Source organism: Dermacentor silvarum, chromosome 9 (genome assembly GCF_013339745.2).
Source record: "Dermacentor silvarum isolate Dsil-2018 chromosome 9, BIME_Dsil_1.4, whole genome shotgun sequence".
Classification (NCBI taxonomy): Eukaryota; Metazoa; Arthropoda; class Arachnida; order Ixodida; family Ixodidae; genus Dermacentor; species Dermacentor silvarum.
In genome coordinates, this window is record NC_051162.1 from 27,592,677 (window position 1) to 27,736,855 (window position 144,179).

At 48.9% G+C, this 144,179-nt stretch overlaps 2 protein-coding genes across 2 annotated transcripts; both read left to right on the forward strand.

Moving 5' to 3' along the window:
- Window positions 1-11,822: 11,822 nt before the first annotated feature.
- Window positions 11,823-48,368, forward strand: LOC119463504 (lipase member M-like). Its single transcript, XM_037724346.2, has 9 exons — window positions 11,823-11,918; window positions 14,886-15,087; window positions 18,427-18,541; window positions 26,989-27,139; window positions 30,625-30,717; window positions 33,816-33,968; window positions 38,495-38,566; window positions 40,509-40,577; window positions 48,063-48,368. The coding sequence occupies exons 1-9, from the start codon at window positions 11,823-11,825 to the stop codon at window positions 48,315-48,317; spliced, it is 1,206 nt and encodes a 401-aa protein (XP_037580274.1). The 3' UTR covers window positions 48,318-48,368.
- Window positions 48,369-62,819: 14,451 nt separating this feature from the next.
- On the forward strand, window positions 62,820-113,531 carry LOC119465179 (acetylcholinesterase). The gene is made up of 4 exons (XM_037725977.2): window positions 62,820-62,967; window positions 88,065-88,343; window positions 94,891-96,113; window positions 113,308-113,531. The coding sequence occupies exons 2-4, from the start codon at window positions 88,065-88,067 to the stop codon at window positions 113,447-113,449; spliced, it is 1,644 nt and encodes a 547-aa protein (XP_037581905.1). The 5' UTR covers window positions 62,820-62,967; the 3' UTR covers window positions 113,450-113,531.
- Window positions 113,532-144,179: the final 30,648 nt, after the last annotated feature.

Consider the following 144,179-nt stretch of genomic DNA (forward strand, 5'->3'; position numbering starts at 1 on the left):
TCTGATTTCCGCCGCGGCGTCGTCGTCGCCGTGAGGCTCTGTATAAGTCCAAGGACGATGAATCGTCGCGCGCGCGCCGTATGGCTGCATGTGCGTTGAAAGCGTGCGCGACGCGGCTTTCACGGAGAGCGACGCACGACGGAGCAAACGCGACGTCTTCGGTTGTGCGAAGGGCCGCGGGGGATGGAAGGGAGGGGAGGCAACGTTTAGCTGCGCACCAAATGCGCATCTAGCGACGGTCGCAAGGGGAACTGGCGACTCAACCTCCCACCGAAAGGAGGAAAACGGGAAGGCAGAGCGCGGGAGGGAGGAGGTCTGCTTCTACTCTGCCCAGCAACTGCGTACTTGTACTTTGCGCAGCTGCGGGTTGTCGCGTGGACCGCGTCTTGAAAGCGATCTCCACACACTCTTACGTTTATGCGCTGTGCTTTCGCCGCTCAGTTCCCGTTGAAGCGATAGACCGCGCGAACCTTCGCTTGCTGCTGCCGCCGCTCTTGCTCACGACAGCGTTTTGACAGTGGTTGTCTGCGGTCATCGAGTGTGATCTATTCATGTTTACGGTTGCTTGTGCGCACTGACTCTACGCTTGTTAATTCAGTTAGTAAGCGAATGTCCAATTTTACGCAGCCGATAAATACTAACCCTACTCGGTATAGCTCTCCGCTTTTTTATCGCAATTGATGCTTCGCCTTTCGGGCGAAACTGCGACTTTTCTTATTATGTCTGCATATTGTAAGGTGCATAAACTAAGGTCCGGTGTAATTGGTCTGGAGGGGTCTCTCAATATTCCGTAACGCCAAGTAGTATCATACGCATTTTCCATATCGAGGAATACGACAGAAATAATAAAGCAGCCATCGCGAATGTTTCCCTTAATGCGTGCGAGAAGGTCTGTGGTCGACCGGCCTTCTCTAAGACCCCACTCGCACGGGTTCAAGCAGTTTGTTAGATTCCAGAAAATGTAGAAGACAAGATCAACCACTTGTTAAGTGCAGACGACGATCAGCCACTTTTACAGCGAAGCTGTTAAGAGCTCACACTTCCATGGTCGCGTCCGGATGTAGAAAAACTCTAATTGGCCGTATGCTGTATGTGCGGGTGAAAGCGCTTTCAGGGGGAGCGAACGCACGGCGGAGAGCAAACGCCGCTTCTTCCTTCGCGCGAAATGCCGTGGGGGGGGGGGGGGAGGCGGGAAGGAGCGAGGGTAGGCGACGTTTAGCTGCGGAACCAAATGCGTATCTTGCGACCGGGCTCAATGGGAACTGGCGACTCAATCTCCCACGCGAAAGGAGGACAGCGGGAAGGCTGCGCTGGGAGGGTGGGATTGCGGCTGCTGCTCTGCGAGCGACTTGTATTTTGCGCGGCGCCGGTCGGTCGCGCGCACCGTATATTGAAAGCAATCTGCAACATGGCTTCTACTTTTGTATGCGCTGTGCTTTCGCCGCTCAGTTTCCGTTGAAGCGATAGACCACATGAACCTTCGCTCGCTGCTGCTGGTGCGCTTGCTCACATCAGCGTTTTGACAGCGGATGTGTGCGGTCACACAAACAATGCGCAGAACTGTTGTCGACGGCGGCGGCGTTTTGCCCGCATTCGCACCGAACGAGCGCGGCGTTGGTGACGTGTTTATGAAGAACGTACCAACCGTTGCCGTGAACCCTATGGCGGTGTATCGTAGCGACCATAAGGCCATGGTCCCTGTGGTCACTAAATAAATGAAAACCACCGGATCATATATATTTCTCATTCTTTGATAGGTTATTTCACCATCACATCTTAATAGTCATAGTTGGAAATACATAATTTCCACCACAGTACAGCTTCGCTGGTCTTCCATCTCCACCCCAGTGGAAGGGCTGACAGTTTATTAAGTGCGGAGCACTTTAGCGATCCTGGATGTCGTCCCTCGTCGGTGGGTTTCAAGCACAACACAAACTGTGACCGCAAAAAACTGTCACTCTTAAGCCGCGCGAAAATAAAAATTGCTCGTCGGGCTGCGGATTTGAACTACTCACTTCCGGCTTGCGAGACCACCACGCTAACCAATTCAGCCACTGCCAGTTTTTTTCTATGTTTCATCACCATCATCATCATCATAAGCCTATATTTTATGTCCACTGCAGGACGAAGGCCTCTCCCTGCGACCTCCAATTACCACTGTCTTGCGCTAGCGTATTTCAACTTGCGCCTGCGAATTTCCTAACTACATCATCCCATCTGGTTTTCTGCCGACCTCGGCTGCGCTTTCCTTCTCTTGGTATCCATTCTCTAACCCTAATTGTGAACCGGTTATCCATCCTACGCATTACATGGCCTGCCCAGTTCCATTTCTTCCGCTTAATGCCAACTAGAATATCGGCTATCCCAGTTTGTTCTCTGATCCACACCGCTCTCTTCCTGTCTCTAAACGTGAGTCCTAAGAGTTTTCGTTCCATCACTCTTTGTGCGGTCCTTAACTTGTTCTCGAGCTTCTTTGTTAAACTCCAAGTTTCTGCCCCATATGTTTTATCATACGCGGCCCTAAAAGCAGGATTTTATTTGCACAGGTAGTCGGTACGCGCTCGCGCTCGGCACGCGCTCGTGCCATTGCTCCCGCTTCCACAGCTGGCTGCGTTGCCGCTAATCATGCCAGCGTAGAATTTCACTTCCCTTCTGTCATCGTAATAGAGAGGGCGCGTTTACGGGGGTACGAGCCATTGCTAAAGGGGGTATGAGCCATTGAATGTCTTATGTAACGGACAGATTTAATTTTCCAGAAATTTCATGGAGATCCGTCCAGAATGAACGAGCTCGGGAAAGGCGTCGTAGTCGACGTGCTGATTGTAGCCCAAATTAATTCAACCAAAATAATCAAAACTCGATCGAAAACGCCAAGATGATACCGAATCCAGTCAAGAGAGCCTCACAAGTGGAAAGATTCCGCTAGGGCGAGCTGAAAGAGAGCCGCTCCCGCGCTCGGCCGAGATGTTCTTTCCCGCCATGGACGCCGGGCAGCAAGCACGCTTCGAGCGACAGCGGGCGCTCGCTCGTGAACGACAGCGCCGACGCAGGGCTGATCAAGCGGTGCGCGCCCGAGAAACTGAAGTTGCTCGCCAGCGCATGCAAGCTAATCCCAACATCGTGAAAAGAATAGCTCAAGACAAGATAAACACAGTATAAGCACAGGATAAAACAAGATAAACACAAGGAAAACACAAGGAAAACCCAAGGGAAACACCGGTGAATCACTACTCCGCATTGCCTCAGCTTTCACGTTGAGTGGAACTGCATTACCGCCGAGTTTTTTGACGAGCTTGCACATACAACTTGTGAGGGTTATTGGGCGGTAACATGTGTCTATAGACGTGTCTCTAACGCTGTTTGAAAATCAGAATGACATGGTTTCTTTCCATGCAGATGTAAAGTATCCGGCAGCCCATATGGCATTGGAAAGTGCGAGTAGCGTCATTTGAGTGTCAGTGTTGAGGTGTTTAATCATGTCCTACATGATTCTGTCAGGGCCCGTGGCAGAGCTCTCGTATACGTTCAAGGAAGCTCTTCGCTCGGCGATATTAAAGGTAGGGCTCCGTGATTTCGGTTTTATCCGAAAAAATCTGAAAACATTCGCCGGTAAAATTTTTGACAATTCGGATTTATCCGATAAACTCCGATTTGCTTGGCCATGGGTATGACCATCAAGTCGTTGAAACCCGTCTGTCCGTTGAGGTGGTGCTCTTTACATGAAGCTGTAGAGATATTTTGGACTCTCCATGGCACGCCATTTTGTCTTTCTTGAGAAGCGACGAAGCCAAGGGGACGAAGTGTGAGAAGCTCAGGACTCTTGTTTCATCGCCTGAAGCTGTGCACGATTTGCTCGTTAAGATGAGGTTTCTGAAGACCAATGCCTGTGCCGTGATCTCAATAATTAAGGAACTTGAGGCAGAGAGTACCCTGATACACCAAATTAAACCGTACTGGGCGTTCGTTTGCACGCACTCATCAGTCAATGGCGGGATCCAACCGAGGTCTTCGCATCAGATGTCACAAGTATGTTGGACCTCCTTGACGAGAATCAACGCTTAACGACTGTCGCAGACTTTAACGGATACTACGCTGCTGTCGCCGAAAAGTGGAGACAGACATCTGAGAGAAACCTGTGCGATCAACTCCAGTACACCAAACAATCGTTTTGGCACTGTGTTCAAATTGTGAACCCAAATGTGAAGCATGAGCTTCCCTGCGCATTCGAAACCTATGCGCCTATTTTTCAATTAGTGCTTCTTGGAACTGACGACTTGAGCCAGCTCCTGAGTGATTTTGCGAACTATCAGTGTTATAAAATAGGTAACATTGGTAAATCCCTGTCGTTTTGGAGACTTCCCAATATCGAGTGGCCAGTTCTTTCTCGCTGCACGCTGCGTCTTCTGGCGCTTCCTGTTTCTAGCGCTAACGTTGAAAGGGCGTTTTCAAAGCTTACAGTCGTCAATAGAAAGGAGCATGCTTCGATCACTGACAGCAATCTCGCAAAGTACGCTTGCGTGTTTTACAATAAGCTTTAAGCTAAGGTTGTTATGCGCAAAATTGAAGTTGTTCTGTGTTCAAGTATTTCGCTTGTGCGTATACCTTTTTGTCCATTAAAACGTTCTAGGAAAAATAAAATGTGCTTTCTGTGTTTTGATATTTTAGTATTCAGATATGAATTGATGTAAGACTTTCGGGTTTTGAGAATAATGCAAAAACTCCGAATTTCGGAGAATTGGGGATTTACGGGAAATAAACTCCGAAAAACGCCAAACTTCCGCCAGAAATATAAACTCCGATAAACAACCGCCGATTTTCAGGAAATATAAACACCGAAGACACGGAGCCCTAATTAAAGGGAATGTTATAAGGGTGATTCTGTATGCATTTAGGGTCGAGTGCCTTGCGTCTGGCTATTTATTTGTGTTTAAGGAATGACTCAGAAAACTGGATCGAGATGGACACATTCTCGAAGTGTTCACCAAGTGCGTGGGCCTGGTCTTCTAAGCTGTTTTATTGTTCATTGACCAGGGGTATAGATGGGTTTCCTTCTTGAGAAACCCATGACTGCATACATATATATACCGACAGTTCGATCTCACCTACCAGCACATCTGCCATGATTGTCGTTCCAGCAGATTGGAGTTCAATTCAAAGCGTCACACATGACTACATCTACGGCGGCAGAACTTGTAGCACTCTGTGCCGCTATGAACTACATCACCGATGAGCCGGCGCAATAATGGGTTATAATTTGTGACTCTCAGGCAGCTCTTCACAGTATCAAGTCTGCCTTACATCACAGAACATACGAGCAGATGATAACCCACATTATGAAAATACATCACCGTGCTCTGGAAATAAAGCTTTTAGTGAATTCCTGTTCACTGTGGCATCGCTGGCAATGACTGCTGACAGGGCTGCCCGTACGGCCCACGAAGACCACCAGACGCCTCCAATACATTTGGCGAGGGCGGACACTGCCAGGGAATTTCGTCTGCTTGCATGCAAAAATACACAATTTTTCAGAAGTTCAAATGCCTTCCTTTGCCAATGGCATAAGCTAGACCCCTTTCGCTACGGCTACAACTACCGTCTTGCCTTTCCCGCGGAGACGCAACCTTGCTGTGCCCGTTGTGGCTGGGAGTGGCGCTCACGAACGCTTACTCCTATAGTATGGGAGTGGCCAGTAGCCTGACGTGTAACTCCTGTAGGTGCGAGAAAACCATCGAGTACCTATTCAGTATCTCTCTTCGCTACGACGTCCAACGCCTCTCTCTCCGGACAACTTTAAATCGAGTGGACTCGAGACCGTTCTCTGAGTCAGACACGCGGACTATGGCCACGTCCGTCACTGGCACAAAAAGCGATTTGTGCACTATTACAGTGCTTGAAGTACACCGGTTTGAGACACCGCTTGTTATGCTCCTGTGTATCACCCCACGTGCACTCAATGCTCACGCTCTTCCTCTTTTGCTCGTTCAATACTCCCTTTCCCTTACGCCCTGTGTAGGGCAGCAAATGGACGCTCGTCTGGTTGACCTTCCTGCATTTCCTCTTGCTTTCTTTATCTATGCAGATAATGGAACCGCATTTCAGGGCTTGTAGACAGCCGAAAATAACTATCTGATAAAACGGAACGATGTGAGGCTGGCGTGTGCGGACGTTGTCCGGGAGAACGAAAAAACAACAAATGAAGCATACCAATAAATTCAGAACATGCACGACAAGGTCCGTCAAATCTTCAAATAAACTCAATGCCGCTTATTTTGGACGTATGTCGCTGTACGAAAGAGCAAGTTGAATTCGGAATTTGGTAATTCGTACAATTACAAAACTGCTTTAAAATTCGCCGCCAAATTTAGCAACCGGTGGGATTCGAGAAGCTACCATGCTTTCTATTTCTGCTGTTGTACGTTAAGCAAAATCTGACCCAAACTGGCCTGGTGAAACAACTGATATTCTCACACGGTGCATAAGACCTTAAAATCAAAACCAAGAACAAGCTCTGCCTGGTGCGTTAAACTAATACCGCCAGCCACAATTCCGCGGCAGTTCGACAAAAACTGGAGCACGCGGTGGTGCTTAAGGACGCCCCAGCTCGTGATCCAACTTTACACCTCACTCAGGCGCTTGCGGCAGGCCGCGCCACCGCAGGCGGTACCCAACTTAAGTCACGCTCCATAGCCTGCACCGGGACGGATCTACCCCCGCCGGGTATGTGGTGTTGCGGAGAAAAGAACGAAGGATATGACTCGAGCTAACGACGAAGACTGTTACCACTGCTTGGGCGGCCCGTGTATATCGTATGTACACACACGCAGCTTCTTACCCGTACGCCTGCGCCTTTCTTGCAACAATCTTTTGCAAATCTAACTTTTTGTTCAAGTCCACTCGGTGCATTATTATAAATTCGGTTGTCATTGAAAATTAGTGTAATGAAAACTGAAGATTCACTAAGCAGTCTACATGAGAGCTGACATTTGGGCGAGTTAGAGGGAGAAAGAAAACAGCGCTACTTTTTACACGGACGGAGACAGAGTATACACACACCTGCGCTGAACTCAACTAAACTATTATTGAACATGTTGCAAATTATACGTCTCCCAATTAGGACACTTAACAGATAATTAGGAAACATCACGTGAACAGTAACATCACCGTCTACCTTTGTAACGCAAATTCCACGGGCACATACAATCAACGTGTTCACAACTTCTCGAGAAGCCGTATTTCTTTTTCCGTTAGCCTAAATTGATAGCCGATCCTAGCGTACGAGTACTGCAGGATGTAGAAGTGTTAGGTAGGGTAAAGTGCTGTGACCATAGATTAGTGAGGTCTGCGATTTCTCTCAATTGGGAGAGAGAAAGAATAAAATTAGTCAAGAAGAAACACGTCAACCTAGACGCAGTAAGGGTAAAAGCAGACACATACAGGCTCGCAAACAAATATGCAGCCTTAGAACAGGAAGACGAAGACAACATACAGGTAATGAATGAAACCGTAATGACGCTGATCTCAGAAGCAGCAATTGAAGTGGGAGGTAAGACACCAAGGCAACCAGTAAGTAAGCTCTCCCAAGTAACTAAGGACCTAATAAAGAAATGAAAAAATGTTACTGTCAAACTCAAGAGATCAGATATAATTCGCTGAACTGTGAAAACTGATCATCAAGAAGACTGTAAGGAATATTAGAAATTATAACGTGGAAAAGATTGAGGAAGCAGTAAAATATGGATGCAGCATGCAATCGGTTAGAAGCAAACTTGGCGTAGGACAAGGCAAGATGTATGCACTGAAAAATAAGCAGGGTATTATCATCAGTAATTTCGATGACAGTAAAATCAGCGGAATAATTGTATACTGACATGTACAGTACCCAGAGCAGCCAAGATACTTTCATTCGAAGTATGATAAAGAGGATACAGAGGGTCCTTCTATAACTAGCGATGGAGTTAGAAGGGCCTTGCAAGACATGACTAGAGAAAAGCTGCTGGAGAAGATGGAATAACTGTTGATCTAATCAAAGATGGAGGAGATATCATGTTTGAAAAGCCTGCGGGCTCTTTATACGCAATTCCTCACAACTGCAATTGTACCAGAGAGCTGGAAGAACACCAGCATTATACTAATTCATAAGAAAGGAGACGTTAAAGAAGATAATTTCCAATAGCAACACGACTTCAGCCAACGAAGAGAATTGGCTGGCTTCAGGAAGGGATATTCTGTGGTGGTTGATATCCATGTCATCAATCATGTAATCGAGAAATCTGCGGAGTACGATCAACCTCTCTATAAGGTTTTCATAGATTATGAAAAGGCAATTGATTCAGTAGAGATACGAGCAGTCATAGAGGCATTGCGTAAGTAAAGACTACAGGAGGCATACATAAATATCTTTGCGAATACATACAGGGATTCTACAACTACCTTGGTTCTCCAGAAGAAAAATAGAAAGTTACCTATCAAGAAAGGGGTCAGCAAGGAGACACAATCTCTCCAATGCTATTCATTGCATGTTTAGAAGTATTCAAGCTCTTAGACTGGGGAGGCTTAGGAGTGAGGATCAACGGCGAATATCTCAGCAACCTTCGGTTTGCAGACGACATTGTCCTATTCAGCAACAATGGGGACGAATTACAAAAATGACTGAGCACGTTAACCGAGAAAGTGTAAGAGTGGGTTTGAAGATTTATATGCAGAAGACAAAGATAATGTTCAATAGCCTGGCAAGGAAACAAGAATTCAGGATCTCCAGTCAGCCTCTAGAGTCTGTGAAGGAGTACTGTTTATCTTGGTGAATTGCTCACAGGCGACCGTGATCATGAGAAAGAGATTTACATAAGAATAAGATAAAGTGCATACGGCAGGCATTGCCAAAGCCTGACTTGGAGTCTACCACTGTCGTTGAAAATAAAAGTGTACAATCATTGCATTCTACCGGTGCTAATGCATGAGGCAGAAACTTGGAGGTTACCAAAGAAGCTCGAGAACAAGTTAAGGACCGCACAAAGAGCCATGGAATGAAAAATGTTAGGCCTAGCCTTAGAATACGGGAAGAGAGCGGTGTGGATCAGAGAGCAAACGGGGATAGCTGATAATGGAGCAAACGAGGATAATGGAGCTGGGCAGGCCATTTAATGCGTAGGATGTGTAACCGGTGGACCATTAGACTTAGAGAATAGATACCAAGAGAAGGGAAGCGCAGTCGAGGACGCCAGGAAACTAGGTGGGGTGATGAAGTTAGAAAATTTGCAGGCGCAAGTTGGAATCAGCGCAAAACAGGGGTAACTGGAGATCGCAAGGAGAGGCTTTCGACCTGGAGTGGACATAAATATAGGCTGATGATGATGAATGATGGATGCCTGAAGCATGAATATTTTGTCGTCTGGATGGGGTATGCTTCAATGATCAAGCTAGTTACATTATGTTTTTGTCGCGCAATGATGTTACTGCTACCAAAGTTCAGCATACACCTGCACATACCAGTTATTGCAGGTAGAGGTGTGCCTGTTCGTTATCTTTTCTTCTGCTTTCGTGTTCATACAATGTAATATTGGTACACCTTTCCGACTGTCCTATGTAGCAACGTCCGCACAATAACGCCCGCTTATACACTATGCCAGTGTTACATTCCACGGACTACGACCTGTGCTTGAGAGTTGAGACTTTCTTGGCCGGTGAACCCTCAACCATGCTGCGGCCGGATAACTTACGCGAAGCAGAAAAAAAAAGCTACAACGTCCATGTCATAACGAGCGCCAACCTTCTTCAGATTGTGTAGTCTAGCAAGTTTAGCAGCATATACATTGGACATCCATAACAATGGTACCTAAACGAATAACGTACAACCGGCAGACGGCAGTGGTTGCATTATGCAAGAGATTCTCAGACTAAATATCCTTCCCTTCGTATGATCAGCTGCTCACGGGTGGCCGATCCCGGCACTCACATAGGCGAGGGCCAATCGCGCCACTTACGAAACGCAGAGAAAATAGCATTGAAATATAATTGCTGCATTGATCGTAAAACAGTTTCCTTGATAGGGCAACAAATATACAGGGTGTTCAGGAAAAGCCATCTTGAGTTCCTTTAACACAGCAAAGATGCAATAATGAAACAATTTCGGTGTGTTTCCTTTTCATGAGCGTCCTTATGCAGCTGGAATCTTGTAAGAATTCATTACCCTCAACGACCAAACCCTGGCCGTCCAGAGTGCCCACGATCGGGCCGTCAAGCTCGGCTTGGCGGTCCCTACGTGGGACTAGCCTCGTGCCGCGGGGTCTCCCCTGCGTCTTCTCTGGACCTCAATAAAGTTATTTCACTCACTCACTCACCCTCTAAAAATTTGCATCGCCAGCATTTCGCCACATCTGAAAATGGTGAGGAACTACTCGGACGGCGGGCTTGAAGTCCAACACTTCGGTTATCTGGCTCTTTCGGTTAAAAAAGTATAAGTGCTTGTCTAATACTGCTAATGCTATATACCTACTTGTCTAAAAACACACATCAGGCATGTCCTTGTGCGAAAAACGATCTAGAAGAAATCGCTTATATCATATTGTTTATGTTAAAGATATTTCGAACACATTTTCAGGAACACCCTGTATTTGTTTTGAAAATACTAAATAATTCCATTTTGTGAATACTAACACTGAGCCTCAGGCTGCTATTGCATATGCACAACTATCGTTTATAAGTATGTCTTATGTATAGGGACATGTTATCGGTATTTATATATGTGTGCCCGTTATTCACGGCCTCTGCTGTTGCTCCCTCGGATATGGGAGGAGGCCACGGCCTACCATTGTGCGAACAGATATTAACGCGACAGCGTTAAGGGCCCCTTTGCCGCAGAAATTCCGGTGTTGGCGTCACCGGTGGCGTTTCCGGCCAAGAAGATAATCTCGAACCACACATCCCGATTCAACCAGGCCCACCGCGTGGCGCACAGGCGTTACTGAACGAATTGAATTTCTCAATGTAAAATCCGTCAGAAAATTCGTAAAGTACCACTTACACACAACCTACACATATGATAGCATTGGGCTGTAATTCGAATATACGAGAAAACATAATTCTGTTACGCGGAAACTCAAACACAAACCCCTTTTAACGTGATAAAGTTTTCCAGCTGCCGTGAAGGTCTTAGTAGGAGCGGCACGGCCCGCTCGGTTCCTTGCAGCACGATCAAAAAAAAAAAAAATCAGGAAGCTCGCTTTCGTGCACAGTATTCGCCACCAGCGTTTTCATGAAAAATAATTACGGTTACATAAGCTGTAGTTTCCGGGAAGCGTGAGAAGCAGTCAACAATCTTTGAATGCTAACGTGTTCCAGTCTTCCTCCAAATGTGTTTTTGCGCGGCTCTAGTCACCGAATTTATGTATTGGATAAATAAAATTGATTGCTTAACACGTTGCCATAAATATTCTGGATTGTTTAACCTTGTAAAGATAAGGGGTTGATCGGTGGTTTATTTTCTCTGCATACGTTGCGTAAGTAAGCCGACGTCGATGCGGTCTGATTGAAGGCTCAATCTTATCGGCTGTCAAAGTTTACCCATGCACTTAGGTTCAAAAGTCACTCGTTTCTTCCCCCAGCGTTAGTATTCCGCAGAGCAGCGCCTCCTGGACACGTGCGACCGAAAGAAACCCAGTGACCTAGAAAATCGAGCCCGCCCGGCTCACGAAACGCCGATCGCACGGCTTCGCTCTTTCCTGGACCACACCGACCGAAAACGGTGCCTCCAAGGTCAAAACAAGCCGTGTGTCTTTCTCGAAGGGCCAAGGAGTGCCTGCCACTTGGCGGTCGTGCCGGCGTCCATGCTATGGCTTCTCTGCTGCACACTGTGGTTTGCCTGCCGTGTCCAGCGATCGTGCAGCTTGAGCCCGTGGCAACCCGACGCGTTTCTGAGCCCGGTGAGTGGAGAAAACTTTAGTCGCGCATTCCTACTAACCGTGGAATGCCTAACACCAGATGTATCCTGGATGTGATGCCTCAAAGGTGGTTGAAGTGCGAGAAACTTTACGGAAAGCCCATAGTTGCAATTTTGATATGTTGAAATGAAGTGTCTCCGGAGGGCGGTGTATAGTTAACAAACCAATTTTTAAATAATCATTTGCTATAGTAATTAAATTTTAACTGAAGCTGCAATTCATTTTTTGACAGAATCCATGGCAGCAGAATTTGTTTAACATTTCCACAACGCGGGCAACTGTTTGGGAATGACAGAGCTAGTTTCGTCCACTGGATGCTCCATTAAGAATGTAGAGAGTGGACGGCCACAAGCGCAAGCAATGGAGTTGCCTTCAATAACCACTAGAAGGAACTGTGGTGCTAGTGTCTGCTAGTGCTGGTGGATTTAAAATGGACGGAAGCATCAACCGGTCAGCAGTTGAGATAAGCAAGAGGCGTTTAGATCAGTTACCGGATCCGCTACACGACCGGAACCGTTACAGTGATAGGTAGCGGTACAAAGTAGATTTTGAAGAAAAAGAAAACATTGCGGAGATGGATAGAAAGATGCAAGATAAATGCTATATATATATATAAATTACTCAGCTACGTATATGAAATTACTATATTTATAAATTTACAAGACGAGTAATTTCGTAGTTCTCTGTGAAATCGAAGGTCATCAATATTGAGCTAAATTATATTTACACGCTTTGACATGTGCCATCACATGTCCTAATTAATGCTCATTATTTATCATTTAGAATTTTTCATAACATTGATTATTGTTGACGACGTGTGTGCCACGTTTACCTAAATGCGAATGTAGTCCAACGCCTTTAAAAAAAAGTGCCTGGAACCTCCAAAATTCTTTGTAACGCAGGTCAGGTCAATTCCTTGTAGTAATCGAACATTTGTACCGCTTGCAATAGAGCAGCCTAAGGATGTTCAGCAAAAGAAAACGTTCATTTACCGCTAATTCAAGAGATACGTATTGAAAAAAGTCGCTTATTTTCTTGTGCATACTTTGGCGCGACGGAATGTGCTACTGCAGCCGACCTTGCGGAATTGACGCGGACGCCATGTCCCGCGGTGAAACACAGAAGTGGTGCTAGGCACGGCTGCAGAACATCGAATGTCACTATTGCCTCATTTGTCAAAACTGGTTCATCGGCAGGCTTCTTTATTTCCGCTACAATCGCTTCCTCCTGTACGGATTACGTTTGACGACGTCATCAGTGATCAATTTCGAGCCTCTCATCGTGTGTGTATGTATAGGAATAATACCCGGTCTGGACACTCCCGCGTGATCGTTGTCGAGCTCGATAGCGATCACCCTACGCGTACCGCAACTGTGGATGGCGATGTTGGGGAGCTGCGGTGGCACCGCTACGCACGTTCGTTGTAAAGTAACAATTCAGCCGTCAGGTACGCCTAAATTCCTTCGTTGTACATGTAGTTCAGTTTTAGTAGTCTTCGATACATAGGTGGTCGCATTACATATGAAAGATACTAGTAGAAGTTCGGTAGGTACATAAGGCGTCTTCGTTATACAGGTGATTTTGTTTTAGAGCAATTCTTTACAGAGAAGTTTCACTGCATCTGTGCTCAACCTCACATAAGATGTACTGGTGGAAGCATTCTGTACTAATTTCGTGAATAGAATATAGAATCTTTATGTATCGCTTTTTTCAATAATTGCGATTATAGGAGCGAAACATATAGAATCATATGTTTTGATATATATAGAACTATATGTATAAAACATATAAAACTGTTTTGTACAAAGCCGGGGAGGGTTCAGAAAAAGCGACGCTTAAAAAAATGTTTCCGCTCTCGTTATACAATATGTCGTTGAAACTGTTCTCAATATTGTGATTATGAGTGGCTACGGACAGATCTGTCACGAAGCAATGAGGACAATTTACCGACCTTATCCTAATCTCACCGGCCATATTGTTGTCATCATTTAATTAGTGGGTATTGTTCCTTAACACGATGTATTGTTCCACTCGTAGAAGGGCCCTGATTCCATTGTATATACACTGATCCTAGAGTTTCCTTTGATACGATTTTCATGTGATCCACAGATTCACTCCGCAAGTGTATTGTTATAAAATAGCTATGTCAGTGTTTTGCAATTCGGCGTCTTTTACTTTTCTTTCATTGAATGATATATTGGACTCTCCGGCCCTTTCTGTGGCCAACCTTTCCACATTTCGCAGCGTCAAGCAGAAGACAGAGAGTTTAGTACAGCATATAACATTTTTTCCCCTTTTTGTCACAATAATTTCAGACATGTGCTTAGGCTCCCATTTCAGCCACTTGTCTTGTGATTGCTGCTTATCTATCCATGGATTTTTACATGTTTACCTGTAATACTGAAGATAAAGGTTTATTTGGAAATAGGCATTCGTGTATTTCCATTGCGTTTTGCTTCATCTATTTCTGCGCTGTAGGTGCGTGAATATTAATTACCAATGGCCCTTACTTTATTTGTGCATAGTTGTGTATTTAGGTAAATTGCTGGAGCCCCTCGTCATGCAGGAATTGAAGTGGTGTCATAGCAAACTTATCATTCAGGAGGCAACCTCTACAACGTTATGTCTGATCCGTTCGTTGCCTTGGTAGCACTTAAAATCGTTTAGCGAGTACAGCATAAACACAAATATAGGTCGATCCCTTATCTCGAGGTGAAAAAAAATGAACAAAAAACAGACATTTTGAAAATTTGAAAAACAGACATTTTGAATCTGGTTCATCCGAACTTGGACAAGTGTCGCCAGAAGACGACTGTCTGTCGCTGGCCGCCTCCCACAGTGTGTCGTCTTAAGTTCTATCAAAGGACCGCTGTCTAAGACCACTAATTACGTTCCACGCGAGTTGCACGCCCACAGTTCTGTACGTCAGCCAATAACTTTGTCGTGCAGGCCGAACTCGTGCGCAGCAAGGGTTACCCGGCCGAGGAACACGTGACTGTCACCGAGGATGGCTACGTGCTCAGCTTGCAGCGCGTGCCCAGAGGTGGAAGACAGCTGCCCGGCACGCTCTCGGGGCCACCGGTCCTGCTCGTCCACGGGTTGCTGTCTTCGGCTGCCGAGTGGGTCATCAACTACCCGCACCAGAGCCTCGGTCAGAGAACGTCTCCTTCACTTGTGGCCGTGGGCTGGGCCGCTAGCAGGATAGAACGAGAGCAAATTAAAATAGTTGGGAAGGATTCACGTTAGAAAGAAATTTAGGTCAACAGACACCGCCACAAGAAAAGGGAAACGGACGTTTGTGTTGTACGTATCCCTCTTCTTATGCCTGTGTCTGCACGCCTAACGTTTTTTCTATCATGAAACGTGAGTAGCAAACTGAATGAGTGACCGAGCAGGGGATGTTGCAGTTGCAATCCCAATGTAAACAAAAATTTCTGGGCGAGAGGAAGAGAAAGCCCCTGGAGTGACAATTTAAGTGGTTTGCTCTGCGGCACACCTATTCTACTCTAACTATATTCGCAGGAGATGTCACGGACGCAGAACACATATAAAACACGCAACATACACTACCAAAATATCTAGATGAGACCAGACCAGTGTATCACAGAAGAGGTAAAAAGTACCTGTGCGGACCTGTGTTAAAAAGAAAAGTGCGGAACGCATATGGCCTACTAACTAGCCCATCGCACAAGTGCGTGTTGCAGCAGTAGCTGCGACCTCTGAGGCACATTAAATTCCCTGTTTAGGATAGTCCTTTTAAGTGTAAATCGGCTGCAGATTATATGGACTTTTCTGTCTATCAGAACACTCAAAGCATATTATCGACCCTATTCTCTATTTTCTGCAGGAGTTACTTTGTGTTGGCCACGTTTAGACGAATATGGTGCAGAAATACAAGGGCATGCCTGTCAAGGCCATAAGCGTGCACAAAATTAAACATTGTGTCGCAAGTGCGAGTAGGTGCGCACAGTTGCTCGGGGTCCGGATAACACGCTGTGAGAGCCACGCTTGAAACACTAACTGAAAGGTGACTTCCTGAAAAAGGCACCGGAATTTTCTCTGAGGACTTGCTCGGCGAGCTGGCACATGTTCATGGAGAGGAATAAAACGAGCATCACAAAGTCACACGACGATTGGTCCCTTACAAGTTCTTCCCTCTGGAAAGCATACAAAATATGTACTTCGATATTCACATATGCTAGAGCACAACGGTGAATTGTAAGCTTGCTTGGAACTTGAAACTGTCCGCTTATGAAATCATATTCAATATTTTTTGCATTAACGCAATTGCCACAAATGCATTGTGGATCACTTTGTCAAATGCAAGTTCACGAATGGCCTCTGAGGTTTGCGCACGCTGGCAGGCGAAATGTTTTCCTCCGGCCTTCCCATTCGCAGGGGGGAGTGCGTAATTTCAGTGATGGACGTGGCCGGCGCCTTCTCCGCACCGCGGCGCTCACACCCGAGGACTTTTCGTGCGTCGAGGAAGCGTTCGCGCGCTCAGGTACTGTAGCTCAGGTTTCTAATTCGGCGAGGAAAAACTCGGGAGAACCTATTTCACGATGACCGGCGACGGCAAGACGTTAGTATTGAATCAATATTACTGCACAGCATATAGCCACTATTGAACCGTATAATGTATGAGGCGTGTACTACCGCGAGAGTTTTCTTTCGCGGTTCCTTAAGAACACTCGGTGCCCTCTAGAGCCACCACCGTGAACCCTGAGGTGGCATCCGAAATGTATGGCGCACAGGCGCGTGCGAACGCTGTGAAACCCGTCATGCGGCAACTGGGCTCCTCTCTCGCGCTTCTTTCCGAACACGGTACGCCATCTAGTGGCACTGCAGAAAAGTCCGCGCGGTCTCCGAGACAACAATCGTGGCTCGCCAGTGCCTGCGAACGTTGAGAATTATGCGCTCGCTTGCCGCAAACTCAGTGACACAGTCTCGGTGACCAAAGTTGGCGAGACATTCATCGAAGAGCGGCACATCACCTGTGCATTCGTGGCGCAGATCGCTAAAGCTCTGGCGTCAATGGCTTCCTTTGAAAAGCGGCTGTGACCAGTGAATTTGTGGCGCAGCCTGCTGGTGCATCGGACTGTTGTCCTTTGTTAGGTGGTGTCAATTCCGGTCAGCATCGGATAAACTTAAGGGATGCTTTTCGTCATTGTCTAGCGACACATTCCCAATGGCGCATACGCGGTCACTCAAGTTGGTGTCAAAGAGGTTCATTGAAGACTGGCACATACCCAATGACCCAAGCTGGCATCAAAGAGGTTTATTGAAGACCAGCAGAGACTGAGTGGCACATACCCAGTCCTACAAGTCGGCGTCAAACAGTTTCTTCGAAAAGTGGCGCCTACCCAGTCCCGCATCTAGAGTGACCCTTGTCGGAGTGAAAGAACTTCGTTCAACAGAAGCGCTATGCACACATTTCTAAATACTGAGTGACCCAAGTTGGTCCGGTGGTTGGTTTCTAACCCAGTTACTTCCACACAGCAGCCCGTTGTACTAACCATCCAATCACGTACTCATGACCCAGGTAGGCGGGGAAACGGTCGGTCGGTTGGTCGGACGGACGGACGGACGGACGGACGGCAGATTGGACTTGATTCGATCCTTGTCAACACTTATCGGTTGTTATCAACCTTAACAGAAGTGCTCCGACCATTATATGCCCTTGTCGCTCTTTTTAACCGCGGTCACACCCATATAACTCATCATCACTACTTATCATCCTTATCACCTCATTGAGTGCTTATCTGTCTGTGTTGCGCGACAACCCCTACAACGCAGTACAACATATATTTATGTTTCAGATGTATTCGCATTCCGCAAGCATGCGTGTTTAGCCCAGTACTGGCTGTTTCAGACATTGTGGGCAAGACACTCGGATACTGAGCGTGGGATCCTATGTTCGCAAGTCACCACCGTCAATTAATTTTTATTATTACAATTTCTTTATGCAGTGGAAGCATCACTCCTTAGCGATGATTTTCCTCAGTCAGTCGACATAGAAATGCTTAGGCATTTAAAATTGCCTGGGATATATCCCGTGAAAGTCTTCCTCATCACGTGAATACATAGACAATGCGCAGGTTGAGATCTCGCGTAGTCTTGACTTCTACGGCCACCTCCGCGTGCACCGTACCTGTCGGCTAACAGCGCCATCCAGGGGCGGCGGGGTGATCGCGCTGCATTACATTTGTTTCCTGGGGAGCGCGCCAAATGGGACAGCCGGAGAAACACCTGCGGGTGAGTGCGATCTCGAAGGCCATGCTTCCCTTTTCGCGAAAGTATCCAGGTATTCGTGTGTGCGTGTAGCGAGTTGCCTGCCACTAACGTGACTGGCAACTGTACACCTCCATAGCAGCTAACATTCACCACTGTCCTCTGGAATAAGGCTTTAGAAATTAACCACTCCAGGACGTACTGCGGCAGCACTCCGGGTAATGGTTACGCGGAATGTGCACGATATTGCTTTGTGCAGGATTCCTGCTTGCCGACGCCGGCTACGATGTGTGGCTGGGAAACTGCCGCGGCACACCTTATTCGAGGGGCCACCGGGAGTACAGTGATAGTGACGGCCGATACTGGGACTTTCGGTAAGTGTAGCGGGACTCGCTCTACGCTCAAGATATAGATGCCCCAGGCAGTGTGGGCACTCAGCAGCTCCCGGTGCGGTGGGCCGCCGCGACCCCCGCCCTGTCGTTTCGAACAAAGAAGCACAATTTTATCATTATGACTTGCCTCGTAGTGGAGTTTGTTCTGTTGCTAACGACTAACTAATTTTATTCATATCTGAAATGTCCGAATTAACAGGTGCACCACGCTACTGCCAGTTCAGCGCGACAACACATCGAAAGCGCACATTTACGCGTTTATTTTTTATTAAACGGCAGAAAAATAGGAGTCTGCAATATTGCTTTGCTTCAAAGAAGAACACTTCTCAAATAATAAACAGATCAAATATTTTCATAAGATGAATGTTCAATTATTGTTATAAAATCAAACGCGCACACAAGCACAAGGAATGCAACATTTGAGCGAGAGACAGAAATAGAGGGAAAGAAGCTCTTTATTAGAAAAAAACAACAACAGATTTTGCCCGCGTGTATACAATCACTGACATACTACGTATAAGGAGTGGGAAGGGGATTAAAAGATTCCAGAGCGAGAGTCGAAAGAAAAAAGAAAGAGAATAAAAATAATACGAAATGCGCGAGTGGACTTGAAAATGATATATACAGGAGAAATGGTGGGTGAGTTTAGGTATTTCTATATAATATACTGAATCCTTAAAGCTTTCCGGAGAAGGCGAATTTCTGGTAGGCATCGGAACAACACATTCAAGCCCCACCACTGCTTTGAGGGACCAGGCATTGGACCAGAGATGCTCGGAAACTTTAGCGGATCGTAACAAATCATGTCCATTTGTCAATCAAAAGAATGGCTCTCTTCACGGTACAAGGGGCATTCAAGTAATATGTGCATCACTTTCTCTAAGCTGCCACAGTTATGATAGGGATCCGTAGTACGCCCTATGCGATACACATGATTGTCTGTGAATGCTATGCTCAGTCGCAGCCAATGGTACGATGTCTAAGCAGTGAGGAAGTGGTCGTGTAATTCTTGATCTTACTCCTGGGACAATTGATCGCAGAAAGTTATCTTGGTGCAATGACAGTTTACAGAGGCGATATTTTTATTCAGAAGTGGGCGATGCGTCGAACATTTGCATGTTCGACGCATCGGTTTCCGTTAAAAATATTCTGAAATTTCGGTATTCGAGTCCAATTCTGGCAGCTTCAGCCACTTTCTCGTTTTCTGAAATACCGTGCAGGTATGGGCAGGTATTCACTGGAAGGTGGTGCAAGGCTCAGCAATGATGGCTTTGTGGGGAATATGGGCAATGCCACGGTCTGCCGGTTGGTTGTTACTTCGCTATGCACCTGGTTCCACATACTTTGTAGGGCTGCTTTCGAGTTCAAGAATATCCCCCAGCTGCTTGGCAGCTGCTGCCGAAATACATGCATAAGGGCCTCTTTTCTTCTTCTGACGGAGATTATGTCGCTCGCTCAAGACGAAACGAGACGCGATGTCCTGTAGAGGGCACAAAACGTCCGCCCTATGAGAGACGTTAAATTGTAGAGTCATCCTTGACAGTATGTGTTACCTGTTGCGCATTTGGGTATATATTCTAGAGTAGTTTTGGTGGGTCACTATTTGAGGCATTCTCTTTTTTTGCGCTGATTCCACGGATATATGGCAGGATTTACCGTAGTGACATTGTTAAGACTGGTATGTTTCTTGGCATAATCGGGGACACCTTAGCAGTAATCGAGATATATATGCTTGCGACCACTTGCCAAAAGCTAGACATGACACTGGTTCTAGAAATATTGTCGCATAAATTGTCTCCAGCAAGCAATAGAAAACTCGAGGCAGCGCAAAATAGCTGTCTTCTGGTATGTCTTGGCATACCGAAAGGGTCGTACCATTTACGAACCGTAGCCAAAGCAAGATACCGGCCCCTAAACACTCTGTATTTGCAGGGAACACATCGGATTCATCTGACACACAGAAACATTTAGCATGTACAACTTCTTCTTTCTGGGGTTTTACGTGCGAAAACCAGTTCTGATTACGAGGCACGCCGTAGTGGAGGGCTCCGGAATAATTTGGCCACCGGGGGTTCTTTAACGTGCACTACAACGCGAGCACACGGGCATTTCTGCATTTCGCCTCCAGCATGTTCAAAGACTTGTAGCGACATGTGTATGCATGTGTATGCGTGTGTATGCACAATGTATTCACAGTGCATGCAGAGCCAAGTGAGCACACTGCATACGAAGCCTCGTATAAGTGATAACTCGTGGGCTTGTGATGAAGGTGAAAAGCGATGGTCATATGCGCTATATGTTATCGCTTCCTTTTGAAGAGATTTTAATTTGTTAGCGTCACAAGAGTACGGAGACCATACAACGAGCGCATACTCCGTAATTGGCCTGATTAGTGTTTTGTACGCAGTTAGTTTACAACACGAATTCCTTTAACGCTCGTTTTAAATATGCTAGTTTGTCGACTCCCTTCTGTAGATGCGGTCTATGTGTTTCTGCCATTTCATGTTAATCTCAAGGGTTATGCTTGAAACAGACACGAATGGCGGTGGAGGGCTTCCATTGCCGACTTCCGTACTGTAAATGGCAGGACTAATTAATCTACACTTATGCTAGACTGGAACGCGTAAGTGGGATCTTAACACGTGCGTCGATCATGACTTTCAACGAACGCTGAAACTAACGCGTTGCTGTGAGCCATCGTTTAGCACGTTCGTGCATCTTGGAGAAGGTGCTGATGCCGCATTGCTCAATCCACCTTTTTCACGGTGCGACGGCGCATACGCCGTGCCCTAGCGGATTAGTCGCAAAACGTTTTGGAAGGGACGCGCGCGCGGCCGCGCGGCCTCGACCTCGACGTCGGTGTGCTGCCGAAAACGTGCGCAGTGTAAGTGCAACTCCAATGTAAAACAGAAAGCGGTCAGTGAGTGGTTTGGACTGCACCCTGAGCCACGTAGTTGCCGCCTTTCATTGATAGCTAGTAAATTTAACGAAAAACCCCTGCGCTACACTTGGGCGACTCTTAAAAACATCCCGTTGCTGGTGAAGTCTTCTTGCAGCGTGGGCCCGCAATTGCTGACGGCGGCAGCACGCGCCTGAGTTCACGTACTCGTTTAAGGCGCGGTAACAGAGGGTTGATACGAGACCGACAAGGCGCTCACGCCAACGATTGGCCTGGGTCGCTGAAACCATCTTATATCAGGCCGACAACGACGCAGCCGACGAGCGCGAGTTGTACTGTGATGGGCTTTCTTGTCGACGGCACCGACAAAATCAGCGAGCCGACCATCGTTCGACCGAACCCCGCGCGACCGGCCGTCGAACCGACAACGCGATATATCCGCAGCGCCTTCGCTTTCAGATATGACCGTGTAATATATACATATGGATATATCTTTGTATTAATCGTGCTCAAAATTAGTCAAAGATGCCTACGGAGTTGAAATGCATACGCTTCAACGCTCTCATGCCGAGAACATGAAGTGTGAGCTAATGTTGATCATGTTCAGCGCAGGCCAGGCCTCGCGCCATCGAGTTTTTGCACCTGCTACCGGCGCACCTGAACTGAAATGTAAGCAGCTAGGGCGAAGGAAACTGCTTTTATTGTTCGTTTCTGGCCTTAATGATGTGAAATCAACGACTCTTCATTTCACACGGCGCGTACAAAGTAAGCGGCAAGCGGCGACACAGCGCTAGCTGTGCCAACACCTGTACGTCACCGTACCCCTAGGCTGTCGGTCGCATTCGCTACGTAGATGAGACAATAATTAGTAAACAGCACATTACAATTCCAGTAATGTGCTGTTTACCTCTGTGTCAAACGGGTGACAAGAGACGGTGCATTCCGTAAAGCAGCATCAACAACCGTCTCGCTCAGTTATACCAACGGTCTCAGCGATTGCATCCGCGTTTTCGTGAGAGAACAATACACGACCTATAAATGAGCGCTTGTGCGAGCACAGATTTCTCTAATAATGTTTTATAGCACGCACCAACTGTAAGTATGATGAAGGTAAAGAAAAGCGAGAATCAATAGTAAATCAAGAGCCCGTAACATATGTATGATCACAATTGCCGTTGTTTAAGTAGTTCGGCCGCTCATATCGTTTCGTCTCAGGGTGGAAAACGACTCACATGCGCAGAAATGTATGTATCGCTACGTTTTAACATTATTTCATATCAGCGATATAACTTAATTCGCTCCAATATTTGACGCTAACAACGACGATCTGTGGTTGTAGATGTCGATGTATACTAGTGCATCGCTTTGATAAATCCGGCGTGGAAGGCTGCGCTCAAGACTTCTTGAATGTCTAGGAATGTGTAAAAACAATACAAAAAGCGAGCTCAAAGTGCAGAAATCAGCGACAATAAATTCCAAGGCAACCGCGTCGGCCGACGGAACTCGGTGTGCCTCTATCGGTCGCACTGTTAGCACAGCAGCGCACTCGGACCTGCTCACCCAGTAGTCTGTGAGTGCTACATTGCATCCAGGAACGACATGCTGCCCCGGAGAAGTCATTAACAATTATTCGCTATCCACGAAACGGACAACAAACGTGGACTCAACATGGGCGCAGAGGCACAAATCAACCGGCGAAATCCCCGGCGCCCTACCAAAACGTTTCCAGCGGCGTGCGGCAGAGGGCAGCACAGGAAAATGAAAAAGGCGGATTGGCCTAATATGGGGGGGTGCTGAGTGAGATGCCTTTCAGTTCCCAGAAATTCCGGGCCTGTCTCCTTGACATTTACCGCTTTCTGTCAAATGTTATTTTGTATTCGATGATGCCATCGTCGCATCGTCCTTGTACGGTTCTTAGAAAGGGGAGGTGCGTTAACACTAGCCTTATCGATAACAAAAGGACTGTATAGGATAATATTCACTTGCATAGCAAACAGCACTGCGCTGAGTGAGAATAAGGGAGGACCAAGGGGCTCGGTTTTTTGTTATGACAGACATAGCGCTATGTGGGATTGTATGTCTTAGGGGTTTCCTGAATTTTCGGAGCGCCTTCCCAGTGACGGTAAACGCGAGTGACGATTAGACGGGATAACAATTCAGTAGTTGGTCGCATATGATGAGACACGGTTAGCATCACGTCAATGCTCGGCGCATGTCATGCGGAATCGGCAGAATCGTAGAAGGTGCGGCGGGTGCTCAGCGAAAGTTGTCCTTAATCTGGCAACAGGAGGGATCAAACATGTGTGAACGTGGCGCGTCCGGAATGCACTGGTGCCCGTGCACTCTGGAGCGACTGGTCAGGCATCGTAAAAATAAAGAAGGCTACTTTTCAATGAAACCACTCCTGTACGGCGGAGCTTAGAACAAAACAGTAAAAAAAAAAACAAAAAAAAAAGAAAATGTACATGACGCGTAATATTTCGCGCCGCATAACAGAAAGACACGTGCATCAGGGAATCATCAATCACGTCAAGTGAGTGCGAACTGAAGATTTCCGAGAAGCTGTGGCCAATGAATGGTGTTTTGTTAAGCTAAGATTCCTATTTCATGCTGTATTTCTTATAGAGTGCAAATATTTGACTGGGAAATATGGCATATTCGTGGTATTGAGTAGTTTTTTTTTGTTGGCTTTGTTTTGTTCAAGTGTGTCAGCGCGCCCATTTGTTAAAGTATTATGCATCTCGCCTGTGCATACCTTTAGAACCCTTTGGAGCTTATCTTGCAATCGTCATCCCTCTTGCGTGCATTTCTTTTTTTTAACGATGTGCTCCCACTATACTTTCAGATCACGATTGGCTTGCACGTGTGAGCACAACAAGGCGTCCCTGTCAGTAAATTAGCGAGTGCCGACTAGTAAAAAAAAACGGAATACACGAACGACAGATGACGATTATGGGGCTCATGCTTTGCCCAGGGGGCGCTGCAAAAATTATACGAAGTGATGATGATGATAATGATGATGATGATGATGATGATGATGATTTATTGGCATCCCCTTTGAAACGGGGTGGCGACAAATAGTCACCTAGTCTGCTTGATTTAATCAGGTATACTACACGTGTTCTTTATCTAGCATTTTGTATACCTCTCATTATCTTTCTTTTTCAAAACTTTAGCTTGTACCGCTGCCTATGATTTTAAGAGATCAGGTCGTATCCATCTTTTCCCTGCTTTTTTTTCCACCAGTACTCTAATCGTCTCTTGCTGATCTCTACGGCTGATCTGTTTATGTGTCCTTCCACTTTAAACCCAAGCGCTTCTGCGAGTTGCACGTTACCTACGGTTCTCGCTGGGTGGATCCCGTCGCATTCCATCAGGATGCGCTGAGTCGTTTCTGGATCTTTACTGCAGCATGCACATGTCTCATCTAGTTCCGAATATTTGTTCCGATATGTTTTCGTCCTTAGGCAACCGGCTCGAGCCTCAAACAGCAAGGCACTGCCCTTTGTGTTATCGTACAGATTTTCCCTTCTAATTTATTTCTTCTCATTCTTGTAAATCTCCATTGTCCTTTTCGTTTCCATTCTTTGCATCCAATTCACGGTCTCTATTTCTCTCACTTTCTTTCTGATGACTCCTGGTTGTCTATTTACAGTTTCGATTATCCTGTACTTGGTTGCCAACTTCCTTGACCTCTTTCTCCATTCTGTGTCCACGCATTTCATGTAGAGATACTTGTGCACTTTAGCCGCCCATTTATTTTCATCCATGTTCCTGAGCCTTTCTTCAAAACTAATTTTGCTTTGTGCTTCTCTGACTTCAAAAGAGGCCCAACCCATGTATCCATGCACTGCCTCATTTGTCGTATTACCGTGTGCTCCCAAAGCCAACCGGCCTACTGATCTTTGGTTAACTTCCAAACCCGCCAATATATCCGATTTTAAGCATATAATGACATTTGCGAATGTTAGCGCTGGCACCATTACTCCTTTCCAGATTCCACGCACCACCTCATACTTATTGTGGCCCCACAGTGCTCTGTGTTTTATTAATGCTGCATTCCGCTTCCCCTTTATTTTCAGATTATCTTGGTGGTTGCTTGAGTAATTCTTTCCTTCGTTTATGTGTACGCCGAGGTACTTATATTGCTTCACTATGGGTATTACTTGCTGTTGAATTGACACCACAAAGTTACTCGTGTTTTTATTAAAGATCATAATCCCTGATTTCTCTGTGCTAAACTTAAGGCCTAGATTTGTCGCTGCGTTCTCACAGATATTCGCAAGTATCTGTAAATCTTTTTTATTGTCCGCTAGTAGCACAATGTCGTCTGCGTACATCAATCCAGGGACCTTCTGTTGCACCATTTGTCCATTACGCATGTAGGATAAATCAAAGCCTAATTCGCTGTTTTCCAGTCGTCTCTCTATGCCCTTGACGTAAAGCGTGAACAACAATGGTGACAGAGGGCATCCTTGCTTCAATCCTTGGTGAATTTCCACCATTTCATTTCCTTTTCGGCCTTCCCATGCCTACGAAAATGGTGCTAAAGAGCGCCCTCTGTCCTAAACTGGGTAGTACCAGTCTCGGTCGTCTGCTTCTGAAATCACGTTTACATTACGGACCCGCCACTTTCGGTTGTGTTGTACCGCGGCCTGCAGCGAATATCGGGCGCCGAAGATTTTTTTCAGGGGTAGCACGCTGCGCAAAGGCAAGAAATTATGCAACGCCGAATACGTGTATGCGGTTCAAGAAATGAGCGGCGAAGTTTTAGCGCGGTGTCAATCGCAAGTGAAGCGAGTCGCGTACGAAGTTAAACTTTAGGTAAGGTTTGCACTCTGCTAGACTCAGGCGCACAAACGCGAGGAAATGCTTGCTGTAAATGAATTCACAGCAGCGATAAGCAGACATCATGTGTACGGAACTATTCGGTCGCACGAAGGTACGTGCCACGACGGCAGCAGTCTTTCAGTATGCCGCGAAACGGCGGGCCTCCTGCAATCTTTGTTGACTGCATGCCGCTGGACAAGTAGTTATTCCTGCACTGTAGTAGCGGCCATCTGTCCCTTTAGCAACTGATAAATAACTGATACAATGCATATGAACTCGCAGTAACGTACTACGTGCGAATCGTGCTGCAGCGCGAGCTCGTGCGCTGCTCGCTTGATGTAGCTCCCCAGATAACTTGAGTATTACCGCTTGAGTGCTGCCCGGATAACTTTCCTCGCTACCACCAGGCGCCACTAGTATACCTCAAACTCCGGCGCAAGACACCCATAGCTTGCGGACAAGTTCGAAAGCGTTAAAACTTTCTTCTTTGCAGTGCATACATAAATTACCAAAAACGACTTGGGTTCCCCATATCGCACAATATTTAAATGTCTCGACTTTATGCAGGGCAGAGCAAGAAGTCTCTGCAGTGAGTGTCTCATTCGCTATGACGACTTTCGGATGCTCGTTATTTTGAACTTTTCACGCCTCTAACTTATTCCGTGGAACCTTTCTTTCTTTTTTCACTATGCGACTTTAGTCTGGATGAAGTGGGGCTGCTGGACCTACCCGCCCTGGTGGACTACGTGCTGGCAAGCACGGGATGGCCGCAGCTCTTCTTGGTGGGATTCTCCCAGGGGAACACGGCCGCATGGGCGATGCTGGCTGACAAGCCGCAGTATAACGACAAAGTAAGCAAGTGAAAGCAGGGGAGTCGTTGACAGGTCAGCACAACGGCATAGCCTAAAACCCTCGGCCTTAAAGCGTGCACTGACATATCATTATGGATGTATCTCCGTATCGAGTTGTTAGAACAAGGACACCCTTGTCGGAACTGGAACGCAAGACCCCATGACCGCTATAGCATGTGAACCCTCTCACCACTTTGCTCGGGCCTACATCATACTGCGCCACTGGGTGCGATGGGATCTTATACCACTTTGTACTTTATAGGGAACATCACGGCGACGGCGGAAATTCGGCTGAGTGTCCCTATAATTGCTATAGTAATATAGCACGGGTTCTGAACGGGGTCTTGCATGGACGCTGAAATACAGTGGCTGGTTTATTAAAGCCTTCGACACTGCGCGAAAATGTTGGAAAAGAATATGATGGTGATCAAATTTAAACGCCGAGGATTCCTCTGTGAATAGGTAACTCAGCAACGGCGCCAAAGTACACATGTTTATATTTTGGTATTGCTATATGTATTGTATTGAATGGAGTCGTGAATTCATTTTCAGCCGTCGCATCGGCTGTTGAGGTCGGACGTAGCATTCAGCATTCAATTTTCGTTCTCTTCAGCCCTCGTTACTGACTCACCTGCTATACCTTGCCGCAGTTATTACCGGAAGCAGGTATGCTGCATGTACGGGGCGAAAAACAACAATCGAACCAACGCAACCGTTAATTTATTAAGTCCCTGACTACGCTTTTTCTGTCATCGAGGATTTACGTCTCATTCAGCTTCAGCATGTAGTCTTTTCTAGGCCCGAGCAAAGGGGTGAAAAGGTGACTCGAGTATATAGAATTGGCGCCGTCTTCCCGCTCGCCCAGTGTTGTGCGCGAAACGGGGGGAGGGAGGGTTGAGCGCGCGGTAAGGGGTACAAAGGAAGGCAGGTGCGTCAACGCCTCCTAGATAGCACTAGGGCGGTGCATATAAATCCGTGACGCTTTTCTACCTTGCCCAACTGTCATAGAACCTAATGGGGACATTACCTAGTACGCTGAGGTGATTCTGACGTCACCGCTTCGGTTACGCCAGGCTTGGCAATGGAAATTTCTGTCCAAGTAGCATGACATCATCAAGCAGAGTGCACGGTGGAGGGGGAGTTAGTCCACCTAGTGGACTGTTCATTTCGGCTGTCACCGATTGGCTCCAGCTGCATGAGCTAGAAGGAGCCAGCCAGTCTGCTTCGCGCTTATGCAGCTGCAGCGACAGCCGAAATGGACAGTCCACTAGGTGGATTCTTACAGAATACAGAAGACATAGTATGTTTCTCTTTGTCTTTTTCCTTAAAGTGACTATCTGTAAATTGTACGTGAAGTATCTGCGAACACTTGGCGAGTTTTCTACAGTCCATACGTAGATTTTGAGGAATAGGGTACTTATTCATTTAGCTATTTACATATTATTGCATTATATATTAGGAGTGAGGATCAACGGCGAATATCTCAGCAACCTTCGGTTTGCACATGACATTGTCCTATTCAGCAACGACGGGGACGAATTACAGTAAATGATTGAGGACCTTGACCTAGAAAGTGTGAGAGTGGGGTTGAACATTAATATGCAGAAGACAAGCATAATGTACAAAAGCCTGGCAAGGGAACAAGAATTCAAGATCGCCAGTCAGCCCGTACGGTCTGTAAAAGAATTTGCTTATCTATAGGGTCAGTTACGCACAGGGGACCCTGTTCACGAGAAAGAAATTTACAGAAGAATAAAATTGGGTTGGAGTGCATACGTCAGGCATTGCCAAATCCTGACTGGGAGCTTATCACTGTCGTTGGAAAGAAAAGTGTGCAATCATTGCATTCTACCGGTGCTAACATATGGGGCAGAAACTTGGAGGTTAACAAAGAAGCTCGAGAACAAGTTAAGGACCACACAACGAGCGATGGAACGACAAATGTTAGGCCTAACGTGAAGAGAGAGGAAGAGAGCGGTGCGGATGAGAGAACAAACAGGGATAGCCGATAGTTGACATTAAGCGGAAAAATGGAGCTGGGCAGGCCATGTAATGTGTAGGATGGATAACCGGTGGACCATTAGAGTTAAAGAATGGATACCAAGAAAAGGGCAGCGCAGTCGAGGACGAAAGAAAACTAGGTGGGGTGCGAAATTAGGAAATTTGCAGGCGCAAGTTGGGGAATCAGCTAGCGCAAGACAAGGGTAACTGGGGATCACAGAGAGAGACCTTCGTCCTGCAGTGGACATAAATATAGGCTGATGATGATGATGATATTGTTTCTGATATTCCAAATGACTTCCCCGCGTTTGTCTGCGAACTGCTGCATAGCTGTAATGTTTCACTTTACCAATCATTACCCTTTATTCAATTAACAATTTATAGTAGTGGAAAACCCAGGGATATATTCTGATTGTGAATATTTATTGATTGAAAATTCCGAATATTCTGGTTGTGGCCAACATTCGCAATCCAAAATGAATTAACATATCTAGGAAAATGACATCGTTTATTATAGCTAAAAATTCTTTTCCGGATCGGGCCAATTCAATGAAACAGTTAGACACTTTACGATTTCTATTCCATGAACTCATAGTCTCAGCGCCGCGGCTTCAGCTCGAGCCAAGGGACCACCTGACGCCCTCATAGACTGAAACGCAGAATGTATGAATGATGAATAAAAACTTAGAGGACGCGTCAGCTTCACCTTTAAGAGTGGAACGCCATAGCGTTATCGGGCGCCGTTTACAGCGACACCGGATTTTCGGTGACACGAGGCCCGATGGAAAACAATGGTGGGCCGATCCCGGCGGCCGTGCAGGGCAGAACAATGGCTCGTACCCCGTGAGGCAGAGGCACCAAGCAGTGATTCATCAATGGTTCATAGCCCTGTAAGCAAGAAAAAAATTGATTTCTGTTTGAGTTTCCATGTGACAGAATTATGTTTTTTGGTATATTCAAATTATTTTCTCGTATATGTAAATTACAATCCTACGTGACCGGTCGGTAGGCTATGTGTAAATCGTACTTTACGAATTTTGTTACGCGTTTTACTTTGAGAATCTCCATTAATTCATTAACGCCTATGCGCCACGCCGAGGGCCTGCGTGGTTGTGGTCCAGGATGATTTTCCCTGACGGACAACGCTGCCGGCTGCGGACGCCGACACCAGATTTTCTGCGAGACGGGCCCTTAACGCTACCGCGTTAAAATTTCTTTTGAATGGCTCTTCATGTGGTCAAACCCCATGGTTGCTTAATGACTATGGGGCTGCTAAGCACGAGGTCGTGGGATCAAATCCCGGCCACGGCGGCCGCATTTCGATAGGGGCGAAATGCGAAAACACCCGTGTACTTAGATTTAGGTGCACGTTAAAGAACACCAAGTGGTTAAAATTTCCGGAGTCCCCTACTACGGTGTGCCTGATAATCAGATCGTGGTTTTGGCACGTAGAACCACATAATTTTTTTTCTCTCTTGTTTCAGATACTGTTGCTCGTCGCCCTTGCACCCGTTGCAAACATGACTTTCATCCGAAGCCCCGTGCGCTTTCTAGTCCCTATCTCCCCCATTCTCACGGTAAGAATGCTGCATCGATGAGCTTCTTTTTTTTCCTAGTTGGTTTCGATGTAGAGGAATGGTGTTTAGCGCCACAAATGCAATAAAATTAGAGACGTGAGCACTTGATCTTCCGTCTCTTCTGTTCTTTTTCTTTCATTTGGGGGGGGGGGTTAAAAATCAAGAAAGCTGCGTTTTACAGAATTATATAATCTTATCTGGCCAGCTTTGGTTTACGCAGTTCTGTTGAAAAATAACGGCGCCGTATTACCATGGATACTTCTTTTCTTTCTTTTATGTTGCCGATTGCTGTCCATTGCAAGCGGTGTTTAACTCTGAGACGTAATGAGGCAAACGTCCTACGAGTGAGTGTATTCTATACATACAGTCCCCAGCCATTCGAACGCGATACTCGGAGTGCGTGGCTACCGGCGCTTTTCGCACCAACGGTGGGCGCTGGGGACACCGAGCTGGTGCATTCTGGTATAGAACGAAAGCGACAGTCTTTGTGACGCATTCTGTCGCCGTTTGATTCCTGAAGCCATCACCCAATGCACCCCGGTGGCGGAAAAAGTGCCGGTCGCCATGCGGTACCGATTATCGCGTTTCAATTGCTGACCAATGTACATGATTTTATCAGTCCAATTAGTCTTCAGGTAAAACTTGTCTATACCTGTGCGCAGTGACAGTATAACACCCGTAAGGTTCAGCTTTGGGCGGGTTGGTTCGGCATTATTACGACCAGCGCAAGACGGAATACTGAGAACACGCAAGGAGACAGCGCCCCTCCTCGTCTCCTTAGATGTTTTCGGGTGGCGTCGCACGCTGGTCGTAATAAGTAAATCCCACTTGTCAATTACTGCTTCAGATGTGCTCTGACCACTCTAGTTTAGCTTTACGCTACCGTAGGATTACACCAAAAGAGAATGATGACCCTCATCTTCTCTCGTATTTACTGTTGTTTAAGTAGCTTTAAACGAGCCTACCGTAACTGGCAATTCAGTTTTCTTTAGCGACAACTGCATTTGCCATTATGTAAAACATAGACATTGGTGTCGATTGGTTTGAAAGAAAAACACCGAGCTATTTGCCAGCTGAACAGGCAGCTGCAGAAAATTTAGGTAGCTTTTAGACTCACCAAATGCAGGTTTTTCACACTAAGCTACGAACATTGCATCTTACTACTTGGAAACATTCCCTATTTCCCGTTGATTATTTCTTGCATGAAGCGAGACTCTAGTGACTTGCTGTTTTTCTTCCCGTGTAAGTGTGCTGCATTCTGATTTTGATGATTTCATGTTATGTGTACTGGTGTTATTCCTATGCTTCTACTACAGCCCTAACTCGAGCTCAGAATAGCGCGCAAACAAACTAATATTTATACGGGTTGCTTTCATCAGGATGTGCGCACCGAGATTGCCTGTGCGTTGCTGAATTTTGTTGTCAGGTCATGCGGAACAATATTAGCCTTTTCAGCGGGCGGTAGCCCTTAAGTACACGGGAGTTCACTATCCAGCGTCTACGCTCCATGAATTCTTACTTGAAATTTAATTTAATTTCATTTATTTATTTCCCATAACGCGGAGCAGGCGCCAGATGCTTTTTTACCATATAATGGAGGACGAAATTCCAATTTTAGCCCAGTTTGAAACGATGTCAAGAAGCATTAGTGTGTCATCTCTCAGTAGGCGCTTAATTGTTTAATTGTCTAATTGGTAATTGGTAATTGGTCTAATTGTCTAATTGGTATGACCGTCAGTGCCAATTGTAATACATCGGGCATAAAAGAAATATGCAGGCTTAACTCCAGCTGACATCTACCTAATGCGACACATTCACGGTTTGATGGAGAATGGTTCTAATGAATCTTATGAATCACGTGACTGTTCTACAGCGAACGGTCACGTATTGTGGCTTGACGTGGAGTGCAGTGCCTGGTATTGTGTGTTGTTGTAAAGTTGGCGTCCAAGTAGTTCATTGAATTGCGGCACATGCCCAATGGAACAGACTTAAGTTTGCATAAAAAAGGTACATTGGAGAGCACCACATACGCAGTGGAACATAACCAACGTGAGCGGCCCACATTTTTAGAGTGCACAATCTTTGGGATCGGCACACGAGAACGGCCTGATGCCGGCCAGATACCCGTTACACAAAACCGCGTTGAAGTCGTCAAGAATACTGCGCATTAAATACCTATGTATGGCTGCCCAATTCCCTGCCTTTCTCTAGGCCAGAGAGCCGTCCTGTGTAATAAAGCTTTACTGACTCTCATAGGATCACCAGCTTCTCCTTCGGACAGTCTTGGGGAAATTCTATGGCAGGCTTTTGCAGAAGAGAACGTCCTGATACCGTGGCTTCGTGTATCTGCAATGTGCAAATCCACAACAGTGCTGGTCCGCCAAGAAATACTGTACCAGCTTGTATGATAGCGAGAATCAACGCTGTGTTCCGTGTGTCCGCTTGTATAGTGTGAACTTCTTGCCTCATCTTTCAATTACCTTTCATATTTTCCCAGAGCAGGGTAACCAACCGAGATCGTCTTACTTAACATCCCTGCTTCTAAGGCAGTAATTCTGGATAATTGCTCTGTCATAACAGGATTATGTGTAGCGCTAAAGATATAAGGACAGACGTAAGAACGTGAACACACGGCGCTATTTTCCAACGTTATAATCCGAGAGACAAAACATTTTTATACACGCAATGAAGTCATTCCCTATGCCACTCCTCATACGGGGAATGACAGTAAAATGACCATTGCAGTTCAGTGCATGCGTTTAATGGCGTTAGCACGCGGGACCTGTAGTTTTTACGTGCACAAAAAATTAACAAGGTGCAAATTTAGTTAGCGTTACCGTAATGGCAGCCTGGCCAACACATATGGTATACGTTACAATCTTAGCTATAACGAACAAAAGGCTGGTGCATAGTAATTTGTTCATTCATGTTCATATTAGCGAATGTTGTCACCGAAGCAGGACAAGGGTCGCTATAGTAGACTACGCTTCCTGTATTATAACAAATTGACTGTGCTGAATACTATAATTTATCGCATGGAGCTGCTGACTTGGAGTGGTAGACCTGTCAGTCGAAGTTGATGGCTTGTCTTCCCGCAGGCATCGGCCATCGTTGCCAACCAGGGTCGGCTGCTCGTGAGACCAGAGTGGCTCCGCCGTGCTGCTTACGCCCTGTGCGAGTCACCACTGCGCTACGCTTGTGCGCTGCCCATTTTCTTCCTCTTTGGCGTGAACCCCAACCAGCTAAACCAGGTACGCACAGCAAGTGACACGAAAGAAGCTGTCTGCTGCTGCCCAGTAGTAACAAGCTTTGTGAAAGTGAAAACGGCCGGGGATGTCGCGTGCAGTCTCACGGAACACGCATAATACTCTGGTGCGCGGCTAACCGACTGTGCTAAATTGTAAGGCAAGTTGAAAATTTAGCGGGTGCACCCCCTGATCACGTTTGCACGTCGCCTGCGAAAGTGTATGCGGTCAGACCGTAATCGATGCGCAAGCGCATGACATAGCACGCTCCGTCATTTCCGAATTCCATGCGGTGGTGGCAGTAGCACACGACGCGTGAGCACTATATTAGCGTGTCCGCTAAACTTAACGGCTACGAGGGCGCATTTGATGATCTGCATGTACTGTGCGGCACGCGCTCCCGCGTTTACTGTGAAAAAGCTTGCGACTGTGCACTTTACATTTTGCTGAGTACAAACAGACACTTTGGCTGTTTACGCAAAGTTTATTACTTCATAAGACGATGAAAATCCGTAAAAGAGATCAATGCTTCCTATACTATGTACGCCGGTCGGAAGACGTCTGTCCAGTACAAAGTACTGCCACAAAAATCACGTCAACACCATCCACAGGCTTCATAGGTACAGAATCACAAAGTCATTATTAGGGAGAAACGAAGTGTCCCTGATATGTGCAGACTTGTATAATGAATGTTAGACTTTGCGTTTTCTCTGCACGAATAGAGCGGGCAAGGAAGGCAATGCCAGGTCGCAGTAGTGCTGCAAAACAAAAGCCCACAGATCTTCAACACGTTCTATGTACAGATAATCATCATCATCACCATCAGCCTATATTTTTTTGTCCACTGCAGGACGAAGGCCTCTCCCTGCGATCACCAATTACCCCTCTCGTGCGATAGCTGATTCCAACTTGCGCCGGCAATTTTCCTAACTTCATCACCCCACCTAGTTTTCTGTCGTCCTCGACTACACTTCCCTTCTCTTGGTAACACATGTTTACAAATCAGTTTCGCCTATATTAGAGAAAAAATAGAGTTACGTACGTATGTATGCTTGAGGCATGACAATTTGTTTATTTCTGGAGTTTTATTCTTCCACATACACGATATGATTGCGAGACACCGTATTGCAGTTCTCCCTCTTAATTTTGGCCACCTTCTTTACCGTGCGGCTAAATCCAAGTACAGGAGCGTGTTCGCATTTCGGCCACATCGGTGTGCGGTTGCCACGATCGGAAGTCAAAGCCGTGTCCTTATGCTTAGAAGCGCCACTTCATAGCCACTAATTCACAGCTGCGTGTTACACACATTCGTTTTATTTGAAGACGTATTAAGGCGCCTCGCATGTGGAACCAACACGCTCTATTTCAGGCAACAACAGTACTACCTTACAGACAACCGGAAGTTCCCTGGGGCCGAGGCTCACTGCTCCCATGACGTTCTCAAAAGCATATATGCACCGCAGTGACGGTCGCGTTTGTGCAATGCCAATGACGGCGGCATTGTTTTCAAAATTGTAGAAAAAGAAGTTGTAAGTTTTGTCGTTTTGGCCAAAAGTGCAAACAGTTGCAACGGTATCAAGTGCTGTAGTACAGCTGGCACGAATTTGCGCACGAGAGAGCAACTCTGGAAAAAAGAACAAGGAAAGCTAAGAAATTATTTATTTGAATGAGGGGTTTAATGTCCCGAAACTAGAGGGCTAAGAGGGAGGCCCGCTCCACCGGGACAAGGTAACGCAATGACAAAAAAAAAAGGAACACAAAAAGCTGAACGCCAATGAGCGGGCTTGGGCAGAAATGTGGACAGGCAAATAATCACAGTAACAACAGTTTTAAAATATTTTGCTGGGCAGAATTTATTTACATACCGGTATTGTTCAGCGCTGGAGCTCTGACAACACAGAAACCCAGTGGCGGGTCTGATATCAACACGAAGCGAAGCTTCAACTTTTCTCTGGGAACTACATTTTCTTGTACCAATACCTTGAAAACTTGGACTGGTCGACCGTAGGTGGGACAGCTGATGTTACAACTAATGTAATGAACAGGTTATTAAATTACGAAAATCATTGAAGACGGCATGCGCATATTCCTACCTACAAAAACGCTCAAAAAGTCAAAAGTCCCTTGTTGGTTTTTCAAAGAAGTAAAAACAGCAATAACACTAAAAATTCGTGCTCACAGAAAGGCGGGGAAACAGGCGTAAATAAGCGGGAACTTGAATTTTGGCGTTGTAATTGCGTCTCCAAATTTTATTATAGCAATGATCACTAGAACCACATCGAATGTGTTGAAGGCAGCGTGGGAAGCAATTCTATATATTTCTGGAGCTACGTGGGCGCTCTTTTCTAAAAATAGTGGTGAAGTATTATGTCTTGTTGATGAAAATGGCAATGTTGCAGCAAACACTGCTGATGCGTTTGCAGAACATTTCTGTTCTGTATTTGGGGTGAAAGATGTTACTACGTCAACTGAGCATCCTTTTCAGTAAAACACGTTGTGGGGCTCGTTCGAGCATAGCTTTCAAAAGATTAAGCGCCAACAGTGACGGCACACTAAGAAGGAACAAAGACAGGACAAGGCGCTTCCTGTCTTTGTTCCTTCTTAGTGTGCCGTCACTGTTGGCACTTCATCTTTTGTGAGCTTCCTTCTCAGTATGGTATGGTGTGTATGCTATCAGTCAATGAAGACTTTGTTTTGAAGTGCTTAGAGCGCCTCAAACATTGCCTCTCTTGTGGCACTGATGGTATTCCTCCCGCACTGCTTAAGATGTACAGAAAAATACGTTTCCCCGTTTTCACAAGCATATTCAACAGTTTCCTGAAGTCTTGTACCTTTCTTAGCGCTTGGACGGTAGCACGTGTTGCGCCCGTACACAAATCGGGTGCTAGAAGTGCAGTGACTAACCACCGGCCTGTATGTTTTCTCCTCTCTGCGTCAAAAGTGTCTGATTCTGTATTGCATTCCCTACGTTCTCTTCGTGCTAAGAACATTTTATTAGGTGAACAGCATGACTTTGTATCAGCACGGTTAACAACAACGAACTTGGTCACATTTATGACCCATCAATCCAAGGTGATACATTGTAGGAGCCGATTAGGCGCTTTTTATTTTGTCTTAAGTAAGGCATTTGATGTAGTTTGCCATAAGCCCCTTATTACAAAGCTCACGCAAATAGACATGCGTTCTTCCATTACTGCCGTCCTATCTAATTACATAAGAAATACATCGTGCTTAATTGGTATTAACTGACAGGGCTCTGTTAGCTATGAGGCCACTACCGGAGCTCATCAAGGATGCTTTCTTGGCCCTCTTGTCTTCCTACTATGTAAGACTGTTAACAGTGTTAGCGGCAGCATTGAGCTCCAAAAAGACACTCTATTCACTGTCACACTGGTGCAAGGACAGTAAGCTACACCTAAGTGCTTCCACAACACCGGTATGTGCACACCATGTATGTCGTGGTGTGTGCACACCATCAAAACCCACCATTTGATATATTTATACCCTTCAGGATGCTCCATTGCCCAGGGTCGATGAAAGACAAAATCTTAGCGTGTACTTCGACAAAACACTAATCTTGTCTTCACACGCTAAATAAGCACAACCACGTTCCCTTCGTGCTCTGGGTATTGTTTGTCGTATATCGCATGACTTCCACTCCCCGGTAGCCTTTCTGAAATTGCATTGTACTGTGTGCCTTCCACTACCAGAGTACGCCTCTGTAGTTTGGGACGGTAAGTGCAAATCTAATGCGGACCTCGCTGAACGCCTCCACAATAAATTGACACCTATGTTCAAGCACTGGTTTTGCCCCTGTAGCGACCGTAGTCTAACCCTCTCAAACATACCTCAACTCGCACCTCTAAGATAAAGACGTATAAAGCAGACCTTTTGTTCCTCTATAAGGTGGTCCATAGCATTACACGTTGTGCAAGGAATTTTGATCATGTGCAAATTTCCGTGCCACAAAAGCACTTCAGGCAGCATTCGGTGTTTTCATCACGGCCATGTTCCATTAGAGACTGTCCTATGGCTCGACACCAAAAAAACATGTAATAAGCATTCTGCATTTATTAACATATTTTAGAGTTCATTCTTGTGTTTTGTATATATGTAGATTGTGATATTGTCTGCCTTTTAGATCCGCTTCCTCATTTTCTGTTTACCTATGTCACAGTCTTTGTTCTACCCCATTTCTCTCCTGCGTACATTTTGTCTTGCGCATACTTCGTTAAGCGCACCAGTACGAAGGCTCCATAGCTTTTCCTGGGCAATCATAAACATCGCATTGACTGATAGATGGATTAGTTGATTATTTGATTATTATTCGCGAAAGCTGTACTCCTAAGTAGCGGTGTGCCTCAGCCACAATTGTTGCCTTTGCAAGGTGAGGCTTTATAGGTCGCTGATGCACTTTTGTTTCGCACTGCATACATAGTTAAAGAGCCTACGTCGACGACATTTTTGACAGTTATCTAACGAATGACGTGGGTGGATATAATTATGTGTACTCTTGCTCTCTTTGTGTCCAGTCACGGTTGGCCGTCTACACTAGTCATCTGCCCTCGGGTGCTTCCAAGAGGAACGTCGAACAGTACGCTCAGGTTGGTGCAAAGACTGATAAGGTACTCATATATTAGGGTCACTTGTAGGCCTATCGGTGACTTCGTGTGATTGTGACTAAGAAAATCAAATCCCTTGGTTCCCCCTATTTTCTATCTCATAAGTGAAAATGAAAAAAAAAATGTGTGACGAACTAAGCATGCTCATATCCACATTGAATCTCCTTGGGAGAACTAAAATAAACCGTGATTTTCTTTTCAGCAATGACAGCCATACTGGCATATTACTTTGAACTCTGGGGTTCTATAAGCTGTACAGATTCAGCGCTATGTAAAAATGTGACAGAGACAAAAACAAAAAAAGAAAAGAAAACGGAATCACTTGCATTAGATAAAAAAATGCCAGGCCTGAACGGCACGCGCAGCACAGTCACAGCTAAGCTAGACGAGCGTTTCGGCAGTACTACCTAGTAACTTCGCACTGTGGTGATTAAAAATGTCAAGCAGGCCCAACTCGAGTTGAGATCTACCTATCTCGAAGCATTAGGTGGATGTCACTACGTAGGTGTTTGTTGTTGTGATACCCAGTAACCCATAATCATCATCATGAGCCTGTATTTGTGTACACTGCAGGAAGAAAGCCTCTCCCTGCGATCTCGAGTTACCCGTCTTGCGCCAGCTGATTCCAACTTGCGCCTGCAAAGTTTCTAACTTTGCAGGCGCTCTAATGGTCTGTAACTCTAATGGTCCACCGGTTATCCATCCTACGCATTACATGGCCTGCCCAGCTCCATTTTTTCCTCTTAATGTCAACTAGAATATCGGCTATCCCCGTTTGTTCTCTGATCCACACCGCTCTCTTCCTCTCTCGGAGCGGCATATACCAACTGGCAAATATCCTTTGTCATGCATCCTGTGCCACATGCCCGTGTCCCCAGGGGCACATAATTTTAGGCTGCACTACTTTCCGGATTGTCCCCCCCCCAAAAAAAAAACATCGAGATACGTGATGAAAACTGCGTTAACTCTACGTACAACGGTTAAAAATTGGCAGTCAGTTTACCATACGCCAAAGATGGTGAATGCCGAAAGCCTGCGCGCTCAAGTGCTATTCATTAAATTACTTGAAATTCTCATTCGAATGCGTTGTTACTCATTACGTCTTCTCGTGGGTTCCAGTGCCTTAATCGACGTTACATTAATTAACCGTACCTTAATTAACCTCGCCCTGATTCACATCAAAAGTCGTGGGTTCGACTCCGACCAAAGATCGAGGGTGAGACTCCCACCGCAGGTCGTGGGTTAAAGTGATTTAATTAACTCTATAATTATTACCTGTGCCTTAAATAACTTCGCCTTAACGCGAAAGGTGTCGGGTTCGACTCCCACATAAGCTCGAGAGTTCGACTCCCACCGAAGGTCGTGGGTTCAAGGGCCTGAATTAACCCCATCTTAATTAACACGATGACGACGATGACCCGCGCACCATCAAGATTGTTGCGTGAGCGTTTGCATATCGGTAAGACACGATGCCGTGTCGTTGAAGTAAGTGAATTACTACAGCGAGTCATCATCGTGCACGATTTCGCTTCGCCGACCCGGTTTCAGCTCAAGGACGTTGAAAGTCGACTGAACGATGAGACGATGAGGCTTTCGCCTTAAAAAATGGAGCAGCTTGGATCTCCTTATTCTTCTAGCTCATTGCAATGAAGTTCCACATCCGCGACGAAAAGAAGCTTCGAATCTAACGGCGTTAGAGGCTATACGGCCGCGAGTCACGGATACAGCGAGAAGTCATCTGAAAAGTAACTCCACCGTTCGTACACAAGGATGGCGCAATGTTCTTTTTAGCGCCGGAATGGTGCGACACGTTACCTTCTAGTGCACTTTGAGAATATCCAATGTTCTTGCTGCTTACCAACTCCGTAATTTCGAAAGGAATCTTCCCAATAATGAAATCACCGTTTCTCTTCCCTTGGTTTAGATCATCCGAGCCAGGAACTTTGTCAAGTACAATTACGGACCCCAGAGGAACTTGTACCTGTATGGCACGGTAAGACTCGTATTCACATTTTCTGCGCTATGCTTTGCAAGAGTAAATGCAGTGTTATTTATCTAAAAGTTTGAGACACGCAATTCTCCGGAGCGGTAAATAAATTATCATACAACTGCAAGACGACATAGGCAGAAGGTGAACATTACCGAGTATTAACGCGCTCACTGCATTCATGTCTGCGCTAGCCCTTGGCTTACCATCACTGCTGCACCCGAGGTCGCGATTGCGGTCGACGGTCAAGAGGGAATTTTGTTATATTCCACAGTGGAAGGCGATGCGGTGTAAATGTTATACACATGTGTTAGATCTACAAAGCTGATATATCAACAGCGAAGCTGTTTAAGCCAGCCGTAATTTGTGGTGCGTAGCCGTGGTTGCCATGGCAGCCCAGACGAGGAGGAGGAGGAGACACGCGCCAGCTCCCTGCCTTCCCGACCCCTGCCTCTCTTCTCTCCGCGGCGCGCTGAGCCAGGAGAAAAAAAAATCACAGCATATCCACGAAGTGAATGATGAAGAGTGGGCGAAGCACCGGGGGATCATTCGGGTAAACCACAGCTACGGACGCGAGATAAAGAGAGCGCGCGTCGGGAACGAACGCCCTTGTGCAATGCAGCGCCCCTAGCTAAGGACGAGAAAGAGAGCGCGCGTCGGGAACGAACGCCCTTGTGCACCGCAGCGCCCCTAGCTAAGGACGAGAAAGAGAGAGCGCGCGTCGGGAACGAACGCCCTTGTGCACCGCAGCGCCCCTAGCTAAGGACGAGAAAGAGAGCGCGCGTCGGGAACGAACGCCCTTGTGCACCGCAGCGCCCCTAGCTACGGACGAGAAAGAAAGAGAGCGCGCGTCGGTAACGAGAGAAAGAGAACGCGCGTCGGGAACGAACGCCCTTGTGCACCGCAGCGCCCCTAGCTACGGACGAGAAAGAAAGAGAGCGCGCGTCGGTAACGAGAGAAAGAGAACGCGCGTCGGGAACGAACGCCCTTGTGCACCGCAGCGCCCCTAGCTACGGACGAGAAAGAAAGAGAGCGCGCGTCGGTAACGAGAGAAAGAGAACGCGCGTCGGGAACGAACGCCCTTGTGCACCGCAGCGCCCCTAGCTACGGACGAGAAAGAAAGAGAGCGCGCGTCGGTAACGAGAGAAAGAGAACGCGCGTCGGGAACGAACGCCCTTGTGCACCGCAGCGCCCCTAGCTACGGACGAGAAAGAAAGAGAGCGCGCGTCGGTAACGAGAGAAAGAGAACGCGCGTCGGGAACGAACGCCCTTGTGCACCGCAGCGCCCCTAGCTACGGACGAGAAAGAAAGAGAGCGCGCGTCGGTAACGAGAGAATGAGAACGCGCGTCGGGAACGAACGCCCTTGTGCACCGCAGCGCCCCTAGCTACGGACGAGAAAGAAAGAGAGCGCGCGTCGGTAACGAGAGAAAGAGAACGCGCGTCGGGAACGAACGCCCTTGTGCACCGCAGCGCCCCTAGCTACGGACGAGAAAGAAAGAGAGCGCGCGTCGGTAACGAGAGAAAGAGAACGCGCGTCGGGAACGAACGCCCTTGTGCACCGCAGCGCCCCTAGCTACGGACGAGAAAGAAAGAGAGAGCGCGTCGGTAACGAGAGAAAGAGAACGCGCGTCGGGAACGAACGCCCTTGTGCACCGCAGCGCCCCTAGCTACGGACGAGAAAGAAAGAGAGCGCGCGTCGGTAACGAGAGAAAGAGAACGCGCGTCGGGAACGAACGCCCTTGTGCACCGCAGCGCCCCTAGCTACGGACGAGAAAGAAAGAGAGCGCGCGTCGGTAACGAGAGAAAGAGAACGCGCGTCGGGAACGAACGCCCTTGTGCACCGCAGCGCCCCTAGCTACGGACGAGAAAGAAAGAGAGCGCGCGTCGGTAACGAGAGAAAGATAACGCGCGTCGGGAACGAACGCCCTTGTGCACCGCAGCGCCCCTAGCTACGGACGAGAAAGAAAGAGAGCGCGCGTCGGTAACGAGAGAAAGAGAACGCGCGTCGGGAACGAACGCCCTTGTGCACCGCAGCGCCCCTAGCTACGGACGAGAAAGAAAGAGAGCGCGCGTCGGTAACGAGAGAAAGAGAACGCGCGTCGGGAACGAACGCCCTTGTGCACCGCAGCGCCCCTAGCTGCGGACGAGAGAGAAAGAGAGCGCGCGTCGGTAACGAGAGAAAGAGAACGCGCGTCGGGAACGAACGCCCTTGTGCACCGCAGCGCACCTAGCTGCGGACGAGAGAGAAAGAGAGCGCGCGTCGGTAACGAGAGAAAGAGAACGCGCGTCGGGAACGAACGCCCTTGTGCACCGCAGCGCCCCTAGCTACGGACGAGAAAGAAAGAGAGCGCGCGTCGGTAACGAGAGAAAGAGAACGCGCGTCGGGAACGAACGCCCTTGTGCACCGCAGCGCCCCTAGCTACGGACGAGAAAGAAAGAGAGCGCGCGTCGGTAACGAGAGAAAGAGAACGCGCGTCGGGAACGAACGCCCTTGTGCACCGCAGCGCCCCTAGCTACGGACGAGAAAGAAAGAGAGCGCGCGTCGGTAACGAGAGAAAGAGAACGCGCGTCGGGAACGAACGCCCTTGTGCACCGCAGCGCCCCTAGCTACGGACGAGAAAGAAAGAGAGCGCGCGTCGGTAACGAGAGAAAGAGAACGCGCGTCGGGAACGAACGCCCTTGTGCACCGCAGCGCCCCTAGCTACGGACGAGAAAGAAAGAGAGCGCGCGTCGGTAACGAGAGAAAGAGAACGCGCGTCGGGAACGAACGCCCTTGTGCACCGCAGCGCCCCTAGCTACGGACGAGAAAGAAAGAGAGCGCGCGTCGGTAACGAGAGAAAGAGAACGCGCGTCGGGAACGAACGCCCTTGTGCACCGCAGCGCCCCTAGCTACGGACGAGAAAGAAAGAGAGCGCGCGTCGGTAACGAGAGAAGGAGAACGCGCGTCGGGAACGAACGCCCTTGTGCACCGCAGCGCCCCTAGCTACGGACGAGAAAGAAAGAGAGCGCGCGTCGGTAACGAGAGAAAGAGAACGCGCGTCGGGAACGAACGCCCTTGTGCACCGCAGCGCCCCTAGCTACGGACGAGAAAGAAAGAGAGCGCGCGTCGGTAACGAGAGAAAGAGAACGCGCGTCGGGAACGAACGCCCTTGTGCACCGCAGCGCCCCTAGCTACGGACGAGAAAGAAAGAGAGCGCGCGTCGGTAACGAGAGAAAGAGAACGCGCGTCGGGAACGAACGCCCTTGTGCACCGCAGCGCCCCTAGCTACGGACGAGAAAGAAAGAGAGCGCGCGTCGGTAACGAGAGAAAGAGAACGCGCGTCGGGAACGAACGCCCTTGTGCACCGCAGCGCCCCTAGCTACGGACGAGAAAGAAAGAGAGCGCGCGTCGGTAACGAGAGAAAGAGAACGCGCGTCGGGAACGAACGCCCTTGTGCACCGCAGCGCCCCTAGCTACGGACGAGAAAGAAAGAGAGCGCGCGTCGGTAACGAGAGAAAGAGAACGCGCGTCGGGAACGAACGCCCTTGTGCACCGCAGCGCCCCTAGCTACGGACGAGAAAGAAAGAGAGCGCGCGTCGGTAACGAGAGAAAGAGAACGCGCGTCGGGAACGAACGCCCTTGTGCACCGCAGCGCCCCTAGCTACGGACGAGAAAGAAAGAGAGCGCGCGTCGGTAACGAGAGAAAGAGAACGCGCGTCGGGAACGAACGCCCTTGTGCACCGCAGCGCCCCTAGCTACGGACGAGAAAGAAAGAGAGCGCGCGTCGGTAACGAGAGAAAGAGAACGCGCGTCGGGAACGAACGCCCTTGTGCACCGCAGCGCCCCTAGCTACGGACGAGAAAGAAAGAGAGCGCGCGTCGGTAACGAGAGAAAGAGAACGCGCGTCGGGAACGAACGCCCTTGTGCACCGCAGCGCCCCTAGCTACGGACGAGAAAGAAAGAGAGCGCGCGTCGGTAACGAGAGAAAGAGAACGCGCGTCGGGAACGAACGCCCTTGTGCACCGCAGCGCCCCTAGCTACGGACGAGAAAGAAAGAGAGCGCGCGTCGGTAACGAGAGAAAGAGAACGCGCGTCGGGAACGAACGCCCTTGTGCACCGCAGCGCCCCTAGCTACGGACGAGAAAGAAAGAGAGCGCGCGTCGGTAACGAGAGAAAGAGAACGCGCGTCGGGAACTGAACGCCCTTGTGCACCGCAGCGCCCCTAGCTACGGACGAGAAAGAAAGAGAGCGCGCGTCGGTAACGAGAGAAAGAGAACGCGCGTCGGGAACGAACGCCCTTGTGCACCGCAGCGCACCTAGCTACGGACGAGAGAGAAAGAGAGCGCGCGTCGGTAACGAGAGAAAGAGAACGCGCGTCGGGAACGAACGCCCTTGTGCACCGCAGCGCCCCTAGCTACGGACGAGAAAGAAAGAGAGCGCGCGTCGGTAACGAGAGAAAGAGAACGCGCGTCGGGAACGAACGCCCTTGTGCACCGCAGCGCCCCTAGCTACGGACGAGAAAGAAAGAGAGCGCGCGTCGGTAACGAGAGAAAGAGAACGCGCGTCGGGAACGAACGCCCTTGTGCACCGCAGCGCCCCTAGCTACGGACGAGAAAGAAAGAGAGCGCGCGTCGGTAACGAGAGAAAGAGAACGCGCGTCGGGAACGAACGCCCTTGTGCACCGCAGCGCCCCTAGCTACGGACGAGAAAGAAAGAGAGCGCGCGTCGGTAACGAGAGAAAGAGAACGCGCGTCGGGAACGAACGCCCTTGTGCACCGCAGCGCCCCTAGCTACGGACGAGAAAGAAAGAGAGCGCGCGTCGGTAACGAGAGAAAGAGAACGCGCGTCGGGAACGAACGCCCTTGTGCACCGCAGCGCCCCTAGCTACGGACGAGAAAGAAAGAGAGCGCGCGTCGGTAACGAGAGAAAGAGAACGCGCGTCGGGAACGAACGCCCTTGTGCACCGCAGCGCCCCTAGCTACGGACGAGAAAGAAAGAGAGCGCGCGTCGGTAACGAGAGAAGAGAACGCGCGTCGGGAACGAACGCCCTTGTGCACCGCAGCGCCCCTAGCTACGGACGAGAAAGAAAGAGAGCGCGCGTCGGTAACGAGAGAAAGAGAACGCGCGTCGGGAACGAACGCCCTTGTGCACCGCAGCGCCCCTAGCTACGGACGAGAAAGAAAGAGAGCGCGCGTCGGTAACGAGAGAAAGAGAACGCGCGTCGGGAACGAACGCCCTTGTGCACCGCAGCGCCCCTAGCTACGGACGAGAAAGAAAGAGAGCGCGCGTCGGTAACGAGAGAAAGAGAACGCGCGTCGGGAACGAACGCCCTTGTGCACCGCAGCGCCCCTAGCTACGGACGAGAAAGAAAGAGAGCGCGCGTCGGTAACGAGAGAAAGAGAACGCGCGTCGGGAACGAACGCCCTTGTGCACCGCAGCGCCCCTAGCTACGGACGAGAAAGAAAGAGAGCGCGCGTCGGTAACGAGAGAAAGAGAACGCGCGTCGGGAACGAACGCCCTTGTGCACCGCAGCGCCCCTAGCTACGGACGAGAAAGAAAGAGAGCGCGCGTCGGTAACGAGAGAAAGAGAACGCGCGTCGGGAACGAACGCCCTTGTGCACCGCAGCGCCCCTAGCTACGGACGAGAAAGAAAGAGAGCGCGCGTCGGTAACGAGAGAAAGAGAACGCGCGTCGGGAACGAACGCCCTTGTGCACCGCAGCGCACCTAGCTGCGGACGAGAGAGAAAAACGCCGGAAGCGTTCTCCGGAAGCCGGAAGCTGGCTTCCGGAACCGGAACCGGAAGCGGAACCGGAAGTGGACACGGAAGCGGAAGTCGGCTTCCGGTTATACTATACATATACATATATATGTATATATGCGTATACATACATACATAGCGGTCTCCATGCCAACCAGAGCTACGGACTTACGCCATCTAGTGAACACTTCATAAAACTACAGGTGGCTACATACGGAGGAAGGACAGACCAACGCCCTAAGGAGCTTTGCCCCTAAAAAAAGGCGAAAGCTTGCCCTAGGCCGCGCAAAGCCCAAGACACAGCGAAGCTGGCCGATTGATATCGAGCGGCTAGCCTCCAACGCGTTCGGCGTCTGCTTGCATTCTTGGCGCTGTGCCAACCTCGGTTAGCCTGCCTGCGTTTGTGGCATGCCAGGAGCGCAGTCGCTCGTAGGCACCTACGCGTCCAGCGCTAGTCACGCGAAAGGGAACGTACCTCTGAAAATGAATGCTCGAGAATACCTTCCTACAAGCGTAGTTAAGTTAAACCAAGTTAAGACCTAGCAGCAGCCAAGTTCCTACCTAGCAGTAACTGCCAGTAAGCTTCGCTGTGCCTATGCTTTGCGCGACCGAGTGCAAGCTTGCCTTATTTTTACCATACCTATTATTTTAGCTAATAGCTATCAAAAAGATTTACTCATCATGCTCAGCACTATCACGATGGTCTTGTACACGTGCGCAAGAACGAAATTGCTAGTGTGTGTCGTCCTTCCGTATATTGTCTTATAATACTTTTTTCATGAAGTTTTCTAAATATGCCACTCAGCAACTCAACCCCCTCGCTTGCTTAAATGTGTTGTTATCAGCATCGTCATAGGACTAATTACTTGTATTACCTTTTTATTGAGGTGATATTCTTGGGCATCGAAGCAGGAGACAAGCAACCTAATTTGGTAATTATTCGCGTAATATTGGGACCTGACACTGGTGAACAAGACATATTACTTTTGGAGGAAAAGTTTTTACTTAGCGTTTGGTACAAAATAAGGCACAGGAAGTGATACGTCACCTTCTACGGGCTTCAAATGTTTCTCTAATTAGGTTAAAAGTCGCTTGATTTCTTGGTGAGCTCACAGAAATTTTTTACACTCTTTATTGTTCTTCAAACAACAAGCTTCACATATTATGCCAGGATGCAGCTGTATATAGAAAATCTGGGCATATTTTAGGAGCAGGACAGGCAGGGAAACATTAGGATGAAGCAAGAAAATGCATAATTTACATATGCCATGTATGATATCCTTCGTTGAGCAGACACCCTGCGATACGGCATAGCGCACTTTTATTGTAAGCACAATCTCATTGAAGAAGGTAATGTGAATTGAAGAAAATAGTGACGCCGCGTTCAGACTCACCAACGCCCTTTCTATGGCGTTGCAGATTTCGGCAACTAATCTCGGAGCTAGTTAGTTGACTGAGAAATATTTTAAGGTACGCCAAAAGGCAAATAATAAGCCGCAAGATCGCAGCTTTTTTTATGTGCAGAAAATGGGGCGAATTGCACGGAAAGGCCATAAACACTATGACGTAAACACTATACCACAAAGTCGCAGTATTCGGATAGAAGCCATCCTTTCAACCGAGATACAACATCCCAAAAGATAAGTGCAGGATGGTAGTGGACAAGTCCAGCTTACAAAAATGCTTTGCTGTAGAGTCACTGTATAATGCTGATTTAAATGTTAATTTATGCTTGCGCGTTGTTTCTAAAGGTGGAGAGCCCAGCCTACGACTTCTCAAGAATAACAGCGCCAGTGGCCCTCTTCAGTGCTCGAAAGGACTTCTTCGCCAACCCCGAGGATGTTTCCACGCTTCGACGAAGCCTGCCCAATGTCGTGTTAGACTACATTGTTCCAGATCCGGACTTCACGCACTTGGACTTTGTTTTAGGTACTGAAGCAGCCGCATTCGTCTACAGGCCACTCATTGATTTCATGAATAATTGGGTGCTTCTAAACGGGACGTAAAAGGAATACAAACACGAAGCGAGACGCTGGCTGATCTTTTTTGTAAAGTACATAACGTATCTCACCCAAACTTCGTGACATACGAATGCCAAATTAATCTAACATGAAGACGAGAACTCATAAACTTTTTAAATTATGAGGTTTTGTGGGCCAAAGATACGATCTGATTATGAGGCACGCCGTAGTGGTGGACCACGGAATAATTTGGAACACCTGGGGTTCTTTAACTAGAACCCATAAACTGAACAGCTACATCGAGTTGTATGTTGGCCTAGATTTTTTTTTTTACTTAGAAGAGAGTTTCTAAAAATAGTCAACTACAAGATAGTGCTGTTCAATCTTTTTAGGTCGATTTCTTGTTGACATGAAAATCATCTTCATAAAAATTGCGAACTTCAATTGGCTTATTAAAATATTCGTAAGTAGTTTTTTATTATTTTTGACGTTAGACGCGCGTTGTAGTCGTAAAAATGACGCCGAAAAGTTGGCAAATCATACGTGTTTAGCAGAACTCTTATGACTAGCCCTACTTTGGAGATATCCGTGCCTAATATGGGCTGGGGTTTCAGTTACACTGGCGATCCAGTTACAGCTTCACAAATGCGTCCCCCCAGCAGTTTTGGATGACCTTAACTACAAGGACAACGCATTGCAACATTTTTGCGACGGATATGTCGACATTTCTGCTGAGCAGACGTGATTTCAATACTGCTAGGCTTACATTTCGAATTGCAGCTACTGATGTAGATTTAGCAATTAAACATTTATTTATTACATTGTGTTAATGAGCCACATGGACATTGCAACTTCTCATTACTCCACCTCTTCTGTTTGAAATAAGAGAGAGAGAGATAGAAAATATAAGAGAGAGAGAAAAAAAGCCATTCGGTATAGACCGTTTTATAATACTGTTTTTACCGCCATATTGGTTCGGAGTGGCGCCATCTGTGAGCGGTCGCATTTCGCTGCCATGCTGGATTGTGCAAATGCTGCTTGTTGTAAGCTAGACATATACTCCTCGGCAGTTGCGGGTGGTTTTCGTGCTGGCACGACTTCAAATGATGTGTCCTCGTCTACGTTGGAAAATGTTCTGTGGGACATACTGAAGTAATATAACTAGACAAGGCCGAAATTTTAGGGGCGAAGCACCTTAGGGCCGAGCCTTGCACCCCCCCTCCCTGGTCGTCCGTAGCTCCGGTTTGCATGGAGTCCACTAGGGACGTTGCGGTCGTTCCCGACGCGCACTGTCTTTCTCTCGTCAGCCATGGATGATAATGGTCGCTTCTGATAACGGCACGCTCGCTATGGATGAACAGGCGAGAGTGGCGGCTCAACTGCAAGCGGAGTCGTGGGCTCGCAAAGCTGCTGCAGCACGGCGACGCAGACGACAAGCGGACCCGTAGTCTAGGGTGCGGGAAGCTGCAGCAAAACGGCAACGCCGGCAAGCGGAACCGGTGCTGAGGGCTCGCGAAACTCGCGCTTGAACCGAGCATCGGCGCCACCAACCTGAGGTAGAGAATGCTTCCGGTGTTTTGCCGTCGCTTCCCGCGCTCTCGCCGCCTCTCGGTCCGCTTGCCGGCGTCGCTGTGCTGCTGGACTGATCACAAGGCAGTCTTAATGAAGGCAAAACGAAGTCCGCACCTCAACAGCATATATGACCAATAAAACATTGTATATACTGTACACATGTGTTGTCACTCATTTGCATGTTTGAGTGGGCAATATACGGGGTTATTCACGGTTACCCGAATGATCCCCCGGTGCTTCGCCCACTCATCATCATTCACTTTGCGGATATGCGGTGTATTTTGTTTTTTTTTTTTTTGCTGCTGGTTACGCTGACAGACCAGCGCGTGTGAGACTTGCGTGTGTCGGCACCGACAAATTGCGTCAGAAAACTTGTTCATTTACAGACATTTGATTCATCGAATGTGCCATTTTAACAAAGTGCGGCCTGTTTTCCGGCTAGACGTTGAATTAGCCACAATGAGTGGTAGCAGAAACGTACGAGACAATTGTAACAGTGTGCGTGCTGTTTTGCTGTTTACTTCAACAAGGGTTAAAAATCATTTGTTGCAAAACATTGCTTGAGTAGTTCGTATTTAGATGCTCTTTCTGTCACCAAATAAAATATTTTACTTAGTAATAACAGCAAGTGGTAAAAGCCGCAGGGTGACTAAAACGGATTGCTGTGTCCAGTTTGTGTTCGGCGCGTCTCCTCCAACGCATTTACCCGTTTTGCGGAAATAGTGTCGTCGCAAAACGCCTTCGCTTCTATTGCGGTATAAACCTTATATATACAATCCAGGCGAACCTACTCTGTTGTTGTCGACGTCGCCGTGAGGTTCCGCATAAAGTCTAAGTGCAATAATATCGTGGCAGCGCACAGTATGCTGTATACGTGCGAGACAACGCGTGCGCGAGTGAGCCGACAAGGAGGGTGGCTTGCTTACTGGCGCCTTCTCGCGCATTACTGGTTTCGTCTCTATAGACACATCCAAAGGATAGGGTCGGCCTGAATCCGTAAAACACAAGCACGCGTAGCGCGGACAACTGTTTTAAACGGCAGGTGCTCATCTTTCTCGTTCATGAGTTCTTAGAGGCTGTTTCATTAGTAAGCTATGATCGTCGCTGGTATTTTCTCACCAGAAAAAATAATGCCAAATGCAAGGCAGCTGTCATATACCGCATCCGGATGACATGCAGAGCTGGCTATATTGGCCAAACTGATAGATGCCATAACGACGGACTATGTAAAAAAAGTAAAGTTTCACCCGAAAGTGGAAGCATTGATTGCAATAGCAAATTAGTGGACTTTACAAAGTAAGAATAGTAGTTTAATCGGCCTTATAAACTTGTAAACATACGCACACTAACTAAATAAACAAGCATGGTGTAACGAGCGCACGAGAAAACATGAATTCATCTCACTCGATAACGGCGGAAATTCGCTGTCAGAACGCTGGAGTGACTCAGTGCAGCAGGAGCAGCGAGCGAATTGAGCTTCGTGCCGGCGCTCGCATCAACGCGATCTTAGCCGCGAAAACATAGGGAGGACGGACTCTGCCCCCGCCGCGGATGGTTTTCAAGATACAGCCGCGCGGGCGGGCGCTTGCTGCGCAGAACGCCCCCTTCCCCCCTCCCCCAGGAGCCTTTCGGTCCGGCGGGAGCGCGCGTCCGCAGTAAAGCGCTGCCCCTCCAATTCCCTGCCCTCCCTCCGGAGCGATGTGCGCAATTGGAAGACTGCGGGCTTCCCTCCCGCTTCCTGCCCATGTGTGCGCGAGCCACGATTGTCGGCTCATCGTCTCATGCTTTCATTCGCACATACAGCTTATGCCGCGTGACGAAGATTTTATCGCCCGTGGACTCAGTACGGAACCTCACGGCGAAGGCGACGACGACGGCAAAAATTCACCTAGAGCGTCCATTTAATTGCTATCGCAATAGAAGTAGTATGATGAAAATGAGCAGTCGATGGCTTTTGTATAACTGCCAGAAATGCGTCTGACCACACGCAGTAATCCTGGGCAAAAGAGTTATCGAGTTTTCAAGGCTAACAATTTAATCGCAACTTTGGTATTTTATCCACCTTTGGTATGAAATAATATATCTAATTATCAACAAAAGTGCTAGACCTTTTTCCCATACCATGAATGTATATCACAGAATAAACTATGGACCTTATGCATATCGCCACATGGCGGTGTCAGTATGCTTTGAGCACGTGTAATGTAAAACATCAAGTCAGCGGCATATATGATGCCGATCTCGGAAATAAACACATTGTTGAAAGTTCGCAGGCTGCTTGTGTGTGCGTGTGTGTACGTGTATGTATGTACGTACGTGTGTGTGTGTGGGGGGGGGGGAGGGGGTGTTGCTACGTTTGGCGTATTAGCCGAAGAGCGCAGGCTGGCGTTATTGTTGTATCGGCTTGAAACGATAGCCCACTGAGTCAACATGGTACTGAGATGCTGACAAATTCGGCATTTCTACAAGAGGGCACGCCTCTATTCATACCAAGCGACTTGAACGTGACGTCATTCTGAAGCCGTCTTCGAAGGCACGTGTTATTCATGGTGTGGTATAATTGCCGAAAAAATAAAACGTGCGTGCGTATTCACCAAGCTGCGCAAGCCGACCGCATCCAAGAGGCTGCTGATTACCAGCACCAATTGTTGTGCATCTTGCAAACCCATAAATCCAAGTAAACAAGCGGTTAGTACTTTTGGGGAGTGGCTTTCGTCCTTGTGGCTTCCTTTGTGCACCCTCCCTGTCCTCACTGAGACAATGAGAATGGTGTATTTGCCGCTTTCCACGATCATCTCAGGGGCAGCGCGTGTGCTTGATGTGGACCTTTGCCTCCTCATAGGCTGCGACGGTTGCGGGCCATTGGATTGGCCGTTGATGACACGACCTGTTTCCATAGCAAGTAATCTGTGGAAGACGACGGCTGTTTAAGGAGCCATCTTGTGCGCTGGGCGGTGTGCTCTCCCCGAATGACGTAGTGTGTTCTGCCAGAATGTAGACGCGTGCTCCTCCATAATGTGGTGTGCTCCGAGAACGATGTAACAACGTGCTACGAGTTAACGTTCAATGCGTTCTGTACTTTTGACAATACGCGGGTAGGCTTTCGTGTTTAAATAAGTGTGACTACCCGTGTAAAGAAACCCCTGCTCTAGTCCTCCTACCTGCCGACCTCGTGCTCATCAGAAAAGAAGCAACTCTCCTCAAGAAAGGTAGACACGACGGCGTGGACCCGCTTAGCTTCCGTGTGACGTCACGGTAGCGAAGGCCAGCTACCCGTTTCGAGAAGCACCGGTGGCGTAGGCTAGAGTAGGCTCTCTGCGTGACACCCGACTCTGAGACCATGGTAACCTAAATCTTATGCGTATGGCTGTTTTGTCCGGTTTTGGTAGCGCTGCGCCTGTGGCTTTCAGTATGATGCACTTGCAGGTTTTGTGTATCATCTATTTTAACAGTAAAGCTGTTTAAACCAGCCGCAATTTGTGGTTGGTGGTTCGTATCAAGAAACCATGATGAAATAAAAGAAAATGAACTTTCTCGCCGAGGCGGGATTCGAGAACGCGTACCACCGGTCCCAAGGCATGCGTCATAACCACTAGGCTATACAGCAACGATTAAAGAGTATGCATTTATGCGAACCATATGATTGCGTTCGAGCGTCGTCGTCTTCGTCCACAGCTCGCGCGTTCACACGCTTGTGCTCTGCGAGGTGAAGAGGTTTTGCGCGCTATGAGAGCGAAAGAGAGAGGCGCATTCACGGAGCGGGTCTGCTGGAACGCGTTGTCGGCCTTGCAACGCGGTGTCGGTGTTGCAAGCTGCGCTATGCGACGCGCAGTGACGGTGGTAAGTCCGAGACGCGCGATGAGAAATGATCATCATTATGAGTAATAAGATGAAAAGTTCGCGCGAACTGCGGGAAAATGCTGGGATACGATCGCCCAGCTTCACTGTTTCAAGCGTTGCGCGGACGAGTGCAAGATTAATCGTTTTTTATTTCTTGATGGAATCAAAATTTAATAATTAATTCACTGTTTGCATGATTTGTCGTTTCATTCATCCCTTCATTTTTCAATCAAAGCGCTCATTCTGAAATAGCTTTGCACTGGAAACCAATAGGACACAATGACGACAGACAGGATTAAGAGCAAGGACGGACTCCGTATGAATATTCTATGGCGAGTGAAAATGCCAGATGCTGCGGCAAGTGCAGCATCCCCCCCCCCCCCCTTCAGAAAAGAAAGGTAGAAATGCACCGGCAAAACACGTTTGCTAATATCTACTAGGTCGCCTAGAAGGCAAACCTTAATTCAATATGGCGTCGACACATGGTAGGAGGAGGAATAAACATTTTATTTGAATAGCACACTGAGGTTCTTGCGGGTGAAGCCCGTATTACAGGGCCCCACTGGCACTAGCGGTTCGTTCGGCTTGGTCCAAGGTTGCCTGCTGGCTTGCCAGGTCCTGCAGGGCGTGTCGCGCCTCCCACGACTATTTAAATTAATTGCGTGGGACGAGGGGTGAGTTTTCCTCTGCTGGTCTTTATTTGCAATGCCAAGTGATGTGTTTGAGGGTTGGTGTGTCGTCGCACCAAGGGCAACAGTCATCGTATTGCTAAAGGTGCATTTTGCTGAGTGTGTGTATGTTGGGATATGTATTCGTTTGTAGGCGTCTCCAGTCCCTAAATTGCCAGCGTGTGAGTTTAAAGTGCGGTGGCGCCATTGGTTTCTGACGCGTCTTTGGCTGCCGATGATATCTCGCGGCAGCTTAGGTGTAAGGTATTCCTCCCGGGTCGCACGCCGTACTAATTTTTTGTCTGAGAACCTGAAAGACTCCGAGAGCCACCGAGAATGAGCAGTAATTTGAGAAACAAACCTAGTATAAGTATAATCGCAATGGAAACAAATCGAATCTAACATAGAACAGTTTTGTAATAGTGTAATAAGGTTGTAATCGATAACACGCGTCGCTTTCGGTGTGGCAGAAGAAAAAAAAACAAGCAGATTTTTGTTCTCTGATGACCATTCGCTACAGATGGTGCGACTCTGATGTTGCGACAATGCGAGTTTCCCATTTTGTTCCTGAGAGAATGCAGCTGCAACACCGATAAATACTAGCGAAAGAGCCCACTTGCAATGGCAAGCCTAATTGAAATTCCAGCTGAAATTCCTGCTGAAGCCATTGAGAGCGAAAACAGTTGTTTTGTGGGTGACGCGGCGTACGTAATCTATATGACCGTGCTTTGAGTCTGTACACCGCCTCCGGAATTAAAGCTATCGCATCTTCGTTCCACTTTCATGTGTGATGGTGACGATGCGTATGTACATCAGAATTAAAACTGTTAAGTGATCATTTGGTAGATTGTGTGAAATTTTCCAAAACTGATATAATTTCTGGGTAGCAGATATTCAACTGGATGACAAAAATCCGCAGGAAATTTCGGGTTTGTTATTTCGAAGTGTCAAATGACGCACACGTCCATTTTAATAACACGTGCGCCGTTTACTAAACCACAGTTACATGATACAGTCGTTCAAGTGTCTTGCAGTTTGTCATTGAATGTTGCCTTTAAACGGGAGGGAAATTTTGTGATTGTGTCGTTTGGAAGTGCACATATTCCCGATCGAGTGTTGGGCCCATGGTTTCTTTAGCCAGCGCGAGGTTGGAACACTTTATGTACGCTACTGCGTACAAATTCGTCACAAACAGTGCACTCGCATTTATCTCCTCGTCTTAACTTGGGCTAGAAGACAAATATTCAGTTATCCTGTAACAAGGACTGTAGTGTTGCTTGATAAAGTCCTTGTATTTTACGCTTAATTGAATAGACACATTTTTAAAACTAGTAGGAAGAATTATTTTATTGTAACTTATCGTATCTCGTGAGGCAATGAACACGCCACCGCCACAGCTCATGTCAGGGTCTGGACGGAAAGATTTGGTAGTATTGCGACATTTAAATATTGCGTGCATTCGCAGAACTGCTTTTGTTTACAACGTAATTGTTGGGTAATTCGGTCTGATTCGATGGGGAACAATACACGTAGCGTTTATTATACATGTATAGCTTGTTTGGACGGAAAGGGTATTCATGACCGCTCTTTCCGCCAAATTCAATGAGCGTTTTTCGAGATAGACGCGTAGTTTTGCAAAAGTCTTAAGCAACAAAACATCCTTTACCATGAAATTTCACGCTTGGAGAAAAGATTAATTCTGTTAGTTTTAAGGAAGCAAATATCACTATTACTGACCATCCGGGCCTTGCTCTCAACGTAGGTGCCTAATCGACACGCCCGAGGATGCTCTTATTCCAGAAGATTAAGCCTAAAATTGGAGACGACGTTTCTCGTACATAGCACTCAGACTGCGACCAGTTTTCGCCGGGACGGTTGAGCAAATTAAAAATCATGCGATAGCGTTGGGATCTATCGTTGGGTTCATTAAGGCGGGAACTTATTACGGCAGTTTCGTTTCTAACAGTCTCAATCACAGCGCTAGGCAGATGCGTATTATGCTGGGACAAATTGAACAGCTTCTACTGATGTGAGCCAAGTTATTAGGTCAGAGGCATGCGTGTCGGCTTGTTACTGGGTATTTAAAACATAGCACAGCAACTCCATCGTTTCTGCATGACATGCATCTACTTTGAATGACACCTTGGCAGTCGCAGTCAGAACGTCATCATTTTTTACAGACGCGGCATTGTTCACAGGTCCAAGCATCGTCTCGAGATCCCGAGCTGCAACGTTACGACATGCCTACAATCACAATCACACACGTCAAGAGAGACGACTGGGCTTGGAAAGACCAGCAGTTACATATTTTTGGAAGGCTTAGCATGAAAAGAAGCGCATTTGCTGATGTGCACAGTGAAGGAGAAATTGTTTTGTGCAAATCGCACAGCTGCTGCTCCTCCGTAGCCACTAAAGGAAGGCGACGGTGCTTACAGTTTAAATCGGTGGCAAAAGCGGATGCTGTAGTCTATGCAGCTGCCCGGGTGCAGTGGAATGAAGACAATAATTCTTTTTCGAGTGGCGAGGAATCGTTCACAGTAGGCGGCGCTGAAGAAATCGAGCTCATCGGATGACACGCGAATGATGCGGACGGTAAGGCCAAAACCTGCGCAATGAAGCAAAAAGGGGTTTTAAGGAGGTGGCATAGATGGTGCTCTTCCGTGCCCGATCTAGTTCGAGGTTCTAGGTGCAGCAGCGCTATTTAATGCCAGCCAAAGAAAGATTGTGGGGAAGGGAGGAGACACGCGGGGGGGGGGGGGGGATGATGATGATGAGGGCATGCGTGTCACACAGGAGGATGGATTTTCGGGCATAGAAAACAGAGTGGGGGTCAGAGAGAACGGAAAGAGGCGCAGATACGGGTGAACAATGTGATCCACAAGGTCACTGTTGTTGTCATGACCATGTGCTTGCACCCAGTGGACAGTAACGTTCGCACCTGCAGAATTGTGGATTTTGTGTATCTGCTCACAAATACGCAATGTTTTCGTTACTTGTTTGACATGCCTAACTGCGCCGAGGCTGTCAGAATAGATGTGGGCTTCGTTGATGTTAGGCAAGTTGACAAGGGTTTCTATCGCATCCTGTATAGCCTGCAGCTGAAATAATAAGGGGTCTGAAAATTCTATTGCATAGCTGCGAGTGGTTCGGATCTCAGGGGGTGCCGGACGTTTTGCGAAGACTATTTGTCCTCCTTTCAAGTACACCGCCGCATCCGTGTATATCAAACTCGTACAGTGCACGAGTACGCGAAGACCTGTGGACTCAGCTGCGCGCCGCAGAAGTCGGAACTCCTCGTAATCCAAACAGAAAATCAGGCAATCAGCCACCACCAGACATCTGCATCCAAACTGACGGCACCACAATCAAGCGATGGACACATGTAGAATTCTCGGACTCCTAATACAAGACAATGGCAAAGCACACGCCACCATCGCCAAGATGAAGACCAGCGCGGAGAAGATCTTAGCCATGCTGAGAAGGGTTTCAACTAGAAACTGAGGACTCAAGGAAGACGACGCCCTCACGACTAGTGCAGGCATTCATGACATCCAGGATAAACATATTCGGCCCCGTATCTCAATTAGACAGGACTCAAAAGAATACACTCGATACCATCATCAGAAAGGCCACCAAGCAAGCCCTTGGCCTACCCATCTATTCGTCGACCCAGCGCCTTCAAGCTACGGGGGCACACAACACAGTCGACGAACTCATAGAAGCCCACCTGTCTAACCAGCGACTCCGCCTGAGCCAGACAAATCATGGCCGCGCGGTGCTGGATAAGATAGGGTGGCGCAAGGAGAGAGCAAAAATCAAGAGGTACATCCAACTAAATGGATGACGACAATCACCACCAAGCCCTTAACCCGAAACCTGACGCCGGAGAAAAATGATGGCAGGAGAGAATCCAGAGCTCAGGCGATAAATTCCAAAATGCAGCTGGTTGGAGGGAGTCCTATACGTGGATGCGTCCCTCGTCAAGGGCAGCAGCAAAGCAGCGGTGGTGGTAACCGACAGGGAACGGTTGATAAACAGCGCTGCAGTATACACCAGAGAGTCAGCGACAGCAGAGGAAGTGGCCATAGCCCTGGCGCTCGTACAACCAGGCGCTAGGGTAGTGGTTACCGACTCCAAAGAGATTACGGCGGCTACAGGAAAGGGGTGACCTCCTCAGAGGCAGCCGCGATATTATCGTAGAAAAGGGCACCGGAGCGAGCCGTAGAGCTCCTATGGGTGCCTGCCCACACAGCGGTAGCCGTCAACGTCATAGCCGATTACTATGCCCGAGCGATGACCCTCCGGGCAGGGCAGTACGCCGACACCACCAACCCGGTGCTCACGTACAGAGAGATTACGTCCGAGTATAGGGAGGATCGGCGCACCTTCCCCGAGCCGCACCGCACCCTGAGAAGGGAACAACAAACAATCATCAGGCGCATTCAGGCGGGTTCACTTACGCGCCCTGCCCTGATGAATAAATTATACCCAGAAACCGAAGACGACATTTGTCCATTTTGCAAAAACAACACAGGCACCCTCGCACACACCCGTGATGGAGTGCACGTCACTCAAATCCCCGATACCCCCCATCCCCCCTCCGTCCCCCACTACCCCACCCCATGAGCGATGGGAGACTTTACGGTCTAGCCCCGCCCTGTCGATCCAGCTCGCGCTGGCGGCTAGGGGCTAGGAGCTGCTGGCCATATATGGGTCCCGAAACCAGGGTACCACCCCGTCCGTTGTCTGAGAAGACGCCGTCATTTGAGCTCAATAAATGTTTTTCTCTCTCTCTCTCTCAAACTGTGTTCAATCATGGTGGCAATCATAAGACACCTAAAACGATAATTAAAAGGACAACCATAGCAACAGCTAGCGCGTAACTTTCACAGAACTCTTCGTGTATATTAATATATATATATATGTTTTCCGATGCAATATATGCATAGCGGACGCAACACCATATATGCAGAGCATTTCTACGAAGATTTTAAATCATACTTAAAAAATCGTTTTGAAATAAAAGGACGGTTCCTTCAGAGACATGCCGGCAGTGGTGCCGACTAGTGGCTAATTAACAAATAATAATTAAATAAGCTTTTTCACGTTTGTTTTCAGTGGGCTCATCGTAAATGGGAATTCGAAGTGAGCTCTACGCACAAGCCATATCAACTTTTGGATCTTGCAAATTGCGATTACCCGTGGAATTGTGGAACTGTGGTGTAACTAATTTCGGCTATCAGAGAGCACGAAACCGAGACTGGAGGCTGCAGCTAGCGCAAAGTCTCACCCCTTGGGACGACGTTCTGCTTACGCCACCAAGCAGTGGGCAGCCAATGCGCTGCGACAGTGATAAACACAGAGCTCCGGCGCGCTGGCTTTTACGAGTAAGATTTCACGTGGCAAAACCACGATCCGTTTATGAGGCAAGCCGTACGTAGTAGGCGATAGAGCCCTGAACAGGGCGAATGTTTAGGCCCGGGCCAACCGTATGAAACCCTGCCCTGGCCCATGGCTCCAAGTCCAGGCCCGACGTGAGCCATCGGTCAGGGCCCGGTCTCTGGCTTCCGGTGCCTCTGGTGACGGCTCGGCAGGTTTCGGCCAGAGAACTGGACACGTGTCGCTTCCGAAAGACTGAAACGAGAGCTAGGGAAGGTGAAACCAAGCGTAGCAGAAGAGAACATCTTAGCATTCTCAATCTGCAGTGGCATGTCAAAAATTATGCGAGGCTCTGTTAGCGCAAACACCTGAGAGCAGCGGAGATGGGGGAAGCCCAGCCAAAGTTAGCTAAGTGTGTGGTTTGCCACTATCTTAGTAGGCTTTCCCCAGCTCCGTTGGTCTCTGGTGTTTGCGATAGAAGAGCCACGCATAATTTTTTTTCCGAGCGTGGAACGAGCGTGGAAGCCCGCGAATACACGCAAATTGCCGCGCGACCGACCACTCAAACTTGATAAAATCCAGGATTTTGGCGTTTCGGAGCGCTAGATCTCGCTTGACGTCTGCTGTCGTTTCCGTCCAGACCAATGTATGCACAACGGAATGGTAGGCACACAGCTGCTCAGTAGGAACGCTAGTTTGTGCGCAGAATACACTCACGACAGAAGTGGAAATCAGAATGCTGCCCTGGCTCCGGAAGAGCCGAGTGAACAGAGCGCTAGGCTGATTCATCTTACTAGCAGCGAGGAACAAGATTGAGCACCAGCCAGCCCGGTCGCATATACTGAAAATCTAGAAAGCACTGCACCTTAGCAACCACGGCTGAACGCGATTGGCTGAAACGCCGCCGGCGAGGCTCAACACTCTTTGCACCGCCGTGAGAGTAGGCCGAGCCCTAACGCATTTTACGCAAGCCTAACCTAACCCAACCTATGCTGTTGCGGGCGACCCGCAAAGGCAATAATCCTCACCGCGTGATATCAGAACGTTGCCGATGGCGTTTCAGCCAATCACGTTCAAGCGCGGTTGCTAGGCACTGTGCCTTCTAGATTTTCAATATACGCAATTATGCGTGCGCGTCAATACCGTGATAGCACGACGACGGCGGCGACGCGAGTGTCCCTTCAGTGTGCGCATTATTAGCCCATAGAAATGGCTGTTGTAAATATAGTTCTTACAGCAATAAAGCTTAAATCATATTGAGTGTTGAAGCAGCTGAAAGTTCAAACGCGCATTTTCAGACTTGGGTAGGACAATAGATGAAAGTGGGAATACACTGCCATACTAAGCCTGCTGAGCCCATGACAAAACCATTCTCATGTATAAGTTTAAGGCCACGATGCTGCGGTCGGGCATGGCCTGACTGTCCCGACTTGGGAGCGGCCCGCTACACGCTGAGTCGCGTACCTCAGCACTTTCATTAAAGTTTTGCATCCATCAATCCATGCACAAATTACAATGTAAAGTGGCGGCGATCTGTGTGTATAGCGGGGACCATAAAGCAATCGTTAATGTGGTGCTAGAGCACTGCACGGGCTCGGGCTTACCCGAAAGCCCGGGCCCGGCCCGGCCCGTGGGCCGGGCCGGGCCGGGTAGAGGTGTTTTTCACGGGCTCGGGCCGGCTCGGGCACGGCGTGTGCTTTTTGACCCGGGCCCGGGTCGGGCTCGGGTTTTTTGACGCGGGCCCGGGCCGGGCTCGGGCTTTCTGCGAGTTATTCTCGGGCTTCTCAACTCTGAAAAACATGTATTTTTGGTCTCGGGTCGGTTCGGGCCGGTTTCGGGCCGGTTTCGGGTCGGGCTCGGGCCGGGCTCGGGCTTAAGGTAAAGGGGTGGCGGGCCGGGCGGGCGGGTAACGTAGATTATTTCCGGGCCCGGGCCGGGCCGGGTCTCGCCATAAAAGTTTTGATCGGCTCGGGCGGGCCGCCCAATGTAAAAACGGGCCCGGGCCGGGCCCGGGCCGCAAAAATCGGCCCGTGCAGTGCTCTATGTGGTGCAATAAATAAAAGTACAGTAAAGTGACGCCATTACAGTAAAAATTATATCTAGAGCGACGAAATAGTGCAATCGCAAAAAAAGCATAACAGTCACACCGCATCAAGAGCGTTTCCTAGCAGATTTTTTTCGCGAGAGCGAACCTTGCTTTTGGCGTAATACAACAATGAGAAAAATCTTTACAAGGAAAGTACACAAGAAACAATTACAACTCCTTCTTTTTTAAGCTTGTTTGCTAAGATAATCAAGAGGCAGTTTTTCCAACTTTTCATTTGAGCTGTGCAGGGAATGCCTAGGATCTGTGCTGAACGCCTGCGAGCAATTGAAAGTGCGAAGTACTGTACGCTCATCAGTGAACCGACCCTGACCCGGCCCACACCCGCGGGCGTCAGGCCGTGGCCCAGCCTGGGCCCACCAAAATACGTATCCGTCCCGGCTTTAACTTGCTGGGAATTTCGCCTTACTTCCGTATGTTCATCACTTGCACATTTAAACATTTTTTATTGTGTGGTCAACTTGTGCCTAACTGTGCGCTATTTCGAGTAATGTTATCTTTCTCAGCCGAGCACCTCCTCCTATGGGGCACTTCATTCTTAGGGCTCACCTTCACCTGGAAACAAGCTTTGTTTCCCATTACAAGCGGCAAAGTTTAGACGACGCTTCCTCCATGTCAGGGGCGCCGTGTTAATACGTGCCTGCGCATATATGTATGGAAGAAACGAACGGCGCTGACAATCAGGTTGTAGCTGGGCATTTCGAGCGCCGAGAGATGCAATGGTCCTAGAGCAACTCGAGAAAGCTGGCGCGGGTCTTCGCAGCGGCGACTGCGACAGCCACTGCCGTATTCTTCCTTCTTTTTTTTTTTTTTCTTTTTCTCGTGGGATTACCGCGTCGCGCTCACCAGTAAACTACGGTGGATGGCTTCCGTCGAATTCGACCCTGACACGCATACGAGATAATGGCGGCGTAGGAGAGAGCGTCCTTTCACTCTTCATTTTAACGACGAACCATCGTCGCTGGTTTTCCTCCTCTCACGAGCGGGCGGCAGATTTTGCGCGGTCCGGCCAGCTAGAGTGGGAGCGCTGCGCCTGCCCGGTTGTCACGGGGCGCATCACGGTTTCTTTGACATCGTCAGGCGAAGCGCAAGCCCACGGTCCGAGCCAGAGGTTCACAACTGCGCGGTCACGGTGAGTCGGTGTCCGCCGCGGCAGCGGTTACATTTCTTCGCAGCGTGTAACAACTTTACCGCCTAGCAACTGTATGCGTTTGCTTTCGGCGAAGCATAGAAGTGGAAGCTCCCGTACCGCTTCGTTATGATTTAACACCTGGCTTAATTAATTATTTCGAAGTTGTTGTAACGTGCACGTTGCATTGAGACAGGTGGCTAATAATATTTCACGTGCATTTGCTGATGCTTTTCAGAAACGTAGACATTGGACGAAAAAAAAAAGTTGCAAAAAAAGAAAAGGTGACATGGACGATATAAATAGTAATTCGAGTCGCTTATATACTTCAGCGTCGACTTTATGGCGATGGAGTTTGCGGATATGTTGCCATGCTATACAATGCGCACCAAGCATTAATTGTCTCTTTCCAACCATATATTCTGCTCTGCAGCTCAGCACGAGGTCACAGTTTCGATTGCCGACAGCACCGGAGTGCCTAAACGTTTTAGTACTAGCCTCGGGTCCCTTTATGTAATTCAGGTGGTCATATAACATGGAGCTCTCCAGCACGGCGTCTCTCGCAGGCCACCGTTTGCTTTAGAAGTTAAACGTTATCGAGAAATCACTTTCGCTTACGTAAGTAATCGGTGTCGAAAAAATGCTCAAATAAATGTTTCACACCCCGAAGTTGTTCCACAACGCCGTGCCGCCCCACATCGCGGCAATCTAGTAGATTCGACGAACTTTCTGTGGGCCTAGTTAGTGCATATTTGACAAAGTTATTTAAAGCGCAAAGAAGAGAGACGGCCCAAAAGGAAGGTCGAACAGAGGCCACGCTGTCCAGTGTGTTGACCTTCCTTTTGTGCCGTGTCTCTTGTTTGCGCTTCCAAAAACTTTGTCAAATCTACTAGACAGTACTTCTTAACGGCAATTACAAGAAGCTCCATCAATGGTACTTAGTTGCAAACACTTCAGTCGGCCATTTTTAAATATGATCTACAACTTTCATTGACACTGTCTTGGTGAAGCCAATATTTAAAAAGTTAGGCGATTAGTGTATACTAATTTATAGACTTTGCAAAACGAAAAAAAATACCACAGACTAGGACACGCGATCCTCAACACCACTGAGTTGGTTTGAGCCTCCTAGCACACCCTGTCGTTCTTAAACATTGGCTACTTTTAGCTGGGACACCCTGTATATTTACCCTAATATCAGCCGCGCAATATTTCACCTTTCTTTAGATTTGAGCAGAAGAAATGTCGTGCATTGATTGCGCGCATTCCATCTACCCTATCAAGTAGTTCTTTGTCCTCTCTCCAGCCTATAGGATAAAATGTAATTCTTACGACTCCGCAGAGGTACACCACGTAAAGGTGCGATGAATAGGCCGAAACCTGTATATCTAGGCCGTAAATCCTCCGGAAAGCCTAGATACCTTTAAGCTTTCAAAACAATTGAACACATCAACGCAACGAGATTTGTAGCTAAAGGTCAGTATTGGGTACAGGATTAGAGTGTTTGATCCGATATCTACTGATCACGCTTCTGCTGTCGTGTGAGACCCCGCTCCTGATATGTGGTTACGCATGATTCTTGAATGTAGTTCGTCCACTATAATTTGTAGGCCCGCTAAAATAGTTTATGACATGTTCTAGAGTTACTCCGTCACCGCCAGTGCATCTAGGAGATTTGATGGCGCGCGTATAAAAAAGCCCAGATGCAAGTGGCCGCCGTTCGATTCCACGACTGCAATTCGTGCTTGTTGCTTTTGCCGCCGTTCAGTTGTATCTTGGTCTAGATGGCACGGGCTCGCCGAATGAAACTGTTGAAAATTCTGGACCGATATAGGGAGCATTCACATCAGGTCACGTGCTCCATTTTGTACTTTTCACAGCTTGCACTCTTCGGCTAAAAATCAGCGAATCGGGATAAAACAAAAAAGCAGCCAGTGAGCGACTTAACCCAATCGTAATAGAACCGAAAGTTGGGCAAGTTTGCATACATTCATCGTCAGAACAAATCGCCTACACACATGGAAGACGCACAAGCTAAGAAAGAAAATCTGCAATACTTGCTGCTAACAGCTGTTTATGAAGAACACTCTACAGTGCTCGTGATTGAAACGTGGTGGTCGGCCCACATGGCGGCTGGCGCTTATTGCGCCTACGGTGGACGCTGGGTACACCGAGCTGAAGCACTGTCGTGGACGATGATTGGGAGGGCCTTTGTGACACATCGTGATTGCTCCCATTTGCCCCCCCCCCCCCCCTTCCTATGGTGGTGCAAACAATGCTGGCCGCCATGCGGGCCGAGTGTTGCGTTTGAATCTCTGACAAGTACTATATAGCAGACTACTAAAACCGTTTGTGCATGGCCTAAATCCTTCTATGAAATAGACCACATAAAAGGAAAGCATTAAAGTGCGTTGGACGAAAGCTTGTCTGGTCGGATAACACGGTGATGAATAGTCGTAACTATAACCAAGTTACGGTAAGAAACACAGAAGTTTTCGGAGCAAGTACTGTTTGCTTCTTCACACTAAGTCAGACACGAGTCGTTTGTCGTTTTTATGCCAAGATGACGTAGGGAGCAACCAGATAGCAGTTAGGTTCACATCTTTATTGTTGATAGTGTCGGCCGTCGTTTCGATTAATACATTCCATTAGATGCCGATTCATCTGATTTCTTCCTTGGATATGATGGCGGCGTTATCCCAATCAACGTGGTGACGACTGTGATTATCGACGTACTCGGCAATGGCGTTGAACACTGTCTTGTTCTTGCAGACGTCACTTTGGTGCTTCTTAAGTTGTCACTTAAACATACCCGCCTCGCCGATGTTGTTGCTGTTGCAGTCAATAATTTAATTATGGGGTTTTACGTGCCAAAACCAGTTCTGATTATGAGGCACGCCGTAGTGGGGGACTCCGGAAATTTAGACCACCTGGGGTTCTTTAACGTGCACCTAAATGTAAGTACACGGTGTTTTCGCATTTCGCCCCCATCGAAATGCGGCCGCCGTGGCCGGGATTCGATCCCGCGACCCTCGTGCTCCAGCCCCCAACACCATAGCCACTGAGCAACCACGGCGGGTGCTGCTGGTTGCTGTTGCAGTCACTCGCACTACACCACACCGGGGTAATCATTGTTGTACAGGCGGTCTTTTTTCATTGTCTAATTGGTTGCTTAGTTTGTGGGATAGCCCGTATGCGATCGTATGTTAAATAGACACGAATCAGTGCCTTGCTGACACCGCAGATATACGCACGTAACGCCATTGCGTCTTCGGAACGACTTCCCTTGAGAACGCAGAGGACAGAAAATGCGGTGTTCGATATTGACAATCATTTTTAGGCCACCCGTTCAAGCACATTTCGTGGCGAATTGACTTCATGCCATTCTCCATCTTGTCGTCGTTCGAGCAGATGCGAGTGACCCGTCACACGAGCGATGTGACAACAGACTGCTTGTATCAAGGCGGGTGGCACGAACCAAAATTCAAATAACGGCCAGTATGAGTCGTCTTCCTTTGCACAGGGAAGGAGAACCCTGCATCGATTAGCGTATGAGCATGTCAAGGAAGCGAATACATTTTCACACTCGCATTCGGTAGTGAATTGAAAAGCCGCTATTACTGAGTTGTAGAGAAACAAAAGGCGTGGGGCTTCTTGCCTTCAGACAATGCAGATGCATTTGTGAGCAATGAGGGCGAAACTATGAGGGACAGAAAGCATTCATCAAAAGTAAAATACTTAGCAATAGCTCGTCGAGTATCTTTAAAAAATTGATCTTTGAGAGGTTATTTTCCTGTCATGTATGGTTTTTTAGTTTTATTGAGAGAGTTATGTTAATGTCACCGCATGAGTTTTTGTAGCTGTCAACTAGATACCTGTGTTCTTTTGTTTTTCATAAAATGGTTGCTAAGTGAGAGTAGCGGTGGCCTTTGTCTGCTTTTAGAAGCCCCTTGTTTGTTGGCGCTTTGTTCTGAAGGGGAAGTCTGAAGAGTCACGAAATTAGTCGTTTTTCGACTAGGGAGACCGTTTCCGACCATCGCTCGGTAACCAACTACAGTGCGCTATCTCTGCGTCTCGCGGGTTTGAATGCCGCCTTAGAGTGAGTAATTCTATTGAGAAGTAATTTTTCCTTTCGATGAATGTCAAGGTCGATGTCGGCCAGCCTGTGGTATCCCTTGAGTGAGTGCTCCATGTCTGGGCAAACTGCCATATATGCAAATGGAGTTCTGAGCTCAGGCAGCAGATGCGTGACGTAACTGAAAAAGAAAAAAAAGAGGATAGACTACGTATTTTCCTCGTTTCCAGCGGGCCCGGCGACCCGTGTCAGGAGCTCAGTGTCTTTCCTTGCTTTATCTCATGCAGTCGTATGCCAGTTCCTTTTAGTGGAGATAAACACTAACACTACACATAACAGTTCGCTTTACTTAGGGAGCTTTAATCTAAATACGTAGGAACAGAAAAATCGTTTTTCTTGGCAACCACCCCAGCGATATTGATAATGTATAGTGCCAAATACGGGCGCCAGCAGAAGACGAAGAAAAACACGAGTGTGGTTGTTGGTGCTCGCACTCGCTCCGCTTGGCCGTTGCCTGTTTCTGTGCATTCATAAAAACGCCGGGCGCATCTAACCTTGAACGCGAACTATCAATTGTTGGAGGTGCTGGTTCCTTTTTTAACCTGGAACTCCGTACACGGACTCTACCCCCAGCCTCGGCAATGCCTGACGAAGTGCTACAGCACGGTGCTCCCGCACCACCGGTGGTCGCCTGCTCCGGCGTACCACGACAGCGAGACCCTGTCATTTTCAACGGCACCGACGAGCACGATGTCGAGGACTGGTTCACTTCGTATGAGCGGGTAAGCGCCCGCAATTAGTGGGATGACGGCACCAAACTCGGCAACGTCAACTTTTACCTGACGGGCGTAGCACAGCTGTGGTTCGACAACCATGAAGCTGATATTGCCAACTGATCCTCCTTTAATACGAGCATGGCGGAAGGCTTCGGCCGACCCGCTGCTCACAAGGTCCGCGCAGAACAGCGCTCACGCGGTCGCGCCAAGCAATTAGGCGAGAATTTCAACGTCCTACATCGAGGATATTGTAGACCACTGCCGTCGCATCAACCCTGCTGTGTCCGAAACTGATAAAGTCAGACACATCATGAAGGGGATCAAGGGTGATGCCTTCCCAATGCTCATTGCCAAAAATCTCCGAACTGTCACAGACATGGTCCACTACTGTCAGAGCTACGACGAGTTGCGGAAACAGCGCATTTCTACACGCCTCCCGAGCTCTGACACGGCCAACATGTCAGCGTTAACTGTAGGCGCCATTTCTACTGACACCACAATGCTCATGCGGCAGATACAGCAGTTTGTCCGAGAAGAAGTGGCGCGACAATTGTCGCTTGTTTCCTGCGTCCCGGACCCTGCGCAGGCGCTTGCTCCGACGCTACGACAGGCCATAGAGGAGCAAATTTCTGAGGCTCTCCCAACCACCTACCAGTATCCGCCTGTTTCCACTCCTCTCACCTATGCTGAATTCGCACGCCGACAATCACCAGCAATGCCACTCAGCACAGATCCTATTCGACCAGCAAATACCTTGTACATAGTGCGTGCGCCTGTCCACCCAAACCCGCACCCTTTTCGCCGTCCCACACCGGCGTCCACTAATCCTTGGCGAACCCCGGATAACAGGCGTATTTGCTACTTCTGTTATCTACCTGGTCATCTCGCACGTTTCTGTCGTCGTTGTGACTTCCGTACTTGTGCGGGCGGAGAAAATCAAGGCTACTTTCCTTCTGAGCCGCCGAACCCAATCTCCTCCTATTCAACGATGGACAGCTGCTCACCAAATCGACGTGGCTACGGCACACGTAGGTCACCCTCACCACGTCGCCATTCATTTCCCCTATGGTTCGTCGCCCTACACCCGTACAAGCGAAAAACTAGCCATCGAAGTTCCGGAGGCAAGAACTGCGCTCATGTCGACAACTTCAAGGCATCGATTTCTACCTGGGAACGAAATAACCATGAATACCGAAGGTGCTTCTGTGCAAGCACTCGTCGATACTGGAGCCGCTGTGTCTGTTTTTAGTGGAGAACTGTGCCGCAAGTTAAAAAAAGATAACGATTCCGCTTTCCGGCGTCTCCCTGCGTACCGCAACCGCGCACCACATTCAACCTTCAGTGGCATGCACAGCTCGCCTTGTCATTCAGGACATTTTCTATGTAGTCGAATTTGTTGTTTTTTCACCATGTTCGCATGACGTTATTTTGGGTTGGGAATTTCTTGCTACTAACCATGCCGCTGTTGACTGTGCGCGTGCCTAACTTAAGTTGTCGCCGACGTGTGACACCGCATCTGACAAGCCGCCTTCTTCTCGAGTGGTTGTCGCCACGGACACTGACATACCTCCTTTTCTTCTGTTCTTGTGCCACTTTCTTGCGGCTATGCTCCTTCTTCCGCCGCCCTGTTTGCGCCCTCCGAAGCCTTCACCTCTCGCAAACACTTCCTCTTCCCTTTTGAAGTTCTCACAGTCGAAAACTCTTGTAGCGTCACTTATGTCATGAATCGGTCCTCTTCCGCAGCCACCTTATTCCGTGGTCAATGTATAGGTCGACTTGACGATATTGATTGCGCCTCCTCTACTCTACTACCTGACGATACGATAAGTCCTCTCGTCGACAGAATTACTCCTGCTACCACCAACGATTCGTCCTCCTTAGAGGCCTTCCTTCCGTCAATTGATTCCAAACTCCAGCCTGCCGAGCGTACCTAACTCTTGGAGCAGCTCGACAGCTTTCGGATATCGTTCGACCATAAGCATTCTTCGTTGGGCCGCACATGTGCCATCGTTCACCACATGGACACCGGCACCCATGCACCCCTACGCCAGCGTCCACACCGAGTTTCTCGCGCTGAACGCCGTGTCATTGACGAACAAGTCAACGATATGCTTCATCGTAGCGTAATACAACCCTCACACAGCCATTCGGCCTCCCCAGTTTGCTGGTGTAGAAAAATGATGGTGGCATCAGATCTTGCGTTGATGATAGGAGGAGGAGGAAAAACATTTATTAAGAGAGAGAAAAAAAGAAAAACAAGCAGGCGTCTTCCTGCTTGTGTTGGGAGGTGCCCTCAGTCCAGGGCTCCTGCGGTTCTTGCTGTCTCCCGGGCCCGCCGCACCAGTATTGTTGCTGGTCGCGAGGGTCCGAGCTAGTCAGCACGGCCTCCCATTGCTCGGGTGTGGGGTTGGGTATGTGCGGGGCTACCTGTATTTTGGGGCATGCCCATGTGGTGTGATATAGGGAAGCGTAGTAGTTACAAAGGGGGCATTTTGTACGAGTACAGTGCAGGGTGTATTGCGTGTAATCTGCATAAATGGGGTATGTGTTGGTTTGTAATTGTCGCCATGCCACTGCGTCTTCGCGTGAGAGGGTCTTGTGTGGGGGTGGGTATTGTCGTCTGTTCAATCTGTGGTGTTCTAATATGGCGTTGTATTGTAAAGGTACAGGCTCTATAGATGCGGCCGTATCCCTCTCTTGTGGCGCCCGCGTGGTATGAGCTCGTGCTACAGCGTGCGCACGCTGATTTCCACGGAGGGACTCGTGTCCTGAAGTCCATACTATTTCAACGTCGGGTAATTGAGAGGCTTGTTTGAGGAGTCAGGCGGCGATGGAAGGAAGATATTCTGCCTCTGGCATAGCTACGGCAAGCTGCTTGTTAGTCGGTAATAATTGTAACGTGTTCTTGATTTGATTAGAGGTGATGGCTAAGGCGATGGCTGTCTCCTCCGCTTCGAGGACGTTGGCAGTGCGGACCGTCATCGAGGCCACCTATCGAAGGTTATGGTCAACAACGCTGACTGCCATGGCTGCTTTTCGGGGGTACTGCGCGGCATCTGTGTATAGTATGGTGGGGAGGTTACCGTATCTTGTTTGAAGAGTCTTTGCGCGAGCTTTGCGACGGCCGGCATGATGTTCCGGGTGCATGCTTCTGGGGATGGCGGCTACCTTGATATGCTCCCGGATGTTGGGTGCCATATATATTGATTTTTCGTGGCCTCGGCGCTGTGTTGGGTAGCCTAGGCGCACTAGGATCTTCTTGCCTCTTGGTGTGAGAGCTAGGAGCTCTCGTTGGCTTGTGAGGTGGGCGTCTATGATTTCTCTTACTGTGTTATGGACTCGTAGGGCTTCGAGCTTGAGCGTGGCTGTTCCCGGTGGTAGACCGAGCGCTTGCTTGTATGCTTTCCGCAGAGGTATGTCTAGTTGATCTTTCTCTTTGAGAGTGAGGGGAAGGTACGGGGCAGCGTAGGCGATGCGGCTGATTATCAGGGCCTGGACGAGCTGGGTCACGTCGTCTTCTTTCAGGCCGTGTTGTTTGGTGGTGATGAGGCTGACCATTCGCATGACTTGGAAAGTGGTCTGCTTGAGACGTTGGATGGTGTAGGCGCCCCGCCGTCCTGTTGTATGTGGAGGCCGAGGATGCGGACGCGATTTACTATGGGTATTTCTTTGCCGTCGAGGGTGAGTGTAATGTGGGGTATTTAATTGAATTTTCTACGGGATTTCTGTCGAACGACTAATAGTTCCGACTTCTCAGGGGAGCATCGGAGACCGCTGCTTCTTGCATAATGCTGGACGACGTCAGTCGCTTGTTGGAGTGCGTCTTGTTTTTCTCCTTCAGAACCAGTGGTGGTCCATATAGTGATATCATCGGCGTATATTGCATGCCTGATTTCTGGTATTGCATTGAGTTTATCAGGTAGCTTCATCATAGCAATGTTGAACAGGGTGGGTGATAGAACGGCACCTTGTGGGGTACCTTTGTTGTGAGTAGGTAACGTCGGGGTTCTGAGTGAGCCAATGCCTACTGTGGCCGTGCGGTTGTTTAGAAAGGCGCGTACGTAGTTGTAAGTATTAGGACCACAGTTGGTAAGACTTAGGTTTGCAAAGATGGTATTGTCAGCCACCTGTCGAAAGCGCCTTTAAGGTCTAGTGCTAAGATTGCTCCGGTGTTGTGTGGTGAAATGTGTTCAAGGACTTGTTCCTTCAGCTGAAGGAGAACGTCATGGGTAGAAAGGTGGGGCCGGAATCCGAACATCGTTTCGGGCAGCAAGTCACTAAATTCTAGGTCACGTTGAAGTCGGTTCAGAATGACGTGCTCCAGAACCTTACCTAGGCATGAAGTCAGTGATATCGGTCTAAGATTTTCTAAGCTGGAGGGTTTGCCTGGATTTGGAATGAGGATGATGTCCACGTGCTTCCAATCCGCTGGTAGCGTAGCCGCCTCCTAATGATAATTAAATATGTCAGTAAGAGATTCAATGGTGCCGTCATCTAGATTGCACAGGAGCTTGTTAATTATTTTGTCCTTGCCCGGGGTGGTGTTTAGTGTGAGTGCATGGATTGCTTGTTGCACATCAGAGATGGTGATCGGCTTGTCCAGGTCATGGTTGTCGCCTCCGCTGTATGTGGGATGTTGTCCCTGTGTGGGTTTGAAATATCCTATGTACCGCACCCTCAACTCTTCCAGGATGTCGTCGTCAGAACCCGGATGGTTGTGGAGGAGACGTTGAATTGTTTGCTGGCTGACTGCTTTGCTTTGCGTGGGGTCAAGAAGATGACGTAGTAGCGACCATGTTTTGGCCGTGTAAAGAGTGCCCAGCAACTTGTTGCATAGTTGTCGCCAGTTGTGACGGGTGAGCTCCCCAGCATAAAATTCTGCGGTTGCCGTGAATTTCGCTATACGTAGTCTCAGTTTCCGGTTATTTTTTTGGCGCTTCCATCTACAAACAAGGCCTCGACGAGCCTCCCACAAGTGAAGAAGGTGCGGGTCTACTGCCGTATGTCTGTGGTGAGTGTGATGTGTTTTGAATGTCTGTTTACGTCTTGCTGGAATTCTCGTACCCACTGTTCGAGATCCGCAATAGCCCTCGAGGAGTCATCCGCTCGCTCTTTGCGAAAAGCTCTCCAATCTGTGAGTGTTATCTTTTTTATCGGGCGACGTGCATGCGTAACGTACAATGTGGTGGCAAGGATGCAGTGATCACTGCCCAGGGTTTCCTCCGTGTTGTGCCAGGTGGCTTGTTGTATCTCTTTAGTGAGGGTGAGGTCAGGGCACGTATCTCTGGAGCCGCTGTTTCCTAGACGTGTGGGGTATGCGGGGTCTGTGAGGATGGTGAGACAGTGCTGCTGTATCATATACTGGAGTGCAGTGCCTTTTGATGTGGCGGTCGTGTAGCCCCAAGCCTGGTGAGCCACGTTGAAGTCGCCTACTATAAGTAGGCTGTTGGTTTTGGCTATGGTAATCAATTTGGTGATCAAGTAGTCGAACTTGGCCTGCTTCTGCTTGGGTGGGCTGTAGATGTTCAGTATGAAAAGGCTCTTTCGGCCTCTTTGGAGGAGTAGGATCTCAATTAGGTTGTGGTCGACGTCACTGCAGTCTACTGTGTGTTGGAATGTAGTGAGCGCTTTAGCTGTAAATGTGGCCACGCGGCTTTCAGGCGTGGTAGTATGTGTGTTGTAGCCGGTTTGAGTTGGGTGTGTGCCTGTTTCCTGCAGTGCGATAATGCTCGGTGCCGTGTTGGTGTTAATTATGTACTGTCTCAATGATCCGTGCTTGATATTGTAGCTGCGACAATTCCATTGCCAGATTAAGATTGATGACAGGCACCTTAACAAGATCTTACGAAAAGATGTTTATCCGCTGCCCAGAATCGATGACGCTCTCGACTGCTTGTAAGGAGCAGAGTTCTTTTCCTCTTTCAACCTTAAATCTGGGTACTGGAAGATCCCTATGAATGACACTTACCATCCGAAGACTGCGTTTGTAATCCCAAAAGGTTATATGAGTTTAACGTGATGCCGTTCGGCCTTTGTAATGTGCCTGCCACCTTCGAACGCCTCACGGACAACATTTTTAGAGGGCTCAAATGACACATGTGTCTTTGCTACCTGGACGACGTTGTAGCCTTTTCGAAGGACTGTGACTCCCATCTGAACCGCCTCGCAAGCGTATTGACTTGCCTTTCCGACGCTGGACTGAATTTTAACTTGAAGTAGTGCCACTTTGCCGCCTGTCGGCTTACCATCTGAGGCCATGTTGTCAGCAAGGATGGTGTCCTTCCCGACCATGTAAAGCTTTGCGCCGTCACCGAGTTCCCCAGGCCATCTACGCTGAAGGAACTCCGTAGCTTTATAGGCCTGTCTTCGTACTTTCGGCGATTCGTGCGTAATTTCGCGTCCATAATCGCACCCTTAACGCAGCAGCTTGCCAACAGCCATCTCGGCATGGTCTACAGCTTGCGAAGACGCGTTCGCCACCTTAAGCCATCGTTTGATATTCCCCCCTATTCTACCCCACTTTGACCAGGACGATCCAACAGAAATCCGCACGGACGATAGTGGAGTAGGCCTCAGCGCTATTCTTGCCCAGCGTAAGTCTGGCTTCGAAGAGTACGTCGTCTCTTACGCCAGTCGCACTCTCACCAAAGCGGAAATAAACTATTCGGTCACCCAAAAAGAATGTCTTGCAATCGTTTGGGAAATCACCAAATTTCGAGCTTACGTACATGGCCGTCCATTTGACGTCGTGACTGATTACCACGCCCTGTGCTGGTTGTTAGTAAAATACCCATCTGGTCACCTAGCTCGTTGGGCGCTTCGTTTACAGGACTACGACCGGTCTATCTACCGGTCATACCGGTCATACAGGACTGTCTACCGGTCAGACCGTAAGTATTCGGATGCCGACGCTCTTTCGCGTTCGCCACTGCTCGATGAGTGTGGTGCTGCGTCTTCCTCGAGCTACGGTTCTTCTTTCGCATTCACCCACATGCCAGCTGAGCAACGCCGGGATCCTTGGATAGCCTCTCTTCTGGAGTATTTATCTGAGCCGTCACGGCGCACCACCGACCGCTCGCTTCGGCGCACTGCTCGCCACTTTGCCATTCGCGAAGGGATCCGGTACTGCCGCAACTACCTCTCTGATGGCCGTAAATGGTTGCTAGTGATTCCTCGCAATATACTTTCCGACATCTGTGCCTCTTTTCATGCGGATCCGCAATACGCCCATGCCGGTGCACTAAAGACGTATGCACGCCGACGGCTTAGAGACTACTCGCGCGAAATGCACCACTTCGTTCAGTGGTGCATCCACTCGTGCTCCCCAAGTGTCAGCGCCGCAAGAGCCCACCTCAGGAGAGAACAGGGCCACTCCAACGATTGCCTTGTCCCTCCCGGCCTTTCGACTGTATCGGCATTGATTTGTGCGGCATTCTAACGTACACCCCAGATGGCAACCGATGAGTCATCGTCTCCGAGGACCACCTCACGCGGTACGCCGAAACTTCAGCACTTCCGGCGGCCACAGCACGTGAAGTCGGCTTGTTGATACTCCGCAACCTTGTTCTTTGACACGGTGCGCCTTGCGAGCTACTGAGTGACCGCGGACGTTCATTCCTCTGCGAAGCTGTAGAAGCCCTGCTCCGCGAATGCAACGTTGTGCATAGAACTACAAGCGCCGATCATCCGCAAACCAATGGTGTGACTGAACGCTTCAATCGCCCTCTCGGCGACATGCACGTCATGTACGTTACCTTTGTTACGTAGGCTTACAATAGCGCCACTCTGTCTACAAGGGGATTCTCTCCTTTCTTTCTTCTTTATGGCCGCGAAGCTTCCTCGTTTGTGGACACGGTTATTTTGTATCGCCCCGACGCTTCAGAATCCACGACTCTATCCGAAGCCTCCACTTATGCCAAATATAGTGTCGTCAGATCGCACGCTCACTTGCCGCTCAAAACCAGGCCAGCAAGAAACACAGTCGAGACGCAGGCTTGTCTTTTCCATCATATTAATCTGAAACGCTAGTGTCACGTAGTAGTGACGATGAAGCAAACAGTCGTAAAACTGGGAATGACGAAACTGATTCTTTATTGGGCGAACCTGTGCCCACAAAAGCAAGTTACACTTGAAGCACAACGATAGCGGCGAACACAGTCGGCGATCGTCGGAATCTGATCAGCGGCGAAACGCGTCGGCTTTTATACCTGAGTCATCGAAGGTTCCAGATTAATCCCTGATGCCCGCGTGTCTTCCAGAAAGTTCTAGACAATTCGCATCGGTCACACAATCAGATAACATAAGCGTCTGTGAAAAGAGGCAACGGAAAGAAGCATCGATAACGTTCTAGAAACCTCCGACACAGGCGCGTCCTGCGCCGAGCGATAACGTTTAACATTTGTTAGCCGGTGGAAAGCGGCCACCGGTGAAAGATAAAGATGTATACGTGTCAATACCCTCCCCTTAAAAAGCATCGTCCCGATGCTACAAGCACGAAAGCGAAAACAAAACAATGCGTTATAAACAACAAAAAAACAATAACAAAGTAACAAAGTACCTAATGTCGTCAGCGGGCGTAGAAAGGTTTAAGACGCACCACATGGATGACTTCAGGTCGTGCCCGGCGCCGCTGTGATTGCGAAATGCCGTCTGGCACGACCTCATAGTCCAGTGCGCCAATACGTCGGATTATCTTATATGGTCCGAAATAGCGACGCAACAGTTTCTCGCTAAGTCCTCGTCGGCGTATCGGAGTCCAGACCCAAACACGGTCGCCGGGCTGGTACTCGACGTTGCGTCGTCGAAGATTGTAGTGTCGGCTGTCGGTCCTCTGCTGGTTCTTGATGCGCAAGCGGGCGAGCTGTCGACCTTCTTCGGCACGCTGCAAATAGGTGGCAACGTCGAGATTTTCTTCGTCGGTGACGTCCGGTAGCATGGCGTCAAGCGTCGTTGCCGGGTTCCTTCCGTAGACCAGGTTGAACGGCGCCATGTGCGTCGTTTCTTGCATGGCCGTGTTGTATGCGAAGGTCACGTACGGAAGGATGGCATCCCACGTCTTGTGTTCGACGTCGACGTACATTGCCAGCATGTCGGCGATGGTCTTATTTAGGCGCTCGGTGAGGCCATTCGTCTGCGGGTGGTAGGCGGTGGTGCGGCGATGGCTTGTCTGGCTGTATCGCAGGATGGCTTGAGTTAGTTCAGCCGTGAATGCCGTACCTCTGTCGGTGATGAGGACTTCTGGGGCACCGTGACGCAGGAGGATGTTCTCAACGAAAAATCGGGCTACCTCGGCGGCACTGCCTTTGGGCAAGGCTTTTGTTTCGGCGTAGCGGGTGAGGTAGTCCGTAGCTACGACGATCCATTTATTCCCGGACGTCGACGTCGGAAAAGGCCCCAGTAAGTCCATCCCGATCTGCTGGAACGGTCGGCGAGGTGGCTCGATCGGCTGTAGAAGTCCGGCTGGCCTTGTCGGCGGTGTTTTGCGTCGCTGACAGTCTCGGCATGTCCTTACGTAATGGGCGACGTCGGCAGAAAGGCGAGGCCAGTAGTATTTTTCTTGTATCCTCGCGAGCGTGCGGGAAAAGCCGAGGTGTCCAGCCGTTGGGGTCGTCATGGAGAGCTTGCAGAACCTCTGGACGCAATGCTGAGGGTACCACGAGGAGGTAGTTGGCTCGGAGAGGCGAGAAGTTCTTCTTTAGAAGAATGTCGTTTTGCAAGAAAAACGACGCCAATCCTCGCCTGAACACCTTCGGCACAATGACGGTCTTGCCTTCCAGGTAGTCTACAAGGCTCCTTAGTTCCGGGTCGGCTCGCTGTTGTTCGGCGAATTCGTCGGCACTGATGGGTCCCAAGAAAGTGTCGTCATCCGGGTCGTCCTGTGGCGGCGGTTCGACGGGGGCGCGAGACAAGCAGTCGGCGTCAGAGTGCTTTCGCCCGGACTTGTAAACGACGGTGATGTCGAATGCTTGAAGTCTCAGACTCCATCGTGCGAGGCGACCTGAAGGATCCTTCAAGTTAGCTAGCGAACACAAGGCGTGGTGGTCGCTCACGACTTTAAAGGGCCTGCCATAGAGGTAGGGGCGAAACTTTGATGTAGCCCAGATGATGGCGAGGCACTCCTTTTCTGTTGTGGAATGATTTGATTCCGCCTTCGATAGCGACCGGCTAGCGTAACTTACAACCCTTTCTAGTCCGTCAGTCCTCTGCACAAGAACGGCGCCGAGTCCTACGCTGCTTGCGTCGGTGTGGACTTCAGTATCGGCGTTTTCGTCAAAATGCGCAAGTATTGGCGGCGATTGCAGGCGTCGCTTCAGTTCTTCAAATGCTTCGATTTGCGGCGTCTCCCACTTGAACTCGACGTCGGCCTTCGTGAGATACGTCAGTGGCTCAGCGATCCGTGAAAAATTCTTGACGAAGCGCCTGTAATAGGCGCACAGTCCAAGAAATCTACGCACTGCCTTCTTGTCAGCGGGCGGAGGAAAGTTGGAGATGGCCGCAGTTTTCTGAGGGTCGGGGCGCACTCCAGACTTGTTGATTACGTGGCCCAAAAACAAGAGCTCCTCATATGCGAAGCGGCACTTCTCTGGCTTTAACGTGAGTCCGGAGGTTTTGATTGCTTGAAGAACTGTTTCAAGGCGCCGCAGGTGTTCTTCGAAGCTTGAGGCAAACACAACGACGTCGTCCAAATAGACAAGGCAAGTCTGCCATTTCAAGCCTGCCAGTACTGTATCCATTACGCGTTGGAAAGTCGCAGGTGCCGAGCAAAGACCAAACGGCATGACCTTGAACTGGAACAGTCCGTCTGGTGTTATAAAGGCAGTCTTCTCCCGGTCCCTCTCGTCGACTTCAATTTGCCAGTAGCCGGTTTTGAGGTCCATCGACGAAAAATACTTTGCGTTGTAGAGTCGATCCAACGCGTCGTCAATCCGTGGGAGGGGGTATACGTCCTTCTTCGTGATCTTGTTGAGGCGACGATAATCGACGCAGAAACGTAGGGTTCCATCCTTCTTCTTCACTAACACCACGGGGGACGCCCACGGACTCTTGGACGGCTGGATGATGTCGTCGCGTAGCATTTCGTCGACTTGGTGCCTTATGGCTTCACGTTCGCGCGCCGAAACTCGGTACGGGCTCTGACGGAGTGGGCGGACATTTTCGTCGGTGATGATGCGGTGCTTGGCGACAGGGGTTTGTCGAACTTTTGACGACGACGAGAAGCAGTCCTTGTATTGCAGGAGCAGAGCTTTTAGTTGTTCTTTCTTATGCCTGGGAAGGTTCTGATTGACGTCAAACGTTGGCTCAGGTATTATAGTCGTCGTTGCAGGTGCACTGGAATCCGTGAAGGCGAAAGCACTACTGGCTTGTACTATTTCGTCGATGTAGGCGACCGTGGTGCCTTTGTTAATGTGCTTGTATTCAGGGCTGAAGTTCGTGAGCATCACCCTTGCTTTCCCTGCACGTAGCTCAGCTATGCCTCTAGCGACGCAAATTTCACGGTCGAGCAGTAGGTGATGATCGCCCTCGATGATGCCCTCCATGTCTGCAGGCACTTCGGTACCGACGGAAATCATTACGCTGGAGCGAGGCGGAATGGTGACTTGTTCTTCAAGCACATTCAAGGCATGGTAACTTATGCTTGTATCCGGTGGTAGCGCGTTGTGCGTTGAAAGCGTTATCGACCTGGATCTTAAGTCGATGACTGCACCGTATTGGTTTAGAAAGTCCATGCCTAGGATGACATCCCTGGAGCAGTGCTGCAGGATTACGAAGCTCGCCGGGTAAGTGCGGTTGTTTACCGTGACTCGGGCTGTGCAGATTCCAGCCGGCGTTATTAGGTGGCCTCCAGCTGTCCGGATATCAGATCCTTGCCAGGCCGTCTTCACCTTCTTTAACTTGGCGGCGAACGCGCCACTGAAGACGGAATAGTCGGCTCCAGTGTCGACGAGAGCGGTGACGTTATGACCGTCGATGAGCACGTCTAAGTCGGTAGACCGTCGTCTAGCATTACGGTTAAGTCGTGGCGTCGGATCACGGCTGCGTCGGCTTGCTCCGCTGCTGCTACGTCGCGTCGGCCGGTCTTCTTGCGGCGGCGAAGTGCTGTCAAGGCTGTTGCTAGGCGGCGTGCTGGTATCTCGTCGTAATGATTCGCGAATCGTCGTCGTCGGCGGCGGAGGATCTTCGGCATTGCGTCGTACAGCAACCGCACCTCCATCGGTTGCTGCCTTTAGTTTCCCCGGTAAGGGCTGGGAGATCGGCCCCGGGTGGGACCGGTGTACTGATGACGATGCGGCGAGATGTAGCGGCCTGGTGACGGCGAGCGTGAGGGTCGTCGGGGTTGCCACTGGGCTCCGGCGAGGTAGTCGGCAATGTCGCGCGGTCGTTCACCCCGCACTGGACGCGGCGCGTTGACGGCGAACCCTCGTAGGCCCATCTCGCGGTATGGGCATCGGCGGTAGACATGGCCGGCTTCCCCGCAGTGATAGCAGAGCGGGCGGTGGTCGGGGGCGCGCCAAATGTCCGTCTTCCTCTGGTAGCTGCGCTGGGCGACGGGCGGGCGTGCTGGCGGCGGCGGTGGTGGACGTCGGAACTGCGGCGTTACGGGGCCCTGGCGCGAGCGCGGAGGGGGGCCTTGACGACGGGCGACGGCGGCGTAGGTCAGCGCTTCCGGCTCGGGTTGCGGCGATTCGGGAAGTCCTAGCGATTGCTGGATTTCCTCCCGCACGATATCGGCGATGGAAGCAACTTGAGGCTGCGACGACGGTAGCAACTTCTGCAGCTCTTCGCGTACTATCGCCCTGATGGTGTCTCGTAGGTCGTCGGAAAGTCCTTGGACTTCGACGTAGTGTGGCGTCGAACGGCGATTGTATTGCCGGTTGCGCATGTCCAGTGCTTTCTCGATCGTCGTAGCCTCCGAGAGAAAGTCTTGGACTGTTGTTGGTGGATTCCGTACCAGTCCGGCGAATAGCTCCTGCTTAACTCCCCGCATGAGCAAGCGAACTTTCTTGTCTTCGGGCATAGCTGGATCGGCGTGCCGGAACAATCGAGTCATTTCTTCAGTGTACATACCGATGCTCTCATTCGGGAGCTGTACACGGTTTTCCAGCAAGGCTGCAGCTCTTTCTTTACGGACGACGCTCGTGAAGGTGTCCAGGAAGGCGGCTCGGAAGAGGTCCCAGGTTGTTAGTGAACGTTCCCTATTCTCGAACCAGGTTCTGGCGCCGTCTTCAAGAGAGAAGTAAACATGGCGCAGCTTTTCGTCGCAGTCCCACTTGTTGAACGTAGCGACCCGGTCGTATGCCTCCAGCCAGCTTTCGGCGTCTTCACATGGCGAACCGCGGAAAGTCGGCGGCTCCCTGGATTGTTGCATCACGACCGCAGATGTTGGCACAGGGGCTGTCATGGTAGCTGCTGCCGAGGTCATGACTTTTGTCCTCTTGGTCTTCTCAGGTAGGGGTTCGTACTCCGGTGGCAGGTTCAGTAGCCTGCGACTAGCTCGCTGGTCGGGGTAGGCGTCGACGTCTTCTAGACGGTGTGGGCTTGGCTCACGGCTGGACGGGGGGGTCCGGTACAAGGACATAAAAGCACCTCCACCAGATGTCACGTAGTAGTGACGATGAAGCAAACAGTCGTAAAACTGGGAATGACGAAACTGATTCTTTATTGGGCGAACCTGTGCCCACAAAAGCAAGTTACACTTGAAGCACAACGATAGCGGCGAACACAGTCGGCGATCGTCGGAATCTGATCAGCGGCGAAACGCGTCGGCTTTTATACCTGAGTCATCGAAGGTTCCAGATTAATCCCTGATGCCCGCGTGTCTTCCAGAAAGTTCTAGACAATTCGCATTGGTCACACAATCAGATAACATAAGCGTCTGTGAAAACAGGCAACGGAAAGAAGCATCGATAACGTTCTAGAAACCTCCGACACAGGCGCGTCCTGCGCCGAGCGATAACGTTTAACATTTGTTAGCCGGTGGAAAGCGGCCACCGGTGAAAGATAAAGATGTATACGTGTCACTAGTATGGCTCCGCGTTCCCTCGTCTACTCCCGGCCTTTCCACAAAGTTCAGCTCAAAGTATGACGGCCCATACCGGGTTCTCCGACAGACGTCCCCAGTCAACTACGTCATTGAGCCTATTAAGCCATCTACGGACCAAGGTGCCGCGGACGCGAAACTGTTCATGTCAACCGACTGAAGCCGCACTGCGACCCACCAGTGCTACCTGTTCCTTAGGTCGCCAGGATGGCTCCTTTTTCACTGGGGAGTGATTGTAGTGACAAATACGGGCGCCATCAGAAGACGAAGAAGAAGACGGGTGTGGTTGTTGGTGCTCGCACTTGTTCCGCTTGGCCGTTGGCTGGTTCTGTGCATTCATAAAAACGCCGAGCGCATCTAACCGTGAACGCGAACTGTCAATAAAGTTTGTTGCATTTAAAAACGTTACAATCCAGTAATTGCTGTACTAGATTGTCATTTGATGCCATTGATTTCTAAAATAGGAAACGAATGAGAATTGCACAATGTAAAAAAATGTAAGCAGTATCAACTGCAGTCGACGTCTATGTAATGCGATGCATTAAGCATGTGGACGTGGTTTGTTGTGATTGTTGTGATACGCAGTGACCCAAGTTGGCATCAAAGAAGTTTGTTGAAGAGCGGCACATACCCACGTCGGCGTCAAGGACGTTGGTTGAAGAGCTTTACATACGCAGTGGCCCTTGGCCAGAGGTCCTACAAGCACATACCCAGTGGCCTTAGTGCAAATCACCCGTGACATACAGCAAGTGGCAGTAGCGCGTGCCCATTGGTGCATACCAAGTGACTCATCTACCTCTCGAAATTCACTTCTTTGATCAGGTTCAACTCATGATCACGTTGCTTGGTGCTGTTTGGCCATAACTGGACCTTGCACCATTAAACCCTACGTATCACCATCATCACATACTCATTGAAACATACCAAGTGGCCCCAGTGGCGTTTACCCAAGCTTGCGTCAAAGAGGTTTATTGGAGAGTGACATATAATACCCCGTAGTGATACATACCCACGGGAGCAGCCAACATTTTTAGACTCCAGAATCTTCTGAATTAGCCGATGAAAGTGGCTTCGCAGATAGTCGCTAGAGAAATGTGGCTTGAACTGTTCACGAGTGCTACTGACTAAAAGCTCAAGTATTAATTTTGCCACTGTGAAAGACAGCAATAAAAAGGATGCTAGAATTCTCTAAACTGCACCTAAGAATACATCTGAAATGAGCAGGATCGATGTAATTGATAACGCTGTGAAATATAGCGCTAATTTGTGAGCAGCACTTTTACAAACCTTGGTAAAGATTAGAATTTTACGTAAGCTGTAAATTTATGTACAACCTTTGACCACTTGAGATGCTCTAACAGAGGAAATTTACAAAACTACGATATCTGTTTTTGGGGCAGAGTTGCGGATTTTAAAATTTGGTACTTCTATTTATTTTAAGCTTATAAATTGTGTGCGATTTTCGTAAAACTCTGGATATCCGAAATCAAAACTCTATTCTAGCCTCAAGAATATCCGTCATTAGTTGATCACTGAGTTTCTCACAGAAATGCTATTTGAATGCGTGACATCTCCTAGCGCACTATAAGAACTTCATTCCAAAAGAAAATTACTCTTCTACCCGCTCATGATGAAACTTTCTTGTTTTCGTGCTGTCGGAGTGCTGTTTCAGAACAGAAGCGCTTGCAGGACGATATGAAGATCACTATATTGACACGTGTACTTGTTTATCTTTCACCGGTGACGGCTTTTCACCGGCTAACAAATGTTAAACGTTATCGCTCGGCTAAGGATGAGCCAGCATGCATTGGAAGTTTCCGGAACGTTATCGATGCTTCTATCCGCTGTCTGTTGTCACCGACGTTTATGTATAATCTGATTGTATGTGCGACGAGAATTGTCTAGTACTTTCTGGAAGACACGCGAGTACCAGGGATTACTCTGGAACGTTCGATGACTCATGTGTAAAAGCCGACGCGTTTCGCCGCTGATCACATTTTGACGATCGCCGACTGTGTTCGCCGCTATCGTTGTGCAATTTGCTTTCGTGGGCACAGGTTCGCCCAATGAAGTCCGTTTCGTCATTCCCAGATTTGCGATTGCCCTCTTCACCGTCACTACTACGTGACATCTGGTGGAGGTGGTGGGTACGTTCACGCATCGAACAGCCCTTAAAGCCACTATCCAAGCCCGAGACCAGAGGACAACACCAACGTCGCCAAGGACCAGCGAGCCGTAGGGAGTAAGGACATGTGCTGCAGTACGGACTTCTTCCCTAGAAGACCACAGCGATCAAGGCCAAGAAAACGACCCCAACGGCAGCCCCAGCATCCTCCATCCTGCTGCAACAACCTCGGGAGCCACCAATCTTCCGCGGAGCATCGGCTGAAGACCCTGAAACCTGGCTGGAGACATACGAGAGGACCGCGACGTTCAACAATAGGAGCGACGACAGCAAGCTGCGCCATGTCTGTTTTTCGTTGGATGACGCTGCTCTGATCTGGTTTCAGAACAGAGAGACCACCTTGGTGACGTGGGACCTATTTCATGAGAACTTCACGAGGACCTACACGAGTGTCGTACGAAAGGAAAGGGCCGAAGTTCTCTTAGAAGCCAGAATGCAATTGCCAAACGAGAAGATCGCGATCTTCGCGGAGGAGATGTCTCGCCTCTTCCGCCACGCCGACCCCGACAAGTATGAATAAAATAAAGTTCGGTTCCTGCTGCGGGGTGTCAAAGAGCAACTATTTGCCGCATTGATACGCAACCCGCCCAAGACTTTCGCAGAATTTGTTTCGGAGGCCACAACGATCAAGAAGATACCTTAAATGCGCACCAGGCAATACAACCGCCGTGCGCTGACAAACTACGCCGAAGTTGAAGCGCGATGCGCCGACGGCCTGCGAGAGACGATCAGAGCGGTCGTGCGGGAAGAGTGGCAGAAGTTATGCTTAAGTGAGCCTGAGGACGGCCTCGATCAGTGACATAGTTATAGAAGAGATTCAGCGGTCACTGGAAGTGCCATAAGTTGCGGCATCGCCTCAACCACAGCCGGAAGAGATGACCTACTACGCCGACGCCCGCCGTCAAGGTCGCCCTCCGCGCTAGCGCCAGGGCCCCGTAACGCCACAGTTCCATCGTCCACCGCCGCCGCCGCCGCCAGCCCGCCCGCCCGTCGCCCAGCGCAGCTACCAGAGGTAGACGGACATTTGGCGCGCCCCCGACTACCGCCCGCTCTGCTATCACTGCGGTGAAGCCGGCCATGTCTTCCGCCGATGCCCATACCGCTATAGATGGACCTACGAGGGTTCGCCGTTGACGCTTCAAGTCGGTGACCGCTCGCACAGCTTGGCGAGCGGCCACGTGACATCGCAGACAACCTCGCAGGAGCCCACTGGCAACCACGACGACCCTTACTTTTACCGTCACCAGGCCGCTGTATCTCGCCGCATCGTCGTCAGTACACCCGTCCCACCTAAAATCCCTATTTAAGAAAAGTACCGCCATCCTTTGATAAACGCCGCTTCTCTCTCTCCTGTATCTCCGATTGGACGATGATAGCGCGCGCTTTTCACTTCTTTATATTTTCTTTTTTTCCGCCTCAGAGCCATGTTGAAAGTTCTCTGCGCAGCCGCAGTCGCCGGCGGCGGCGGCAGCGCGCGCCCGGCCTGAAAGCTTCAACATGGACTTTCTAGGTACGCCACCGTCGACTTGGCTTTCGCAAGCCAAAGTAAAGAAAAAAAGCAAGCGCTTTAGCAGAGGAGGCGGCGGAGGAAAGAGTAGATGGCGGTACTTTTCTTATATAGGGATTTTAGTCCCACCCGGTGCCGTTGTCGAGACAATCTAGATGTTGCCACCTACTTGCAGCGCGCCAAAGAAGGTCGACAGCTCGCGCGCCTGCACATCAAAAACCAGCAGAGGACCGACAGCCGATACTACAATCTTCGACGACGCTACGTCGAGTACCAGCCTGGCGACTGTGTTTGGGTCTGGACTCCGATACGCCGACGAGGACTTAGCGAGAAACTTACGACGCTATTTCGGTCCCTATAAGATCATCCGACGTATTGGCGCACTGGACTATGAGGTCGTGCGAGACGGTATTTCGCAATCACAGCGGCGCCGCGCACGACCTGTAGTCATCCACGTGGTGCGTCTAAGGCCTTTCAAAGCCCCGCTGACAAACTTGGGCACTTCGTTGCTTTTTTATTACGCTGTTTTTGTTGTCGCTTTCGCGTTTGTAGCATCGGGACGATGTCTTTTAAGGGGAGGGCGTTGACACGTGTACTTGCTTATCTTTCACCGGTGACCGCTTTGCACCCGGCTTACAAACATTAAACGTTATCGCTCGGCGCAGCACGCGCTTGCATGTATCGGAAGTTTCTCCAACGTTATCGATGCTTCGATCCGTTGTCGGTTGTCACCGACGCTTATGTAATCTGATTGTATTAGCGACGCGAATTGTCTAGTACTTACCAGAAGACAAGCGGGCACCAGGGATTAGTCTGGAATCTTCTATGACTCATGTATAAAAGCCGGCGCGTTTCGCAGCTTATCAGATTTCGACGATCGCTGACTGTGTTCGCCGCTATCGTTGTGCAACTTGCTCTACTCACCGCCGTATTCAGAAATGTAACTTAGCTTCAAGCCCATGCTTGACTTGATTTAAAGGACGCCTGGCGTGAACATGCCCTGGACACTCATTGCGCTTGCTTCGGCGAGTTCACAACAGGCGTCACTTAAGTCAAGCACGGACTTGAAGCGAAGTTGCATTTCTGAATACGGGGGTCAGTGGACTATCGATAAGCAGCACGAATTATCTTAAACGCTCATGCACGAGTTTAGGGCAATCCCATTAAAAAAAAATATGGGGTTTTACATGCCAAAACCACGATTTGGTTATGAAGCACGCCGTAGTGGGGGACTGCGGAAATTTGGACCAACTGGGGTTCTTTAACGTGCACCTAAATCTTACACGGGTGTTTTCGCATTTCGCCCCCATCGAAATGCGGCCGCCGTGGCCAGGATTCGATCCCGCTACGTCGTGCTCAGCAGCCCAACGCCACAGCCACTGAGCAACAACGGCGGGTTGCAAACCCGCGTTCACTCCGTATGTTAGAACTTCTTCCCTGCCGACTGATGCGGCGGTATCCAATGTGAACAAAAGCGGTGACCAATTGCCTCGCTAGCCAGTTGCTGATTCACCAAACATCTCACTGATGGATACATTGACTTCATTAACAACAGCATCTGATCTTCGTTACCAGTGACACCAACATGAAAGTATACGCGGAAACGTCACTTTATTTCTTGTTTTGTCAATTTATTTAACGAAAGCCTGTGACTTACAGCAGATCTTGTGTACAAATACGCTGCGATATAGCTGCTGAATTCCCACTTCAAATTAAGGAATATGATTGCACTCTGCGTGATTACACTCCTCACTTTGTGAAGGGTGGCAGAAATAGCGGCACTCTCTGTAATAGTCTAAGAGGCCCGACAGTCCAAACGGCCAGACCATGCGGCAACGAGGGAAGGGATCGAATATGCAGCGATACATCTATGACAATTCATGCTGAACAGTCTAGGTTTGGTTCAACAATAGCGCACACAGCAACCAAAATTCATGCGGACTGTCTTTGCTTTTACTCTCCTGGGGTCTGGTAAATTTCATAACCAACATCGTATGAATGCTTTTTTAAGATATATCACAAAAGAGGCTATGAGAGGCACATAACACGATGGAAGTGATTGCTTCTGGCCGCGTTTACACGTGTCATCTGTCCGCTTGTAGTCTTACAAAATAATTATACGCGTCAATGCAACTACACGACGGGATTTGGAGTACAGTGACAGTGGTGTTCATTGATTTCATCAAGACTGTTATTTACGTTAAAGACGGGCACGTATATCCGTGACCTTACGAGTGCGCAACGCCGCATGCATCCCGACTATCCTCAAACAAGTGTAAGTACTGCCCGTGCTGATGTATTTTTTTTTTGTTCTTCAGATTAGGCGTGAATGGAACAGCTTTAGACCTAGCGTTTGTAGGCAAGCGAACATGGTGATCGTGTTAAGTTTTGTTGGCATATAGGAGAACGTAATGTGCCACTCAGACCGATTGATTTGGCGAATAGTGAATACAGGATGATTTGTTTGATTCTCGAGTGAACGTTATTTTCTTGTTTCCGCTACTGTCCACCTCACGCAGATGGAGCTAACAGGCATGGCGGCGAAATCAGCGGTCGGCCTGCTTCTAGTCATCGCACTGACCGTTGTGGCTGATGAGGTGCACGTGGAAAGGGATACCACCGAGGGACGTGTCCGTGGCAAAGTGGTGCACGTTCTGGACAACAAGGCCGTCGAAGAGTACCGCGGCATTCCGTTTGCAGAGCCACCCGTGGGAAAGCTTCGATTCAGGCCTCCTCAGCCAAAGGCGCCTTGGCAAGACACCCTGGACGCTACCTCCGGATCTACGGCTTGCACACAGGTGAGGAACGTGCCATGGGTGCTTGCCGACGTGTGAAATACGGGCGCGCCAGTGCTTCATTGGCAATCAGCAGAAATTTATTTGTTACATTTTAACATACTGCAGGGTTAAACGGGCTACGGCAGTAGTGGTAGGCCTGGAAAATGCAGAAAGCGACAAAACAGGCACAATTACAAATATATGTGGTTTCGCGGGACATATTTCCCGTTGTCACATTGACACATGGCTATTATCAATGAAAATCAGTTAGGAGGCGTGCTTGCTCGTTCTGGTTTATAATAAACGCCTTGGTTGCACATGAAAAATGGAAGGACAATCCGCAGGCTACAAAGAACGATGTTCAATGCCACTTTGTGCGATACCTTAAACCTATTACTTTAGGTTGGACTAGCACTGCTGCACGCAGCTAAATGCACCGATAAGGAATACGCTAATGCTATCACTATCTTACTCATTTTGGCTTGGTTGAACTATCTTTAGGCGTAAGTAAATGCAGATATCAGAGACAGTATCGCTCCGCAGCGAGCATAAACGGGTGATGATTCGCCTAAAGGAAGTACGACTGCAGTGGTGTAGGCTCTGGTTTTGAAATGGCTTTGCTTATGAAGATGGGCATGCGCAGTGATGCTAACGTTATCATATATCTCTAGAATGACCGCTCAGGACCTCCTAGTTTGCGATACAAGATATTTAAAAACAGGGTATCTACCAACCGGGAAAACAGAGAATTCTCAGGGATTTTGAATGTTCTGGAAATACTCGGAAAGCTCAGGGAATTTGCGCCTCTATCAGAGAAAATTAGTAGGGATGAGCGAATATACGGTATTGTCGAATATTCGATCGAATAGTTCTATATTCGTTGTTCTCTTCGATTTGAATTCAGGTATTCGATATTTTCGAATTATTCGGCGCTCCCGAATAGGCAGCCAAAAGCCACGGACGGCCGGTACTCATTTCGGAGGCTATGCTTTGCGTCATGGCTGCCATACGTCAACCATAAATCTCGAAGGCTATACGTTTTTTGCATTAAAGAGCCTGAAATGTGCGACGCAGAAGAGCAGAAACGGCGCTAGCGACCGAAACGAAGCGGCGGAGTCCGCATCGCCATTGGCAGCAGCGGAAATCATACGTGAATGACAGCAACGACGGAACGCTTCGTGCCTATTTGTGCCTTTATTGGGTTTACCGCCACGCATAACAACGCGTTGGCCGCGGGATTTCATAGTCGCCACCCATCATCGCGTCGATAGCTGCTGCGGTTTCTTTCGCAGCGGTTGCGGCAAAATGTAGTTTCGTTTTGCCTCAATACGCACGTCGGCCGCCGCGTGCCTAAAAAGCTGCGTGGTGGCATGATCGCATAGATAGCGACCGCGATTTCGTCTGCAGTTGTTGCAGGGAACGATAGTTTCGTTCCGACGCGGTGCGTGGGTCGGCCGGGTACGGCCACGGTAGCGGCAAAAACGCGTGCGTCATGCGGCGAGCGGCAAGTTGCCGCGCGTCAGTGCCTTGCCGCGAAGTCCACCGTGGCAATCGCGTCTCGCCGCGCGGCAGCGCGATAAGATCTCGCGCGCTCTCGGACCGCGGAATCACCGTGAGCGAAAAGGGTGCCATCGGACAGCGTCCAGAAATCCCTCCATAGAACCGCGAGAGACGACGATCGTCGATTGATAACCCGGCGCGGAGCGGCGGAGGTCCGGTTGCCATTGGCTCCGTGATGTCACCCTCGTCGCTCTCGGCACCCTCGGCAAGCCGTAAAGGTACGTCCACACTAGCGACAAAAACGCGCGCGGCAAGCGGTGCTGTCGAGCGCGGCAAGATTCACGAAAAGCGGCAGCAACGCGCGGCAAACGCGCGAATGGGTGTGAGACCCATTTTTTCGCGGCAGCCGTAAAACGAGCACCAATAAGAAGCTAGCCGCGCTGTTGTGGCGCCACCTGTTGCACAAGCAAAGAATCATAATCTATGGTATGGGCTCAGAGATTGAACAGTGACACGCACGCCGTAAAACCTCAGAGGCCATTTCAAGCAAAGGAGGCTGTTTTTGTTAAGCTTTCCCATACCGCCACCCAGACGTCGACGAAGAATTCGCCTCGCAATGGAGGCGTTCTTGGAAACCGTTCGCGGATATGCGTGCCTTTGTGACAAATCGAACGTCGATTTTAAGGACAAGGAGCTTCGCGCCAACCGCTGGCACATGCGGGAAAGCAGAGTGTGCGCCTGGCTCTCAGTGTCCCTGTACCGCCATACAGAGCGCACCCAAAACTTTCTCGTCCGCTGTCTGGCACGTCGACGTCGCACAAGTAAAGAACAAATAAGTATTATAGTGTTCACAGTCGCCAGTACCTCCTCGTCCGTATCCGACATGGCTAAGCGTGGCCGGCAGTGGCGCAAAGAAACAGACACTTCCAATGGAACACGAAATCGGCAGAACTGAGAGCGCGTTGTCACGAGAAGTATCGAATGGAACGAAACAACGCGGCACTCCACGCGCCGTTGCCGCGCGCCGCAAAACGCGTGTGGACTTGCCGCGTGCGGCGTGTCGCGCGCGTTTTATTGCGATAGCAATTATATGGACACTCAAAAGCAGATTTCTGCTGTCGGCGTCGGCGTCGTCGTCGCCGTCGCCGTGAGGTTCCGTATGACGTCAATGGAGATGAAATCGTCGCCGCGCGCCGAACGCTGTATGTGCGAGTGAAAGGGCGCGAGGGACGCACGCTTTCACGGGCAGTGAACGCACGCCGGAGAACAAACGCGCGTTCTGCGCTGTGCTCCCTTAAGGGCTGCAGAAGTAGGCGTCTCTTAACTCCTCTATAATCACCATATATGTAGAGCAAACGTGCCTTCTTCCGACGCGCGACAGGCTGTGGGGGAGGGGGAGGAGGGAAGGGAGGCGACGTTTAGCTGCGGCACCAAATGCTTATTTATATCAGAGGCTCCGGCAACAGTCACCAACGCCGCACGCATTTTAAGCGAACGCGGGCAAAACGCCGACGGCGTCGACAACAGTTCTGCGTGTTGCCGGTGCTGCTGCATGTCCAAGTTTTTATACAGCAGATAAAGCTGCTATCATTACTCCGTATAGCTCTCTTCAAATTTGCTATCGCAATTGATGCTTCGCCTTTCAGGTGAAACTGCGACAACTTTTTTGTCGCTAGTGTGGACGAACCTTTAAACCCCCGATTCCTGTCGCTATTGCCGCGCGCGGCATGACGCGCGCGTTTTTGCCGCTAGCGTGGCCGTACCCTTAGGCACCGCAAAGTCGCTGTTCATGATCGCGTCGATAGCGGCTGCGGTTGCGACAAAGAGTTGTTTCGGTTTGACTCGGTGCCAAGCTGTCGAGGATGAAAAGCATCGGCTACATCGCGATGGACGTGCGGTCTGTTGGCGGTCAGCTTACTGGCGAAAAAAATTTGTCGCAGTTTCACCCGAAAGGCGAAGCACCAATTGCGATAGCAAATTAGTAGAGAGCTATACGGAGTAAGGTTAGTAGTTTTATCAGCTGTATAAACTTGGACATGCAGCAGCCCTAGCAACGCGCAGAACTGTTGTCGACGCCGTCGGCGTTTTGCCCGCATTCGCACCGAACGCGCGCGCCGTTTTTATATAAATATGTATTTGGTGCCGCAGCTAAACGTCGCCTCCCCTCCCTCTCTCCCGTCCCCGCACAGCCTTTCGCGCGACGGAAAAAGTTGCGTTTGCGGTCCATATATGGAAAGGAGGAAACAGACGCTTAATTCTGCAGCCCTTCAGGGAGCACGGCGCAGAACGCGCGTTTGGTAAGTGGTTCTTGAGGGAAAGGGAAAGGTTGGCGCTATCTTCTGCAGCCCTTGAGGGAGCACGGCTCAGCGCCAAACTCTCCGACGTGCGTTCGCTCCTCGTGAAAGCGCGCTTCCCTCGCGCCCTTTCACTCGCACATACAGCGTCCGGAGCGCGGCGACAATTTATTTGCCGTTGACGTCATACGGAACCTCACGACGACAGCGACGGCAGAAATCTGCTTCGGAGTGTCCATATAATTGCTATCGCAATAAAAATAACCGGGATGTGCGCGCGGTACTGCAAGGCGTGTCGCAAATGATGGCGCGCGCCGCGGTCATGCTGCGAAGGAAGTCGCAAGGCCTCGATCGCCGCTGCGAGAGGCAATCAGTCACGAGATGACGACAATTGCAGCTTCCGCACTGCTTTTGTGCAAAATATCGAAAGGATTTGCTCATCCATTACAATAACAAAATCGTGCTGATGTAGTAAGCATTTGCTTATTGTTTTCTGTATACCCTGATAATTCGGAAATTTTTTTTTCAATCCTGTGAAATTCGAATTAACTAGGTTTCACCGTAATATGTGATACATACTATCCGAACTATTCAATTCGAAATTATTCGACCAACTCACTATTCGCTTCGAATTTGCTTCGAACCTCAAGTCCACTATTCGCCCATCCCTAAAAATTACCTGTAATTTTATTGAAAGGGAACGAAAGTTGCGGTACTGGAGGGAGGGAGTGGAGGTGACGTTCAGCTGCGGCACCAAATGCGTATATATATAAAAATGTTGTGAGGCGAGAAGGTGGTAAAGACTTAGGACGCTGCTCGACGAGTGTCCCGTTTTGGTCTCGTCGAAAACCTCCAAGCCGCCTCCAGAGGCACCGGCAACAGTCGCCAACGCCGTGCGCGTTCGGTGCGAACGCGGGCAAAACGCCGACAGCATCGACAACAGTTCGGCGCGTTGCTGGTGCTGCTGCATGTCCAAGTTTATACAGCTGATGAGACTACTATCCTTACTCCGTATAGCTCTCTACTAATTTGCTATCCCAATTGATGCTTCGCCTTTCGGGTGAAACTGCGACATTTTTTTAACATACTTACTAAAGAGTGACAGCATCAGGCAACATGGTGTCAGCCCGTCTTGATGTAAAAAGAAAGTTCCGTTTCACTCAGGGAATTTAGCAAAATCACTCAGGGAAAACCTGGAAAACTCAGGGAATCTGAAAATGTCAACTTGGTAGACACCCTGAAAAGGCTAGCTTATTAAATTTATGAACATTTTCACGCAGTAAATTAAGTTTGTTATAACATGTCGCGCCCTAGCAACAAAACTACGGCGCGCGAAACGAGGTCAAGAGCTGTAACGAGGCAAGAGGTGGGTTCCCGATCAAGACTTGCGCATTTGCTTTCTACTTCAAGTTCTGCCCCTGTATTGTAGTGCTGGAACTGTCATTAGAAATAGAATACAGCATGTCCAACGTTGCATTCACGTTTGACTTTTCACATGTTCACCGAATCTCGAATTGTCATTGGGATAAAAGATTCGCAATAGTAACTTTGCTGCGGCAATTTTACATTATCACCAGTGAAAAACACTGACATTCGTTTAGCGCTTTCCGAGCAGTAATATACCGCGATAGCGCCCCCCCCCCCTCCCCCTCGGGGCGGGGATAACATTGAAAAAGTTCGGGGGATCGAGGGTGCTTGCTCGGGCCGGCTGCAAAGTTCAAGATGGCTGCCGGAAGCTTTTTTTTTCTGAACAATCAAGAAAGAAAGAAAGGATGGTCATTGGCTACGCACAGAGCTATAAAAGCCTTTGTCGAATCATTAATTTAATCGCCCTCAAATGCTAAATGGGGCGTTGTCGTGTCGCAACCGCAGCTCGTTCCCGGCAGACCGGTAGGCACAAGCTCTGTACGCGTAGTGTTCAGGCGTCTTTTGGCTTTCATTGGTGGTCTGGTGCATAAAGACGCCCAAACGGTGCTTCCGCCTTCCTATGTAGCGGCTGGAGGAGAGAGTTCCCTAGCTGCAGACTTCTGGCTATGCGCACCGCCTCTTCGAGAGCAGCCTGCCCACCCTGCACTGCACTTGCGCTCAAAGAGCTCGAACAGTGCGTCGACCACTTCCCTGAACCGGAAACACCGGAACATTGCACTTGAAGAAGTTTTCTTCCACTAAGGACTCAAAGTTGCTGTCCCATTCATAGTGCCAACACTTGTATTTTGCAGGTCAGATTTAAATCTAGAAGGTATAATAGATCTTCCATAGGGAATTAGAATGTGAATAAAATTCAGTACTGAATGCCTTAATATAGTAATTGTATCGCTAGCGGGAAATCCTTCAAAAAAGGTTATATAATTACGACATACGAGGAGATCAAGTTTGTGACGTCATTCAAGTTACATTCTATAGGTTTTACATGAAAACTAGTACGTACCGCAACTGATCTGCAAGGACATTGGCAAGGAACAGAAGAAGCAGGGAAACGCAGTCGTCAGAAATAATGAATTTTAGCAAGTTACGTACTTAATGTTTATTCAGGATTAATTGTGCTAGTTTGAGTACTTCAGTGAAAGTAGGTGTAATTTGTAAGTCGTGAGGAACGAATCATTTTCATTCTTAGGTTTAATGTAAATTCAACTAGATTTCTAACCTTATTGGCTTGCCTTCAATGCGCGATTAGAAATGTCGCTAATTTCATTGGTTTCTTGATGCAGAGAATCCTCATGAACTTGACTCACGAGAGTCTTGCCTAATTTCCCAATGATTTTATTGTCTTCCAGGTAGAGATGCCAATGGTCCCGATGGGCAACGTTACGTTCACAGAAGACTGCCTCTACCTCAACGTTTGGGTTCCCGAGAGAGCCATGAACCCGGGCTCGAAACGACCCGTGCTAGTATGGATCCATGGAGGAGGCTTCACGTTCGGCAGTGCCAATCAGTGGGAGTATAATGGCGCAGTGCTCGCCGCGACCACGAACGTCCTCGTCGTCTCCATGAACTACCGCCTCGGCATCCTGGGCTTCCTTAGCGCCAACTCACCCGAAGCACCGGGCAACGTTGGTCTCCTGGACCAAGTCGCAGTCCTGAAGTGGGTGCAGCGGAACATCGAGTCCTTCGGAGGCGACCCGGATCTCGTGACTCTGTTCGGAGAAAGCGCGGGTGCAATGAGCGCGCACGCACACGTCATGTCTCCGATGAGCGAGGGCCTCTTCAAGAGGGCCGTTTTGATGAGCGGCACCATGTACAACATCGACATGTGGGACATGGTCCACGAGAGTATGGTGAAGGGGAACAAGGTGGCCAACATTGTGGGCTGCTCCAAAGGCGGCAACATCGACCTCTCGTCCAACGCCGAGGACATCATTGACTGCTTCCGGAAGAAGTCCGCCGACGAGCTCGTCAAGGCGGCCGTTGAGAGCGTTGCCCCCAAAATGGTTCCTTTCCTCCCGATCTACCACGACGCCTTCCTGCCAAGGATGCCGCTGGTGGCCATGAACCGCGGTTTCTTCGCGCCGGTCGACATTCTGGCTGGCGTCACTTCGGACGAGGGGGCTTTACTTGTTCTGTTTCCGCCGCAACCAAATCTCCTGCCCGAAGACCTCGACGCGAGTGGTCCCGAGAACCTCGAGGATTCTCTTCGCGCAGTTGTGTCCACGTGGGTAAAGGAGAGCATACCGGATATAGAGGACAAATACACCGACGATGCGCCAGAAGGCGACAAAAACGCCCTCAGGCGCCAACACCTGGACTACGTGTCCGACCGGCTGTTCAACTGCCCGCTGCGGTTCACGGCGGAGAAGCACAGTGAGAGGGGCAACAGGGTGTTCGCCTACATCTTCGGGCACAAGTACGACGCTTTCAACTTGCCGGCCTGGATGGGAGTGCCTCACGCCACTGAGCTGCAGTTCGCGTTCGGCGTACCCTACGCCGCACAGTCAGACTCTCCGAATGGTCGCATGAGCGAAGCCTTCATGCGAATGTTGGCAAGCTTCGGCGAAAGCGGGTTCGTACCTTTCTCTGTCTTCATTTTAATTGCATATCAACCAGTATTTCTGCTTTGGTTAGGATAACCTTAGGCGAGAGCTAAGCCAGTTGGTTTGTGCGTTATTACCAAAAAAAAAAAAAAACAGCGGTCAACATGGTACGCAAAGAAAGTCATAGGATAAACGATGGCACTTTAAGTATTCAACGCAAGCTATATGCCCACTATAGGCGTCTGCAAGCAATTTCGCGTCACCTCGGTCGTGCGCAGGCTAACCCTATTTGATACCTACAAATTTACTAATTTATCCACGCTACCTATAGTTCTTTGCCATCCTCGACTGCATGCCGTTTCCTTCCCTCGGTACCCGTTCTATAACTAATAGACCACCGATTATCTTCAGTGCGCAATACATGCGCCTCCCAGTTCCGTTTCCTTCTGTGAGTATCATCGAATACCGGCTGCCTCCGTTAGTTCTGTATTCCACACCGCTGTCTTCCTCTCTCCAAAAGTTAAGCCTAAAATGTTTCCTTCCATCGCTCATTGCGCAGTGCTTAGCGTCTTCTCAAGCTTCTTCGTTAAGCTCCAAGTTTTTTACCTATTTTTACCACGGATAGAATGGAACGATTAGGCACTTTTCAAGATAGCGGTATAATAGGGGTAAGCTGCTGGCCATTACTTTATTGCCTACAGTGTGCGCTTCAACACATTTTCGTTTTTCTGTGATTTCCTTCTCATGATCAGGATACCCTGTGAGTAGGAGGTGGCGTTGATAAACGTGCTTTTGCACAAAGTCTAGAGGCTGTCTGTCAGACAGGAATTCCCGTTATTTTATGCGGCCATTCAACATTAACTTTGTGTTCGGTATAGTATACGTTGAACCTTAATTTTACACTTTGGTACTAACACCAGCAATTAAGACCCTTTGTATCGGGCCGTGTTCTCGCTACAAACAGCCGTGCAGGGCTGTTTGTTGCCTGAAGACCCGCCCCGTTCCTTCTACTGTGGTTCTAGCGTGTGTCATATATTCAGCAGCGATTATCCATATATATATATATATATATATATATATATATATATATATATATATATATATATATATATATATATATGTATGTATATATATATACGCAACGTCGTTGTATGGGAGCTTGTAACCTTTTCATGCAATATTATTCTTAGGGCACTTGACGCATTTTTTTTTTCAGGGGTTCACTTTGTGTCTACCGTTTTCCCGCCAACCAGGGTCACTGATGGTCCGGGGTCGAATGCGTAAACAGCGCCTCCTCTGTTTTTTTCAATGCCAGTGCAATCGCTCGCTCCGCAATGGGAGCCGTTGGTGCGCCTTCGTTGAGTGAGTTGCCGCGATGTGACGCTACCCAGAGTAGGGTACGACTGCTTGCGTCACGCGTGCGTCTGAACCACTGAGTGCGCGCCGCTGCCGTCGCGGAGGGGATGCGGTAGACGCTTCCCGCGTCTGTCAGGAATTTAGAGCACTGCACACGCCCGGCCCGGGCCCGTTTTTACATTTGGCTGCCCGCCCAAGCCCGACCAAAAGTTTTGTGGCGAAACCCGGGCATCTACGTTACCCGCCCGGCCCGGCCCGCTACCCTTTTACCTTAGGCCCGAACCCGGCCCGAGCCCGGCTCGAAACAGACCCGAACCTGGCCCGAGACCGAAAAAGAACACCGAGCGGCATTTATAAAATAAAATAAAGGAGAGAATGAAAGGAATTTATTCTTAAGGCATAAATACATGTCATATGCAATTATGAACACCATTTGAGCGGTCTGAACGTAAATACCAGCGCGCGAAGTAGTACGAATGACCCTGCCGAGCTATATTGCCAGCAGTTTCGAACGGCGGGACCTTGATGCGGTCCAATCTACTCCTATCGCAGCGCAGCCACAGTATTTTTCCACGTCGGGCGCCTCACTGCAAAGCATGCGCCGCCCCAGCCGCTCGTCCCACTGAACCGTATTCTAGTACACTCTAGCCGAAGCGCAGCCACGACCGGTCGTGACCGCAGCGCATGGATGGAGTAACTGGAGAAAGAAAGCTTCTGGATCCTCCATGGTGCAGCGTAATGCGCTGCTGCTAGGCGGCCGGTTGAGAACATGCGTGCAACCATGGATGGACGCAGTGCCATATTTCAACCGCGTGACGAATTATTTACCAGTCATCGTTTGACCAATTCGCCTTTGAAGAATCAGCTAGTCGCGAAAGCGCTTGCACCGCTCTGAAAGCATTAATTACATTGATTTAGGTAAGGAATACAACGGCATCCTTTGGTTTAAGGCGACTTCGGTCTTTCTGGACTTTTACATTCTGTTAAAACAGCGCAAAATACGACGGAGGAAGAAAAGCGAAGTACACAAGAGTAGCACTTCTAGCTTCCAGCTGCGCCGGGGCAACATGTTTTTCAGAGTCGAGACGTGCGAGGATAACTCGCTGCACGTTACATGCACACCACCAGGAAGTCCGAGCCCGGCCCGGGCCCGCGTCAGAATACCCGAGCCTCACCCGGGCCCGGGTCAAAAAGCACATGCCGTGCCCGAGCCTGGCCCGAGCCCGTGAAAAAACTGCCCTACCCGGCCCGGCCCGGGCCGGGCTTTCGGGTAAGCCCGAGCCCCTGCAGTGTTCTAGACCACGGCCGGGCTCGAATGGCGCGCGCGCTCGCTTCTTACGGCCTTCGCATAGGGGCTAGTTCTTTCCTATCGCCCCTGCTTGGTGGGGGACTCTGCGACCTCACCCTGCACAGCTGTTCCCGGCCCATCTGTGCAACGCGCGCAACGCTGGAAGATCGGGTCAGGCGCGCTTCTTACCTCACCGTGCATTCACGAACAAGTCGCCTAATTGTAGAGGACGCATAAATGATTCATCGAGCCTTCTTATAAATGCATGCAGTGTAACCGTATTAATACATCAAGCGTCCTTAAATTCAGTGGGGAATATGGAGATGCATGCGCCGGTAGAACAGCTCGCCGCCATGAAACGCATCTGCATTTTGAGGAATGTAAATAAATATTTATTGCTCATATGCACTTATACCCCTGTCACACAGCACATGTAATGTCATTTGCAGTAAATGACATTAATACCAAATGTCATTGCGGTCTTGCATTCCCCGTCTACACGGGTAAATAAAATGGCATTCGCAATTAATGGCGATGTTTATTGACAGGCTGCTATGATAACGAGACCTTATAAATCGTACTTCTTTTTTACATATTTTCATTATATTGTTACCAATACAATGGTAAACATCGGATGGTTATTTGAAAATATAATACCCTTCGTTTTAACTTATCGATTGTGTAATTTTTTGCCAAGCCCCTGTTGTCGAGATAACACAAGTTGCGCGTGAATGAGTTCGGGAAACTCATTCAGTTGGCGAATGCCATTAGCTGTGAATTTCATGCCCGTGTAAAAACAACAAAAATAGCATTAACACTTAATCTCAGTCGCTGCAAATCCCAGTCTAAAAAACAACAATTGACTCCAACTAGCTTTTCCAATAGGAATCAACTGGGAGCAAAGAATCAATTAGAAAATCCTTACTTACAACTGATTACGATTGGGTCAGAGCAGAAACCAATTGGAGTTGCCAATTGAAAAGAACTGGACCCAATTGGAACCGATTGTAAAATCCCTAGTTCCAACTGATTGTGATTGAGTCAAAGTGAAACGAATTGAGTCCGATTGGACTTGTCAATGGGAATCAACAGGGCCCATTGGGAAATCCTTACCTCCAATTGGTTACGATTGAGTCAGGGATGCAACCAATTGATTCCAATTGGACTTGCCAGTTTGAACCAGCTAGGCCCACCTTACATTCCCAAATGAGTCTAATTGTACTACCAATTGGAATAAACTAGTTAGAACGTAACCAACTGGGAAATCATACTTTCAGTTTATAAACCCATTCGAGGAAACTAGAATGAGTTATAACTATATATGCATGCGGTACTAAGGCTATAGCAAGCCTGTTTCTGACAGCTGGAATCCTACTTAGGTTAGCTTTGTGGGGTATATATGTGTATTGGTATTGCCCATTGATGCAACTGGTCATTCCAACCAATTGGTTTCAAACCAATTGGCACCCATTGGGTATAATTGGTCACTCCAACAAAAACCAATTGGTCACGTTCCAGTTGGTTCAGTTGGTCCAGTTATGTACTAATTTACGATTGCAAATTTTCCAATTGCTACCAATTGGAAATTTCCCACTTGGTGTCAATTGCTTTTTTGACAGGGATGACGTTACACGTGCCGTGTGACAAGGGTATTACAATGGTTGCCATACTTTCAGGCGAAAACTCTTGCGGACACAGCAGCTCACACATGTGTCTTATTCACAATTACAATCTGAAGGCGGCTTGTGTACGGCTTGTGTACATCGGCCGAAGGCTTGTCGTTTTCGTCAGTCAGTTGGTTTGAGTGATTTACAAGGAGTATTCTCAGACACTTCGGGGCAATTAGATTTGCGGATCGTCTCGCATGGCTGTGGTCAACACCTTCAGGGCAGCTCAAGATGGGACCGCGTTGTAAATAGGGCTGGACTGCTCTTCCGGCGTGGCAGGTGTTCGCAGGCTTTCTCGAAAAGAAAAAAAACACTATCTTGCCCAAAAACGCTAGAAATTCAGGCTAGAAACTCATTGCTTGGAAACTGGTAAAAAAAAAAAAACACCCGGTATTTTCCCAGAACGGGACTTGCAATACGGATCACTGCAATACACCACAACACAGCAGTTATATATCGATGCGCAGTGAACGGAGCAAGTCTTGGCTGTGGCCGCGTGTACCAAAGGCTGTACAACCGTCTTCAGGAGCCTACAAATTACTGCATACTGAACAACACTGCAGAGCACCGAATAAAATGCGCGGGAAAACGATCGTGCGAGCGTGAAGGCAAGCGCGTGCACGCGGAGCAGGGGAGGAATTGATGATGATGATGATGATTTATTGGCGTCCCCTTTGAAACGGGGCGGCGACAAATAGTCACCTAGCCTACTTGATTTATTCAGGTATACTATACAGGTTCTTTATCTAGCATTTTTGCACACCTCGCATTATTTTTCTTTTTCAAAAATTTACCTTGTACCGCTGCCTATGATTTTAAGAGATCAGGTCGTATCCATCTTTTCCCTGCTTTTTTTCCACCGGTACTCTAATCGTCTCTTGCTGATCTCTACGGCTGATCTGTTTATGTTTCCTTCCACTTTAAACCCAAGCGCTTCCGGGAGTTGCACGTTACCTACGGTTCTCGCTGGGTGGATCCGGTCACATTCCATCAGGATGTGCTGAGTGGTCTTTACTGCAGCATACACATGTCTGATCTAGTTCCGAATATTTGTTCCGATATGTTTTTGTCCTTAGGCAACCGGCTCGAGCCTCAAATAGCAAGGGACTGCCTTTTTTGTTATCGTACAAATTTTCCCTTCTAATTTCTTTCTTCTCATTCTTGTAAATCTCCATTGTCTTTTTTGTTTCCATTCTTTGCATCCAATTCACGGTCTCTATTTCTCTCACTTTCTTTCTGATGACCCCTCGTTGTCTATTTACAGTTTCGATTATCCTGTACTTGGTTGCCAACTTCCTTGACCTCTTCCTCCATTCTGTGTCCACGCTTTTCATGTAGAGATACTCGTGCACTTTAGCCGCCCATTTATTTTCATCCATGTTCCTGAGCCTTTCTTCAAAACTAATTTTACTTTGTGCTTCTCTGACTTCAAAGGAGGCCCAACCCATGTCACCATGCACTGCCTCATTTGTTGTATTACCGCCTGCTCCCAAAGCCAACCGGCCTACTGATCTTTGGTTAACTTCCAAACCCGCCAATATATCTGATTTTAAGCATATAATGGCATTTGCGAATGTTAGCGCTGGCACCATTACTCCTTTCCAGATTCCACGTACCACCTCATACTTATTGTGGCCCCATAGTGCTCTGTGTTTCATTATTGCTGCATTCCGCTTCCCCTTTATTTTCAGATTATCTTGGTGGTTGCTTGAGTAATTCTTTCCTTCGTTTATGTGTACGCCGAGGTACTTATATTGCTTCACTATGGGTATTACTTGCTGTTGAAGTGACACCACGAAGTTACTCGTGTGTTCATTAAAGATCATAATCCCTGATTTCTCTGTGCTAAACTTAAGGCCTAGATTTGTCGCTGCGTTCCCACATATATTCGCAAGTGTCTGTAAATCTTTCTTATTGTCCGCTAGTAGCACAATTTAGTCTGCGTACATCAGTCCAGGGACCTTCTGTTGCACCATTTGTCCATTACGCATGTAGGATAAATCAAAACCTAATTCGCTGTTTTCCAGTCGTCTTTCTATGCCCTTGACGTAAAGCGTGAACAACAATGGTGACGGAGGGCATCCTTGCTTCAATCCTTGGTGAACTCCCACCATTTCATTTCCTTTTCGGCCTTCACTTGTACTTAGTTGTCTCGATATATCTCCCTCAGCAGCTCCACGAAATCGTCATCTATGCCTTCGTATTGAAGAATATCCCACAACAATTCCCTGTCTACGTTGTCATAAGCTCCTTTAATATCTAGAAATGGTATCCATAAAGGTATTTTCTGAGCTACTGAAATCTCTATGCACTGAGTTAGTACAAACATATTGTGACGTCACAGTAAGGTCGGACCTTTATTGAGCCCGAGAGACGACACGGCGAAGAAGGGCGGCGTCCACAACCATCCTGAACAGCCTTCGACAGTCCACACTGATGATGATGCGCCCGCACGCGCGATGAAGATGAGGGGCACACGCATGATGATGATAATGTACAGATGATGAAGAAGTGCACAATTAATGCCCACACTAATTTCCCTCGCGTGAAAGCGGCCATCCTGGCCGCTGCCTAAAGGTACGGGGAACGCCGCGTGAAGGGCTTCATACGAGAAACGTGGACCACTTCGGTAGAGCGGCAACGGCGGTCAGTTGAGGAAACAACAGGGGTCACGCGATAATTAACTGGAGAAGTTATTTCCAGGACCGCGTAGGGGCCAATAAACTGACACTGAAACTTCTCGCACAACCCAGGAGTGCGAACTGGTGTCCAGAGCAGCACTTCATCGCCGGGCTGGTAGAATACTACGCGATCATATGCGTCATAATGATCCTTGCGGTCCCGCTGCCTGGCTGCAGTGTTGACGCGGGCATGCTGGCGACAATGGACGAGGCGGGAAACATATTCTTCGCAGGAAGATCGAGATGGACTGACAGGGGCAGAGAAGAAAGAAACATCGAGAAAGGAACTTGGTGAACGGCCATAAACAAGGTAGAATGGCGAGTAACCGGTTGTGCGTTGAACGGCGGTGTTATACGCGAAAGTGACGAATGGCAAAATTGTGTCCCAGTTTCTGTGATCGGGTTGAATATAGGCGGCTATCATGTCAGAGAGCGTACGATGAAACCGCTCAGTCAGGCCGTTGGTCTGAGGACGATAACTTGATGTAGTCTTGTGAGTGGTGCCAGAGGCTTTGAGCACTTCGCCTACTAGTTGGGAAAGGAATGTCTTTCCGCGGTCGCTCAGAAGGACACGAGGGGCGCCATGGCGCAGAATGATGGATTGAAGAATGAAGACAGCGACTTCGGAAGCCGATGTTGAACTTACACAGGCTGTTTCGGCATAGCGCGTCAGGTGGTCGACGGCGGTCACTATCCATCGACTACCGGCGGGAGTCATGGGAAGTGGCCCATATAGATCGATGCCAACAACCTCAAATGGTTCCGCAGGACATGAGACCGGTAGTAGTTGTCCGGCAGGAGCTGATGTTGGACGTTTGAGACGCTGACAAATGGCGCAGGAAGTGACGTATCTCGCCACACTGGTAGACAGGCCAGGCCAGTAGAAGCGACTTCTTATGCGGTCGTAAGTTTTCTGGATGCCAAGGTGGCCAGCAGTAAAATCGTCATGAAAGGTCTGAAGGACACGCGCACGAAGGCAACGAGGTAGCACGGGCAACCAGCGTCGTCCATCAGGATGGTGGATACGGCGGTACAGCACGGAGTTTTAAAGCTTAAATTGTGTCAGCTGTCGACGAAGCCGGGCGTTAGGATGGCGCGAAGCTCCACGAAGGTGGTCTATAATACGGCGACAGTACGAGTCAGCGAGTTGTTGAGACGAAAATGATGCATGGTCGTGCGAAGTGAGATGATCAAGAGTGGCGAAGGACAAAACCGCCGTAGAAGAGGCGTCAGTGTGTGCGTCACTGGAGGCGGTGGCGGAACCATTGATGAGTGCGGCTGGTGGAAGCGGGCAGCGAGAAAGAGCGTCTGCGTCTTGGTGCTTCTTACCAGACTTGTAGATGATGTCAAAATCATATTCTTGGAGACGAAGAATCCAGCGACCAAGACGTCCTGACAAGTTCTTGAGTGTGGAAAGCCAGCATAAGGCGTGGTGATCCATCACGATGGTAAAATGGCGACCGTGGAGATAAGGGCGAAATTTCTGGACGGACCAAACGACAGCGAGGCACTCCTGCTCGGTGATGGTATAGTTCTTCTCGGCAGGTGTGAGCACGCGGCTGGCATACGCAACGACTCTCTCACGCGAAGAGTTGTCTCGCTGGAGGAGCACAGCACCGATTCCATGGCCGCTGGCATCCGTGTGCAAGAGTGTGGGAGCAGTCTCATCAAAATGACACAGGACAGGTTCAGATGTGAGGGCGCCCTTTAGCTGGTCAAAGGCAGATTCACATTCAGGTGACCACACGAAGGGAGCACCAGAACGAAGTAAGTGGTGTAAAGGTGCAGCTATAGAGGCGAAATCGCGAATAAATCGGCGAAAATAGGAAGCGATGCCGAGGAAACTGCGTAGGTCCTTGGTCTTTTCTGGACGAGGAAAGTGAAGCACCGCCGAAATCTTGTCAGGATCAGGTCGAATACCATCCTTGCTTACAATATGACCTAAGACCTTGTTCATCTTGCTTGGAAAATGACACTTTTTGGTGTTGAGCTGAAGACCAGCACTGGCTATGCACGTGAGAACCTCGTCGAGACGTTGCAGGTGCTGTGCAAATGTCGACGAGAAAATAACGATATCATCCAGATAGCACAAGCAGATCTTCCACTTCAGGCCACGCAGAACGGTGTCGATCATGCGCTCAAAAGTTGCGGGAGCATTGCAGAGGCCGAAGGGCATGACGTTGAACTCGTAAAGACCATCTGGGGTTGCAAACGCTGTTTTTTCTTTGTCGGCTTCGTGCATCGGTATTTGCCAGTAACCTGAACGCAGATCAAGACTGGAGAAGTACTCAGCACCTTGCAGGGAATCGAGGGCATCGTCAATGCGAGGCATGGGGTACACATCCTTGCGTGTGATCTTGTTGAGCGCTCGATAATCTACACATAAACGCACGGAGCCATCTTTTTTTCGGACCAAAACAATGGGAGACGACCAAGGGCTAGCAGAGGGGCGAATTATCTCACGTTGCAGCATGTCGGCGACGTTTTGCTCAATAATTTTGCGCTCAGCTAGAGACACGCGATACGGCCGGCGACGCACGATGGATCTGCCGTCTGTCTGAATGCGATGCGCTGTGACGGTCGTCTGTCCCAATGTCGAAGAATGGGCGTCAAATGAACTTTCATGCTTCTTCAACAAGGCAAGGAGCTGTTGCGTCTGCGAAGGGGTCAAGTCCGAGCTGATTACAGCAGCAAGAGCGGGGGTTGAGGCAGAATGTCCAGCAGGAGGGATTTCAGAGGGAGCCCCCTTGAGGGGAACGACAGAGAGAGGCTCGGAATCAGCAACGCAAGCCAAAGTGGTGCCTTTAGGAAGTAGAATTTTCTCAGGTGTTGTGTTCCTTGCTTCGAGGAGTGCAGAACCATTATCGAACCTAACTAGGCCTGAAACAATGGCTATCCCTTTTGTGAGCCAACGCGCACAAGGTAACACTAACACATCGCCATGGTCGATGGCGTCGGACGTGATGGTCAGAATTTGCTGACAGCGTGGAGGGAGCTCGGTATCTTTTGCAGCGAGTAGACGAAGTGGCTGGTGCGGTTCATCGCCGAGCGAATAGTCGGTGTCGGTCATATGTACGACACCTTGCCCACAACATATAGCAGCAGAAGCAGAGGCAAGGAAATCCCATCCTAGAATGAGCTGGTGGGAGCAGGGCGACAGCACAGCAAATTGTATGTAGTGGACGATGCCATCGATGGATACACGCACTGTACAAAACGCGGAAGGGCGGATTGTTTTCCCTTGAGCTGCAACAAGCGCGGGTCCATCATAAGGCGTCGTAACTTTCCTGAGACGCCTACACAAATCAGAATGCATAACAGATAAAGTCGCACCGGTGTCCACCAAAGCTTCAACGTGCCCACCTTCAACAAACACGGACATCATATTACAAGGGCGCGCTGGAGGAATTGTAGTCCTGTCGGTGAATGCAGTTTTTCCTCCGAAAACTGCATTACTTAGTTTTCCGGGCGGGGGTCAGAGGTGAAAGAGGCAGGCCGAAGCGGTGACGAGGAGCGGCGGAAGGGCGATGGTGATCGGCGTCTGGTGGTACGGTAACCATTCGGCGTCTCGGTCGTTGCGGGCGGAGATGGGGAACGGCGCGGAGGGAAAGCGTAACGACGGCTTTGGTAAGAGGCCCCGGCACCAGAATACGCATCGCGTTCACACAGGTCGTACCCGAGAAGCTCTTGTTGGCGCTTGCGGCAAAAACGTGATATATGGCCGCGATAACCACAGTAATAACAGGTAGGACGAGACGGTCGCCAAGGCGGGTAGTAAGGGGCGCTCGGTGCGCTGTGAGATAGTGCGGTCAGATGGGGCGATGACGGCTCAATTGGTATTGAGGGCACATTGGCCGGAGGAGCGACACCAACCTGCGTGTATGTGGGTAGAGGCAACGTTGGACGTACACTAGTCGGAGGCGCGGCAGCACGCGTATGTTGGTACGGTGCGAGGGGCCGGAGGGTCCACATTCGCAGAGCAGGTCATTGACGCAAGTTGCTCTCTGATGACGTCGCGCAATGCTGCACCAGAAGGCTGAGCAGGAATCATCAACGAAGATGACAAGCCAAGAGATTGAAGTTCTTCGCGTATGAGCGCCCGGATCATCAAGCGCAAGTCGGGGTCTGCCGCAGAACGGTGTTCGCTGAAGTCCGGCTGCAAGCGTACGGACTCGAGCTCGTCGAGGTGCTGGCACGTCGAGACGATGTCAGCGACGGTAGCCGGGTTCTTGACGGCGAGCGCGTTGAAGGCCACAGTCCCAATACCTTTAAGAACGTGGCGTATCCTGTCTGACTCAGCCATGGCAACATTGACACGGCGACAGAGTGCAAGCACATCCTCGATGTACGATGTGTAGGACTCGCCGGAGTGTTGTTTGCGAGCATCCAGAGTTTTCTGCGCAAGGGCGGAGCGAACCGCCGGCGTGCCGAAAACTTGCCGTAGTTGCTGCTTGAAGTTCGTCCAATCGGTGAAATCAACCTCATGGTTGAAAAGCCAGGTCTTCGCCACACCGGTCAGGTAGAACGAGACATGGCGGAGCTTGTGGGGATCATCCCACCGATTAGCAGAGCTTACGCGCTCGTAATCATCCAGCCAGTCCTCAGCATCTTCACCACGAAGACCAGCGAACAGATGGGGATCGCGCTGGTGGCCGCTGATGATCACAGAAGGTGCGGCTTGTGGAGGCGGGATGGTTAGGGTAGAAGCGCCAGGCTGCTCGTCCTGCGACATGCTGACGGACAGTGGACACAAGCGGCGACCCGAACGAAGCTCCAGGGAGTAGGCCAGAGGCGTAGAGGACGGGGAACCAAGAAGCACCTCCACCACTTGTGACGTCACAGTAAGGTCGGACCTTTATTGAGCCCGAGAGACGACACGGCGAAGAAGGGCGGCGTCCACAACCAGCCTGAACAGCCTTCGACAGTCCACACTGATGATGATGCGCCCGCACGCGCGATGAAGATGAGGGGCACACGCATGATGATGATAATGTACAGATGATGAAGAAGTGCACAATAAATGCCCACAATATTGTCTTCTAAGCGTCTGCCTGGCCTGAACCCATTCTGTAGTCAGGGAAGGGAAGTCAGGGAAGGGAAGGGTCAGGGTCGCAGCGCCCCTACCGCCGACGGGTGGCGAAACGTGCTGCGAAACTCTCCCATTGTTTCCCCGACGGGTGAGAAGAACGTGCGAAGCGAGCGCGCGCGCCAGTCGAACCCGGCCGTGTCTAGACCACGACCTAGACAGAATTACTTCCTCCGACTTCCGCCGTGAGGCGCCACCCAGAGGGTACTCTCCCCCATGACTAGAGTGTACTAGAAAACGGTTGAGTGGGGCGAGCGGCTGGGGCGGCGCATGCTTTGCAGTGAGGCGCCCGATGTGGAAAAATACTGTGGCGGCGCTGCGATCGAAGTGGATTGGGCCGCATCAAAGTCGCGCCGTTGGAAACTGCTGGTGATACAGCTCGGCAGGGTCATTTGTACTACTTCGTACACTGGTATTTGCTTTCAGACCGCCCAAATGGTGTTCATAATTGCATATCACATGTATTTATGCCTTAAGAATAAATTCCTTGGCTTTTCTTCTTTATTTTATTTTTTAATGCCACTCAGTGATGCGCGTGCATTGCGGCTGCATTGTCTGCTTTCATTCTACTATGTTGTTGTACGGTTCCCTTTAGAGAGCAAATATTTTTCTCGTTCTTCAAGCAGCATGTCTATCTCGTGTGTACTGTTGCGCATATAGGTTTCCATCAGTAGGTCTTGCGAAACGCAGACGGAGAAACATATGTAACCTTCCTGCTTGCCGCTTCAAATAAGTAAAGCATATCTGCCCCATCCGGCGCCTTGTACTCAAACTTACGGGGAGCATTGTTATAGATAAAAAAAAGAGTAAACTGCAGCGGAACATTCCATTCAAGTTTCCGCCTTCCTCGCGTAACAGAATGCGGAGTAATTGGTACGGGGTCATTTATTGCGGTCGGACCTCGAGCACCGAAAACAGTTTTGGTTAGTCATTCTATATGCCAATATTTGGCCGTAAGCCGTACGTGGAATTTCTTTTTTCCAGTCAATACTTCAAAAAAAATGTGGTTGATCCCTCTTATATAGGAATCGGTATAGAACACGAAAGTGAAACGTGTCTTCACAGAAGTAGTGTAATGTTTATTGCACATTGATATATAATGTCTATTGGTGTTTTGTGGCTAAAGCGCCCTTAGGCGTTGATGCACCCACGCTGACGCCTGGTGGCACGTCTCCTCCATCACGACTACCAACGTCGATGACCATGAGCAACCGTCGTGCATATGGAAGCTGCACTACGCTGCACACGCTAGCACAACGCGAAAGACGAAGCACGTAACTGACACACTAATACAACGCGCAAGACAAAGCACGTAACTGAATCGTCACCGAGCCAAATCAGCGCGTACAGCGCGTCGTAATTGCAGCCTCCGCGATCAACTTCAGAAACATTTTCAGAGCTAATTGCGGAGGCCACGCTCCGCTGTGCTGAGTACGGTGAACGCCACCTAGGTGGCGTTGGTAGTGCTTCTTGATGCCAGCGTCCCTTCGAATGCTGGCATCGAGGCGTCGTAGTGCTGAGACCACCGAAGCGTTCACTGTCGGTGCGCGTTAGTGTCATAATGCAGTACTTCTCTTTTCTGCTCGTAGGCGACGGCACCGCCCCGAGCAAGAGCGCGGGTACACGGAGGAGTGTTAGATATATAAGGCGCGTCTGTGTAGCTCTCTGCAAATGCGTTTGTGGCGCAATGGGTTAAACGCTCGGCGATCTATCGTCGCGGACCGAGAGGTCGTGGGTTCGATTTCCAAATTTTGCATGTTTGTGGAACTTTTTCTTCTGGTTTCTTTCTTTGTATTATGTTCTATGACGTATTTCCGTGACGGAAATACGTCAGTGAAGTCTTGGTGGACCCCGGCATAAAACACTTTCGTGTTAAAAGAAGGAAAGAAAGGAAGCTGTCGCGGTAGCCTAATTAGTGGCTATATAGTGGATACGGCGTTCGGCTGCTGAACTGGAGCTCGCGGGTTGAATCCAGGTCGCGGAATTCGACGGGAGCGAAGTGGAAAAACACTCGTGTACTTCTATTTAGGTGCACGTTAAGGAAGCCCAGGTGGCGAAAACTAAACTTCATAATCATATCGTGGTTTTGCCACGTATAACCGAAGAATTTGTTTAAATTAAAAATATATATTAAAGCATGTGGCTGCGTTTTTCGGCTTTTTTCTAGGGGTGTAAACAAAATAAATTATTCTCGAGTCTGATTTTCGAGAAAAACATGTCACGCTTACCCTATATTTCATACATAAATGTAATGCCGTTCCCAAATGTATGACCACTCCACTCCGACAGCTTGTATATTATAAACGGCTGCTTTCAGTTATCCGGTGCATTAGCATAACGACCATAATGAAACAAAGGAACTACATGCCGCACATACACGTAGAGATATGTGCAGATCTGTTGCGATTGTTGAATAAGTTACGTGTGGTACCACAGGGGGCACCCAGTTTTAATGGGTTGCAAACACCAACGTTGGCAAAGACGGTGAGAATGTCAAAAAAAGTTTTCCTTGCCTGAAGCAAGTTAGCAGATTTACAGGCTGCCCCCAAATGGGGCGTTTATATTGAGTGACAGCTAGGAACTTGTTAAGCAGGACGTATTAGCACCCGTGCGTTAATTATCTCAGGAACTGCACCTCTGCGCAACAGCCACGACTCTCCGGTAGCACAATCATTCGGAATAACAGCCCTCACTTGCATCGGTCACCCACCTTTGAGACTTAAATGGTGCTGTTATGGGTTATATTCGAACTGAAACGACTCTTCGGCGTCGTACAGTAGATCAATAACATTGCATATATATATATATATATATATATATATATATATATATATATATATATACACAAGATGGTTTTGCCTGCTATGAATATTGTTTCTGTGACTGAGAGATTTATGTGCAGTATTCACTAATAAGTGTGTTCGTTACTGCAAACACATGCCCTTCTTCCGGTCGGGAGTTCTCACTTTATCAATTAGTGCCTGTAGAATATTTCTTATATTTTGCCTTACATATATATCGTGAATCTATATGTCTATGTACCCTTTGATTTAATTACTTAGAAATACATTGGTCATCATTCGCGCCACGCAGTTAGCAAACCTGGTTTATTTCACTCTAATTTTGTTTTCTTCGATCATTGTCTCTGATCAATACCACCAACAAGAAGCGCGCGTAAAATGACACGATGTCAATAATATAATTTTTACACGTAGCCTTCACGTTGCAGAGATAGCAGTTACTTTTAGAAGACAGTAGTAAAAACAGCAGTTCACTTGGCTAAAACTACATTTGGAACCGGCGGTCAAGAGTCATGGGCACACCAAAGCAACTGAAACATTTAACAAAATGTACTGCAAAGATGTGCGAGAAAAACAGGGCGTCCGCCAGGCTCCGCGTAGCGAACGTGCACTCGCTAGCAGACGACGCGCTTGACAACGACAGCAAAATTGAAGACGTCGCGTTGTATAATCCATGCCTCAAATATATGTTTCGCAAAATGGTGTAAACATAAATTTGCAGTCGAAATAAAGCACTAGTTTAAAAGCGTACTATGCGCAATCGGCCTCGGCGCCCGCAGCGAAAGTACGTTGAATATGCCGCGGAGCGCGTCACCGCCCCAATCCAGTTCGCTCGCAGTGCCTTCACATGATTTTTCCACACGCGGCGTCTCAGGGGGAGAGCGCCGTTCGGCCTACTCGACCATTGTCTAGTACACTCTGCCCACGACCGTAAAGTAGGCGCGAACGCTAGCCGACGGGGGAGAGTAGGAAATGGCGATCGCAGAGGGTGGAGAACCGTTGGATCGGCCTCATCTGGCTGGCACTGAAAAAAAAAAAATAGAAGAGGCGCTGATGCTATCAGTCTGCTGTGCTAACGACACAGGTTTCAAAACCAACCATTGCACCAACTTGTGTCATTGAGCATGTGTCAATGTGTACATACGTGCCGCTCTTCAACGAGCCTCTCACGACGACATGGCTCACTGTAGATGTGGGACTGGGTAGGTACCGCTGTTCGGGAAAACTCTTTGAGGCCGACTTTCGAAAATGGGTCTTCAATGAACCGCTTTGACACCAACTTAGGCGACTGAGTGCGTGCCCGTAGGCGTGTGCCGCTCTTTAATGGACGTATTTGACCTCAACTTCGGAAACCTGACGCTCTAGCATGCTGCCCCACAAATGAACTGGGTTATGTGATGCTTTTCAACGAACGTCCTTCACGCCGACGCTTCATCGAGCTGCTCCATGAATGCACTAGAATTGCGCTGCTTTATGATGAGTCCCTTTCTAACTTTGGTCGCTGAGTATGTGCCACTGGCTTTGCGGCAAGCGAGAGAACAATTCGCAGCGTTCGCACGCACTGGCGGCGCGCCGCGCTTCTTGTTTCGGAGGGCACGCCCCATCATCTCGGCAGCGCCTAGTTGACGGTGCAGCGTGGCCAGAATCAAACGCGAGAGGAGCACGTTTGTCGCACGACGCGTTCCTCAGCGTTCGCACGCACCGGTGCGCCATGAATTTCGGGGGCCACGGGCAGGCTTCGTAGTGGTGCCGCTCGATGGCGCAGAGTGTTCTTCGGGAAGCGCGAAAGACCGAGTCCCGCTGCATTACACGGCTCGTACACAATTCATTTCGACGGTGGCGATACGTTGTGTCGCTCTATCGATTCAATGCTAAACATGTAACCGTCGACAGCAATTGTGAGGTCGGTTCAGCCGATTCTTTTTTCTCTAATTCTATAGCTGCACATGCCCTGTGGCTCATACCCAGTGGTCCAAGTTGGCGTGAAATATTTTAATTGATGAGCGGCACAGGTTCATTTAAAACCCAGTGACCCAAGTTAATCCAATAGTTGGTTTTGAATCCACCTACCTCAGCGCAGCAGCCCATAAGCCATGAATTACCCAGTGACCATAGTTGGCGGGAAAGCGGTTACTGACAGATAGCTAGCCAGCCGAACCGGCGTGAAGTATCCTAAAAATGATCGTTACATTTAAATGTTAGACGAAGCCGGATCTATGCTGGACAGCAGTTGACACTTTGTTTTGTGAGGACGTTATGCTGGTTGTGTTTGTACGTGTAATCGCCTTGTTTGTATGCCTGTTGGTTGCTCCCGTGAAGCGTGAGACTCATTTTCTTCCAACAGGGTTCCCGAGCTGCCCAACAAGCAGAAGTGGCCGAAGTACACCAAGCGATCACCAACTATGGTTCTCATGGATAACAACAACTTCAGTGAGACGAAGGGATTCCGTGCGAAGCAGTGCGAGCGCTGGAAGTCACTGTTTTAAGATGAAATTATTTTTAGCTCTCTTCTGGTATATACTGCTTCTGGAGCTGTACAGTGTTGCAGAATAAATTATTTTCTGTGTATTTTTATTTCGCAGATTACTACAGCTTGCGGCCCTTTATACTCAAAACCGCACGACTTCAAGTGTACCAGAGAGCTGGAAGGATACCAAAATTATAGCGATTCATCGGAAGGAAGACGTTACAGAATTGAAGAATTAGATACTCACTAAGTTATTTTAAGGTGGCAGTCCCACTCCGGTGGCACGCGCCCCCCGTTTTCAGTACTTTTGGAGCAACCGTGGCGGCTCTTCTAGTTAAGATATAAAGTGTTGGTGTATACCATAAAAAATCTCAATCCTTGTAGATTCAAACTATATATAATAAAAAATTGATTATTGGGATTTAGAAATAAACGTTCAAGAACAAGCATGAGATACATGGGTTTTGCGAACTGTGTCTTCGTTGTGTCCATATTTAGAAAAAACTACCGCGCTTACTGCATTGCGGCTTGCTCTGTAGCTTTAGGACATATTTATATAGTTCCTAGACGTAGGAAAATAATTTTGAATATTTACTTTTTGGATAACTTGCTTTTGAAAATTGCCAAATATCGCAATCTTCTGTTGTAAACAGCCCGGCAACTACATGCTCAAGGAAGGTAAATTTTGGATAAAGTAGAGTTCAAGGAATTTGCATTTAGGGCGCAAAATTTGATTCGTGTAACTTTATTAGTTTTTCTAATAATGCAGCCGAAATTAAGCAACATTTAGAATTCTGGTTTAATTTTTGCCCATTTTTGCGGGAAGGTACTAAAGCTACGAAGCTGAGGCTTAAAACTAATAAAAGTACATTAATGACATTTTGTGTCCTAAAGGTAACTTCCTTGAACTCTACTTTATCCAAAATTTATCTTCCTTGAGCATGTAGTTGCCGGGCTGTTTACAACAGAAGATTGCGATATTTGGCAATTTTCAAAAGAAAATTATTCAAAAAGTAAAAATTCAAAATTATTTTGCTACGTCTAGGAACTAGATAAATATGTCCTAAAGCTACAGAGGAAGCCGCAATGCAGTAAGTGCGGTAGTCTTTTCTAAATATGGTCACAACTGAGACACAGTTCGAAAAACCCATGTATCTCATGCTTGTTCTTGAACGTTTATTTCTAAACCACAATAATCAATTACTTTCTATTATATATAGTTGGAATCTACAAGGATGGAGCTTTTTTATGGTATATACCACCACTTTATATCTTAAATAGACGAGCCGCCACGGTTGCTCCAAAAGTACTGAAAACGGGGGGCGCGTGCCGCCGGAGTGGGACCGCCACCTTAAGTATTGTTTAAAATATTTACGAAGATAACTTCCAATAGAATCAAAGCAACACGACTTCAATCAACCAAGGGAACAGGCTAGTTTCAGGAAGGGATATTATACAATGGATTATGTCCATATCATCATTCAGGTAATTGAGAAATCTGCGGAGTACACAATCTACCTCGTTGTATGGCTTTCATAGCCCATGAAAAGGCCATTGATTCAGTAGAGTCATGGCGGCTATTGAACACCAGTCATGGAGGCTATTGTAAAGTCTATTTTATTGCCTATTCTAACGCTGCAAGGTAGGCTGCGTGGTAACGAGCTCAGAGTCCTTGGTCGCACCACTTTCCACTCCTCGTCTTTGCTCACTCGTTCAAACGCTGATATATTCATCGCCTGTTCAAACGCACTACCGTTATGATGCTGCCGTACCACGCAGAAAAGCTATGGCTTTGCAGTTTTGAAAGAGGTCCGCACGTGCATATGACGCAAGGCCTACATTGCAGCCCGTTTTCAAATACTGGGACAGCTTTTGCAGGCTTTTAACTCACCTAGACATCAAACAATATTTAAAAAAAAGTATGCTCATCTTTCCTTGAAACAAGCTCGATCAATTTAGTGGGGACATCGGGCGCAGGAATAACTTGTAGAACTTTTAACAGATCCTCTCTTTTTCATTACTTCTTCTTTCTGGGGTTTTACGTGCCAAAACCAGTTCTGATTATGAGGCACGCCGTAGTGGAGGGCTGCGGATTAATTTTGACCACCTGTGGTACTTTAACGTGCACTACAACGCAAGCACACGGGTGTTTTTGCATTTCGCCTCCATCGAAATGCGGCCGCCGCGGCCGGGATTTGATACCGCGATCTCGTGCTCAGCACCGCAACCCCTTAGCTGACTGAGCCACCGCGGCTGGTTTTCATTACGGCACACACCTACATTGATCCTAATGTAATCTCTGACGTTAGACTATCTGTAATTCACTCAAAAAAGCTAGTTTATCTTATGTATCCTTTAATTTTTTTTCAGTTTCTTACGGAGGGAAGGAAAGTGAAAGTTACGCCGTCTAGCATTGCAGCTGCCCCCTGTAATTGTTGTTTACATTTCTTGCACCACTCCTTCTCGGATGTCACCATTCAAACGCAAAAGATTCGCAAGTTTTGTTTTCCTTATGTAATTGTCAGTATTCATTCAGCACTAATACAAACGCTCTGTGCAAGCGTAAATGGCGGCACGAGCGCTGGAACAGATCGCGGAAGCAGACGATAGCGAACAGGACATTCTGCGCCACTCTGCTCGTGCGTTCTGTACCTAGTGGCAAAACAGTTGAACTAGACCAGTCATGCTGGGCGAGGGACATATGTGCAGGTCAGGAGTTCAGTAGGTCGTGGTGGAAAGGTCCGGCACCTGGATGCTAGCCCATGCGACAGCAGCGCCGCGGCCAACATCCCTCGGTATCGTCGCTGATTCCTGCTGTTGTCAGTTGTGCTGGTTGTACGCCGCGCGTACGTCGAAGATAGTGTTTTTTTGTAGATAAAGTATTTCAAACGACGCATTATTTAAAATAAATGTTTGATTTTCTCTGAGCTATTGCAGTTTGAATTATACACAGGGGTTGTCCCCACAATATAATGAGCTGAATGTGTCTCAATATAATCAGCCGAATGCGTCTAATTATTTACTGAATTATTGAATTAGCTTTACTTATCCAACTTTGAAATACCTCAAGTAAATAAAACTTATGATTATTAAATAAAGAATTATTATTTAATTAAGTGATTAAGAATAATTGTACTGTTGGTATGCATTACTTATATTGCCTAAATAACTAATTAGGTAAATATTCATTTTGTTGTTAGTTACTTTTGCTATATTCAATATATTGTTGATATTGTGACTTTAGAAATTAAGTAGCCAATCTTTTTACATAATATTCATGTATTGTTTGAGGGACATTTGCATACGAAGGAGTAGGTTTTCATTGACACATTTGTTTCATGTGTGACACGTAATTGTAAGAATTGCATGTGCATTCCACAGTTCTCTGTGCATTTCCAAGAAGCTCTCTAACGGATCCTGGCTCAGCCAGGATGCCGTCGAAGCAGGGACGTGTTAGCATTGACGTGCTAGTGATTAAAAATGGCCGCATATCTGCTTGCTTCGTTGCAAATCACGTCGAAAGACGATAGTCTTCTGCCGCCCCTGATACGTAACACCCTCTCTTTCCCTCCCCTTCCACCCCTCACGCTCTTCTCCCCTTCACTCCACCAATAATGGATGCAATGGAGGTTTTGATGAATACATTTGAAATTTCCCGCGTTCGCCCTGTTCTCGCGCCATCTGTTCGGACCTTTTATTACTGCTGGCTAAAAGCCGGCTACAGAGCCGCGGTTTCAGTCGGCTTGTTTTTAACGCGTAGCGTCTCTTCAACACCATTTCTAACGCGTTGATTTTTCATTTACTAACCAAAAACCAGTCCAATGTGTATTCCTAATTAAATGAATGCCGCGGACCACGGTAATGTACATATATTTTGCCTCAAATAGGCTTGAGGTTTTCTTTGCGCAGTATAATGTAGACGTGTATGACCCCGTGCCACCAGTGCTAGTAGCTTGGTTGGTTTTGGCCGGGCGGTTGAATCGGTTTTTGCCGGGCGGTTGAATCGAGTGACAGAGAGACAGAAAGGCTACGTTTTCGAGTTTAGGTAGCCCAAGAAAGACTATCGTCTTTAAAAGCAGATTAGTAAGCGTGATGCATGCAAAGCGCCGTAGCGCATGGGAAGCGGTGCAGATGCAATAGCCTATGCTTTGGTGGCACAATCTCGTGGCTTTCGGCATCAAGTTCGGCAGCCGCGAGTCCTCCCTGAACGCACCACCCCATATTCTTGTGCACTACAGCATGGTCGCGTCGTTGTAGTGCGAAAAGAAAATCAGCCGACTCCCTGCCGGCGAGTCTGTTCCCGCCGACGCTCTGCCGACACGTCCGACATCGATCCATCTGGAGAACTGTTGGGGTCAGTGCAGTGTGTCAGGGGCGCTGACAGGACGGCAAACACTCGCCAACAGTCGGCAGGCCAAAATCGCGTCGGCGTATCGTGTCAGATGAGCCTTGAAAGAGATGGGAAGAGAGCGGTGTGTGTCATTCAAAAAAAGAGGATATCCGATATTCGAGTTGTCATTCGGAGAAAAAAAAAATGAATTATTGACCCATTCCACTCTGTGAAGGTGGATGACCAGCGAAGGTGTTTAGCGCACAACACAGAGGTGTCACAGGCTTTTGAACAAAGGTACGGACATAATTATTGTCCTTATCGGTGGTCATCGTGGCGATACGTACGCACACATTCGCGTATCACGTCTGTTATTATATCTGCCCGTCACGTAAGACAATAAATGGCTCATATCCCCTTGACGTGGATATGACCCGCGTTTATGGGTCATATCCCCGTAAACGCGGCCTCCCCTTTAACACGACAGAACAGAAATTACATTCAACGATTGAATGATGAGCGCCGACGAGCCAGCTGGGGAATGAGAGAACGATGCTCGAGCCATTGCTGATGATGATAGCATTTTCCGCGTGGATGCCACAAAACCCCAGCTAGCCATAGACAGCTTCGCTGTAAAAATGGAGCTGGGCAGGTCATGTAATCCGTGCTGCGATGACTGGTGCACCTTAAGAGCCCGGTGTAAGAAGATTTAGGTGTCCAGATTATGTTCGGCAAGGTGCGGACGCACCCAGTAGCTCTGCTGCGCGCAGATAGATGGCGCCGCCGTCAGCGGTCCCAGCTTAGCGGCGAAGCGGCTTGACATTCCTCTGGCTCCCCTAAATTATCGTTCATAGTGGAGTGCGTAAAACTGAAAGCGCGCAGGAAATTCGTAATTTCAGATTGACGTGATGAGTGTATGGGGCTTAATGCTTCGCTAACATGAAAGTATCTACGCAGGGCGTGAATGAAGTGAACACGGCCCACTAAAGTTCCGCTCGCGCGCACAGTTTGTTTCTTCCGGTCTAGCCATTCATCCAAGCATATGAAATAAAAGCATTAGCCCGCGTGCTACCCCTCGATCAAATGAAAATAGCGACTTAGCCGGAAAATGTTGTTTCTCATGCTTATCGCTGCTTCCATCCACACTCAGAAAACCGTTCAAGCATCCTTGCTGCACGAATTCAATGTGGCCGCGATACAAATTAAGAAATGAAACTGCGCAAGCTTGCATTATACAACGCAATAGAGCAATGTAGCTGTTAATGGCTAAAACTTCTGATGAGAATGCACATAGCTATTTAAAAAACACTTTCAAATCGTAATTTATTCAGCGGGACGAAAGCAGGCGTCTTATTTTGGATTACAGCATCACTAATACAGTTTACTGGTGAAAACCTGAGGAAATGCCTTTTTTATTATAATTCGACTTAACATAGACCATGTATATTACTCATTTGGCTTTCGTTCATTGAGGACTGAGTGACTCTTGCACGATCTAAAAAAAAGAGAGCTGACTTTCGTTTTCATTTAATTGTATATACGAAAATGTGCCGATGAATGAAATCGTAACTAGGCTGCTCTCACAAGCAGCAATCGAAGTGGGAGGTAAGGCACCAAGGCAACCAGCAGGTAAGCTCTCCCAAGTAACAAAGTACCTAATAAAGAAATGGCAAAACATGAAAGTGTCACACTGGATAGATCAGATCGAATTCGTGAAAGTAAGGGATATACGAAATTATAACGTGGAAAAGATTGAGGAAGCACTAAAATATGGACGCTGCACGAAATCAGTGAGAAGAAAACTTGGCATAGGACAAGACAAAATGTATGCACTGAAAGATAAGCCGGGTAATGTCATCAGCCATTTCGATGACATAGTAAAAGCAGGGGAAGAATTCCATACTGACTGGTACATTGCTCAGAGAAGCCAAGATACTTTCATTCGAAGTAGTGATAAACAGGATACAGAGGCTCCTTCTGGAACTAGCGATGAAGCTAGAAGAGCCTTTAAAGACATGACCAGGGGAAAAGCGGCTGGAGAAGATGGAATAACAGTCGATTTAATCAAAGATGGCGGAGATATCATGCTTGAAAAGCTTGCGGCCCTTTATACGCAATGCCTCACGACTTCAAGTGTACCAGAAATTTGGAAGCACGCCAACATTATACTCAATCATAAGAAGGGAGACGTTAAAGAATTGAAGAATTATAGACCCATTAGCTTGCTTTCAGTATTGTATAAAATATTCACCAAGATAATTTACAATAGAATCAGGGCAACACTTGACTTCAGCTACCCAAGAGAACAGGCTGGATTAAGGAAGGGATATTCTACGAATGATCATACCTATGTAATAAATAAGGTAATAGAGAAATCTGCGCAGTACAATCAACCTCTCTATATGGCTTTAATAGATTATGAAAACGCGTTTGATTCAGTAGAGATACCAGCAGTCATACAGGCATTGCGTAATCAAGGAGGTATACGTGATTATCTTGGCAAATATGTACAAGGATTGCACAGCAGTTTGCTTCTTCACAAGAAAAGTACAAAGATACCTATAAAGAAAGGGGTCAGGCAAGTAGACACAATCTCTCCAATGCTATTCACTGCATGCTTAGATGAAGTATTCAAGTTCTTAGACTGGGAAGGCTTAGGAGTGAAGATCAACGGTGAATACCTTCGTAACCTTCGGTTTGCAGATGACATTGTCCTATTCAGCAATAACGGGGATGAAGTACAGCAAATGATTGAAGACCTTAACCGAGCAAGTGTAAGAGTGGGGTTGAATATTAATATGCAGAAGACAAACACAATGTTCAATAGCCTGGCAAGGAAACAAAAATTCAGGATCGCCAGTCCGCATCTAGAGTCTGTAAAGGAGTACGTTTATCTAGGTCAATTACCCACAGGGGACCCTGATCACGAGAAAGATATTTACAGAAGAATAAAATTGGGTTGGAGTGCATAGGACAGGCATTGCCAAATCCTGACTGGGAGCTTACCACTGTCGTTGAAAATAAAAGTGTACGATCATTGCATTCTACCGGTGCTAACATATGGGGCAGAAACGGTTCTCGAGTGGCTATGCCAGCCTCACAGCCTTTAATACGACTCCTGAGCCACTACTACTACCGCAAGGGTCTACTGTCGCCAAGCTCCCCTACGCGGAACCGGTATGTGTCGTCAGTGTTTCGCCTGCCTCATCTTCCGCGCATTGTACGCCCGCACAAGGACACACTAGTGCTATTAAGGCCACCTTGAGTGCAGATCTCAATCCGGCCCAGACAAATGCACTCCTCACCATTTTAATGAAGCATGAAGCTTGTTTTGACGTTTCTTCGCGAGGCTAGGTCAGACCACTGTAACTACTCATCGAATTGAAACAGACGGCTCTCGCATCATTCGCCGTCGCCCGTACCGTGTGTCACCTTCAGAGCGAAAAGTTATAGAAGAACAGGAAGGAAGACGAAGTTCCGGCAGAACGCGCTCATTCATATGGGCTCCGCCGACTATCAACGTTTTAGCCGAAAGCTCGTCAAGTGCACCTGCCTCGAGTATCCCATCGGATTCCACTCGACCAAAGCTGCGTTTCAAGACCAAGTTCAAGTCCGTGAGTGATTATTTCGTCATCCCGCGCGACTTTGAAAATTCGAAGCGGCGGAAGCCCCGTTAGGCCTTGATAGGCTTAGCGCGTGAGCGACCGCCTCCCCACTTGCTAATACCCGGATCGCCCCTACCGAGCGTAGGAGATGACTTTATCAGAAGATATGGATCTCCAAATAACCCCCCCCCCCCCCGCATCCGAATAACAACGCGGACGAAAACGGGGACACAAGACGAATTTCCGAAGCGGGGACTAGCAAAAGCCAGGGGATCGCCGCCCACAACCAGGCGACGGAAGGCTGGCAGTTAGTTCTATCGCGGCGACAGCGAGAGGCTGCCAACCACAATGACAAAGAAAAGGCTTCCAACAAGAATAACATTAATGGAGGGCCATCAGCTGGCGGCGCGAAAGGAGACGGGCATAACAGCGAAACGGGCATTGGTCGTCGCAACATGCGCCCGGCGAGGGGGAAGCCTCTACCACCATTACCGAAGAATGACATAAAAATAATACTGAAACCCCACAAAGGACTAATGCTCAAGGAATACCTGAAAACAGAAATACCACAAGCGATTATTCGCTCTACCGGGTCGATAATCCCAGGAAGCGGACCGAACCAACGAAAAATTACCGGAGAGGACTTCATACTGCGAATCCGAGAGGGGACGAATATCATCATCGTCTCCACATCCTCACTGGAAGTGGCGGACGTCATTCGTCGAATAACATGCATGTTGCTGCGAGGCAAACAACACCCCTTCAACGTGTACGTAGCGGATCCAGATGATAGCTACAAAGGGGTGGTGGACGGATTTCCAGCACACACCGAATCAGCAGATCTCCAGCAACACCTGCGAGTAAGAACCCAAGGAGTGACCATCGAAAGGACCCGAATGCTTGGAAGTTCAAACACCGCTCTTCTCACCTTCTCGGGCGGCACGCGCCCCAAATGCGTGTACTACATGGGAGTAGAAATGCGGTGTACGGAGTACAGGCCTACAGTCCAAATGTGCCTGGAGTGCATGCAAGAGGAACACCGCTCGGACGTGTGTCCGAACCCCAAGAACATATGCCGGTGCTGCGGACTCGAAAATCCACCACCACAAGGACACGAATGTGAAGTAAAGTGCGCCGTGTGCAGGGCGGCGGGGCACGAGACCCGTCGGTGCCCGAACAAACTGATTGCCGCCAAGCGCGGGAAGACGACTCACCAGTCTCGATCGCGGGAGCGGTCGGAACAGAGGACCAAAAAGGCACCGGGGCGCTGGTTCGAGTCGACGGAGGAGGAGGACCTCTATCGACGCCGATCGAGATCCAGATCGTCACAAGGAGGCACAGTGAAGAACAGTACCCCTTCAAGGGACCCCTCAGGCTCCAGGGCTTCGAGCGGTTGAATTCGCCACTGCCTAAAAAACAGCAGGTGAGCTGGGCGAGGATTGTTTCTCCCACTGCTCCAAAACAAAACACTGGCGAAAATGATAAACGCATTCAGAAATTGGAAAAGGAAAACGCGCGCCTTAGAGAACAGCTCTTAGAGGAAGAACGCAAACGAAAGTCACTAGAGAAGCAGATGTCAGAGTTAGAGGCGCGACTAAATAACAAAATAGAACAGCTGGAAACGCCGCGTCAGACTAAAGAAATAGCCGAAACGAACGCGGCGACAGACATAACCTCGGGCTCCGCACTGTCTCCGACAACTTCAATCGCAAATAACGAGCAGACAACAACAGTGCAAATCCAAACAATGATAACGGAAAACCTAGAAATATTCATGCACGACATGATGACGTTAGTCAATCAAAAACTAATGGAATTTCAGCAGCTATACACGAACGATTTTGAAAAACATAAGGTATTTGTGGCAGAACAACTTAAGGCAGCCAGGAAGGCTGTTCCGACCAAAAAACGCGCAATTGCGATTGGGGCGGGTTCGGCAAAAGCTAAAATAAGCCACTGCATAACAGAATCTGATAGCTCGGACGCGGAAACGTCACGGGCATAAAACAAGATTGGGCAACATGGCTAATCAAACTAGGAAACCACAACGAATAACAAATTCAGAACAATTGGAGATCTGGCAATGGAACTGCCGCTCCTTCTCCAGGAAAGCGGCAGCGCTCCGACAGTTTATCAAAAACTTCGAAATCGCTCCGGACGTGATATGTCTGCAGGAGGTCGGAGCCAAGCCGGCCAAAATGCAGGGATACTACAGCCTGAGCGATCCCCAAAATTCGAAGGTCGCCACGCTGGTGAGCAAGTCTATAAACGCTCAATTATTAACACTTCCACAAATTGAGGGAGATACTCATTCCATAGTTATCAGTGTGATGCCAAAGAAACGAAGTAAAGCACACACAATAATCACAAACTTGTACAGTCCTCCCAAAAGCAAAGGGGACGATCTACCACAAGTTCTCTCGGCAACAAAAGATTTAACGGGCACCAGGGATAAGGCGGTGATAGTGGGGGACTTTAACGCGCCCCATATACTATGGGGATACGCGAAAACATCGCCCAAAGGGTTCCTACTCGAGCGTACCGCCACAGCCTTGTGCTTACGGGCAATCAATCAAATTGGCAAACCAACGCGCACGGGTAACAGCGTCAGCAGAGACACGGCGCCCGACCGTGCATATACAATTAATGTCAGAGACGTACAATGGGTTTCCCTCGACGAAAACCTGGGAAGCGATCATGACATAATCAGAATAGCGCTCTCCACACCCAACATACGTAGAACAATAGGAACCACCAAGCTAACCGATTGGCCTCGTTATAGAAAACTCCAGAGGGCACAGGAGGATTCAGATACCGCCCCGACCAACATGCGGGAATGGACTAAATTCCTTCAACAAGTGCACGGGGACACCACCAAAGCCATAGAGCGCACAGCGGAGGCGCCGGTGATAGACTCTCACCTAGTCAGCTTATGGGAAGAGAGGCGGAAACTCGTGAAGAGGTGGAAAAGACAGCGCCTAAACAAACACCTAAGACAACGCATCGCTCTATTGGCAGAGCAAGCCCAAGGCCACGCCAACGAGCTAGCTAAAAACGAGTGGGCGACCTTCTGCGGAAACCTATCTGGGACACTGGGAACGACCAGTACGTGGCGAATACTCCGGAGTATGCTAGACCCAATGAGCACACGTACTGAGAATAACAAGAAGCTCCGAATTATAGCAGACAATTTCCAGGGTACAGATCAAGAATTAGTCGACGTCCTTCAGAACAAATACATAGGACCCTCACCCGCGGCGGCATCACCCTACACGGCGAGACCGTACGCGGGAGAGGCCAACCCTAAATTAGACGAAGAACTAACATACGCGGAAGTGTACGAAGCGGCGCAAGCCGCAGTTAAAAACTCGGCACCGGGCCCAGACACAATCACAAATTCAATGATTCGAAACATGGATTCGGTGGCCCTAGCGAAAATAACAAAGGTTTTCAATAGCAAGTACTGGGCCAAGGGAGATTTGCCCCAAGAATGGAAATTGGCTAAAATAATCATGATCCCCAAACCGAAAAAGAATCCCTCGATTGATACCCTCCGGCCGGTATCGCTCACGCTCTGCCTCGGTAAGCTCTATGAGAGGGTGATCCACAGCAGACTACAGCGATACCTGGAAGAGCGGAGCTGGTTCCCAGACTCCATGATAGGATTTCGCACAGGTTTATCGTGTCAAGACGCGTTCCTCCTACTAAGGGACGAGATTCTAACCAATATTCCGTACGGTGACGAGAGACTAGTCCTAGCACTAGACCTCAAAGGAGCCTTCGACAATGTCTCTCACGGCGCAATACTCGAGGAACTCGAACGCTCGGGTTGTGGTGAGCGCACCTACAATTACATAAGGACATTTCTTTCCAACCGCGAGGCCAGCATCAGTATTGGCCAAATCACATCGCAGATATTTAAAATGCCGAGCAAAGGAACCCCTCAAGGAGCGATAATATCTCCTCTGCTCTTCAACATGGCGATGTGTCGCCTCGTGCGCGATCTCGATCGGATACCCGACCTAGGTTACACGCTTTACGCTGACGATATCACGCTGTGGGCGAGCAGAGGTTCCCTAGGGGAAAAAGAATACACGCTCCAAACCGCGGTATTAACGGTGGAGAAATTTTCCCGAACGAGCGGGCTGAAGTGCGCGCCCGAAAAATCCGAGGTCATCCGGATACACGCGAAAGGCTACAAATCCAGAGGGTCGATTAACATTGTGGTTGAGGGCCAAATGGTCCGAGAGGTACCTACGATGCGAGTCCTGGGTTTGTGGCTTCAGAGCGACGGGAGAGCAGCACAGACGCTCAAAACCATCAAATCCGCAACCCACAACATGGCCCAAATGATACGACGAGTGACGTATAGAAAGGCGGGAATGCGAGAAATCGATACCCTAAGGCTCGTACAGGCCTTAGTGATTAGTCGAATCACATATGGCTTGCCCTACCAAATCCTGAACAGGGAAGAGGAGAGGCAGGCCAACACGATAATTCGAACAGCTTTCAAGGCGGCTCTGGGCCTGCCTAAATCTACCTCCACGGAGCGCATGCTAGCTTTGGGAGTACACAATACTTTCGACGAACTGAGGCAGGCCACTCTGATGCGACAGAGGGAGCGCCTCAGCTTCACAAAAACTGGTAGGGCAATATTGGCACGACTTAATATCCCAGCATACCCGATTTATCTCACCGAAGAGGCCGTACCTCTCCCTCCTTCGGTGAGATCCAAAATTACAGTAGCTCCAATTCCCAAGAATATGCATCCCGAGTACAACAAGGAAAGGCGCAAAGCACGCGCACAACATATTCAATCGATGTACTCCAATAACGCTAGGTACAATACGTACTACACGGACGCAGCTGCGTATGCAGAGGCTACCGGGCAGCACTACCAAAGGAGGTACGCCATGGCAGTCGTGAACGCGATCAGCCAGCAGCAAATTACCGCGTCGACCACGGCGGGCTCCCCCACCTCGGCCGAAATGTTAGCAGTGGCGATCGCGCTCGCTCACGCGGAGCGTTCGGAAAGGGACTCAGTCGTGGTCACTGACTCCCGGGAGACATGTTGCATGTTTCTTAAGGGGCACGTGACTGCGGCTAGCCTCGCGATAATCCCCAAATCGTTCAACCACCGCCATCGCCTACTCTGGTGCCCGGGACATTCGGGGGTACAGGGGGACGAACAGGCTAACGCTTTAGCTCGAGCGTCTACTAACCGAGCGATGGCGTCCTCTTCGAACCCCAACCCCTCACACTATCCCTCACAAAATCCAATCAATTTAAATGTAAAAGACATCCTTGCTCATCAGCGCGGAGTCCGCAAAAAATACCCGCCGCCTCACCCACAACTTAGCGGGGAACAGGCCGCCGATTGGCGCAAAATACAGACCGGGGTATTCCCCCATCTAAAACTGCTAAATGCCATGTATCCCACCCGCTATAGGGCCACATGCCCTTGGTGCGGTGGCATACCTACACTAATACATGTGACCTGGGAGTGTAGTAAGCACCCTCATAGGCCCACTAATAATATCTCAATGGAGCAGTGGGAGGCACAGCTCGCCCGTTCCGACTTGGCAGGACAAAAGTCCTTAATTAGCCAGGTCAGGCAGGCGGCAGAGGCCAGTGGGGCCCTGGACTGAGGGGCTCCGACCACCGCTATACTTAAAATATTTTCCAGCCAAATAAAGTTTCTATATATATATAGAAGAACAAGTGAACGGCATGCTGACACGCAACATTATAAGGCCTTCAGCAAGCCCTTGGTCTTCTCCTGTTGTACTTGTTTAAAAAAAGGATGGTTCTGTGCGCTTTTGCATCGATCATAGAGCGCTGAACAAAATTACCCGTAAGGATGTTTATCCAATGCCTCGTATTGACGATGCGTTGGATACCTTACAAGGTGTCGAGTATTTCTCGAGCCTTGACTTGCGCACCGGATATTGGCAGATTCCCATGCATGAGCCAGATAAAGAAAAGACTGCGTTTGCTACACCTGATGGCCTTTTCCAATTTAACGTGATGTCTTTTGGACTGTGCAATGCATCAGCTACGTTTGTACGTATGATAGATACAGTTCTCCGTGGGTTAAAATGGACGACCTGCCTTTGTTACTTGGACGACATTGTCATCTTTTTGTCGAGTTTCTCCGAGCACCTACAACGTCTAGACCAAGTTATCGCGTGTCTAGCAAAAGCTGGTCTCCAACTCAATACTAAAAAGTGTCGCTTTGCAAGCCGAAGCATTAAAGTATTGGGCTACGTCGTCAGTAAGCATGGCATCCAGCCTGATCCCGATAAAATCGCTGCAGTACTGCAATTTCCGCCACCAACCGCACTTAAAGAACTCCGCAGCTTTCTAGGACTGGCGTCCTACTTCCGCAGCTTTGTCCGTGACTTCGCCACCATCGCCGCCCCTCTACACAAACTTCTGACTTCGAACGCGCCCTTTGTGTGGTCGGACGACTGTGAAGCCGCCTTCCAGACCCTCAAACGAGTTCTCACGTCAGGGCCCGTGCTCCGTCATTTCAATGCAACGGCCCCAACTATTCTACACACTGATGCCAGTGGGCATGGAATTGGCGCTCTCCTGCTGCAGCGGGATCAGAAGTCCGAAGAGCAATTCGTGGCTTATGCAAGTCGTGCTCTTTCTTCGGCTGAGCGCAACTACACAATTACAGAACAGGAATGTCTCGCCATCGTGTGGCCAATAAAAAATTTCGACCCTATCTCTACGGCCGCCATTTCACAGTTGTGACCGACCATCATGCTCTCTGTTGGTTGTCGTCCCTGAAAAATTTGTCTGGACGCCTCGGCCGTTGGGTACTGCGCTTACAGGAATATGACTTCACTGTCACGTATAGGTCCGGCAAGCAACATCAAGATGGCGACGCTTTGTCGCGCTGCCCGCTGTCCCCAAACGCCCATGCTTCACCTTCGGTCTGCACGTCACCATCTAGCCACACGTCTCAGCACACGCCCTGTAGCCCGGGACAGTCAGTTGCCTCAGTTTACTTTCTCCCGTCTACTGACCTCGTCTCATTCCAACGTACTGACCCATACTGCTGTACGCTGATCGACCGACTTACTGGCTTGGCACGACCCCCCAAAAGTCGCTTAAGACGACAATTTTGGCGTTTTAAGCTTCAAGGTGGAGCGTTATTTCTATCAATCTACCATCCTTCCAGTAACCGAAGGGTACCAGTCATACCTCGCTCACTTCGACTCCAACTATTAGAAGCATTTCATGACGACGCGACGGCTGGCCACTTGGGCTTTCATAAGACCTACGACCGCATCAAAACGCGTTGTTTCTGGCCGGGCCTTTCCACCTCTGTCGCCAAATACGTTGGATCGTGCGCGTCATGCCAACAAAGAAAACGCTCGACATCCCTTCCAGCCGGTCCTCTGGAGCCTCTACCATGCCCGTCCACCCCCTTCGAAATTGTGGGCATAGACTTGTACGGACCCCTCCCACTCACGCCCGCTGGTCACCGCTGGATCGTTACCGCAGTGGATCATCTAACGCGGTACGCTGAGACAGCTGCTCTTCGCTCTGGTACTGCCTCCGAAGTCGCCGAGTTTTTCGTGCACAGTATCGTTTTGCGCCACGGCGCACCTCGTGTCCTCCTGAGTGACCGTGACAAGACGTTCCTATCGCATGTCCTACGTGAAGTCCTCCAGGCCTCTGACACCACCCATAAGACCACATCATCGTACCATCCGCAAACAAATGGCCTTACCGAGCGTTTTCATCGAACTTTGTCCGACATGATGTCAATGTATGTTCGAACCGATCACACCAACTGGGACACCATCCTACCTTTCGTGACGTTTGCGTACAATACTGCCGTCCAACGTACAACCAATTACAGTCCCTTCTTCCTTGTGTACGGTCGTGCGCCGTCTTTCGTCTTGGACACTACACTCCTTTCAGCACCTGCTGCTCCATCCGCGTCTCTTCCTGAAGAATTTGCTGCTCGCATCGCCCGCTGCCATGAAATTGCCCGCGTCAACACCGCTACCATTCAGGACAAAAGAAAAATTCGCTATGATGCGACGTGTCACGTTGCTTCGTTCCGCCCAGGCGACGAAGTTCTTTTGTGGACATCTGTTCGCGCACCGGGGCTCTGTGAAACATTTCTCCACAGATATCTCGGCCCCTACACCGTTTTGCAACGAACTTCGGCCGTGAACTACCGCGTCACTCCTGTAAGCTCAGCTACTGACCGCCGCCGCACTACGGAAATCGTTCACGTATCTCGCCTGAAACCCTACATGCGCCGTACCTACCCTTTCTAGCCTGCGGTCTTGCTGACCGCTTTCCTGAAGGGGGGGAGTTGGTGTGAGCGCATTTTGCGCATATCGTCGTCGTCATCTGTACAAATGACTCATCATCTTGTGTGAGCGCTATTTGTGCATATCGTCGTTGTCATCTGTACATACGACTCATCATCTTCATCTTTTGTCTCGTGCGGTGCTTCGTCTCTGACTCGGGCGACTGCTCGGAAATAAAGGCATCGCATCGGTCGACGTCTCACAATATATATATATATATATATATATATATATATATATATATATATATATTGTGGGCGTTTATTACGCACGTCTTCTTCATCTGTATATTATCATCATCATCCTACGTTGCGCGATCCTCATCTTCAGTTATGTGTGATCATCATCATCGGGTGTGTGCTTTTGCTGGTTCGCTGCCGAGTACTCGGGCCGAATAAACGTCGTGCCAACAGAGACGCCATAAGTGGTGGAGTTGCTCTTCGATCCTCAGTCCTCTGCCCGCTCAGTCTACCCCCTGGAGCTACGTTCAGGCCGCCGCTTGGGCCCACTGTCCGCTAGCATGTCTGAGGACGCACCACCTTCCACTTCTACCGCTACCGTTCTGACACCACCAGCCACCCCTTACATCCTCAGCAGCCACCAGCGTGACCCCCATCTCTTCGCTGGTCTTCGTGAAGAAGATGTGGAGGACTGGCTCGACGACTACGAGCGAGTCAGTTCCGCTAATCATTGGGACGACCTTAACAAGCTCCGCCACGTCTCCTTCTATCTGACGGGTGTGGCGAAGACATGGTTCTTCAACCACGAGATCGACTTTACTGACTGGGCTGCCTTCAAGCAGCGGCTGCGCCAAGTATTTGGTACACCGGCCGTTCGTTCTACCATCGCAAAGAAAACCCTCGATACTCGCCAACAACAGCCAGGCGAGTCTTACACATCATACATAGAGGATGTTCTTGCGCTTTGCCGCCGTATGAGTTCATCTATGCCAGAGTCAGACAAAGTGCGCCACATTCTGAAAGGCATTAGATCAGTCGCCTTCAATGCCCTTGCCATTAAGAACCCCGCTACAATCGCTGACGTTGTTACAACGTGTCAGCGCCTGGACGAACTCGAGTCTGTTCGCCTTCAGCCGGACGTTGGTGACTATTCTTCTACGGCGGACCCACATCTACGTGTCGTGATACGAGCAATGATACGCGAAGAATTACAGTCAATGGGCTTGTCGTCACCATCCGTGTGCCCCAGCGCGCCTTCTAGCGCAGCCTTGCGTGACATCATCAGGGATGAACTGGCGTCCTTGACCTGCTCCACGCACGTGCAACCCTCCGTCTCTCGTCCCCTGCCAACGTACGCGGAAGTTGCTGCCACGCCTCCAGGCAACGTCAACTCCACGGTGCCGCTGCGCACGTACGCGTCGGTTGCTGCCGCGCCTCCAGTAAACATTTCGACGATGCCGCCCGAGCTTTCATCAGCCCATTTGACTGCACTGACTCCCGGATCACCTAGCCCCCTGTACTATCCGCCATGGCGTCCGTCACGTCCCACGTGCTATTACTGCGGCTATCGCGGCCATATTTCACGTTTCTGCCGCAAGCGCCAGCAGGACGAGCGTCGGGGATACGACATCTCCGAACGCAACTTTTCCGGTGGAGTCTCTTCTCAACGCCGGCGTTTCTCTTCGCCTCCGCTCCGCTCTACATCTCCGCCCGCATCGACTGAAGACCGAAGCACTTACCGTTCAGCCAGACGCCGCTCCCCTTCGCCGTTCCGTCGCTCCACGTCACCACTACGGCCCGTCTCCCTCAACTCTAACATTCGTCCGGAAAACTAAGCGATGCAGTTTTTGGAGGACAAACTGCATACGACAACAGGACTGAAATTCCTCCAATGCGCCCATCCAATATGCTCTCGGTGTTTGTCCAAGGTGTGCCCGTCGATGCTTTGGTGGACACAGGTGCGACAATTTCTGTTATTCACGCTGATTTATGTTCCCGTCTCAGAAAAGTCACGACGCCATACGATGGACCGACGCTAGTTGCAGCCCAAGGAGACCCTGTTCGACCTTCCGCTCTTTGCACTGCCCGTGTTTTGATCGATGATATCCTGCACCATATACAATTAGCTGTGCTGTCCCCGTGCGCTCATCAACTTATTTTAGGGTGGGATTTTCTCTCTTCTGCTTCCGCGGCTATTTGTTGTGGCCAACGTGTCGTCCATCTTACGGACACTGACTACTTACTTGGGGAAGACAGGTACACGCCGTTGCGCCTGCTCGCTGCGGAAGATACCGAACTGCCTCCCGGCCGACAGCGCATTATTACCATTATGTCGACCGATATCGACCATGGTGACGTCTTGGTCTTGCCCTCTTCCCGTTGCCTTCATAAAGGCATCGCTTTTGCGCCAGGTGTGGTTCGATTTCACAATGGCTCGGCGCTTGTCACCGCCACGAACGCGACATCGGAGAAAATTCTCCTTCCGCAAAGCACCACAGTGGCTTGCGCGGCCGACCCAGGGCCTGTATGCGTCGTGCCCCTTACGACTATGTCTTCCAAAGACCCTTCTACTTGTGCTACTGCTTCTCCCTCCGCCCTTACTGCAGCCATCAGCAGTGACTTGCCACCTTCACATATGCAGCAGCTGCTTGCTTTGTTGAACAAACACGCGAATTTATTTGATGTCCATTCGTCGACTCTGGGCCAAACCACAGCTGCAGCGCATCGCATTCAGACAGACGAAGCGTCGATAGTGCGCCGACGCCCGTACCGCGTGTCCCTAGCCGAGCGGAAAATCATAGAAGAAAATGTCGCGGACATGTTACAACAGAAGGTCATCCGGCCCTCAGCTAGCCCTTGGTCATCTCCGGTTGTTTTGGTGCGAAAAAAGACGGTTCCGTGCGTTTTTGCGTCGATTACCGGGCCCTCAATAAGATCACTCGAAAGGACGTATACCCTATGCCTCGCATTGACGACGCCCTTGATTCACTACAAGGTGCAGAATACTTTTCGAGCCTCGATCTGCGTTCTGGCTATTGGCAAATTCCCATGCACGAAGACGATAAAGAAAAAACAGCGTTTGCCACCCCTGATGGACTTTACGAATTCAACGTCATGCCTTTCGGGCTATGCAATGCACCTGCGACTTTTGAACGCATGATTGATACCGTGCTGCGTGGCCTGAAATGGAAAACTTGCCTCTGCTACCTGGATGACATTGTCGTCTTTTCATCCACGTTTCCTCAGCACCTGCAACGCTTAGATGAAGTTCTGACGTGCCTTGGCGACGCTGGTCTTCAGCTCAACACGAAGAAATGCCATTTCGCCAACAGATCCATTAAGGTCCTGGGGCATGTCGTGAGCAAGGAGGGCATACGTCCTGACCCTGACAAGATTGCTGCGGTCCTTCGCTTCCCTCGCCCAGAAAAGCCTAAAGACTTGCGAAGCTTCCTTGGCCTCGCTTCTTATTTCCGTCGCTTTATACGGAACTTTGCCTCCATCGCTGCGCCACTACACAAACTACTTGCTTCCGGTGTACCCTTTCACTGGTCTCAAGATTGTGAAGCAGCCTTTGGCATGTTAAAGGGCGCCCTCACGTCTGAACCTGTGCTTTGCCATTTTGATGAGACTGCACCGACTCTCTTGCACACAGACGCTAGCGGCCACGGCATCGGTGCCATTCTTCTGCAACGCAACAACTCTTCGCACGAGAGAGTCGTTGCATACGCCAGCCGCGTACTCACCGATGCCGAGAAGAACTATACAATAACTGAGCAGGAGTGCCTGGCGATTGTTTGGTCCGTACAGAAGTTTCGTCCCTATTTGCACGGGCGTCATTTTACAATTGTTACGGACCACCACGCATTATGCTGGCTCTCCACTCTCAAGAACTTGACTGGACGGCTGGGTCGCTGGGTTCTCCGCCTGCAAGAATATGACTTTGTCATTATTCATAAGTCAGGCAAAAAACACCAAGATGCTGACCCTCTTTCTCGTTGCCCGCTTCCTGCGCACCCACTTGACACCTCGGCAACTGCGTCGCAAAGCAGCTCTTCGGATGTCACTTCTGTGCCGTTTTCCTCTCTAGCCACCATAGACCGCCTTTCTCCGGACGACGATCAAACATTTGCATTTCGCCAAAGGGCTGACCCATATTGTCGGCGTATGATAGACCACCTCTCTGGCGCTTCTCGCCCACCTAACGCGCGGCTTCGACGCCAACTCGCACAATTCAAGCTGAACAATCACGTGCTGTATCGGCGCATTTACCACCTTGACGGTCAACGCTGGGTGCCCGTTCTACCCCGCTCTCTTCGAGCCCATGTCCTCAAAGCATTCCACGATGACATGACTGCTGGCCATCTCGGTTTCCACAAAACCTATGATCGCATTCGAAGCCGTTACTATTGGCCTGGCCTTTCTACTAGTGTGGCGAGATACGTCGGTTCCTGTTCTCCGTGTCAGCGTCGCAAACTCCCAACCTCTGCTCCTGCCGGCGAATTACTGCCTATTCCGTGTCCTGACGCACCATTTGAGGTTGTTGGTATCGACCTCTACGGGCCCCTTCCTGTTACTGCAGCTGGAAATCGGTGGATAGTGACCGCCATCGACCACCTGACGCGCTACGCTGAGACAACATCAGTGATCACTGGCTCAGCTTCGGAGGTTGCCGACTTCGTCCTTCAAGCTATAATTCTGCGCCATGGTGCTCCTCGAGTACTGCTCAGCGACCGTGGAAAGGTCTTTCTCTCGCAACTTTTAAACGAAGTCCTGCGCGCCTCTGGTACCACCCACAAAACAGCGTCGAGTTACCATCCACAGACTAACGGCTTGACAGAGCGATTTCATCGCACCCTTGCCGACATGATCGCCGTATATATTCAGCCTGATCACAAGAATTGGGACAAAATTCTACCTTTCGTCACTTTCGCCTACAACACGGCCGTTCAGCGTACCACCGGCTACTCGCCATTTTACTTAGTTTACGGACGGTCGCCTACTTCCCTTCTAGACGTTTCTTTCTTCGATGCTCCTGTCAATCCATCTGCATCGTCTAGCGAAGAATTCCTTTCACGACTCGCCCAGTGTCGCCAGCGTGCTCGCGTCAACACGGCGGCCAGGCAACACGACCGGAAGATCATTTATGACACCCTCCATCGCGTTGTGTCCTTCCGACCTGGTGACGAAATACTTCTATTGACGCCCCTTCGCACGCCTGGTTTGTGCGACAAGTTCCAGCCGCGTTTCATCGGGCCCTACATCGTCCTGGAGCAGACATCACCCGTCAATTATCGCGTGACTCCTGTTGTCGCCGCCACAGACCGCCGTTGTCGCAGCACCGAGGTCGTTCATGTCTCCCGCATGAAACCGTTCACGCGGCGGTCTTCGTCGCCTTGACTTGCGGCCAGGATGGCCGCTTCCACGTGGGGGGGAAATTAGTGTGGGCGTTTATTACGCACGTCTTCTTCATCTGTATATTATCATCATCATCCTACGTTGCGCGATCCTCATCTTCAGTTATGTGTGATCATCATCATCGGGTGTGTGCTTTTGCTGGTTCGCTGCCGAGTACTCGGGCCGAATAAACGTCGTGCCAACAGAGACGCCATAATATATATATATATATATATATATATATATATATATATATATATATATATTGAATAACTATTACAAGAAGTAAAAAAAGCCTGAATATGCATCTGTCAGACATTTTTATATTTAGCAGACATTGACCTATTTCTCAATCACGCATGGTGAACCATCGAGGCCCGAAAAATTATTTGAATTAGCATTTATTTCTTGACACTCTAAAATGTATATGCGATGCAGGGACAAATGGCAATGAGTGTCCAGGAGCGCACAGCGCACATAAAAATGCACATTTGTTGCAGCCAATTTCACTAATTTAAAAAAGAATTTTACTTGGTGTGAGTTTACACCAGAAATGTATCGCTGGTTCAGTATTATCGTAGAAGTTATGCAGAACGAAGTAGAATCAACATAAATTACTACCAATGGTAAAAAAAGAAAGGCCGCAGATATTGCCAGTGAAGCTGTTTTTCTTTTTTTTAGAACAGTTGCACTAAATGTTTCAGCTTCCTGTACTTATATCGTGTGCTTTAAAAAGTTGCCTCTATATGACTGTTCCGTTTGAAACCTTGTCCCAATGTAATGCTTTGGAGCACTTTTTGTTGTAAATTTTTAAAAAGCCAGTAATTAATCAACACCCAAATTCAACAGAAAATTTCATGATGTCCTCCCTCCCACCGAATTTTCGCTATATTTGATATCGTTTGAGTTCAGAGTTCTCCCAGGGCAACGGTAGAAGTTCGGGTTTGTAAGCAAAATACATTCATAAAGCTCCGTATCGCTTGCTTGTGTAATTTACTGCGATATGATAATTACTCTTCTGTCTTAGAAGTTTACTTACGCTTACTTACAGTTCATCGAGGACATCGCTGAAACCAACTAGGAACGCCTTATGATGCATGAAAATCGGGGGAGAAAACGAGGGCTCAGTAATTATTTGGAACGTTTATAACTACTCCCAGAACGTAAAAATTTTGTCGCACATCGCACTTACCATGACCCCTCTCCCCATTTTACGAAATATAAATCTGTTGTAACCAATAGCTATGTCGGCACAATGGGAAGCATAGCCTATAGCTGCCATATCAGACGCTCTAACACTTTACGAAGATTTTTTTTTACAAATTACGGAGACTGTGTTTGATCGAACCGCTTGAACTTCGCATAGAGAGATTTGATAGCGTACCACCAATTTTGCCTTAATTTGGTGTGTGTGGTGTTTATAGTTCTGTCAGGGCAATGGGCTCAATTCTCCCACCCCCCCTCGTTAGACAGGCTCATAACACTCTGGAGTGCTTGCATACGTAATTTATTACGAAAGCACCAATTACCACCTTCTTTTGAACGTTACCTGTATACACATCAAACGTTACCTGGTCCTCAGAGTCACAAAACATAAAGAAGCTGCTTCCTTTAGTTCAGTGAGGGCACCAGGCGAACCCAATATATGACGCATGAAAAAGTAAAAAGAAAAAAAAAACAGGTTTGAATAATTCATCCTAACGCTTCTAAATATTAGAGCAGCTTGCACTAAGTTGGGCAAGGGTGGATTAACAGCGGAGCTGGTGATCCCCTGGCATCTTTCAGTTTCGCTAGGTTCGGCTAAGTTTTGCTAGGCTTGGCTAAGTTTTACTAGGCTCGGTTAAGTTTCGCTAAGTTTAGGCTGGGAGGCGCGATACTTCGGATTATGACGCAATCGCCGCATTCGTTCTCGGCTGGGGGCACGATGATCTTCCCGCTGAGCGGCTTCTTGTTTGGGAGTCTTGTAGTTATTCGGCCGTCCCATGTCACATTCTCAGAGTCGTGTGTGTTGCCGTCGCGGCGACGCGATCTTTATAATCAGTGTGACGTCATGGCCAAGCTTCACAAAGTGTTGTCATGACTAAGCAAAGCAAGAATTGCGGCGCGAAGCAATGACATGACTGGGTGAAGCTGGGTAAGTGATTCCTAGGTGACCATAGCGACGAAGCAGGTCTGTTGGAACGCGGTGTCGTCATTGCAACGCGATGGAAAGCGGTGTCGGCATTGGAACGCGGTGTCAATTTGCAAGCTGCGCTATGCAACGCGCAGTGACGTCATCGTTGGCGCGGCGGCGGAGGAGCTTTGCCGGAGCTAGGAGAAGCGAGGCGCAGCTGTGGAAGGTGGTTGGTAGGCAACGCGCATTGACGTCCTCGCTAGGAGATTTTTTTTTTTTGCGAACGCTACGAGGAGAAACGAAAAGCTTAAACAGCTCCGCTGCTAATAAGCCAGAAACGTTAAACCTTTTTGACACATTGCACTTAAAATGCTGCCTATTCCGTGAAAGTCTAAAATATCTGAAACGCAGAGTTGTCTTGACGCCTTGAGAAACCCAGCTAATAACAACAGTGTGATACCTTCCAGTACGTGCTTACAGTTTTTTCTTAAGCTGGATTTGGTCAACATGCATTTACCATCGCACATAAACGGCGTATTGTTCACCCTGTATTCGCACAATTTGACCTCAGTTGTAGTTGTAACTATGACAGCGCAGCCCCTTCTATTGGATAATGCGACTTTAACCCACTTATTTGGAACATTACATACATGTGGCCCATACCATGCTCCTAACTTTCCCCAGATATAAATAAGATGCCTTGTTTAGCTCACCGAGGACACCGGAGAAACAACCTATACGTATCCCGTGTGGTGCAGGAGAACACATTGGAAACGAGGACTTTAGTAATTATTGGCAGCACTTGCATTTAAAGCAGGAAAGGGAAAGTTTCGCAACGCACTGCACTTGAAATTCTCCCTATTTTCATGGAATTTCAAGTTCGCATTTCGTGCAGTTGTTTTAGGAGTCTTGGAAAGAAGCAGCATGAAACCCTGGCACACTTCAATATATAACTATCTACAAAGGCTGTAATGAACTTACACAGAATAAACACATATCGCCACTCAGAAGATTGCTTCCTTCTTCTTCTTCTTTCTGGGGTTTTACGTGCCAAAACCAGTTCTGATTATGAGGCACGCCGTAGTGGAGGGCTCCGGAATAATTTCGACCACCTGGGGTTCTTTAACGTGCACTACAACGCAAGCACACGGGCGTTTTTGCATTTCGCCTCCATCGAAATGCGGCCGCCGGGGCCGGGATTCGATCCCGCGACCTCGGGCTCAGCAGCGCAACGCCTTAGCTGACTGAGCCACCCCGGCGGGTTTCCTACTTTGAACAAATATTAACACCGGGCCCCACATAATTTGCCGAGTATACTGGGGGGAAACAACTGAATGCCGTGTATAAAGCATAAAAATTCTGAGAAAGCTAGTATTCAGTAACTGTTTTTCGAGCACATAAGCAACATACACAGTTCAAATTTTCGGTACACGTCACCAAAAGGCGGCGTTCTTTTCTTCGAAATATGAAATATCTGCTGTTTTGCTCCTGCCAAGAAACAAGTGTAGCTCTTATTTAGAAACGGCCTGAAAATAAAATCGATAAAATCAGAAGTCACACAGGCCCTTAAAAAATTCAGTTCAGTGTTTTAATGGCATTGAATTGGCTCTGCGCGTTCGCAAAGGTCAGATTCACGAAGATATGTATGATAAATCGTGATTACACAATGAAATTTGGCAGTTGGACCTGTAAGTGGTTTGATTACATTTTGCTTGGTGATAATACACGTAGACTGCACCGATACATAGACTCAATACATATCGACGGAGATTCAATAGTTCTAGCATTGGATAATCCAATGATTTCATGCAGTAAGGCACACCAACCGTTGGGCGCGATTGTTTATAATACTTTATCCGGACCTCTCCCCTAGCCCACAGAATAAATATAGCAAGCCAATTTTTTTTTTGAAATATGGTTAGGCGGTCCCCCCCCCCCCCCCCCCCCCCAAAAAAAAAAAAAAAAAAAAACTGGGCATGATGCAAGTAGCGCAAGCGGAAATTTGCTACGCCGGGAACTGTCCAGCGCAAGGATTTCTGCTCAATGCGAGCGTGCATGGCGAATCCCGCGCGTCGCCCGCTACAGCGCGTCACGCGGAGGCACTGCAGATGATCCTCAATGCCCAAGCAGGGATACGTACCAAAGACAGGCATGACTTAGGTGGTCACTCTATTAAGAAAGCAAATTTTGCTTCAGCTGTAGCTTTGTTGGACTTTCCAACGTGTAGCCGAAAGTGCCCCCTTTAAAAAGTGTGTATGTGTGTGTGTGTGGCAGCGGGGGGGGGGCAAGTGCCCTACTGCCCCCCCCCCCCCCCCGGTAGATAAGCCTATGGGGGATAGCCGATATTCTAGTTGACATTACGCGGGAGAAATGGGGCTGGGCAGGCCATGTAATGCGTAGGATGGATTACCGGTGGACCATTAGAGTACAGAATGGATACCAAGAGAAGGGAAGAGCAGTCGAGAGAGAGAGATAACATGATTTAATGAAAGGCAGGGAGGTTAACCAGGACTGGACGGCAGAAAACTAGGTGAGGTGATGAAGTTTGGAAATTTGCAGGCGCAAGTTGGAATCAGCTGGCGCAAGACAGGGGTAATTGATTGGAGATCACAGTGGAGATTGATTGGAGATCGCAGTGGACATAAAGAGGCTGATGATGAGAATGGGCAAATGTAAGCGTATTTGAGAATGTATGGTACAACCTGTCCTCAAATACACTTACACAAATCACACAATAATCTCATATACTTTTTATATTGCAAAGACGCAAGAATAAAAACATTGTACATGAAGCACCTCGATAATTTTAGCACGATAATGACTTTCACGCTGGGACAACACTTTTATGTCTCATGTATTGAGCAACAGAAAGCTGTATCGGGAGGTTTTCATGTTCCTCTAGAAATCTCCTTGAAACGTGTTATATAATTAAAGTATTTGAAAGGTTGATTAATCAATTACGAATATAAACGTGTAATTAGGCGGAATGCAAAAAATAATCTGAGTATCTCCAAGCGACGGCAAACAACAGTACCTTGGTTCTGTACAGCTACGTGATAATCGCATATTTTTCTATCTTGGTGCATGTTAGTTGGGCAACACCGTATATATCTTATACATGCATTAAAATTTGCACGAACTGCTGCGGCACACAGCAGTTTCTGGAGGTTCTCTCTTCCGGAGCGACTTTCGAGGCGAGGTTTATCTGACAGTGTGAGGTACTTTGGACATTTCGGAAAGAAGGTGGGAACTGCATTGGCAGACAGAACAGGGGTCTTTGGCACGTCAAGTAGCACCCTTTCGTCGAGCTCCGTGCAATATGCCGTCGATATCATATCCCCTGAAAAATGCTTGGCGCAGGAATGGTCGGTAGGCACTAGAGTTCGGTCTGCCCTCGAGATTGCGCATTGCCACTGCTTAGACAACCGCTGTCGGACAGCGCTTTGAATAGAGGCACAGGCTCCGCAGAAGTCCGGTATCCAGAATTGCAGTTCGGAACGAAGCACGTACGTTTTACCCATTGCAAACAACACCCCTGAGAATGCCGCTGCCACCTTTGTCGAGGGCCCATGGCGACAATACTGTTACGCCTGGCAATACCAAAGGTGGCACATCAGGTGGCAATACAAAAGCACAAGCTCATGAAACGGACGCGAAAAAAAAAACTGTCTGCCCTTCCACTCGGGTGGAGATGGAAGACCAGCGAAGCTGTACTATGGTTGGAATTATGTATTTCCAATTATGACTAATACGATGTGATGGTGTAATTGGTTATTATTGCGATAGCAATTCTATGGACACTCCAAGCGCATTTTTGCTGTCACCGTCGTCGTCATCGGCGTCGTCGTCATCGTCACCGTGGTGTTCCGTATAAAGTCCAACGGTGATAAAATCGTCGCAGCGTGCCGTGCGTTGTGTGTTCGAGTGAAAGCGTGCGAGGGTGAGCCGCAACCGCAGCTTACACCCGTATTATTAGGTAAGTGGTTCTTGAGGGAAAGGGAAAGAACCCGTATTATTAAAAACGCCTTAACTCAACACTTCTCCTCGACCCAGCCAAGTCGAGGCCACAAGCGTTCCTTTACTCAAGGCGCCGTTGCGTTCCATGAACACTACTTCAGATTTCCTCCGCCAAGGAACGCCTTGAAAATGTGCCCTTGACACGAGTGAAGTGCACCGACCGAGAAATGTGTCTGATATCGAGGATATTCTTAAATGCGCTTAGCAAAAGCCCAATTATTTAAAAAAGATATGTGTTTTCGTTAATTTGGCTTCGTTATCAAACGACAACACCGCGCAATGCACAAATTAAGCTCGGCAGCGCTGCCCCTGTTAGCGTTCGACTGATAGATCAAGCGGGAGCTGTTTTAGGTCTGGCAATGATTGCACCCCTGCAGCTGAGCATAGCGCATGGCTGAGAAACAACAAGAAAATTTGCACCCGCATTGTTCTGCTGCTCATTGTTTCCTTGTGCTTATCTTGTGGTTCACGTTGCAGTTGTTAATCGTGGTTATTATGGATGGTATTGTCCGTGTGTGCATTGTGACCGAGCCGGATTGACTTCGAAGGAGGCAACGCATGGAACGGCCAATGGGCAGCTTTGTTTAACTTCAAGACCGACCCCCGTATTCACAAAGGCCCCTCGACTCGACCCTCCAGTCCAAATGCTCCTTGATGGCGGCTTTTCATTTCACAAATCGCCCTCCACTCGAAACGCGCCTTGAGTGAAGGAAAGCTCGAGTGTTTTATTCGATAATCTCAAGGTAGCCTCGCAGCTACCTTGAATCGCTCCTTGAGTGCAGTTAGTGCGCAAACATGGCTGCGTTGTGATCTGTGACACCCCTCGTCGGCTTTTTCGGGTGGACACCAGTTGCCTCCGCAGCCTTTCTTTCGTTAACGATGCTGCACATTTTCAATGGCATCGTTTTACGTTCGGTGCAATCCTCTGGAGCGCTTCGGCAACGGAGTAATTCTACTCAGGAACCGAGACAAATCGGCCGTCCTGCCAAGACTGCCAGCTAGTGCAGTGTCATGTCCTCTTATTCCGTGCATGCGCCAGTTGATGACATGCATACGTGTATTCTTCGTGCGAGTGCTCCGAAACTACTATCAGCGCCAGTGCCGTGTTTCTCGCTCGTTATCATACATAGCAGCATCATTTGAAGCGCGGCACGATACATAACTGTGGCGGACTTTGAACCTATGAAAAGAAAACAACTGCGAAGATTCCTGCCGTTAGTGGGTGTATTGCCTGTGTGCTCGATTGCTGGATACGGGTCTGTAAAGCCCCTATATATAAAAAGCAGCGCCATCCACTTCCCTCCTCCTCCTCCGTTCCACTATCGCGCTCGGCGCGACCAGAGCGATCGAGGCGCGATATCGACAGTGGCGCCGCCTGCGTCGGGCCTGCCGTGGCAGACGACAGCTAACGCGCTACCAGAGGAAATCCGAGGAAAACTTCAATCGCACCCTGCGGAGAAGTTTTTGAGGCGCGATTTTGCTTCGTCAGTCAGTAACTGGTCTTAATAATGCCGTTTTGGAAGTAGCAACGCGACGATGCGAGACGGCGCAAATATCAACTGTGCAGCAAGCGTTTGCGCTCGCCGGATGGTAAACGAAAAAAACATTTTGCCCTCGCCTTGTCGGTTGCGGCAACTTAAGGCGCAGCAGCATGCCATCACAACGAAGTTCTTGTCTCTAACACGTTTGATCCGTTTGTGCGTAGAGCACTTTCGTCACACAGGCCCGAGAATGGCAGTCGGAGCGCGCTGGAAAGAAAAAAAAATATACAAAAGCGCAACGCGTGCTTCCACGTGACACATATTGGCCAATGGGGGAGCGGAGGAGGCTGGGGCGACAGGAGGCGGCAAGGAGGAAACGCCGGGGTGAGGGCGGTGGCGGCAAGATCTAAGAATGGCGCTACTTTTTATATATAGGGGCTTTACGGGTCTGGCTGCGCGACCGCCGGAATTCGCACAGCCTGAGCGGTTTGCACTCGGGTGCATCACTTACTAAGCTATTCCAACGACGGCGAAGTGCACCACAGCAAGGCGAGCATCTCTATGAACGACCAGGTGCGTTCACGTTTCTTTTTCTCTATAATTTCATGCAGTTAGTTGCTCTAGGGAAAACAAAAAGTATACTGTAATTTTGCTTGGGACGTGTGTAGTAGCTGCTATTTAGTCGTTAGCAATAATTACGTAAGCCTTGCTTCAAAGTATTCAGTTTAATTAGCTTATCATGCTTATGAACATCCAAGCCCAACGAGGAAGTGAGCCACTATGAAATTGTTTTCAGAATTGTACCTGCATGTATACAGAGGGAATGTAATGTTTTATTTCAGTACAAAACATTAAATAACATTACAAGAGAAGATAGTTTTTGTACATCACATTATCTTTATTGTGATAAAAAAAGCTGTAGCAGTTGACCGAGCTCCTAATAAAGAAAACGCTAGCAAGTGGTTGCAGATATATGTCACATATATTTGTTGCGCACATTCTAGCTATTAGTGAGTGCATTATGCAAGTGTTAGATTGCTGTATGTCGGTCTGGCTGTGCAAACGCCAGATCAGCTTAGAACTGTATCTTTGCAAATATGAATGAAAACAGTCCGAGCTCATCACTGTAAAGAAACAATCGGCTTTCTGAACATAGTGTAATTCTTTAGCGAATGTATTTACTACAAAAAGTAAACTGGAGAAAGCGAATACAGCACCTAAGCTAGTTTTTATGTGCGTTAACATAATTGTATGTTTATGACGAACCCCTTCTATTATGCAGGACCCAGGCTGCCAACGCAACCACGCAGACCAAATGCCTTTTCAAGGGTGCTGCGCTTGCGTTGGTGTGCAAGCGGAGAAGCGTGGAGCTTCAGTTAATGTGTCCTGCTGCACTGTAGTCGTTGTCGCACTATTTTGGCTAAAACCTCTATCTGCTTTCCGACATAGTAACAGCTCAAACATCACCACTAAAGGCATTTTGCGCACTTCTGCCTTCATAGGTACC

Coding starts and splice junctions, on each gene's coding strand:
- LOC119463504 (XM_037724346.2), top strand. CDS start 11,823: ATGCTATGGCTTCTCTGCTGCACACTGTGGTTTGCCTGCCGTGTCCAG. Junction 27,140..30,624: donor AGCCGCAGTATAACGACAAA/GTAAGCAAGTGA, acceptor CTCTTGTTTCAG/ATACTGTTGCTCGTCGCCCT. Junction 38,567..40,508: donor ACGTCGAACAGTACGCTCAG/GTTGGTGCAAAG, acceptor CCCTTGGTTTAG/ATCATCCGAGCCAGGAACTT.
- LOC119465179 (XM_037725977.2), top strand. CDS start 88,065: ATGGAGCTAACAGGCATGGCGGCGAAATCAGCGGTCGGCCTGCTTCTA. Junction 88,344..94,890: donor GATCTACGGCTTGCACACAG/GTGAGGAACGTG, acceptor ATTGTCTTCCAG/GTAGAGATGCCAATGGTCCC. Junction 96,114..113,307: donor GCAAGCTTCGGCGAAAGCGG/GTTCGTACCTTT, acceptor TTCTTCCAACAG/GGTTCCCGAGCTGCCCAACA.